Source organism: Eucyclogobius newberryi, unplaced genomic scaffold, assembly GCF_026437365.1.
Source record: "Eucyclogobius newberryi isolate DKJ021-1_F unplaced genomic scaffold, fEucNew1.0.hap1 SCAF_15, whole genome shotgun sequence".
Taxonomy (NCBI): Eukaryota; Metazoa; Chordata; class Actinopteri; order Gobiiformes; family Gobiidae; genus Eucyclogobius; species Eucyclogobius newberryi.
This window is the reverse complement of record NW_027315779.1, coordinates 9,434,182-9,578,360: the sequence shown is the minus strand read 5'-3', so window position 1 is coordinate 9,578,360 and position 144,179 is coordinate 9,434,182. Positions and strand designations below refer to the sequence as shown.

At 43.8% G+C, this 144,179-nt stretch overlaps 2 protein-coding genes across 3 annotated transcripts in view; one reads left to right on the top strand and one right to left on the bottom strand.

Annotated features, from left to right (window-relative positions):
- nipal4 (NIPA like domain containing 4) overlaps window positions 1-14,266 on the top strand; it is a 36,780-nt gene extending 22,514 nt beyond the window's left edge. Inside the window, exons 4-10 of the mRNA XM_072445997.1 lie at window positions 3,977-4,033; window positions 4,104-4,194; window positions 7,458-7,618; window positions 10,721-10,888; window positions 11,613-11,692; window positions 11,915-12,127; window positions 13,893-14,266. Coding sequence (XP_072302098.1) covers window positions 3,977-4,033; window positions 4,104-4,194; window positions 7,458-7,618; window positions 10,721-10,888; window positions 11,613-11,692; window positions 11,915-12,127; window positions 13,893-14,093 — 971 coding nt within the window. The 3' untranslated portion in view covers window positions 14,094-14,266. The remainder of the gene's footprint in view (window positions 1-3,976; window positions 4,034-4,103; window positions 4,195-7,457; window positions 7,619-10,720; window positions 10,889-11,612; window positions 11,693-11,914; window positions 12,128-13,892) is intronic.
- Window positions 14,267-28,624: 14,358 nt separating this feature from the next.
- LOC140360657 (glutamate receptor 1-like) lies at window positions 28,625-112,375 on the bottom strand. Of its 2 annotated transcripts, none has more exons than XM_072445981.1 (18): window positions 112,081-112,375; window positions 107,608-107,742; window positions 74,559-74,798; window positions 59,968-60,152; window positions 58,054-58,107; window positions 57,316-57,474; window positions 56,011-56,178; window positions 55,124-55,228; window positions 53,034-53,147; window positions 51,430-51,636; window positions 50,645-50,860; window positions 49,743-49,872; window positions 46,676-46,781; window positions 44,483-44,681; window positions 44,012-44,259; window positions 38,441-38,555; window positions 32,188-32,322; window positions 28,625-28,940 (listed from the first exon to the last, which is right to left on the bottom strand). In XM_072445981.1, exons 1-18 carry the CDS (start codon window positions 112,190-112,192, stop codon window positions 28,737-28,739), a joined length of 2,832 nt encoding a protein of 943 aa, XP_072302082.1. In that variant the 5' UTR covers window positions 112,193-112,375; the 3' UTR covers window positions 28,625-28,736. The 2 variants fall into 2 exon arrangements, with proteins under 2 accessions (XP_072302082.1, XP_072302081.1); XM_072445980.1 differs by lacking the exon at window positions 38,441-38,555 and adding an exon at window positions 37,247-37,361.
- Window positions 112,376-144,179: the final 31,804 nt, after the last annotated feature.

The window sequence follows — 144,179 nt, the reverse complement described above, 5'->3', positions numbered from 1 at the left end:
TGCATTTTGAAGGACATGCTGTGAGCAGGGAGTTACATTAGTCTAATCTGCATGGATATGTTTTCCAGCATAGCTTTTAGGCAGGATTCTTCTGATTTTGGCTTCATTGCGCAAATGGAATAGGCTGTTTTACAGGCTTGATTTATATGCGCTTTAAATTAGATCTCCTGGTGAAATAAGACTCTTACAGTAGAACTGGAGGCTACACTGACATTGTCTAGTGTGACTATCTGCTCAGATAAAGCGTCTCATAGATGTTTAGGGCCAAGCACAATGACCTAGGTTTTTTTCAGGGTTAAGGCAAGTCAAATTCATTTGTAGAGCACATTTCATACACAAGGCAATTCAAAGTGCTTCACCCAGCAGGAAATATGCATTAAAATCACAAAGAAATTACAGAAACAGAAATAAAATTCACTAAGAAAATAAAACATAGAAAAATAAAAAAACACCTAGCCACAAAGGGTTTTCGGAGTCTAACTCCCTTTTTAAATCAGTCCAACTGATTGTATGTACTTTTACACGTCCAACGTGTTAAGAAGTAGATAATTAAGTGTCATCCAGGTTTTTATATCCTTCACACAAGCACTAAATATGTCTACTTGATTCCTCTGATCGGGATTCAATGATAAATACAGCTGTGTGTCATCTGCATAGAAGGATAAGATAATCCTTTAATGTCCACACAAGGGGAAATTTTGTTACAACGCAGTAGAACAGGAGGAAAGGACAGACTATAGGAAGTTTAAAAAAAACACTCTTAATAGAAGAACTCTCTTATGAACAAAACAAAAAACTCTTATAAACAAAACTCCTCTCCTATCTTAATAGGGAATGGAGGGGGGAAATAAAATAGATAAATAAAAATAAAAAGATAAAGAAAAAAATAAGATAATAATAGAATAAATTAAATAAAGTAAAAATAGCTAGCATAAGACTAGGTAAGAGTAAGTAAGTAAACAAAATAAAACAAAATAAAGCACTCTTATTTACATCAGTTGTATGCACATGAATATGGCCTTAATTGCTTGTGAGTATGACAGTAATTGCACATGAATATGACGGTATTGCACATGGTTAATTCAGTATTGCACATGAATATGACAGTATTGCACATGGTTAAGTCAGTATTGCACATGTTCAGGGCTAGCAGTGTTTGTTGTAGAGTCTGACAGCAGCAGGAAGGAAAGACCTGCAAAACCTTTCCTTCACACAGCGAGGGTGGATCAGTCTCTCGCTGAAGCTGCTCTCCAGAGCGGACAGAGTGTCCTGCAGAGGGTGAGGCTCATGGTCCAGCATAGATGTGAATTTAGCCAGGACCCTTCTGTCCCCCACCTCCTGCACCGAGTCCAGAGCGCAGCCCAGGACGGAGCTGAACTTCTTGATGACTTTGTCCAGCTTCTTCCTCTCCCTCTCTGTGATGCTGCTGCTCCAGCAGGCCACACCGTACAGGAGCTGATGCCACCACAGAGTCATAGAAGGTCTTCAGGAGTGGTCCTGTCACTCCAAAAGACCTGAGTCTCCTCAGGAGGTAGAGCCGACTCTGGCCTTCCTGAACAGTGCGTCTGTGTTATGAGTCCAGTCAGATGAACACCCAGGTACTTGTATGAGTCCACTCTCTCAATGTCCCGTCCCTGGTGAGGGGGCAGCAGAGTGGCGTCTACGGAAGTCCACCACCATCTCCTTGGTCTTCCCCGCGTTGATGAGAAGGTGGTTCCGCTGACACCAGTCCACAAAGTCCTGCGCCAGTCCTCTGTACTCCGCATCATCGTCGTCCGTGATGAGTCCTATGATGGCAGAGTGGTCAGAGAACTTCTGCAGGACACAGCTGTCTGTGTCGTGTCTGAGGTCTGCAGTGTAGAGGGTGAAGAGAAAGGGCGCGAGGACGGTGCCCTGGGGCGCCCCCACACTGCAGGTCCGAGTGTCAGACACACAGTCCCGGGCTCTCACAAACTGGGGTCGGTCTGTGAAGTAGTCCAGGATCCACTCTGCCAGGTCATACTCCACTCCAGCCGTCTCCAGCTTGTCCCTCAGGAGCAGCGGCTGGATGGTGTTGAAGGCGCTGGAGAGATCAAAGAACAGGATCCTCACAGAGCTGCCAGGCTTCTCCAGGTGAGAGAGAGAGCGGTGCAGCAGGGAGATGACGGCGTCCTCCACTCCAATTCCAGGCCGGTATGCGAACTGCAACGGGTCCATGGCTGAGCTCACGGTGGAGCGGAGGTGGTCCAGGACCAGCCGCTCCAGTGTCTTCATCAGGTGGGACGTGAGAGCCACCGGCCTGAAGCTGTTGAGGTCTTTGGCGCGTGGTGTCTTGGGCACAGGTACCAGACAGGAGGTCTTCCAGACCTGTGGTACCACCCTCATCTTCAGGCTCATGTTGAAGACATGCTCCATAACTCCACACAGTTCATCTGCGCAGGACTTAAGGAGCCTGGGGCTGATGCCGTCAGGTCCCGCTGCTTTCCTCACTTTAATCCTCTTCAGCTCTCTCCTCACCTGTGCTGCTGAGACAGTCAGTGGTTGGCAGGGGGACTGTGTGCTGGGGGGATGGGTGAGTCCAGGTGAAGTGGGGAGCTGATGGGCCGGAGCAGAGGTGTGAAGAGGAACGGGGGTGGGCCATTGTCCGGCTGTGGAAGAGGGAGCATGCAGCTGTGCAGGGGGAGGGGTGGGTGACTGATCAAACCTCAAGAATTGAGTATTTAAATCGTTCACCCACTGTATGTCTTCCTCTGTCTGGGCAGGGGGGGTCTGAAGCCTGAAATGGTTTTCAGGCTCCTCCACACTCCCTGAATGTTCTTCTGCTGCAGCTGCTCCTCCATCCTCCTCTTGTAGCCGGCTTCCGCCCTGCCTGATCTTCCTCCTCAGCTCTTTCTGCACAGTCCTCAGCTCCTCCTTGTTCCCTGGCCTGAAGGCTAGTTGTGGGATGTCTGCCATGCTTTCTGACAATGTTACCTAACGGCAGCAGAGAGTTTAGAGTAAACAGAATTGGACCGAGTACTGAACCCTGTTAAATAGAGTTTAATTATTCAAATAAATGGGAAACACTGAGACAATACAGTACAAAAGAGCTTTATTTAATCTGCTGATAACACTGGATGATGTGACTCTGTGCCATTATGTCCTGAGTCTCCTTCAGCGTTGGCCCTGGAAACCGTGTCGTTGGTGATGGTCGTCGTTACACTGGGGACTTTACAGAGCAACATCGCTAAATCCCAAAGCTAATTATGTATATCAGGGCTCAGATTAAGGATCTTCACTTGTATAGTGGCGCTGCTAAACAATCTGGTAATTTTTTCAACTTTCAATAGCAATTTGATAATTGCATAGCAAAACACAAACGTGACTAACAATCAATATTTTCCATTGATATAACGCGATTATTTATTTAAAATGTAATTGTAAACATTCTATTTAAAAAAAAAAAAAAAAAAACTCTTAACAAATTAACTTTTAAACACGTTTTAAACAAATTAAAACAAAAACAGAAAACAAATAAAATTAGTTGTTGAACAGATTAATCAACACAAAGTCAGATTGCCTTATTTACAACTTTCTTCCATATCCTCACCAATCAGATGACTATTTGCAGTAGTCTCATTTACATATTAATTGTCATTACACTCAAAAAATATGTATTAAGCTTCTGATGGAAAGATAAAGGTTGCTGTGGTGTCCCTCATGGTGTATTTTATGTGTTATTCAAATTGTACCGCTCTATTTGACATTCCTTTATATATTATATATATATATATATATATATATATATATATATATATATATATATATATATATATATATATATATATAATATACATTATATTATATATTATGTATATATATTTATATATATAATATAGTTATAAACCAAGCTAGCTGTCTAGCTAAAAAACAGCTAGACAAATGGAACTGAACGTGGAGGATTAATGGTTCAAGCGAGCGTACGCACTCATTTTGCCTGGTATCTTTGTGTCTCCAGGCGACGGGGGCCACGGGTACCTGAAGGACTGGCTCTGGTGGGGTGGCCTGTTGACAAGTAAGAACCCCCTGACCTCCTGTCTCGTTCCCCATCTGCCCCACTTCATCTGTGACTGTGTGTGTTTCAGTGGGATTGGGCGAGGCGTGCAACTTCGCCGCTTATGCCTTTGCTCCAGCGACACTCGTGACTCCTCTGGGCGCTCTCGCCGTCATCATCAGGTAAACACAGGAACTTCAAACACGGTTCAGTTTAAGTCCTTCAAAAGCTCTCATGACATTCTTCAATTAAATCATGATAAATCAATCAATCAACCTTTATTTATAGAGCCCTTTACAACACTCAAAGTGACCAAAGTGCTTCACAATAAAAAACAAGTCAAAACATAAAACTAAGTAAAACCAATGCCAGGGGGCAGTTTGTTCCAGGGTCTGGAACCAGCAACAGAGAAGGCTCGTTTGAGTCTGGCTCTGTGTACGTCCAACAGAAGCTGATTTGTCGACCTTAGAGCCCTTAGAGCCCTGCTTGAGTTTGGGACAGACAGAAGCTCTGCCAGACAAAAAGTACAATTTTAAAAATAGATTCTAAAACAAACAGGAAGCCAATGGAGAGCAAAAGATCCGGGGTGATGTGCTGACGTCTGGTGTTGGTTAGAAAAGGCGCCGCAGCTTTCTGTACGAGCTGAAGGCTGCTGAGGGCGGACTGGGAGACACCGACATAAAATGCATTGCAATTATCTATTCTTGAGCAGATGAAAGCACGAATAGTCCTTTTTTTTTTTTTTTTTATAGTGTGTTTCCGGTAACATTGGGGAAAAAAATCCAGGTCAGTAGGTCGGCTTTTTTATTTTTTAAATATATTTTTAAATCCTCGCTCAGGTTTTGCAGACAGTTTTCTTTTCTCAGAAGTGAGCGCTTCGCATTGGTGTGGCCGCATTGGTATGCAGATATTGAATAAAATTGTTATCTACATCTATACTGGTCCAACCACAGGAAAAGAGCCATTAGCAGACAACTTTTTAGTAATTACCGTTCCATTGTGGTCCGCCGGCGCTGTTGCCCTGCGCGCGTATTTTTCTTTTTGTCACTTGATGATGTGAGCACTTTTCGACAGTCACGCCAAATAACTTCACAGCTGAAACACCGGGCGTGCATATCGCCCATGGATCATTATATTATCATTGCATGGCTGCCGTCTGCATGCTGCCCAAAAAGAGCATCTGCAAACATAGATCATCTATGCGCCCGTAGGTAAAACGAAACCTATCAAAAGTGCGGCGATTTTCATATCTTACAATCCCCACAGATGATTTTTTCACGCAGCTTTTGGATTTGCTCTCATAATTTGATATTCTCGAAACGTACGGCCAGTAAATATGCGATTAAAAAATCCAGCTCGGTCGGGTTACCGGAAACACTCTTTCTTCTTGGCCTTAAAAAAGGCTTGACTTTAGAGCAAGTGTCGATCAATCTTTTAGCTAACCATACTGTCAAATTGTTGTCTAAAACAACCCCAAGATTCTCGGTTTTATCGTGGATGACAAGTTATCGGAATTAAACAGCAAAGAATCACCAAATAATATGTACTGTCTTCTTATCATTCGACATTTTGCCCTAACCACATAGCCTCAGCTCTTGAAGGGCTTTAATGTCGTTATTAGGGCGTTTCAAATCCGAACTGCAGAAGCCAAAATTCAAAAGATAAAGAGCTTTTACTCAGGCTAAAAGCTCATGGAGCTTCTAGTTCAGGCGGTGCTCAGGTTGAGTCACTCTTGTGGAGCGCAGGTATTTGCACAGAGCGTAAACATAGGCTGAAGCGCTGAGTAAACTCTGGAGCAGGATGTTTGAGCCGTGTGTGTTTGCACCGTCTGTTTTCTTTTCTTTTTTTTTTTTTTTTAACCTATTTTACTTTTCATATGAACATGGAACAACAAAAACTAAACAACAGAAGAGGGAATGAAATGGAAACACAAGCAAAACAGAGAGAGAAAAAAAACTCGCACAAAGAGCGAACTGGACCCGGGAGAACACAATTTAAAGGAGCAAAAGTTGAAAATAAGGGAGTGGCATCAGAGAAAATGAAATATATATATACACATGCCATATATACACACACAAAATATCATTACCGGTACTGAATATCAGGTTCAAGATAATTGTCCCATTTTGGCCATTCTTTTTTAAATTAATCTATTTTTGAGGTGAGTCCTGAGGTTATTTGTTCCATTTTGCATACGTCTGTTAAAATTGTTGTCCAATCCTTTGTCGTTGGGGCGGTTTGAGTCATCCTTTTTTGTGTGAGAGCCTTCTTCCCAGCCGCCAGGAGTATATTCCAGAGATAGTCTTCCCTTGTGTCCATTGTGGGAAGTTTGAGGCCCAAGTGCATTATTCAGAAATTAAAAGTGATGGTGGTGTTAAAGACAATCTGCATTGCTTTGTTCATATCAGTCCAGTATTGTTGTATGATGTGACTGTCCCAAAACACATGATAGTGGTTTGTCTCCTGGCATCCAGTTTTTCCAGCGTTCAGCCCCTTCCTGTGAATAATGTACACTCTGACCTAGTGTTATGAAAATTCTTCCAACAGAACTCCCTCCAAACATGGGACCCCCGTGGTCCTCCATTGTGATGTACATATCTCTTTCCAGTCCTCGTCCGTCAAATCTATTTTACCTTCTTCTTCCCATTTTATTTGAATATACTTAGTAGATTGTCTGTCTAAGTCATTAATGCATTTATATACTTTTGATATTATTCCCTCTGAAAGTTCTGATTTATATGCCTTGATAAAGGTTTGAGTCGAAGGGCTATAATTGTCATTATTTTTGCTTTATTTCTTGACTAGGCTACCCCAAATAAATTGTATGTTTGGTGTAACCTGACCCAACATTTTTCAAGTGGGTCGGTCGGTAGGTAAATTCTTATTTTTTTTTTTACTTTGAAGGCAAAAAAAAAAAGATCAAAATCGTCGCCATTTTTTGACTCTGAGTGACCGCCAGGGGTCAGGCTTCAACAGTCAATGACAGACTAAATCTCCCGATTTTAAGGTTTACGATTTTAAGAAATAATTATTTTTACGTCCCTGTCAACATGACGGGTACCAATCATTTGGTACCTGTCAGCCTCTCGTATCAATATGATACCAGAGGCGTGCGGGCGCCGCTCTAGATCGCCGTGTAGGCGCCTCCGTGTTAAAAGCAGTGCTTTATTTTGTAAAAGCGTCAAAAAAAGGTCGTGATACACATATTGGCTTTCCATAGCCTTTGACATAAGTTACAGGTTTTTTACTATGTCATTTAAATCTATAGATTGTTATATTCCACTCATCAAACTGCTGGTTCGGGATGTAAATTTTGATATTATTTTTATATTATTCAATCCTTTGGCTTTGACTTAAAAATGAAATAAGGTTAAATTGTTCAAGGTCTTTCTGTATACCCCTCTTCTAGTCTATAGTGTACATTTTTGAGGGATTCTGTTTTCAGCGCCGTTCTGGCCTCCTACCTGTTTGGGGAGGTGCTGAACTTCATCGGAAAGTTTGGCTGCTTCCTGTGCATCCTCGGCAGCGTCCTTTTGGTCCTCCACGCACCACAGGAACAGGAAGTGACGTCGCTGCAGGAGATGAGCGAAATGCTTCTGGAGACTGGTAAGAACCGCTCCGCTGACGTTAGGATCTGTTGGGTTTTAGAAGTGTTTATTACCAGTTAAGCTTTTTTTCACAGAAAAATATGCTTTTTATTGTGCCCCTCTGCTTTATACTAAGCAGAGGGCCACAAACAACCCGACAATGTCGAGTGAACATTGTTTCGATGCCTCCACCTTTTGATAAGACTTGGAACATTAATATTAGGTTGGTATAACATCAAAATGCTTTCAATTTTCCAATAAAAAGTACTTTTTATGGTTTGGACCCACTTAGAAGGAAGGCCAACAAAAATTGGTCTGAGGGCCTCATTTGGCCCCTGGGCTGTAGTTTGGACGTGCCTGGGTTAAGCTCTATGTCCCCAGGGGCACGTTCGTGTGTATTTGTCATCCAAAACCCAATCTTAATTCATATATCAAAACCTTGAGTTACATCATGCAATGAATAAACTCATGTAATAGTCAAGATTTATGCAAAAGGTAAATATGAGCATGTAGTGAGAATGTTTTATTCATTTAAGTCCGGTGCAAGTCCAGATTTAAACTTTAGCCCTGCCTGAGTTAGACCTGGTGTAGTCCTGGATTGGTCCTGGTCTGATTGTGGTCCTGTCCTCCTCTCTGCAACATCCTGACAGTCACAAACGTACTGAGCATCATGTGTCGCGATGCGTTGCCGTGGTTCTTGACGCAGGTCCAGCGTCGGTTTGGCGCCTTTAAGGACGTGACGACAGGGTGCGTTTCTGTCTCCACGTGTCCAGCTCTCAAAAAAAAAAATAGGCCTAAGTTTTTTGCAAAACATGAAACTTTGGATGAAATGTTCCATATCTAGAACAGGTCCACGCGGCGACAGAGAGGGGCCAGAAGGTTTCAAGGCGGTCACTCCTGATCTTGGGAGACCGTTTAATCGCTTTTGGTAAATTTTCTGAAATCATCAAAAATGCTGATTTATTGCCCAAATTTGCAGTTAAAATACAAACGAAAGCATTGAACTGTGAGATGCAAATACTACAAATACTACACAACCCAATGTACCTGGATCAAAACAGGGTTCAAGGGATTTTTGTTCTTCTCTTATGCCTCATTATAGACCGTTTTCAATGTCCTGTGTCTCTGCTTTGTTTTAGGTTAGTCTTCATTTGAAGGGACAATGCACAGAGACTTACATTCATCTCTATGAAAAAAAACAAATGTTCCTCAAGACGTTTCCATCTGCGTTGATTTGTGGGAATAGCAATTACACCCAGTCAACACTAAGAAAAGTGCAGCGTTTGAGTGTCATAATGCTAATAATGAAGCTCTAGTGCCCTCTAGTGCTGTATCCATATAAGATAAGATATTCTTTCATTGTCCACACATGGGGAAATTTCATTGTTGCAATGCAGGTAGATACAGAGGAAAAGGACAGATAACTTATAGGAAGTTTAAATATTGAATTAGAAGAACTCTTGTAAACAAAACTATTATAAACAAAAACTCCTATAGACAGAACCTCTCATTTCTTAATAAGGAATGGAGGGGTAAAATAAAAACAGCTAGCGTAAGACAAAATAATACTAATAAGAATGGTAAAAATAAACACTCTATTTATATCAGTTATATGCACATGAATGTGACATTATTGCGCGTGAGTACGACAGTAATTGCACATGAATATGACAGTATTGCACATGGTTAAGTCAGTATTGCACATGTTCAGGGCTAGCAGTGTTTGTTGTAGAGTCTGACAGCAACAGGGAGGAAAGACCTGCGAAACCTTTCCTTCACACAGCGAGGGTGGATCAGTCTGTCACTGAAGCAGCTATCCGAGTCCAGAGCACAGCCCAGGACGGAGCTGGACTTCTTGATGACTTTGTCCAGCTTCTTCCTCTCCCTCTCTGTGATGCTGCTGCTCCAGCAGACCACACCGTACAGGAGGGCTGATGCCACCACAGAGTCGTAGAAGGTCTTCAGTAGTGGCCCTGTCACTCCAAAAGACCTGAGTCTCCTCAGGAGGCAGAGCCGACTCTGGCTCTTCCTGTACAGTGCGTCTGTGTTATGAGTCCAGTCCATTTTGTGGTTCAGATGAACACCCAGGTACTTGTATGAGTCCACTCTCTCATTGTCCCGTCCCTGGATGTTCACTGGTGAGGGGGCGGTGGAGTGGTGTCTGTGGAAATCCACCACCATCTCCTTGGTCTTCCCCGTGTTGATGAGGAGGTGGTTCCGCTGACGCCAGTCCACAAAGTCCTGCGCCAGTCCTCTGTACTCCGCGTCATCGTTTTCCGTGATGAGTCGTCAGAGAACTTCTGCAGGACACAGCTGTCCGTGTCGTGTCTGAAGTCTGCTGTATAACATACAATATAACAATATATATTGTATATTATTGTATAATAATATATATATTGTATAATATAACAATATAACAGAAACATTGCTCAAAAATTAAAATTGTGAATGTGTATTTGAAAAAAACCTACAATATTGACCAAGTTTGATACCTACAAAAGTAAACATTGAGGCCAAAGTAATATTGTTTTTTTAAATTTCAAACAAGTATTAATATTCTGTCGCGATACTACATTTTAACGTAGCAATTACCGTGAGAAAAATGTCACACTTAAGTTTTGTTCCTCTTTTCTGGCTTAGCAACAGGGAAATCCTTCACTTTCATGTACATTATCTCATGGATCACCGTTCCTTTAGTCTGTGAGCAGCTTTATGAAATTAAACTATTACATTTAGGTTGGGAACTGTTTTGGATTGACACTTTTAACCCGGTTACAACGTTTTTTCCTCATCGTTAGTTTCCTCAGAGTTCTGAGTTTTGACTGATTTCGACATGTTTGAAGCTCCAGTCTTTCTACCTACCCCTACACCCTGTACTTGGAGCCTTTGTTTTTACACGTAATGGAAACTGAGTGACACGCGTAGAGTTCTAAAATGCCATAAAACATAAAAACACTGCCGTTTCGTGCAGGAACTCTGTGGACCCGTTTCAGTTGGAGGGTCGTCGTAGTCATTTTCGCTCGCTGGACTACATCATGTAATAATAATCTAGTCCGGTGAGACAGGCATGTGACAGACCTGTGGCGTCCTCTGAGTGCTTTCTGCTGTGTCCCCTCTGTAGGTTTCCTGGTGTACGCGTTCCTCGTGTTCATGGTCACGGTGGTGCTCGTTCTGATCGTCGCCCCTCGTTTCGGGCAGACTAACATCCTGGTGTACCTCTCCATCTGCTCGCTGCTCGGGGCCTTCACCGTGTCGTCCGCCAAAGGCCTCGCCATCGCCCTGCAGACCGGTGAGGAGCGCGCCCTCGACACACGACACCAGGCGCCGCAGCGGAGCTGGACTTACGAGCCACAAATGTTGAATCTCGTCAGTCGATTCATCATTGCAGCTCTAATTGTGACTCGCCTGCTGTTAACGATAATAGGAGTTGTATTTTGATAATGGTCAAATGGTTTCTTTGGACTGTACAGACTCTAAAACACACACAAAAAGACGGCATTATTAAAACAAAATGTCAAAAAGGGAAAAAAAAACGATTTCCTAAATAACTTTCTACGTAAATATTATAAATATATCGTAATATATCATCAATATTATCGTAAATATCATCTAGAAGCCTTTAATAACCATATTTCAACCTCAATTTGGTTGATAATGCGTTTTGAAAGTCCAAGTGTGTGTCCGTAACTGTTTGGCTGTCGACTACTCAAATAATTGTTAGTTATTGCCATACTCTGTACTGTAAAAATGTGGTGGCATTATTCAAGCACGATTAAAAGGACTGTTTGTTTATTTGTGCCGACAGAGAAGATGTCAAACTGTGTGCCAGTTTCTGTTTTAACATGAACCAGGTCGACACCTCTGACACGCGGCGTCATGTGAACAGAACCTGCCACAGTTTTTCATATAATCTCTGTACTTATGATTTTCCAATTTAACTTTGATCCGGTTGAGTATGCAGAAGCGCCACACGTTGTACTGAACATGTATTGAGATTTAAGGTGTTTTGACAGGTATTTACGACTACATGGTGTTTGCAAACCCGCTGACCTGGCTCCTGCTCCTCACTCTGGTCCTCTCCATACTGGCTCAGGTGAGGTTTCTTCACAAACCTTCAAATATGGTTCAAACTTGGACTAAACCCTAAACGAGACTCACCAGGACTGAACCAGGACTAAATGTGTAAAACATTTAGACAACCAAATCTTCTATAAGTTTCATATCTGTAATGTTAGAAATAAATGTCAGTATCTTGAAAATGTAAAAAAAAATGTTTCTTTATTCGTAATTATTTTTTATTGTATTTGTTTTTCAGGTGAACTACTTGAACAAGTCCCTGGACGTATTCAACACTCAGATAGTTTACCCCATTTACTATGTGCTGTTCACTTCCGTGGTCCTGTGCACCTCAGCGATTCTGTTTCAGGAGTGGAGCTCCATGTCACCTATCAACATAGTGTCCACCATCGGCTCCTTCATGGTCATCGTGGTCGGCGTCATCCTGCTCAACCTCTTCAGGGAAAACGAGGTACGTAATGCTGAAGAAACCAGTAGCGTGCTGAAAAAAATAAAAACAATGCAAAAGTGAGTTTCAAACCCCAGTCTCCCACGTGAAGGGCGAACGCCTGTTTTACTGAGCTTATCTCCCATAACAATAAATTATGCTGAATGGCGTTAATAAACAATTTCTGTTTGTATGATGAATGTACGAGTCTCTCCATGGCCTAGCACCAAAGTACATCTCGGACACTTTACTGCCATATGAACCATCTCTGACTCTGAGGACCTCAGGGACCGGCTTCCTGCTGGTGCCAAAGTCAGGACTAAACGTGGGCCGGCCTCCTGCTGGTGCCAGAGTCAGTACAACAATTAATAGTCAACTATAAAAAAAGTCGTTAACTGTTGATAATTGTGACATACGAAAAGGTTGTTTGTAGCTGCCCTAATCTACACAACATCTGAAATTCGAGGTGCTGCTTGTTTCAGTAAGTCGTGTGTAGTTGGTCTCCTGTGACTCCTCTGCCTCAGCACGTCACCACCTCCTCTCACATTCATGCTCCGGCCCGGGACACACGCGACGACCGAGTGAATCTGTCCACGAATGCTTCTGCCTCCGCTCGTACTGAAGGAACCAATCACTCTCATTCACGTTCACAGTGTGCAGTGTTTTGTGTGATTTTACTGTTTCATGTGAATCCCTCTTAAATATGATTGACAGATGGTATGCTATAGCTTTCCGTTGCACAGTCACAGCTGTTTTCAGAGCAGAAGTAGGTTTCTCACACACTCAGGGCTTTAATGTGTCTCTCTCTGTCTCGTTACATTCTCTGGTTACATTATCTTGTTACGTTTTGTCTTCACGTTCTCTCATTATGTTCTCTCGTTACATTATCTTGTTACATTCTCTCGTTACATTATCTTGTATCTGGTTACATTATTTTGTTATGTTCTGTTCACATTCTCTCGTTACATTCTGTGGTATTGGACTTGGTTCTTGGACGTCAGAGTGTTTACATGTTCAGAGGTCTTTTGAACAAACCGAGAGGCCGAGTCAGACACTTTTATGGTACTCATGACAAAAATGTGAATGCCATGAAAAATGCTCCAATTATCTCATCCATTTGGAGGCAGTAACAATCGGGGTCGCGGGTGACTGGAGCTTATAGAAAGCCGGAGAACAAGCCGGAGAACAAGGAGAGAACGCACGGCAACACGGGGAGGACATAGACTCCACCCAGAGAGAGATTATGTGATGTTGGTCTAGTCCGGGAATCGAACCCATGATCTCCTTCTTGGGAGGCAAGAGCGCAAACCGCCTTAGCCACCGTGCACCCCCTCCAAGACTCCATTTATGTTATGTTTTTCAGTGCTCTAGTTTTAAACTTTATTCCCAGAATGCACCACCTCCCCATATTCAGTCATTATCAATAATTTTCAACCCATTTCAAAACTATTTATACAATTTAAAATCTATTAAAATCCAGGTCATAATAGTAAAAGTGTGAGTGCTCTTCATTCGACTGATTGACTGTCAACAATTTGTAATATCTATAATACTTAGAACAATTGACAGTTCCATAAGTGTTGTTTAAAACATGTATTCATCATTGCTAAGTGAAACAAACAAACAACGGACGAATGAAGTAGAAAGTAATTTGGTCAGCCCCCCACAGTCTGATGGAGTGGTCTTCAGAGTGCCCGACTCGACCATGACCTGCTTGATCTTCTGTTTCCGGTGAACCAGGACGGTCAGTTTGTTAGTTTCGTTCTGACCGTTGCCTCTTTTCGTGCAGTTGACGCTGAAAAAGCTGAGCGACCGGCTGTCTCGCCCCGGTGAGGAGGCGCCGACCAACGTGGCGGCCCGTAGCCCGGTCGCTGCGGCAACCAGGAGTTTCGGGAGGAAGGAGGACAAGTGCGGCCTGATTGAAAACATGGTGATCGAGAGCCTGCCGCCGATGAGGGACGAAGGGCCGCGCGTCTTCATCATCAGCTGAGGAACGAAGGGCCCCGCGTCTTCATCTTCAGCTGTGAGACAAAGGGCCCCGCGTCTTCATCAGCTGTGAGACGAAGGGCCCCGCGTCTTCATCAGCTGTGAGACAAAGGGCCCCGCGTCTTCATCAGCTGAGGAACGAAAGGCCGCGCGTCTTCATCATCAGCTGAGGGACGAAGGGCCCGCGTCTTTATCATCAGCTGTGGGAAGAAGGGCCCCGCCTCTTCATCATCCGGGCCGCGCCTCTTCATCATCAGCTTGTTTCATGGATAGAATTGGTCAAGATTTTAGATTTTACAACATTTTAATATTTAAAATATAACATTCAGAGCATTTATTTTGTCTTTACTTGACCCTAATGCCATGTTTTTATTGTTGGTCATTTATTTCAACCTTCTTAAGTGTTAATTAAATTTTGTGACTCGTTTCGAATGAAGGAAATTTTGTATCATTTTAAAGTCATTTATAAACTGTAAATTACATCCCTGTTTGTTCAACTGTAATTGTAGTTTTCTATATGAAGTTTATTTTAATTAACACAGGAAAGTGAGACAAAGTGAGACCTGATGTTTCTATGTTCTATTAAAAATGTATTACTTTATTTTTAACCAAATTAAGTTGTAAATCAGTGACTGGAGCTTCTAGGGGGAGAATATTTATGAATAATTTGTAGAAACTGAAAGTTGATTCTTTAAAAAAAAAAAAATTCTTTGTTATAAAAAGGTGATGAATCGTTCAATTGTGCTTGGACTGAACAGACTATAAATCACAAACGTTTATGTCAAAGATTGAGGCATTATTGGACCAAAATGTTAACTGAATAACTCACTTTATTCAAAAATATTCTCGAAGCGTCAGTCACAGATTTACACCTTCATTTGTTTGTTCATTTCATGTGTTTAAAAAGTGTCATTGTTCAATAGAAATACTCTCTTGACATTCAAATTCTAAAATAAGATTTTAAGTCCAGAAAACTTATCAAAACATGATTGTTTTAAGGGCCGAATAGATATATTCAGATGAATCGTTGCAGCTTTCATTAATTCAGCCTCTTTTATTTAGCATTTCTGATATTTAATTTGCAGCAAAGGAGGATTCCGTTAAACTTAATAAAACATCCATATTTCCCTTTCCGTTTTGGCTGATGACTGCGGTTTATGAAGCAAACTGAACATTTTAAACGGACAAATTCGATGACTGCGTTTCACTTTTCGTTAAAAAAAATATATTTTATATATTGTATAATCTTGTGTGTTAAATGTATTTAATTCTTGTGACACATTGTACAGCGAAATTAAAGTTGTTCAGATCTTTTTGTAGCATTTTTAATACTTACACGATAAACTCAGTAGTTGAAATAGTGCTCGCTTTGATCTCTTTAGTCGCAAAACCATGAAATGGCAATAAAATTATAAATAAATGAGAATAAATCAAACCTTTGTGTTCACATACATTTTTACAAACAGTAATAATCCAAAGATAAAGGTTTTTAATTGAAGTCTCTGTTTTAAAGAAGTATTTTCTCGCTGAAAAGCTAAGAGGATATAATTGTTTGATTATTAAAATCAATTTGTGTAACCCTTTATGACCTGCCACACAAGTCTAAGCATAGTTTTACATTTATTCCACTTAAGACTCCATAAAACGAACACACATAAGAACATGTTTAACACTCCCATTCCCTCCATAGACTCCAAATGGTCCAAAACTCCGCTGCCCGCCTCCTCACCCACACCCGGTCCCGTGATCACATCACTCCCGTTCTCCGCTCTCTCCACTGGCTCCCCATCAAGCAGCGCATAAACTTTAAAATACTCCTTCTCACCTTCAAAGCTCTTCACCACCTTGCCCCCCCCCCTACCTGTCAGACCTCCTCATCCCCCACCGCCCCTCCCGAGCTCTCCGATCCTCCTCCTCTCTCACCCTGGCTGCACCAACATCCCGACTCAAAACTTTTGGCGACAGAGCATTCTCCCGAACAGCACCCCGACTCTGGAACTCCCTCCCCCAACCTGTCCGCCACTCGCCCTCACTCACAACATTTAAATCCCGCCTGAAAATATACCTCATCACCCAAGCCTATGACCTACCCTACCCCTAGCCTCCTCTACCCCATTGCCTACACTTCTACCCCCGTTACATCCCCATTATTTTTCTGTCTTGTTTATTTTTATCTGTACATTATTGTGTATTGTACGTGCTGTAAATACCCCCCTTTTTGTATATGTCAAAGCGTCTTTGGGTCCCTGAAAAGCGCTATATAAATAAAAGATGTATTATTATTAGGCCCGAGCGCCACAAGCTGGCGAGAGGCCTATTAATCTCCAAAGGCCGTGCGAAGCACGGCTGCGAAAGTGCGCACGTAGTGCGCACGAAATCGAGCGCGAAGCGCTCGCCCACTTCCAAACACTCACTAACGCACTCCTCCACTCACGCACGCCCCGTGCATACTAATTAGTAGTAGGAAAATGGAACATTACCGTTGTAAACGGGCGAAGCCCGTGCAAAAGTGCGCACTAAACGAGCACTTTACATTGGGATGACAACCGCGAAGGGTCGTCATCCCCTTATAACGACCTTCGCGGTCGTCATCCCCTTATAAAGCACTCATTTGCGCTAAGTAGCTCACGAATACGTTCCCCACATCTTGCATGTTCCGTGCATATAAGAGTGTAATGCAAAAATTTAACATTATTACTGTATAGAGGGCCAAAAATACAAAGTGGGCGGAGCCCACTCAAAATTTACGAAAGTACCCCTCAGTGACCAGGGACCCACACCATGAGGTAGGAAAGCGCGATGTATAGTTTATGATATTTGAAAAATGGGAAACATTGTTTTCGCATCGGAATATTATTCTTTCTTTCTTCTTCTTCTTCTTCTTCTTCTTCTTCTTCTTCTTCTTCTTCTTCTTCTTCTTCTTCTTCTTCTTCTTCTTCTTCTTCTTCTTCTTCTTCTTCTCGGGACCAACCCCCCTATTTTTCACCCAGTGAACATTGACGAAAAGTCACAAAAATTTGCACACCTCTAAAAATCGTGCCTCTCTACATTCTGGCTATTTCCCTTTTCTAAAATAAAAATAATTGGCGCGTCAGCGCCCCCAAATGTACCAAAAATGCATTGAGAGATAGGAAATGACCCCAAATAAATCTGATCGTAGAATCATGAAATTTGGCGCAGAGGTAGATGGTGACAAGAGAAGTAAAAAATATTATTACGGCAACGCCGTCCGCCCAACCAAATGTCGGCCATATTGCTTCAAAAATGGCTAAACATGACTCGGGAGTTTTTCCAAACGTCATACTTTTACGAACTCCTCCCAGGGCGTTGGCCTGGGAGGAGCTAAAAAGCTGAAATTTGGTGAAAATGCTACTGAGGAGTGGGACATCAAAAGTTATCCAAATTACATTGATACCTGTCACGGTCTCTGTGCGGCGAAGCCGCAAACTGTAGCAAGAATTTCAGAAATCTCCCATATTTAACATTTCTGCCGTTTGCGCAGATAAAGTCCAAATTGCGTCAAATTAGAATCAGTTGTTAAACTCTTTGCCCTAAACCTACTTGAAGTGAAATAAATTAATTTGGCGCCACAGCGCCCCCTACAGATTTAAAATGGAGGTTAAATGTTTAGTTTTGCGAAATTATATGAAATTTGACACACAACTCAATTTTAGCATCCCCATCAAAAAAGTCAATGAGACCCATGTCATAATTGTTACGGCTTTGCCGTAGCGATGACCAAAACCTACCACGTTATTCCAATGGGGAAATCGCCAGAACATGTTTACACTTTATACTTTCACAAACTTCTCCCAGGGCGTTCGCCCTATTAACCTGAAATTTGGTGAGACTCATCTTCAGGTGTGGACCGTCAAAAGGTATCCACATTTTTATTCAAAAAGTCACGGTCTCTGTGCGGCAAAGCCGCACATTTTGCCAAGAATTCAAAATAAAATTGCTTTTTGATGGTAAAACAAAGGGGAGAAGATGTGACAGCGTCACAGATTCAGCAGTAGGCGTAATAAAAGGACAATTGGGGCGCGTTAGCGCCCCCTCCTCTTGCGGCTTGGCGGCGGCGGCGTGGCGGCGGCGGCGTGGCGAGGCCCGATCATTGCCGCTTGCGGCTTTAATTATTATTATTATTATAAAATACACAATACCGGTAAATCACATACAATTGAAACACTACTTGCTTTTTTTTCAAATTCCAGTTCATTCTCTCAAAACTCTAAAAGACAATGTTTCACCTGTGCTACTTTTAAGACACAGATGTTTTATGAATATGAATAGTGTCTTCATTTGCATAAACTGAATAAACTTAAAATCTAAATGTATCTCACTGGATTAAAGGGACACACATATTTAAACGTATTCGTTTCAGTGGATTTGACGCATTTTCACATTTGTTTGTGTGAAAATTCCTGAATGTGGCTTTAATCTTTCATCTGCATTTATTTTCTGAACCTAAACACAGAAGCTCTGTAAACTCTTTAATAGTGCGCATTCTATAATTTGATGATGTCTCAGATGGAGGAGAGATTCACTATTTTTTTTTAGGGATAAGGACATTTCCCAAATCTAACTCCACAAACATTTGGTTTTGGCTCCACAAACTTGTCACAATAATCTTCTCCCTTATAGTTCTTTCACTGACGATAATCGCGTCTTTGGAGTTGAATAATGGCTCCACTTTCTGAAATAATGTGACTTTAGTTCATCTGTGTTGTTTCACGCGGACAGAACCAGCGACATGAACCGTAAACCTGACCTCTAACCCCTGACCTCTGACACAGAGTTCACCTGAGGATTCTCACCTGAACGTGGCTCAGATTAAACTGTAGAGATTCTAGAATTCTAGAATGAACACAAAACCCTTGGATAAAACGCTATATGAGGTCTCCTCCCGTCCACGGGATGTCACTGTTACATCGCACAAGTCTGTGCACAAGATGTCACTGTTACATCACACGTGTCTGTCCACAAGATGTCACTGTTACATCGCACATGTCTGTCCACAAGATGTCACTGTTACATCGCACGTGTCTGTCCACAAGATGTCACTGTTACATCGCACGTGTCTGTCCACAAGATGTCACTGTTACATCGCACGTGTCTGTCCACAAGATGTCACTGTTACATCGCACGTGTCTGTCCACAAGATGTCACTGTTACATCGCACATGTCTGTCCACAAGATGTCACTGTTACATCGCACGTGTCTGTCCACAAGATGTCACTGTTACATCGCACGTGTCTGTCCACAAGATGTCACTGTTACATCGCACATGTCTGTCCACAAGATGTCACTGTTACATCGCACATGTCTGTCCACAAGATGTCACTGTTACATCGCACATGTCTGTCCACAAGATGTCACTGTTACATCGCACATGTCTGTCCACAAGATGTCACTGTTACATCGCACATGTCTGTCCACAAGATGTCACTGTTACATCGCACATGTCTGTCCACAAGATGTCACTGTTACATCGCACATGTCTGTCCACAAGATGTCACTGTTACATCGCACATGTCTGTCCACAAGATGTCACTGTTACATCGCACATGTCTGTCCACAAGATGTCACTGTTACATCGCACATGTCTGTCCACAAGATGTCACTGTTACATCACACATCATTTGTCCGGGACTCGCTCATCTCCTGTCCTTTCGGTCAGCACTAGATCATACACTCATTCGGTCCCGCTGATACAGCCATGGGTCTATTATATTATCGGATGCAGCTCAAGAAATAATTTTCTCTCTAAAAAGCTTTTTTTCATTGCATTACAGTCTGTTCCACTTCACCCACTTCACACGTAGTATATTTTGTTTTGTGCTGGAATGTTGAGCGCTTTTTGTTTTTGACCAAACCACAATAAATACAATTTTAAAAAATAGGATTAACCCCTATCCCCTAACCCTAACTTTAACCCCTACCCCTAACCCTGAACCCCTAACCCTATTTTTTTTGTAGTAGTTAGGAGACGAGGGGGGAAAAAAACAACAAACTAGACTGTACAATTTTAAGTTGAAAAATATAAACACGAAAAAAGTTAAGGATCGGAGCGGGAGTCGAACCCTAAATCTCCAGAATGATTTGATTTGATTCATCACAAACGTCCCACACTCATGTAAAGCTAATATAGATATAATTTGAATTTTGCTAAAAAAATAAAATAAAATAAAGTATCCCAGAAGAGCACATTTTTTAGGTTTATAATGTCACTTTCTGTTTGTAATTAATGACATCACAGGAAATTACCCACTGGGCCAAAACTCATCTAATGTCACTATTTTGTTTTATTTGACAAATGAAAATGAGAGCGACTATTTTTAGAGTAAAAAAGTTGGTCCTTTGTGTAAATTCTGCATAAACTTTGACTGGAATGAGTGTTCCTGGTGTGATGTCACTTCCTGTCATTTTCTACAGCTTTTTAAGCGTTTTCTCCTGAAATTCCTGCTCAATTCGTGTAAAACTATAATGTATATGTACAACAGGTATAAATACACCAAATAAAGTCAAAATTAGAACATTTTAAAAACACTTCAAACTGGCTGCTCGTCACATTCGTCCGTCACGTTTAAGGCGGCGGCGCGCTCACCTGTGCTCGTCTCAAACTCTCCCTCTTTCCATCCTCTTCTCTCTTTTTCTCTTTTTAATCTCTTTCCGTCTCTCAGTTCTTTCCCCCTCTTCTCTTTCCCTCCCACTTTCCCTTCCATTTCTTTCTTTCTCTTCACACCCTTCTTCTTTGTTCCTTCTGCTTTCTTACTTAACCCTCTAGTCTAGATCATTCCAGAACTGTTCAGGAAACGTCACATTTTTCCTCTGTTTTTGATATTTCTTTTATAAGACTAAAGATAGGGTTGATTTTAGGAAAAGCACACAGTATCTATTTATTGATTTATTTATTTATTTATTTATGTATGTATTTATTCGGAGCCCAAAGTGGTCACTAGTCTTCCTGGGGTTCATTCGGCATAACATTTACATTTCCATAACGCTATACACAACCACATTGACCTTTGTATGTGTGTTTGTGTTGGTGTGTGTGTGTGAGTGTGTGTGTGTGTGTTTGATGCCTCTTCATCACCCAAGAGTACGATTAAACACATCTAAATTAACCTTGCTCCATCCTGTTTTCCTCTCACTTGTCTTTTACAAAACACTAATGTTTAGCTCCATCTTGATGAAAAGGGCATTTAAATTCTTCCCTTTCTCTCTCCTTCCCCTCTTGCTTTCCTCTCCTTCTCTGTGGCACTCTAATAAACCACAAATGTTCAGCTGCATTTCCATAAAAACACACTTATAGCATTTAGAAGTCCCACCGCAGCCGAGCACATCTCCACAGACTCATTATCTCGGCTCACAGTCTGAAAGCTCCAGAACTGCCACAGCGGAGGAGAAGTGTGGCTCCTGCAGTCGTCATGGAGCAGCATCAGCAGAGTCTGAAACACACAGAACGACTCCCAGAGAGGAGAGGAAGAAGAGAAACATGTGAACAGCATTGAACAGAAAGAGGTGAAATTAAATATTTCCTATTGTTTGATAGAATAAGTAGTCAGTAGCAGAGGATAGTGCTCAAGCTGTCATACTTCCCCCAGCATAGTTACTCCTAGGGCAGCGTAGCTGAAACTGTAGGTTTATATTTCTGTTCCTAATTGGCCTGACCATAAGTCATTTCAAAGAGGAACGTTTTAAGCCTGGTCTTAAATGAATAGACTGTGTCGGCCTCTTTAACATGGACAGGAGCTGATTCCATAACACAGGAGCTTGGGAGCTAAACGCTCTACCTCCTACTGCGCTTTTAGAGACTCTTGGAACCACCAGAAGGCCAGCATTTTGTGTTACTACAAACTATGCAACAAGTCTTGACCTGAGATATTTGTCATTACCCTCAGCCTATGTGCAGTTTTCATTCTATAAAAGTACAATGTCACTCATCTATAATTGCATGTTTTGACTGCACTCTGTGTTCAGCATGCTTGCTAATGATACAGAATGTTTAAAACATTCCTGTTTGTTTCTCCTCTAAACTTTAGACCAACATGTCAATCTCAAACACAACGTTTTAAACTTTTGGCTAAGATGGATCCTGTTTCTGTTTTAGATGCTTTCAGGTTTGTACTTTGAGATTTAACTTATTTTCCATTAGTGACAAAGTCCATTCTGCCGCATTTGTCCAACCACAGCAAACATCTGCAGATTAAACCCCTCCCCCGGTGTCTATAATTATTCGTATTCACCAAAGGATTATAATTATGAATCTAAATCTGTCACCGCGGCAACATGTCACTGACAAAACACATAATTATGTTGTTCACGCTTTGATTGGCTCCTATTGATCGAGCCGACAGTCGATCGGCTTAATCCTGGACTCTTTAATCCTCATCTTTGGACAATTCTGACAGAGACTCCTTGCCTCCTGTAACAGAAGACTAAACCAGGTCTAAACCAGGACCAAACAAGGTCTAAACCAAGTCAAAACCAGGTCTATACCAGGTCTGAAACCAGGTCAAAACCAGGTCTAAACCAGGACTAAAACAGGACCAAAGCTGGGACTAAACCAGGTCTAAACCAGGACCAAACCAGGTCTAAACCAGGTCTTAACCAGGTCCAAACCAGGACTAAACCAGGACCTACCCAGGTCTAAACCAGGTCCAAACCAGGTCTAAACCAGGTCTAAACCAGGACTAAAACAGGACCAAAGCTAGGACTAAACCAGGTCTAAACCAGGACTAAATGTCAGGGAATTAAACACACACTAATGCTATTCCTTAACACACAGAGAACACAATTCAACGTAGAATATGAAACGACACAGAAACATCAGACGTTTGTGTGGCATGCATGGGAGAAACCGCTGGGCCGGGTCACCCAGGCTGATGTAAGCAGACCGGCGACCCTCCTGGTCTCACGTTTTTTCTCATGCAGGTTGGTTTTATTAGATATTATGGAATAGGTGGGTCACATTTCTCATTGGTCAGCTTCACATCAAGGCACTTGTCTTTTACGACAGTCTGGTATTTTCTTTAGAGATAAAGCATGCAAGGGGGGTGCAACTCCCCCCCTTGGGTGTTACATCCCTCCCTAGAGTAAACATTCCTCTTGGCCCATCTTTACGACACCTTCACAAATGCAGTTTGTCACATGCCGTTTTTCTCTTAGACTAATGATGCAGATAATATATCACTATTAGGCAGATAAAATACATCACAGAAATATAATCATATATTTACATTTTATCACACTAAACCAGGACTAAACCAGGACCAAACCAGGTCTAAACCAGGTCTAAACCAGGATTAAAACAGGACCAAAGCTGGGACTAAACCAGGACCAAACCAGGTCCAAACCATGTCTAAACCAGGACTAAACCAGGACTAAACCAGGTCTAAATCAGGTCTAAACCAGGACTAAACCAGGACCAAACCAAGTCTAAACCAGGACTAAAACAGGACCAAAGTTGGGACTAAACCAGCTCCAAACCAGGTCTAAACCAGGTCCAAATCAGGACTAAACCAGATCTAAACCAGGCCTAAACCAGATCTAAACCAGGACTAAACCAGGACTAAACCAGGACCAAACCTGGACTAAACCAGGTCTAAATCAGGTCTAAACCAGGTCTAAACCAGGTCCAAATCAGGACTAAACCAGATCTAAACCAGGCCTAAACCAGATCTAAACCAGGACTAAACCAGGACTAAACCAGGACCAAACCAGGACTAAACCAGGACCAAACCAAGTCTAAACCAGGACTAAAACAGGACCAAAGTTGGGACTAAACCAGCTCCAAACCAGGTCTAAACCAGGTCCAAATCAGGACTAAACCAGATCTAAACCAGGCCTAAACCAGATCTAAACCAGGACTAAACCAGGACTAAACCAGGACCAAACCTGGACTAAACCAGGTCTAAACCAGGTCTAAAACAGGACTAAAACTGGACCAAAGCTGGGACTAAACCAGGTCCAAACCAGGTCTAAACCAGATCTAAACCAGGACTAAATTTTAAGGGATGTTTTGGGGACGTTTTGGGCTGTATTTAATGAGCTCCATGGACCCGCTAATGATGAGCTCCGGATCATGGGACGAGTGCCTCTTCCTGCGGTAATGAAGTGCGGCCGCTGCCCCTGTGGACCTCCTCCGCTCGATACGCTGCTGCGGCCCAGAGAACCCGGGAAGCTAAACGTAATAAAGGCGTCAAATGGCATGTCTGGACTGAAATCGATAAATGTACCAGTGCCACAGAGGCGACCGGTCGATCTGCAGTGAGTCTTCAGCTTGTTTCAAAAGTACTTACACTGAGAACTTACATTTACTTGAGTAAGTTTCTCGAGAAAGTGTACTTCTTTTACTCATACTTGTACTGCAGTAACAGTTTCTCTTCTCACTGTGAGAAACTCGACAAAAGCTTTACATTGACAATATGAAATAATATTAACATGTGTTTCTTGCTCCTTCAGATATGATTTAGTCACATTTTTGTGTGTCCTTTGAAAATACCAGATACCATGTTTTATTTAAAGTTTTGTCAAGTCCTGAATCTGATTCTCAGTCTAATGATTTTGATCACTAAATGACCCAACACTGACCGAGAGTCCAACAGCAGAGGGAAAGAAACTGTTCTTGTGACGGTAGATTCTGGTCCGGAGGGAACGTAGCCTCCTGCCTGAGGGGAGTGGCTCAAATGGTCCCAGGTTTTATCCAGGGTTTATCCAGGCATAGTCCAGGTTTAGTCCAGGTTTAGTCACAGTTTTAATCCAGGTTTAGTCCTAGGTTTAGTCCAGGCTTAGCCCAGGTTTAGTCCAGGTTTAATCCAGGCTTAGCCCAGGTTTAGTCCAGGTATAATCCAGGCATAGTCCAGGTTTAGTCCAGGTTTAGTCGCAGTTTTAGTCCAGGTTTAGTCCCAGGTTTAGTCCCAGGTTTAGTCCAGTTTTGGTCCATAAAAAACATGAGGAGAGAGAGCATGTACAAGATATGCTTTTATTAAATTGACTTAAATATAATTGGGATAAATTAACAGTAAACATAAAGCATATTTGTGTCTTCATCATTCATATAATACAACGTGACACTGTGAAAGTAGAAAATATCTTGTGTCGTGTTTGACGTAAAGCTCTCCGTGAAACGAGGAAAACGGCTTCACTTCCAAAGACGCTGCTTTACCCAACTTTTTTCCTAACAAACGTGTGTGGACCTGGTGAAAAACACTTTGGTGTGCGGTACTGATCAAAATGCTTCGCCCCATTTGTTTTAATAGAACACAAACCGTTGTTTCTGACATTTGCCGACCTATCTTTTTCCTTAATTCTCGAAGTTGGATTGAAAGTAAATTAAAATGACATTGTCAAAGTGTTTTGGTGCCTTTTTGTGAGGTTGATTTCTGCGTCAAATCCACTAAACTAAACTCTGCTCGGGTGTTACACGTCCGCAGGCTAATGCTGATGCTAAAGCTAATATCAAAGCTAAAGCTATGGCTGAAGCTAATGTTAATGCTAACGTTCCCATAGAAAATGCATTGGAGGCTGCACAATATTAGAACATATTACATTTTGCATTGTTTAAATTCTGCAATATTTAAAACGATATATTTAATATATAATCTTTTTTTTTCTTCTTTTTTTCCCTAAAGTGTTCAAAAAACTCTGAGACTATATCAAGGTTGGACTTAATAAGTAAAAAAAAATATATATTTAAAAAAACAGTACATTTCTGTATGGAGGATTCCATAGTTTGCTCAAGCCCAGAAAACATGATGTGTTTTATCTTGTTTATTCATGTTTATTTTAAGTGAAATATGAGCTCAGCTTGAACAGTGAATACACCTGAGCAAACAGACCGTCGCAGACCAACATCAAGCTCAGCTTTAATTTAAGACTGAATGTGTTTTGTGACTGTGGCCAGTCCCAGATTTATCAAAAACCTATTTAACCAACTATTTAGCTGCAATAATGAACTAAAACTGCCGCAGACAGAGCATTTTCAACACAGTGAGTAAAATACACTTTAGATAACCCTTTTAGCAAATAAATGTACTTACCTCAAACTAAACCAGTCACACAGCTTTGAAAACATATTCAAGCATAAGTTAAATTCTAAAGTTGTTTTTCACCAGCCCAAAAGTTGGTAGTTCAGTCCCAGCTCTCATTACTCTGAAGTCCTTTCTTTAACGTCGCACAAACAAACTGCGGAAATGCGTCTCATTTAAACCGTTAAACTTAACATAACTTTGACTCTGACATCATCGCAAGTGTCGCCACAACTCTGTGACGAACGAGAAAATAGCTTTACCCCTCTGCATATTGTCAAAAGACCTTAAAATGTGACCCCAAAACACACGACATCTACAACCCCTGAACCCTGAAGACGTCTGCACGGTACGACAAGCGTGGACAACAGACTTTTTATGGTGCATCGCATAAATAACTGTAATAACTGATCTCTGTATGAATCATGTGTAATGCCAAACCTCTACTGCTACAGGACACGTTGGGTAATAATTAAAGCAGGTTAAATATCCACATGGTGACAAATCCTGAAAGATTAAAGGTGCACTGCGGGACTTTTCTGTTTTGTCCAACCGTAAAAGTGTTATCATTACGTCTGTGGAATTGTACGGGGTTTTAGCTCGTGACGCTCTGGCAGTGACGGGTCAGATCTGCGGAGACGCGCAGGTTTCCCAGTAACTTTGGAGCAATAGAACCGGCCGCAATTGAATCAATGCAAGACGGAGCGCAGGCATCTCCATGGAGACGAGCTAGAGAAGCTCCGCAGCGCACCTTTAAAGTTCATTTGCAAAAAAAAAAAAAAAAAACTTTAATAATAACTGACTTTTTGCATAGCAGTTTTCAAAGGCCCTTTTAACGATGAAAAGTATTTATTCTCGATCAAATACTAAATTATATATAATAAAATACAGAACGTACTTTTGTTTTTTTTTTCAAATGAACCGCTCATATTCAAACACATGTCAGTTATTTAAGCCCATGAAAGTCCTGAAGTGATATGGCAGATGTTACAGCAGATGCCCTTCCTCTTACATCCACCATCGCTAAGGGAACGGCAGCGCTCAGACGCGAACCTTCCGCCCTTTGTGCCACATGTCCAGCGGCAGGGCATCTGAGTTAAACCTCTGAAAAGTCATGACCCGTGAAAAACAAATGATAAGTAATATTAAGAATAAATATGTCGCCCGTGACTCTGTGATGTGTTTGAGTGTTTTCGAAAATTCGGACGTTTCTACTTGAGTTTCTTGAGTCGCTTCGCTCCAAAAGCCAGCTGGACCAATCAGTACAGCCCTTTCCTGAAAGGGGGCGGGAAGTACTTCGTTCTGCACTCTGATTGGTTGAAAGTGTCCACAAAAGGTTGCTATTGCCTGATAAAACTGCTGGCTCTGGGTGTAACGTTTCTTTGCATTTTTCCCGTAGATTTTTTCAAAACTTTCGAGCATCTTTAGCTTTAAGTGACAGTATTGGCTTTATTATTTTTATTTGTTATAGGCTAATGGATAATTCATGATGCTGTCAGACTCTACAACAAACACTGCTAGCCCTGAACATGTGCAATACTGATGTAACCATGTGCAATACCTGTAAATAAGTGTTCTATTTTGTTTTTATTCGGTTTACTTACCTGCTAATTGTATTACCTAGTCTTGTGCAAGCTATTTTTACTTTATTTTTATTTTATTCTATTATCATTATTTTATTATCTTATTTTTATTTTTATCTTTTTATTTTTATCAATTTTATTTTATTTCCCCCCCTCCATTCCCTATTAAGATAGGTGAGGAGTTTTTGTTAATAAGAGTTTTTTGTTTTGTTCATAAGAGTTCTATTAGGAGTGTGTTTTGAAACTTCCTATAATCTGTCCTTTCCTCCTGTTTCTACTGCGTTGTAACAACAAAATTTCCCCTTGTGTGGATATTAAAGGATTATCTTATCTTATCTTGAGTAAAACTTGTTGGAAACGTTGTAAACCGTAAATGTATAAATTATACTTTCAATGTTTTCTTGATTATACACTTGTGTTTTTAACAGGAGTCTTTTTCACAACTCCACAGTCAGTTTGTGTTTAAACTGTTTCATTTACAGTTCTTATGTTTTGGCAAATATTATTACAGGTCTTGGTCAGGATTACTGTCAATGGAGGAAATAAACACACAGTGCACAGAAACAAACCCCCAAAAGTCAAGTCAAGTCCCAACTCCCAGGCTTTGAGTTTCAAGTCTTTATATAAAATTACAAAAAATCTAAATATATGTTTTTATTCTCCTGCTGTTCTTGAATTGTGCTTGGCTACACTGGAGTTTCCCCAGTGTGGGACGAATAAAAGTGATCTTATTTTATCATATTCCTGCCACTTCTATGATTGATGCAAACAGTCCTTTTTAAAAAAGTGTTGGGTAAAAACACATCCTTGAGGAGAGGCATGGCGTCATCTTCAGTCGCAGCACTCACGTTGTGCAGATGACAACGTTTAAGACTCGAAGAACTGGGCTCAAACGCTACATTTGGCCTTAGTGTTCATGATTTAAGTTTTCCAAAACTCTACGGGAAAAAATTGCAAAAACATTTTCCTTCCAGAACCAGCAGGGGATGGGCTCTGTCAGCGTGTTTGTCCCGTGCAGCGGCGGCTCGGCGGTGGTCACATGCCCGTGGAGGAGAGCCCGCCCCCTTTGCTCATGCAGGGCACCGCTCTGCCGTTCTCTCCCAGACCCGGAGCTCCCGAGGCGGACACACTGCGCATCATGACTCCTCCCCCGCCTGAAAAACTGCTCATCATGACTCCCCCCCCGCCCGGCGCCATCCCACTGAGGCTGGAGCTCATCATTGCCGCGTCGATCAACTCCTGGAACAGAAGAACAGACACATGACCCAGGGTTTAGTCACTTGCGTTAAAATATGCAACATATTCTGCTGTGGTCCGAGCAAACTGAAAGTGCCCCCTACAGGTCGGACCACTCATTGAACTAAAATGCAGTTTAGTTACATATATTTTGAATCTTGCAAAAAAAAAAAACTAAAACATTTATCAAAGAATGGCACATTTTTTAGGTTTATAATTTCACTTCCTGTTTGTAATTGATGACATCACACTAGGAAATTACCCAGCAAACACTGGACCAAAAATCTAGCTGCTCCTCTGACTCTAGCTGCTCCTCTGCATCTAGCTGCTCCTCTGACTCTAGCTGCTCCTCTGCATCTAGCTGCTCCTCTGACTCTAGTGGCTCCTCTGACTCTAGTTGCTCCTCTGCATCTAGCTGCTCCTCTGACTAGCTGCTCCTCTGACTCTAGCTGCTCCTCTGACTCTAGTTGCTCCTCTGCATCTAGCTGCTCCTCTGACTAGCTGCTCCTCTGACTCTAGCTGCTCCTCTGACTCTAGTTGCTCCTCTGCATCTAGCTGCTCCTCTGACTCTAGCTGCTCCTCTGACTCTAGCTGCTCCTCTGACTCTAGCTGCTCCTCTGACTCTAGCTGCTCCTCTGACTCTAGTTGCTCCTCTGACTCTAGCTGCTCCTCTGACTCTAGTTGCTCCTCTGCATCTAGCTGCTCCTCTGACTCTAGCTCCTCCTCTGACTCTAGTTGCTCCTCTGACTCTAGCTGCTCCTCTGACTCTAGCTGCTCCTCTGACTCTAGTTGCTCCTCTGACTCTAGCTGCTCCTCTGACTCTAGCTGCTCACTCTAGTTGCTCCTCTGACTCTAGCTGCTCCTCTGTATCTAGCTGCTCCTCTGACTCTAGCTGCTCACTCTAGTTGCTCCTCTGACTCTAGTTGCTCCTCTGACTCTAGCTGCTCCTCTTACTCTAGCTGCTCCTCTGACTCTAGTTGCTCCTCTGACTCTAGCTGCTCCTCTGACTCTAATGGCTCCTCTGCATCTAGCTGCTCCTCTGACTCTAGCTGCTCCTCTGACTCTAGCTGCTCCTCTGTATCTAGCTGCTCCTCTGACTCTAGCTGCTCACTCTAGTTGCTCCTCTGACTCTAGCTGCTCCTCTGACTCTAGCTGCTCACTCTAGTTGCTCCTCTGACTCTAGTTGCTCCTCTGACTCTAGCTGCTCCTCTTACTCTAGCTGCTCCTCTGACTCTAGTTGCTCCTCTGACTCTAGCTGCTCCTCTGACTCTAGTGGCTCCTCTGCATCTAGCTGCTCCTCTGACTCTAGCTGCTCCTCTGACTCTAGCTGCTCCTCTGTATCTAGCTGCTCCTCTGACTCTAGCTGCTCACTCTAGTTGCTCCTCTGACTCTAGCTGCTCCTCTGACTCTAGCTGCTCCTCTGACTCTAGCTGCTCACTCTAGTTGCTCCTCTGACTCTAGCTGCTCCTCTGACTCTAGCTGCTCACTCTAGTTGCTCCTCTGACTCTAGCTGCTCCTCTGACTCTAGCTGCTCACTCTAGCTGCTCCTCTGACTCTAGCTGCTCCTCTGTATCTAGTTGCTCCTCTGCATTTAGCTGCAGAGGAGCAACTAGACACCTTCATTAGGGGTGCATTTATGCCGACAGCACCTGCTGATGTTTCATATGAACCAGTTTTGTTTCTTATGCAACAAACTTTGCATGTGGTTGGTTTGTGAAATGAAAGGGTTTTAAAGTCTGAAAATGGTTGGATGCAGCTTTAGCTTGGTTTGAAGCACGCACTGTCGGATCATTGTGATGAAAGCAGAGAGATGTGGTCATCTTGTTTGTCCCTCTGCGACGCCTTCACTGACTCTCTTGAAGCTCTGCTGTCTTTAATGAGGCTGTGGTCTGTTCAAAGGCCACTGGAGGGTGAGCAATCTGATTTATGTTTCACTTTGTTCAATTACACAACATAACTAGTCCTGAGACACACATCTGTGAATGGCCGGAGGAAAACAATCCACTTTAAACACCTCAAAATAAAGCAGTTTTTCTGACATGTTTAAGGATTTTAAATCGAGATTCAGTTCAAAGTTCAAATCTTTAACATGTCCAGATTGAAATCTAAACTATTCCAAGGACTTCATGTGTTTCAACACCTGTCTGAAGAGTCTAAATCACAGAGTTAACCTTGAATTTAACCGTACATTCAGTGGATCTGACCGCTCTATCTACGTGTATGTCTAGAGCGGGATTCGAACCACGGACCACTGAGATAAGATAAGATAATCCTTTAATGTCCACACATGGGGAAATTTTGTTGTTACAATGCAGAAGATACAGGAGGAAAAGGACAGATTATATAAAGTTATAGAAGAATAATATAATAAACAAAACAAAAAAACTCTTATTAACAAAACTCCTCTCATATCTTAATAGGGAATTGAGGGAGAAGAAAATAAAATAAAATAGATAAATAAAATAAAAAGATAAAGATGAAAATAAAAATAAGATAATAATAAAATAAAATAAAGTAAAGTAAAAATTGCTAGACTCCGCCATGTTCGATATGGGATCATCTACAGACAAACGCCAAGTGACGTGATGTGTCACTCTGAGAGTTCTACTGCTTCTTTATCTATATGCTCAATTTTTAAATATTGATAAACATAGTTTGAATTTTGCTAAAAAATGTAAAAACTGTTTTTAGGTCTATCATTTCAATTGCTGTTTGTAATTGATGACATCATTCTAGGAAATTACCCAGCAAACTCTGGGCCAAACTCATCAATCGTCACAATTTTTTTTATACGACAAAAAAAAAAAAAAAAAAAAATATATATATATATATATATATATATATATGAAAGTGACTTTATTTTGTTGAATTAATGCTTAGATAGTAATATATATATATATATATATATATATATATATATATATATATATATATATATATATATATATATATATATATATATGTGTAAATTCTGCATAAACTTTGACTGGAATGAGTGTCCCTGGTGTGATGTCACTTCCTGTCATTTTCAACAGATTTTTCAACGTTGTCTCCTCAAATACCGGCTCGATTGGTGTAAAACTATCATTTAAATGTGCGACAGGTATAAATACAGAAAATAAAGTAAAAATTAGAAATGCATAAAAAACCTGTTGTGCGCCCTATATGTAACAAACTTGCCCCTTCCACCACTGAACAAGTGTGAATGACGGACAGGTTTGTAGAGGTTAAAGGTCGGTGGGGGGCTCACCTTCATGCGGCGGGACTCGATCCTGGACTTGTAGCAGAACTCGAGCAGAGCGACGAGCATGGCCAGCCCCAAACCTCCAATGAGGATATAAAAGACCCCGGCCACGTTACTAAGGCTCAGAGCGCTGGTTTTGTCCTGAAACGTAGACATGAGTGAGACAACTGTACAGCCCCAAACGCTCCTCTAAAACACTCATCTCTAAAATGTTCCTCTAAAAACGCTCCTCTAAAACGCTCCTCTAAAAGGCTCCTTTCAAAACGCTCCTCTGAAACGCTCCTTCAAAAAACGCTCCTCTAAAACACTCCTCTAAAAACGCTTCTCTAAAAAACTCCTCTAAAAACTCTTCTCTAAAACACTTCTCTAAAACGCTCCACTAAAACACTCCTCTAAAAACACTCCTCTAAAACGGTCCTATAAAACGCTCCTCTAAAACGCTCCTCTAAAAACAGTCCTCTAAAACGCTTCTCTAAAACACTCCTCTAAAAACGCTTCTCTAAAACACTCCTCTAAAAACGCTTCTCTAAAACACTCCTCTAAAAACGCTTCTCTAAAACACTCCTCTAAAAACGCTTCTCTAAAACACTCCTCTAAAAACTCTTCTCTAAAACGCTCCACTAAAACACTTATTTAAAAACGCTCTAATAAAACACTCCTCTAAAAACGCTCCTCTAAAACGGTCCTATAAAACGCTCCTCTAAAACGCTTCTCTAAAACACTCCTCTAAAAACGCTCCTCTAAAACGGTCCTATAAAACTCTCCTCTAAAACGCTTCTCTAAAACACTCCTCTAAAAACGCTTCTCTAAAACACTCCTCTAAAAACGCTTCTCTAAAACACTCCTCTAAAAACTCTTCTCTAAAACACTCCTCTAAAAACTCTTCTCTAAAACGCTCCACTAAAACACTTATCTAAAAACGCTCTAATAAAACACTCCTCTAAAAACGCTTCTCTAAAACACTCCTCTAAAAACGCTTCTCTAAAACACTCCTCTAAAAACGCTTCTCTAAAACACTCCTCTAAAAACGCTTCTCTAAAACACTCCTCTAAAAACTCTTCTCTAAAACGCTCCACTAAAACACTTATCTAAAAACGCTCTAATAAAACACTCCTCTAAAAACGCTTCTCTAAAACACTCCTCTAAAAACTCTTCTCTAAAACACTTCTCTAAAACTCTTCTCTAAAACACTTCTCTAAAACGCTCTAATAAAACACTCCTCTAAAAACACTCCTCTAAAACGGTCCTATAAAACGCTCCTCTAAAACGCTCCTCTAAAACGCTCCTCTAAAAACAGTCCTCTAAAACGCTTCTCTAAAACACTCCTCTAAAAACGCTTCTCTAAAACACTCCTCTAAAAACTCTTCTCTAAAACGCTCCACTAAAACACTTATTTAAAAACGCTCTGATAAAACACTCCTCTAAAAACGCTCCTCTAAAACGCTTCTCTAAAACACTCCTCTAAAAACGCTCCTCTAAAACGCTTCTCTAAAACACTCCTCTAAAAACGCTCCTCTAAAACGGTCCTATAAAACGCTCCTCTAAAACGGTCCTATAAAACTCTCCTCTAAAACGCTTCTCTAAAACACTCCTCTAAAAACGCTTCTCTAAAACACTCCTCTAAAAACGCTTCTCTAAAACACTCCTCTAAAAACTCTTCTCTAAAACACTTCTCTAAAACGCTCCACTAAAACACTTATCTAAAAACGCTCTAATAAAACACTCCTCTAAAAACACTCCTCTAAAACGGTCCTATAAAACGCTCCTCTAAAACGCTCCTCTAAAAACAGTCCTCTAAAACGCTCCTCTAAAAATGCTCCTCTAAAACGCAGTAGAATTTCCATCACAACCTGGAGCTTGTTACCATGGAGATGCTCTCTCTAGACAGGTTTACAACCTGCACGTTCTTGTCGTGTTATTTTTAATGGCGGTTGGCAGCTGAAAAGGTGCATTTACCGCCACCTACTGGATTGCTGGTCTCCATGGAGATTTTACTGCTTTGCCTGGAATGTCCCAAACTATGGCATTCAACTAATCTTGCATTTATTTAAAATTCAAGTGTTTTTATTTATACGTTGCCTTCTTACAGTGAGCGGACTCGCCTCTCCACATATCTAGCCAGTAACTTGCTTAGTTTAATGCAATGTGGGACGTCTCCACGGAAACAAGCATGGGGCCACTCTTACACCGTGCAGCAGCTTTAGAGACACATTTCACATTTGTTCCTCTTGAAAGATTTTCCAACCTTCCAAAGTCCCAAAACAAAAAAGAAACAAAACAGTGGCAAATGTCTAATTTAAATAACATTTGTGAACTCTAGTCTTTTCATTATTTCGCCTGTGTTTGTGAAAGATTTGTCTTGTGTAGTGGTTTCACAGTTGTTTTGTGTATATTTGGTAATGTCTCAGTGTTTTGCGTGTATTTGGTGATGTCACAGGGGTTTTGTGTGTATTTGGTGATGTCACAGGGGTTTTGTGTGTATTTGGTGATGTCACAGTGGTTTTGTGTGTATTTGGTGATGTCACAGTGGTTTTGTGTGTATTTGGTGATGTCACAGTGGTTTTGTGTGTATTTGGTGATGTCTCAGCGTTTTGTGTATATGGTGTTGTCACAGGGGTTTTGTGTATATTTGGTGATGTCACAGTGGTTTTGTGTGTATTTGGTGATGTCTCAGCGTTTTGTGTATATGGTGTTGTCACAGGGGTTTTGTGTGTATTTGGTGATGTCACAGTGGTTTTGTGTGTATTTGGTGGTGTCTCAGCGTTTTGTGTATATGGTGTTGTCACAGGGGTTTTGTGTGTATTTGGTGATGTCACAGTGGTTTTGTGTATATTTGGTGATGTCAATATAGTCAACGTAAATGTTCAGTTTGAGCTGCAGTGTGTTAGTCCAGAGAAGAAACTATTTAAACTGAGAAAGTTACTGTTACTATCGTGAGTGTCTGTGCCAGTCCTGAGCCCTAGACATGAACCCTAAACTTGACCTCTGACCCTGAGAGTTCACCTTAGGGTTCTGAGAGTTCACTCGAGGGTTCTGAGAGTTTACATGAGGGTTCTGAGAGTTCACTTGAGGGTTCTGAGAGTTTACATGAGGGTTCTGAGAGTTTACATGAGGGTTCTGAGAGTTCACTTGAGGGTTCTGAGAGTTCACTCGAGGGTTCTGAGAGTTCACATGAGGGTTCTGAGAGTTCACTCGAGGGTTCTGAGAGTTTACATGAGGGTTCTGAGAGTTCACATGAGGGTTCTGAGAGTTCACTCGAGGGTTCTGAGAGTTTACATGAGGGTTCTGAGAGTTCACATGAGGGTTCTGAGAGTTTACATGAGGGTTCTGAGAGTTTACATGAGGGTTCTGAGAGTTCAAATGAGGGTTCTGAGAGTTTACATGAGGGTTCTGAGAGTTTACATGAGGGTTCTGAGAGTTCACATGAGGGTTCTGAGAGTTCAAATGAGGGTTCTGAGAGTTCACATGAGGGTTCTGAGAGTTTACATGAGGGTTCTGAGAGTTCACATGAGGGTTCTGAGAGTTCACATGAGGGTTCTGAGAGTTCACATGAGGGTTCTGAGAGTTCACATGAGGGTTCTGAGAGTTTACATGAGGGTTCTGAGAGTTCAAATGAGGGTTCTGAGAGTTTACATGAGGGTTCTGAGAGTTCAAATGAGGGTTCTGAGAGTTCACATGAGGGTTCTGAGAGTTCAAATGAGGGTTCTGAGAGTTTACATGAGGGTTCTGAGAGTTCACATGAGGGTTCTGAGAGTTCACCCGAGGGTTCTGAGAGTTCACATGAGGGTTCTGAGAGTTCAAATGAGGGTTCTGAGAGTTTACATGAGGGTTCTGAGAGTTCACATGAGGGTTCTGAGAGTTCACATGAGGGTTCTGAGAGTTCACATGAGGGTTCTGAGAGTTCACATGAGGGTTCTGAGAGTTCACCCGAGGGTTCTGAGAGTTCACATGAGGTTCTGAGAGTTTACATGAGGGTTCTGAGAGTTCACATGAGGTTCTGAGAGTTTACATGAGGGTTCTGAGAGTTCACCCGAGGGTTCTGAGAGTTCACATGAGGTTCTGAGAGTTTACATGAGGGTTCTGAGAGTTCACATGAGGGTTCTGAGAGTTCACTCGAGGGTTCTGAGAGTTCACATGAGGGTTCTGAGAGTTCACTCGAGGGTTCTGAGAGTTTACATGAGGGTTCTGAGAGTTCACATGAGGGTTCTGAGAGTTCACTCGAGGGTTCTGAGAGTTTACATGAGGGTTCTGAGAGTTCACTCGAGGGTTCTGAGAGTTCACCTGAGAGTTCTGACCTCCAGCTCTATTCAAACTGAGAATCAAGAAGGCTGTCGCATATAGTTTTACTGGCAGTGTCGTGTTTAATCTTCAAGCCCTTTGCTTCTGAGGAATATTATAGCCAATGGCGTTTCCATGGCAACAAGCGGGACGAGTCCGGTTCGTGGAGATAAAGGCCCCCGCTCATCGAATGCTTTTATCTGAGAATGTGAACGGTTATTCATCTTTGTTATTTTTGTTTCTGTTCTTAAACCGTGCGACAAATAATAGCTGCTGTCTCTCTCTCATTTGCTCTTTACATCCCCAACTCTTTCACTACTCGCTCTTTTTGCCTCTTTCTTCCTTCCTTCCTTTCTCTCTCTTCCCTTTCTTTTCTCTACTTTCAGCAGAACAATCGTCTGGCACAAATCAAATCACATTTTGCTGACGTGGAGACCGTTTTATCCTTCATTTTCATCTGCATAAATCTGGGACACTTTATCAAAGAATTTCAGAGAGAGAGAGAGGTGCAGGTGTGTGGCAGGTGTAGGTGTGTGGCAGGGGCATGTGTGTGGCAGGTTCATGTGTGTGACAGGTACATGTGTGTGGCAGGTGTGTGGTAGGTGCATGTGTGTGGCAGGTGTGTGGCAGGTGCATGTGTGTGGCTGGTGTGTGGTAGGTGCAGGTGTGTGGTAGGTGCGTGGCAAGTGGAGGTGCGTGGCAGGTGCAGGTGTGATGCAGGTGCAGGTGTGTGGCAGGTGCAGGTGTGTGGCAGGTGCAGGGCCGCTCCTTGCCCCACAGAACTGACCTTTCTGCCGGAGTCCTTGTGGCCGCACTCGCCCTTGTCATACCACCACTTGTTTTTCAGTTTGTCTAACACGGCCTGCTCGTTGAGCTTGAGCACGGCCAGGTTTATCGGGATTCTTCAGAGGGGGCGGGGCAAAGGGAATAACATAAATAACATTATGCATCTGGATGTTATCTTATGTTATTGAAGCAGCTACGGCAGCAAACCTGACAGAGCATTGAGAGCTGAGCTAGCACCTTTACATTCACACAAACATGAAGTGATATGATTTAATACTCCATCTGTGCAGTGCTGACTCCCTATGGCCAAGATGTGTATTACTATATCACTTTGGGCAACCGGCAGCGGCAGGACGGCGGCAGGTTCAGGTAAAGGCTGCACCTGACACTTCAGAATCCCTGCTTAAACCTGGAGTTATGTTGTCTCCATAGTAACACTTCAAACTCAATTTCCGTACAATGTTACCAAATAAAACATAGTCGAATGTTTGTAAGTTTCCACCATAGTGCTATCTCTGCGCTAAAAATATAAATAAATAATAAATAATATTTATTTATAAAATATAAATAAATAATATAAATAACTAAACTCTTTGCTATAAATAAGACGAGGAGTGTCACGGAGCAGCATAAGAGGCTCTTACAGAAACATGGGGCTTTTGAGCATGTTCTAGCAGTTATCATAAACTTGCTCAGGGCTTTAATTGTGGTGATTCTTGCATGTTTGAGGTCAGGCCATGGCGCCTCGATTACAGGAGAATAACGATGACTCAAAACTGCATGAATCCCTTTAGATACAACTGGATAACTGAGAAGGGAAAGCAATTATAACAGGATTGAAAGGTCTTGAGTAAATCTAGCTTAATATGTACAATTAACAATTACAGTTGCTGGTGATTTTTATTTGATTGCAATTATCCCAACATTTGGCAATCAAGGTAAAAGACCCTTTTGAACACTGGGTTCAACATCTGCTCCAGACTCCACAGCACCGGACCAGCGTCCAAACCTGACCTTGTGCTTTTACAGTTCCTGTGCCACACGTTTGCAGACCTTTTAACTATTTTTTTCTGTTTTCTGTCGCCTGTTGCCACGTTTTTCCACCTGTTGCCACGCTTTTCCGCCTGATGCCGCGTCCTGCCGGTTGCCCGTGGCACGAGTCGTGTTTACCGCAGTGGTCAGTCGCGGTGCTGACCTTGGTGTCCCCTCCCCCGATGCCGCACTCGCCTTTGTCATACCACCATCTGTTTTTCAATTTGTCCAACAGCCCCTGCTCGTTCAGTTTTAACACTGCCAAGTTAACTGGGTTTCTATGGAGACGATAAGCAAGCTAATTAATCACAAACGTCATAGTGTTCACAAAACAAACAAGTTCACGGCGGGTCTGATCTTGCACGGATAAATGAGGCGCCGATGGATGGCGCTGTTTTTCAACCCAGTCCAGTCCAAACGTTCACCATCGTTTAAACTCAAGATTCATAATAAAACGGAGCGTTCAGAAAACAAAAGTCCACAAGGTTTAATCCTCCATCAGATGATATGATGTTCATTTGAAGCCCGGTGTCCACTGTACACTCTGTACCGTATATTTAGAGTCTTAAGTTTCACAACAAGATGCGAGGAGTCATAAGACGGCTTTTTTACTGAGTTTAGGAAATTAACTGTTCAACTTACATTTGCTACGAGCTAAAGCGAGAACAAGTTTGAAGTCTACGCTCGGGTGAACGATGATGAACGTGATTTCAGGAGCAGGTTGAAAAGCAGAGTAAATTTCGCCAACTAAAATAAACTCTAAATGGCCTTTCCATCCGTTGGAGCACACAGGAGTCATTTTAAATCAATTTGAACATATTCCTAAATCGAAACTCTCCTCTGTGCTCCAGCGATGACCAAAATGCAGCTGAAAGCAATGGGTCGAATACCAAAAACTGACAACATGAATCTGGGACAAGACAAGAGAGAAATTATCAGAAAATGGCAAAGTGATGGAAAGAGTTTGGTCCAAATAATGGTAAATCTGGTAAATCTCTACAAGAACAACGTGCCGTCGCCATTTACGCACATTTTTCAACTTTAAAGCTACAAGAACTTTTTGTCAATTTCCAAACTAAAATAATTTCAAAAGAGCAGCAAACAGAATCAAGAAAAGATTAACACTAAGATTTTGTAATGTTTGCTCACAATTACTTGATAATAATAATAAATATAGCCGCAAGCGGCGATGCCACGCCACGCCACAATTTACCTTTTATTACATCTACTGCTGAATCCGTGACCCTGTCGCGTCTATTCCCCTTTGCTTTGCATTTGAAGGGAAAAGTTTGCGGCTCCGCCGCACAAAGTCCATGACTCTTAGAAAAAAAATGTTGATACATTTGTTATGGTCCACCCCTGAAGATGAGTCTCACCAAATTTTAGGCTAATAGGGCTAACACCCTTGGAGGAGTTCGTAAAAGTATAAAGTGGCAGCATGTTAAAATTTCAGAGATCTGGCGATTTCCCCATTGGAATAACATGGGAGGTTTCTGTCATCGCTACGGCTACGGCGTAACAAATATGACATGGTTCTCTCGAGTTATGCTTAGCACATTTTTATCCAATTTGGCAGACATTTGGTCAGACGGACAGCGTTGTCGGAATATTTTTTTTTTAAACTTATCTTGTCACCATCTACCCCTGCGCCAAATTTCATGATTCTACGAACAGATTTGTTTTGGCCATTTCCTATCTCTCAATACATTTTTTGTACAGTTGGGGGCGCTGACATGCCAATTTTTTTTTTATTTTAGAAAAAAGAGATAGCCAGAATGTAGAGAGGCACGATTTTTAGACGTGTGCAAATTTTTGTTACTTTTTGAAGAAGAAGAAGAAGAAGAAGAAGAAGAAGAAGAAGAAGAAGAAGAAGAAGAAGAAGAAGAAGAAGAAGAAGAAGAAGAAGAAGAAGAAGAAGAAGAAGAAGAAGAAGAAGATGCGAAAACAATGTTTCCCATTTTTCAAATATCATAAACCATCTACCTCATGGTGTGGGTCCCTGGTACTTTCGTTAATGTTTGGCCCTTTATACAGTACAGTGAACCCTCGCTATAACACGGTTCACTTTTCACGGTCTCGCTGCTTCATGGATTTGCACACGTACGTAAAACCGCTTGCCAAATTGAAGTTTGTGAGGCCGGTGAGAGCGTGAGCTTCAATGTTTTATGGAGTATTTCATTGTATAATAACTGTAAAAAAATAAAGGTTTCTACTTCACGGATTTCGCCTATCGCGGGTTCGTTTTGGAACGTAACCCCCGCGATAAACGAGGGTTCACTGTAATAATGTTCAATTAAAGCCGCGGTAGCGGCGATGATGGCTCTCGCCTCCCGCGCGACCGCCTTCCTGTGCGTCCATGTTTTCTGCTGTGTTTTGCGGCATACCAAACGACGCTCAGTAATTCACCGTTGATGATTGCGTAGTCTGCGATTCAAATATTAGTTTGTTCTGACAAATTGCAAGATTGTCCTGAACGCAGACCTGAGCAGGGAGAAAGAGAGAGAGAGAGCGAGAGAGCCTCGGTAACCCAGGACTTTTCATTGATGTTCAGGGGGTCAAAAATATCTGAGTTGTGGCAGAAAGAATAAAGTCAAAAGAATAAAGTCTAAAGAATAAAGCCTAAAGAATAAATTCTAAAGAATAAAGTCTAAAGAATAATAATTCTAATGATAATGGTAATGCTAAGAGAGGAAATGTCTCATCAAAATAATAAGAGGAAGTGAAGGCATTAATTGCGCCCCTGCTGGCCAATTGTGAAAATAGACAATATCTGTAATGCACTTTTTTCATGGCGTCTCGAGGAGAATATAACCCATGAGTTGCAAACAAATCAGACAATGTTGAGTTTTTCACACAATGGGTAGGGGGCACTATAGAGTAAATTTGTTACATGGGTATTAATTATTTCCAATCACACCATAAAAACACATTAGTGAGTGAAATATGAGCTCTGTAGATCAATTCCATTAGGCGTGACTTGTCCTTGAAAAAACAGGAAATTAAGCCTTTTTTGAGGCGGAGAGCGTAAGGAATATACATTTTCTTTTGGGACAATAAAGGATTATCTTATCTCTTTTGAGTGATCGTTTGAGTGATCTCTTACGGCAGCGAATCATCTACTTCACTTTTCAAATGGAGCTCCCTCAAGACAAAACTCTTTCCATCAGAAGAAGCGGCGTTCAGACACAAACTGGCCCAGAGGCAAAAGCACAAGAGGAATGACTACATGGCCCTGGATCAAATCAAGAGGAAACCAGTATTTGATCGGTATTAGATCAACGGCATGGTTCAGATTTGGGTTTGTTTTGGTGACGGTTAAGATCTCCAGGAATCATCTTGTGTCTCTGCGCTTTTAACCAACGGCACACAAAGCACACTGATGAGAAAAGCGGAGACAGGTTTTTCAAATGAAGCTGTCAGGGAAAACTGGGCCAGTGTGCCAGATGCCCTTCCCCGACGGCGACATTTCATCGGAAATCTGGTGAAAAGAGTCTGGCGTTTACAGAAATCAGAGCAAAACATGAGGCCAGAGACACAAAAGAGACAAAAGAGGAGAGAAAGAGGGAGTGAAGGGGAGGCAGGGACAGACAGGGGCAATGAGAGAGACAGGGACAGACAGCGACAGACAGGGACACAGAAAGAGAGACGGGCAGACAGAGAGAGAGACAGGGACAGACAGGGACAGAGAGAGAGAGACAGGGACAGACAGGGACAAAGAGAGAGAGACAGGACACACAGATTAACAGACACTGACGAGACAAAACAGAAAAATACATCCACGAGCCTAAAGCCAAACATCAGTATTTTTACCGCTCTAATCTATGTCCAGCGTCTGCAGTCCAGCGCCCCCTGCAGGCTCAGCTTTCTTCTTGGTTACTCGTTACACTATTCACCAGCAAATTAAATAAAGTTCAACTGGATGGTCAGGACTTTTGTTTCGTGTTGATGGAGGAAACTCCTCTCAGACCACATATTTAGGATACTTTGGACCCGTATCATGTCTCCCTGACGCCCGCGTGACTGACAGGCAAATTAAGCAATCAGAGAAACACATGGTTCATTTGTGTTTGAACAAACATGGTGGGGAAAATAACAAGTGTGTGAGAAACTGCAGAATCAACAAGCAAGACACAAATCCAGGGCCCAGGCCTCTGGGCCGAAGGTGCACAACACGCCACTACTATAACAATGTGGGTCACACAAAACTAACAAATTATTTATATGATAAATTAATAACTGATAGATTAGATCTTTGTGAGAAATAACATGCAAAATGCTTTACCCACATTTATTTAAAAAATTGCCCACCCAGAACTGAACCAGAATTAAACTAGGACTAGGTCCAAACTAGTGCTAACCCAGGATTAAACCAGTCAACAATATTTTCTTTTTATATTTGCAAGATGGGTCTGTAATGTGGCAGTAAATGAAGTAACCTAAACCAAGTTAGTCCTCAGTGACTCGAGAACATTCGAGAGGAGAAGCAGCTGGTGGACCGTCTCAAGTTAGTAGAGCTTTCTGACGCCCCTAAATGGTCCGATTCCAGACCCCCTAAACAGGCCCCACCGCTCCTCGCAGTTCTGAACACTAAAGTCAGAATGCGCCCATACGGGTGACGTTCAGAGGAACCATGAAGAAAAGGCCACGCCCGGAGGAGGAATTCAGACGTTCTGGAGTTTGGACTGAGCTTTCAAAATAACCAATGAGGAATAATAGCAGTTAAACAATGTGTGATATTAAGTATATATTTGTTTAGAAAGGATAGAACTCTGTGTAAAAATATATTGCAGTATGAGTATTATTATTATTATACTTTGAGCTGAATCTTGGACATGTACTCTACACAGGGCGACACGAAACACAGAGAAACACACAGAGAAACACGCTTTCACTGCAAAAACATGGAAGACCAAATGAGGCAAAAGGACTTGTGTTTGAACTGAACTTTACTCCTTTGTCTCTATCGTATTAATCCTGGATTATTGGAGCAGTTGCATGATATTTCAGAACTTCTAGTGCACAACTGTGAGAACAGACAACATGAAAACAGAAAGCCCTGTTAGAGGTCGCCACTGCGAGCGTATGCGGGAGCGTATGCGGGTGACTTTGGGCCTTAGTTCACAGGGAACAGCTCGTAATCAAGAACTAATCATTTAAATGTTGAGTGAGTTGGAAGTAAATAATACATCTAGAGACAAAGTTTCAAAGGGATCATCCGATCACAGTTTCGATTTCCCTCCAGATGGTATTTTGAGCCGAGATAGATTTCATTCATTTTACGTTGCATCGTTTTGCAAAAATCAAATCAACAGTTTGTGAACTCAAACATTTAAAACCTACCAAAACGTTTTCTGAGTTTCTGAGTCAGGCAGAGAAGAGTGGGGTTAAAATGAGCCATAACGAGGAGGCCAAACAAAGAAGAGACTATTTTAAGTCAGACCTTCAAATTGAAAATGACTTCTGGATGGATATCAAAAGTGTCTTGATTTTTTTTTTTTGTGCGAAACTTGTTCTACCAGGAACCACTCTTGGATGGAGGGACTACACTGAAGAGTACAGGGCATCCAAATTAAAGGAATAAATAAAACTAAAAGTAAATAATCCAAACAATACATTTAAAAAAAGTCAGATTCATCATGAAACCACTCAGATAAAGGTCTGCAGTCCTTTTGCCTCGTGTCCCATCCTGTGTTTGCATTGCCCACAGCCGTTACCTCCTCTCTTCCTCTCTTACCTGAGCGGCGAGCCTTTGGGCGTGGCCACACCGTAGCCCTTGGAGTCCAGGTTCCCTCCAACCTTCATGGTGTCGCAGGGCTTCCTCTGCTCGATGTACTCATTCATGGACGACTCCAGCAGATACGCGTACTTCCCTTTGGACTTCCTCACACGGATCACGCCTTCGTTGGTGTTTTTCACGAACACCGACGGCTCGGTGCTGCGCATGTACGACCACATCTTCTCAAACACTGCAATCTTCGACCTCTGCACCAGGGGGTGACAAAGAGGGAGAAAGGAAAATATTTAGGAAAATCTGCGATGTGCAACAAATAATGGGAGGAAAGGACCTTAATTGATTCAATACAAAACGAAAAATGATTTATAAAGTTAAACGGAGCGACAACAACAAAAAAACATTTGGACGAGATAAAAGTCATATAAACCTATCTCTATTCACTGTTGTGTCAAAACTGAATTGGGCGCTGACCCTGAAGAACTCTTTAGTGGAGCCTCCGTCCAGCGTCCCGTAGGCGATCTCCGTCTGCTTGGCCAGGTCCTCGGCGCCTTCGATGGGCGACACCATCCTCTCCACGGTGAGAAACGCCGCCAGGTTCGCCGTGTACGAGGAGATGATGATGAGCGTGAAGAACCACCACACGCCGCCTACGATGCGCCCGGACAGAGACCTGCGGGCAGCGAGAGCGGGCTTTTCAGCTAAACCAGAAATAAACCAGGACTAAACCAGGTCCAAACCAGAACTAAACCGGGACTAAACCACGTTTAAACCAGGACTAAACAAAGTCTAAACCAGGTCTAAACAAGGACTAAACCAGGTCCAAACTAGGTCTAAACCAGGACTAAACCAGGTCTGAACCAGGACTAAACCGGGACTAAACCACGTCTAAACCAGGACTAAACCAAATCTAAACCAAATCTAAACCAGGTCTAAACCAGGACTAAACCAGGTCCAAACCAGGAATAAACCAGGTCTAAACCAGGACTAAACCAGGACTAAACCAGGACTAAACCAGGACTAAACCAGAACTAAACCGGGACTAAACCACGTTTAAAACAGGAGTAAAAAAAGTCTAAACCAGGTCTAAACGAGGACTAAACCAGGTCCAAACTAGGTCTAAACCAGGACTAAACCAGGTAGAAACCAGGACTCAACCAGGACTAAACCAGGTCTAAACCAGGACTAAACCAGAACTAAACCGGGACTAAACCGCGTCTAAACCAGGACTAAACCAAATCTAAACCAGGTCTAAACCAGGACTAAACCAGGTCCAAACTAGGTCTAAACCAGGACTAAACCAGGTTGAAACCAGGACTAAACCAAATCTAAACCAGGACTAAACCAAATCTAAACCAGGTCGAAACCAGGACTAAACCAAGTCTAAACCAAGTCTAAACCAGGACTAAACTAGGACCAAACCAGTCACTGCAGGAGGACATTTAATAAAGTGGATAGAGTTCTTTTTTAAACAAAGCTTTTACAGAATTGTGTTTTGCCGTCGGCCGTTTGTGAAAAATGGCGTCGTTACGACTTCACGCTCTGAGTTTGTCTCCGGGGAACGATTAAAAAACATTCTAATGAGTTCAAATTACACCAGCGCCAGCCTTTTATGCCTCTAATTTAATACACTCAGGATATTACCACAAATGGATCTGGATCAAATATTCCTGGATTCTCATTGCTGTGTTCAAAAATAATGTATATTTCAAGATTTTCAAGATGATGGATGAACAATGAGATGTTCAACTTCTGTTTGTGTGTTTTACCAACCTAACCCTGCATTAAACTTCTCCACAACTTTCTCACTGACCTGTCTAGGATAAAGAATGATGCTGTTTGCTCCTCAACATTCTTTTTACAAACGTCTGTGGCCTTGACAGAGCAGTTGCATTTATATTGACACTGGATTACACACAGGTGGAGTCTGTTGAACATTAGGTCGACATTCATCTTTAATGATTAGGAAACTTCTGACAGCAGCTCCTCAGGGAAAACAGGTGAATACTTTTGCACGCTGCACTTTTCAGTTTTTTCATTTTAACAATGACTGTAAATTCATGTATACTTTTCACTCACTTTCACAATTGTGTGTCACTGGGTGTTGCTCTCTCACAAAAAAAATGCCAACACAATTCAAGATCGTGGATCTTAAAAACTCCAGGAGGTGCCGTGGGTATTTGTTTGGCCGAACCAATACCCATGGCACTTCCTGGGGTCGTGACACAAGCTGCTGAGTGGCAACTTTAGTACTTTGTAATTAATGATCCCTGAACGGACTGAGACACAGTGAAAACTCTGGGCTCAGATCGTGTGTCTGGAGCAGGAGACCATCAGGTGGTCTTCAAGCACTCAGCTTCGCTGAGATGCGTTTATGAACGAGGGAGGAGGGCGGAGCCAAGTGTTGTATAAAAAACATCTAACCAATCAGATGAAAATCAGTCTTGCCTTCAGATTAATAAAACAGGGGGGTGTGGCCCTACGCAGCTTACATAGATTGGTAAGGTCCAGATCAGTGCACAGAACATGTTTTAGGATGAAGAAAACACTGTGCACACGGCTCTTCAACATTTCTGGTACAAACTTGTGTAAAAACATAATCTGTACAGTATTTATCACAGAGATGATCCCACTTTTAAAGCCTCAGTGTGGTGCGTTTCCACTGACCTGGGGGAGATGTCACAGCCCTGCTGCATGAACGCTCCCAGAGAGAACCACAGCGAGTTAAAGATCCCAAAGTCGTTTGAGTACTCCGGCTCCTCCTTTTGAGAGTCTGAGGAACAAACAGGTTCAACTGAAATGGAGCAAGTCAAAGGTCAATAATGGAGCTCGTCACTGATGGAAATGATCGGGGAAAACATTTGCAGATTTTACTTTATTATTCATTCAAGAATCTATTTTTATAAGAGCTATTGTTTGTTTGAAAGAGTCGACAGAAGCAGCTCACGTCTTCGACCCCAAATGAGTTCAGACGTTCTATCACGTTGGGATCAGCGGCGGCTGGCGGTGGGTGGGTGTCCGTGTGCAGATAGCAAAAGTATGCTACAGCGTTTGTGGATGGGCGGACTTGGTGTGGTCATCAATGATTAGTTGATACGCTGTACTTCCCTTCAGCACTTTTTCTGTCCCCAAGATGCTGGTCAAGGTCTTGAACCTTGACCATTATTGAGCTGAACCTGATTAATGATGTGCTGAATGGTAGAGTTGCAGGAGGAGGGGCTTCTTAACTCAAAGCTAGAGGCTCACAGGCTGAGTCATGATAGGTCCAAAATATGACCCAACCACTGTATTTGAGTCCGGCCTGCAACAGCGATCCAAGGCTCATATTCAGTAGATGGACATTAACACACGCAGAACATGCAAAAGAGCCCGGCTCGCTGGTCTGGGCCGTCACGCACAGGGACATCAGCCCCTCATTTCCATGTGCGCTCTTTGTGACACTGACAGACTGAGCTCCTGCTTTCCCTTTTCAGCAATATGATCCAAATAATGTCCACGTTAAAATGAGAAAATGTTGTTTCGTTTTGACAGTTCTATGTTTCTGTACCAAGACTGACGTCACATTTTCTCTGAACTTCAGGCTCTGTGCACCCTCCCAGTGGCCAACGCATGAGACAATAATGCAATAAGACTGAGTTAAATCATAAACTATGTAAATCATCTTTTACACAAAATATGAAAGCCTAAAATAACGATTGTATGTCATTTTTGTCAGGGTCAAATAAGGGGTGTGGCACACTGGAAAAGCCTGGCAGCTCTGTGAGGATCCTGTTCTTCGATCTCTCCAGCGCCTTCAACACCATCCAGCCGCTGCTCCTGAGGGACAAGCTGGAGACTGCTGGTGTGGAGTATGACCTGGCAGAGTGGATCCTGGACTACCTCACGGACCGACCCCAGTTTGTGAGAGCACGGGATTGTGTGTCTGACACTCGGACCTGCAGTGTGGGGGCGCCCCAGGGCACTGTCCTCGCGCCCTTTCTCTTCACCCTTTACACTGCAGACTTCAGACATGACACGGACAGCTGTGTCCTGCAGAAGTTCTCTGACCACTCTGCCATCATAGGACTCATCACGGACGACGATGACGCGGAGTACAGAGGACTGGCGCAGGACTTTGTGGACTGGTGTCAGCGGAACCACATCCTCATCAACGCGGGGAAGACCAAGGAGACGGTGGTGGACTTCCGCAGACGTCACCCCACTGCCCCCTCACCAGTGAACATCCAGGGACGGGACATTGAGAGAGTGGACACATACAAGAACCTGGGTGTTCATCTGAACCACAAACTGGACTGGACTCATAACACAGACGCTCTACCTCCTGAGGAGACTCAGGTCTTTTGGAGTGACAGGGCCACTCCTGAAGACCTTCTACGACTCTGTGGTGGCATCAGCTCCTGTAGGTGTGGCCTGCAGGAGCAGCAGCATCACAGAGAGGGAGAGGAAGAGGCTGGACAAAGTCATAAAGAAGTCCAGCTCCGTCCTGGGCTGCGCTCTGGACTCGGTGCAGGAGGTGGGGGACAGAATGGTCCTGGCTAAATTCACATCTATGCTGGACCATGAGTCTCACCCCCTGCAGGACACTCTGTCCGCTCTGGAGAGCAGCTTCAGTGAGAGACTGATCCACCCTCACTGTGTGAAGGAAAGGTTTCGCAGGTCTTTCCTTCCTGCTGCTGTCAGACTTTCATAACAAACACTGTTAGTCCTGAACACTCGCAATACTGACCTAACCTAATACTGATGTGCAATTCCGTCATATGTGCAATTGCTGTTGGAATTCATGTGCAATCTATGTGCCGTCGTGACACATATTCATGTGCAATTACTGTCGTGATCACATGCAATGGTATTTATGTATTTATTTATTTATTTGTCTATGGGAGTTTTTGTTTATAGGAGATCTTCTACTGAACGTGTTTTTCAGACTTCCTATAAGTGATCTGTTCTTTTCTTCTGTATCTGCCCATGTATCTTCCTGCGTTGCACCAATGGAATTTCCCCATGTGGGACAATAAAGGATTATCTTATCTTATCTTGCGCCCCCTTGTGACCAGCCACCACTAGTCCGTCTGTACAAAATACCAGCCAACAGTCAGACCTTTGTACTTTCACTCTTCACAATGTGACTGAATGATATTACTTTTACTTTTGAAAAGACATTTTTTGGATGAGAACTATGTGGAAACAATTGTCTGCACATCAATGGAGCCCTCATTTTTGAAAAGAACTACTCCCCCATTGTCTGATCTAATGTTATTGTTTAACATACATTTAGTATTTATTTAGTATTGTTCTCCTCTTTCTTTAAAGGAGATATAATATGTATTGAAGTATAACATAAGCACTTTTACATTTATTTCATTGTAAACAACAATATTGATCTAAAATGATTTGTAATAGAAACAGGTCCATTGACTTCAAAACTGTAGACTTGATAAGCCTCACCTCTTTATCGTGATAAGGCCCACCTCTTCACAGTGATAAATCCCGCCTCTTTAAAGTGATAAGACGGACACAGCATGTTTATAGTGACATTTCACGTTAAAAAGTGTATTGTGTTTCTTAAAAGTGACTAAGTGACCATTTAGAACTCGACATGTGTTAGTCTGAGTCTTAATTTTTCAAATAATCACAGTAAGTACAGGATGTGGGCGGGGCTAGGGTGCAGCTCAGATGCAGAAACACGTGTCTCCTTTAAAGCATCCCTGAACCTGTTGCAGTACTGAGCTGGTACCTGGACTCTGGTCTGGATCCGAGGAGCTGTGCTGGTCTTTGGGCAGAGTCCTCCTGGTCCCACAGTCTTGCCCCTCCTCCTCTTCCTCCGACTCCTCCCCCTTCCACTCGTACGGACTGAAGCGGCTCACCTAAAGAACATCACAAAAAAATGTATTCTCATTTCCCTATTGTCTTTGAACACATGCACGCTTTGACTGCCTCTCGTTCTCAGACCGGTTCGCCTGACAGCTCTCCGCTGGGTTAGGTTGCAGAATGCATTTCCATGCTCTGGGCCTGGTTCTGCTACCCGATTACCCCATAAACCAATTCACAAAAAGACATTTAGTAATTCCAAGTTTGTGTGTGTGAGGGGCGTGGTTAAAGCTAGCGTAAACAGGAACAGTTTGGCCTCATTTCTTTGACTTCTCTGCAAAGCCTTTACGCCGCGTTTGAACCTCTCTTTATGTCATGCTTTGGCTTTGGATCATGTTAGACGCATTATGACCAGGATATATCATATTTTGGGTCTTGACAAAGCGAGTGCCGTGCAGCAATAAACAGGAAACAGCTGTTGCTAACGCACTTTGCTAGCTTTGTGTTGCTAAGGCTCAACATATAATTTAGCATCGGTGGAAATATGGTGCTTTATCACAAGATCAAGTCCGAGAGAGCCAGACCGCGTTGGGAGCTAGAACCTCTCAGGTCCACGTTGGATCAAAGAAACAAGTCAGGATGCTTCACTTAAGCCATTGACTTCAAAACTGTAGACCTGATAAGCCCCACCTCTTTATCGTGATAAGGCCCACCTCTTCACAGTGATAAATCCCGCCAATTCAAGACTGATCCAAAGAGAAGTCATGGAAACATGTCTGTCCTGTCAGCTCTGTGTTGCGTTTGTAGCTGTGAGATGACGTCGCTGACCAGGAAGAGCACGACGCTGACTCCGATGTAGGCGAACACGATGCACATCCAAATCTCGTAGGCCAGCGGGTCCAGGAAGGAGAAAACGCCCGGCTTGGACTTGGTGGGTTTCTTTATCATTATGGAAATGCCCAGAGACATGAAGGGTTTGCTGAAGTCGATGACCTGCTCTCGCACCAGCGTGATGGTCAGAGGAGCCACAGCCACGTCCGCCTGCTGCAGGGAAATGGACACACACGGAGTGGAGTTAAACACATGTTCGTGTCATGGAAGAAGCATTGAAGAGTTAAGGATACAGGGACAGTAATCTCTATTGTCCCTCATCCTTCAATGTCTCTGGGTTAAACCTATGAAGAGCAGTCGACCAGGTTATAAAGATCAGCCCTTCAAGTAACACCTACACACAGCAGACTTTACAATTTTGTACTTGGTTTTGACGGCTAAAACAGAAGCATTTATAGATATATAGTTTCAAGTCTGATTTATTCAAGTTTTAAGGCCAGAAAAAATTGGGAAAATTAGACTTTTTATCCCAAGATCTAATTTTCTCAAATAGTAAATAAAATCTAAAATTCCCTTTTTACATACATATTTTTTAATCTAGAATGTCAACTAAATGAATCAAGAAACATTTTTTACTTGAACACATTACACATATGACAACCTTTAAATACATTTATTTTTGAACAGTAAGAAGAAGTTTCAATTTGATATCTCTAAATTAAAGAGGTTTTCCTACTCCCCTGCAGCGTCACGCTCTAAAGGAACAACAAAGACCTGCTCACCCCATACACCAGCTCGCCCACCATCCCGTTCCACATCTTGGTCGCGGCGTCGCGGGCTCCGTACTTGCCGTCGCCCACCAGCTCCAGGCGATACTGGAAGCCCACGTGTTTGGCGATCTCGGCTGCCAGCTCGGCGCAGTAGCCCTCGAACCGCTCGTTTCCCACAAACTGCTCGTGGTTCTTCTTCAGCATCATGTACGGAGGCTCCTGCATCACACCGACCATTACTCGACGACGCCACGTTTCAGTTTTCAGAGCCCGGACCTTTTCTCGTGCTTGACTAATACATTGCACGGAGTAAACCTTTTTTTTTAACATGAAATGATCCGAACTGCTGTGTTTCTTCTCCTTCACGTATGATTTAGTTAATCTCATTTCTCATCATGTCGAAAAGACAAGATTCTGTGAAGTATTTAAATCTGCCGTACCTGATTTTCAAACCACAAAAGGAGGAAGTATTTCAATTAAAAATTATAACTCTGATGCTACAGTCACTCTTAAGTTCGAAACACATATCAGGTCATTTGCTCATTTTCCCTGATCTGCTTCGTTCTTGACTTGAGGAGGAGAGTTATTTAGGTAAAACAAAATAAGGAGGTTTTGAAATGACATTTGGACTACATTTTTGATTCAAAAAACTCTAAAGTTGTGACATTTAAGAACTGCACCTGAGCATCAATGCATTTTAACTAATGATAATAATTTAAAATGACGTGGGAGTCCTTGCTTCAGTGTGTCTGATTACAATCCGACTCATATTCATAGAGTTTTGAGCATGATAAGGAACGGAATTTAGCACAGAGATGCTGCTTTTGACAACTTTATGTATGAAGTATTACTAAAAATTCAACAAAATAAAGGAAAATGTGAGTGTCCACACATATGCGCACAGAGAGGGCTTGAGAGGGGCAGCACTATTGTTCATAGTGGTTTTACATTGTTACAGGTCCGATTAGCTTCAGTAAATATAACACAATACACAAATACAACAAATAGTTTTCTCGTCCATGTTTTACAAAATAATGAAGGCACAGGGAAACATGTGAGTTTAAATATCATACAATTCTCCTCAAGCCTGTGGTCTGCACATTTTGTTTCACGTTTATAATTTGTTTAAGACTCTAAAATCATACAGTGCATTGAAAATACTCCATTACTCCCAAGACATTTCTTGGAAAAGTACTTTGTTCTTCTTCTTGAGAAATATCAACATCAACGTTACTTGTACAATCTCTAACTACAGTTAATTGTAAAATGGCAGTGGTGGAAGAAGAACAAAAAATACTCTGTTAAAGTAGCAGATAAATCTGTTTAAAAATGTACTTAAAATAAAAAAAGTACAAGTCCTTCACACAGATTTTGAGAACTGCTAAAGCTTATGTGGTGATTTTATGTATTAATCTTTCTTCACGCAAACCGAGCACTTGAACTCAAAACCTTTAGACGAGCTAAATTTAACTCCTCAAACCAAATGGAAAATACTTTTACTTTTTAGTTCCGGTTCAAAGACGTAGTGCGGTAACAAGTACAGACACCTAAAGATATGACCTAAGTGCAGACTGTGGTGGTGCGGGGATTGTCCCTGCCTTCAGCGTGGATCTTACCAGGATGGTGGTCACGACGTAGGTGCGGTTTAGCAGGCCGTAGAAGTAATCGTCCACCACAGACCTGTAGTTGGCCGTGTTCACGTAGCCTTTTTTGGCGTTCCAGTATCCGACCTGAAACACAATGTGCAGGTTTTAGTGAGTAACGGAATTATCCTGATGACGATGTTCAGAATCAGTAAAAAGTATTAAAAATTAGACATGGGACGGTATTGACATTTGAAAAAATGAAATTCAGGTTTATAATCTTTCTATTTTGAATTTGAACAATGATCTAGAGCAGAACATTATGGAGGAGTAGCACACTCTGTAATGATAATGATGATTATCAAAATGTTCAATCATCATATTCTCTATCAGTTTTATCGCGATAAACAATATCAGAGGAGACCGGGGTGTGTTTTCCCACCAGGGGGCGCTGTGACTGGACATTGTTATCAAACATTAAGCTATGTTTATATTCTCTTCATATTTTTCTAATCAAATAAAAAACATTTAAATGAGAAGAAAATGTGTCTTTTTATAGCTCTATGTAATTATGGTGTTTATGTTGTTGTTGTAAAAGTCAATAGAGTGCGGTGACTTTGATGGAAGGGCAGCAGACTTGGGGTGTTCAATATTTTGTGTGAGGGAGTATCGGTAGTTTTAACCCTGGCCTCCCACAGGAAGAGCAAACCCTTATCCTACTGAGCTAAACTCCCATATCTAGTAAATATTAAATACTCTCACTTCATCAACCAAATCATTACACAAACTAGAGCTCTAGGTTATCAAAACAGTGCCTGTGGTTCAAACTAACGTCTTATCATTATAAACGTGAACAGAACCTAAGCTACAAACACAGACTTGTCTCTAAAGGATTGTTTTTAAATCCGTTGTTGGTTCTATTTTCCTCTGCACATGCTCAGTTAGAGCTTCACTTCTCCTCAGCACATGCTCAGTCACAGGTTTCTTCAGGTGGTTTGAGTTAGTCTTCAGAGCACATGTGCAGAGCTCTAAAACAAGCTGCTGTCTGTTCTGGTTCTAAAAGCTCATGTTAGAGGGCAGAGCAGGAACGGGCCTCTGAACACGCCCACAGACTGAGCAGCTGCAGGAGAAGAAGAACCAACCTTCCTGCAGTACTGCTCAGCGGCCTGTAGAGTCCACTAAAATCACTGCTGGCCTTGATTGCCTTGACCATACGCCATTGGTCTGTGGGTTGTTAGAATCCGAAATACCTAATGTCATGTGGTATAGCTCAAACAAAATTATGTCAAAAAGTCATCTGGAGCTGGTGTCATGTGTGTCATGAACATAAATGTCATGATGTTGACCTTAGATATTCATCACAAGTTTATAGCTAAACACTGGGAGAATTCCTTAATGTGTAATGAGTAAAAATCTAACAAACAATTACTTACAAAAACTCATTGTCGGAAGTGTTTTAAAACTTATTTCATTGTTTTATCTTTTGACTGCTATTAACTGGGACAATTGACTCAGACATGTAACCACTAATAACGTTTTACCACAGTAAGATACAAATGGTCGTGGGGTGTCAAAAGTAGATATTGTTGATAATTCTGGAGCTTTCCGCAGCTCGTACTCATAATGCAAAGGAAAATATATCCAACAATAAGATCAAACAACATCCCACATGTCAGCTTCACGCTCTAGTCTAACTCGTCTGTAACATGTGTCGCGATTTCATGGGCAGCAAGACATTTATTAAACATTCTTTATGAGTCTTGAACCATTGTTTCCTCGTGTCAAGATGTTTTCAATTGATTAATTTATTGTATTGAAAATGTTGCTTTAATCTGAAAGAAATATAAATAAAAAAGTGAATGGACTTTCGGAGGGTCCACAGCCCGCTTGTCTCTGAAGAAGTGAACGCTCTGCCTGGAATGTTCCATAGTGTAGCATTAAACGGGTTTAAAGCTAAAACATTTAGCACATGAACTCTTTTTTCTTCTTTTCTCTCTCCACTTAAGTTTAATGCTATACTTCGGAACATTCCAGGTAAAGGTGGAAACGATTTCAAAGGTAATCAGCTCAAGTTAGATATTTGGATTGAATGAAGCTGCTGGGTGTTCAGGCTCGCTCCTTACCTTCCTGTGCCCCACGAGGCTCAGCTCCATCACGGTCAGAGTGTAGTTGGTCCGATGGCCGCGGTCGTTGAACTGGATGTGCCCCGACAAACCCTCCATCTGCACCTGAGGACCACCAGTGAGGACCACCACAGTGAGGACCACCACAGTGAGGACCACCACAGTGAGGACCACCACAGTGAGGAAAGTCTGTCCTCTGTGAGACCAAACCCTCCACGAGGCCTCTTACTCTGTACTTTAGATCAGATGTTAAACTTAAACTATTTCGTGATTTGTGATTTGAATGCATTATTTTTCCTGATGTGTGAACCACTTTGAATTGCCTTGTGTATGAAATTTGCTCTACAAATAAACATGCCTTAACTTAAAGAAGTCACCCCAAAGCGTGACTCACCTGGCAAACCGTAGTCACAAAGTTCAACTTTTAAAATATACTTGTTGAAACAGAATTGAATAATACTTTACTAAATTGACTTCTTTACTTTATTTTACTAAAAATGGGTTGTGAAAATAAATGGATACTCAGATACTATAAAATAATACAACTAGTCATGAAACATACATTTGACTGACGAGAGAAAATCACATAACATGAGATTTAGGAAATGTGTGTTATATGGTTGTTAGCATGTATTCTAATGTTGACACTAATCACTAAATGTTAATTATCTACACTAAACACATGTTAATGGTGTGTAACTCTGCCCAGGGGTTCATCTCGTGTGCTCCATGGTTTGTGATAACGCTAATTCTCCCATACGGTAGATAGCATCAGAGCTTATGTTTGGTGATGGTATCAGTCTTTAGTTAGGTCTTCAGGCCAAACGTGAATACAGCTTATCTATAATGTTGTTTGGTTCACACAGACTCTCAGCGGTGGCACAGACCTGCTGTAGCGCCCTCTGGATGTCGATGCCCTGGCCCCATGGCGCAGGAGGGTTAGCCAGACACTCGCCAGCGTTTCCGCGGCGAGAGATGTCGATCCTCTGCTTACGAAGATACTGGAACGCAGCAGCCATGACACCTACACCGTCATACGTCAGAGCTCCAGTGTACTGCAGCAGAGGGAGGGCATCCGAGTCAGTGAGGAAGGGCAGACAGAGGGAGGGGACCCAGAACCCTTCAGAACCTGAACCTCTCTGTGTTAACTTCATCCTCCCGAAGCTCTCTGTGTTACCTTCATCCTCCTGAACTTATCTGTGTTACCTTCAGCCTTCTCCTGGACCTCTCTGTTAACTTCATCCTCTTGAACCTCTCTGCTTTACCTTCATCCTCCTCCTGGACCCCTCTGTTACCTTCATCCTCTTGAACCTCTCTGTGTTACCTTCATCCTCTTGAACCTCTCTGTGTTACCTTCATCCTCGTCCTGGACCCCTCTGTTACCTTCATCCTCTTGAACCTCTCTGCGTTACCTTCATCCTCCTTCTGGACCCCTCTGTTAACTTCATCCTCTTGAACCTCTCTGTGTTACCTTCAGCCTCCTCCTGGACCTCTCTGTGTTACCTTCAGCCTCCTCCTGGACCTCTCTGTGTTACCTTCAGCCTCCTCCTGGACCTCTCTGTGTTACCTTCAGCCTCCTCCTGGACCTCTCTGTGTTACATTCACCCTCCTCCTTGACCTCTCTGTGTTACCTTCAGCCTCCTGGACCTCTCTGTGTTACATTCACCCTCCTCCTTGACCTCTCTGCGTTACCTTCAGCCTCCTCCTGGACCTCTTTGTGTTACCTTCAGCCTCCTCCTGGACCTCTCTGTGTTACCTTCAGCCTCCTCCTGGACCTCTCTGTGTTACCTTCAGCCTCCTGGACCTCTCTGTGTTACATTCACCCTCCTCCTTGACCTCTCTGCGTTACCTTCAGCCTCCTCCTGGACCTCTCTGTGTTATCTTCAGCCTCCTTGACCTCTCTGTGTTACCTTCAGCCTCCTCCTTGACCTCTCTGTGTTATCTTCAGCCTCCTTGACCTCTCTGTGTTACCTTCACCCTCCTCCTTGACCTCTCTGCGTTACCTTCAGCCTCCTCCTGGACCTCTTTGTGTTACCTTCAGCCTCCTCCTGGACCTCTCTGTGTTATCTTCAGCCTCCTTGACCTCTCTGTGTTACCTTCAGCCTCCTCCTTGACCTCTCTGTGTTACCTTCAGCCTCCTCCTTGACCTCTCTGTGTTACCTTCAGCCTCCTCCTTGACCTCTCTGTGTTACCTTCAGCCTCCTCCTGGGGCCTCTGGAGTCCTTGGAGTCGAACACCATCCACTCTTGGTTGACCCGCTCCACGTTGGGGTCGGTGTGGTTCACCAGCTGGAAGCCCGTCACGTTCGGCGCCAGCTTCTGAAACTCACTCATGTTCAGGTCCATGAAACCCTGAGAAAAAGACAAACAAGTCATTGTTTGAGGACATTGGCTCCTTTTTATATTTGTCTTGAGTCTTGTTAATTTAAATTACTTAACTTTAAAGTCACACTTTAGTCATTTTTGGGTAACACTTTAATTTGCCCAAAGAACATAGTTTATTAAGCCTGATTCATCTTAATAAACATATTAATTAAGTCTTTGTTCTTGCTTTAGACAGGAATAAGTGTTTCGATTATAAAGTATTACCCACATTTCTTGTATCTTTAATAATACTAAAAATAAAACCTGTCCAGATTATTTGTTTAATTGGTAATCTGGTAACACTGTTCATCCAAGATAGTTTTCACTCCTGTGATTAGTGATTACAATTTGAATGGTTTAATTTGTTTTATTTACCGGGCCTAGAACCATTTTTAATTGTATTTCTTTCACGATTTTATTCATTATAAATGAACAGAGTACAAAAACTGCACTTAGACCACGTAGAAGTAAAACAACAAGGTCTACACAAATATAATAATACATGATATTGAAAATGACATGTTTGGAGCCGGTTGTGCGGAAATGATGAAAACGTGGTGGACTTGCCTGATTGGCCAGGATGTAATGGTAGTTCTTAAGGTTCCTCTTCTGCAGCGACACCTGAACCAAACACAAAACATGCTCATTTTCAAGACTTGGTAAAAATACTTCATAAAATACTATTACTCAAGTGGAGGAACAAAGAAGTGTTGTTCCAAGAGTTTACTAAAGCAGAAACTGTCTGGATGTAATGATTTATAATGTGAAGTGAATGTAATGAAGGAAAAAATAATCTGGTATTTTAAAAAGGCCGTGGCTGCAGAGCCGCGGCGCGGTTAAATAGCCCAGCAGTTTTGGGAGCCACGGCACAAAATAACATGGCAGTTTTGCGGCTCTGTAGACACTCCCTTTTAAAAGACAAACTATATCATATCTGAAGAAGTGGTGCAAGAAACATAGACGTTCAAATAATTTAATATTGTCAACATAAAGTGTCTTTAAAGTGTTGGGGAAGTAACTAGTTACATATTACTAGCTACTTTTTATAAATGAAGTAGAGAAAGAAAGTAACTTTGTTACATTGTTTAGGATTACTTTTTGGTAAAATTGTATGAATAAATCAAATATGTGCTTTCACATTGTATTAACAACAAAACGTGTTTAAATAGTCTTTAATCAGCATAACGCCTCTGAGGTGTTTCCTGACACTATTATGTCTTTTTAACACTTTAAACCTGCTCCGTGTTGTTAGTGTCAAGTAAATAACTTGTATTTTGTTAGTAACTGTAATCTAAAGTGTATTTTAAGTAATGTAACTTGATAACTCGTAATTACATTATCAAGTTACTTTAAATAAGTATATTTAAGTTACACCCAACACTGCTTTTACTCTTATGATGTATACTGTACAATATATTGCACTATGAATAAGTATGATATGGACGATACATAAAACATGCATAGAAAAAGTATATGTAAAACCCTCTCACTCTATTGTAGACTGTCAGAAGGTTGTGCTGTGGTTTTATAGTTAACACGCCACACGCAGGAGAAGAAGGGTCTGAGAGCGCCACCTTTGTTCATGCTCTGTAAACGAACTCGGATCAAACGGCGTGGACAAAGTGCTTGCTTCCTTCCTCGTCTCGTTTCCTCATTCAGATGCAGCTTTCTCTTTTCTTCCACCAGCTGTTTCTCTCTCCTTCTCTTTGTCCGTGTTTTGGTAAATCCCTTCCTTTTCCTTTGCTTTCTTCTCCTCCGCTCTCTTCCCGTCTTACATGTTGACGATTAGTAATTAATTCCCAAAGCTGTGAAGCTTTGATCCAATAATCTGCATCTGGAAGCGTGGAGGCGCAAGAGCTTAAGAGCCACGATTCCACGGGTTCCAAAAGAATCTCTGTCCTAAGCATCTGATCTGGACCTGTTTCTAGGACCTAAAGCAGACCCTGAACTATAGACGGATGATACGATACTGTTCTCCATTTGTTTAAAGCCGTGGCAGGCAATCAAATCTAAAAATAAATGTGTCACAACTATATTGCAAGTGTTCAGAAACTAATCAAAAATAAGCCCTACGTTTGGGAAGAGTTACAGGGCAGTTGGAAGTATTTGAGAACTGTTTGGAAGAGCCTGAAGCAGTTTGAAGCGGTTTGGAACAGTTTAGAACAGTTTGAAGCAGTTCAGAGCAGTCTGGAGCAGTCTGGAACAGTTTGAAGCAGTCTGGAGCAGTCTGGAATAGTCTGGGGCAGTCTGGGATAGTCTGGGGTAGTCTGGAATAGTCTGGAGCATTTTGGAGCAGTCTGGAACTGTAGAGAGCAGTTTTAAGCAGTCTGGAAAAGTTGAGAACAGTCTGGAGCAGTCTGGAACAGTTGAGAGCAGTTAAGAGCAGTTGAGAGCAGTTTGGAGCAGTCTGGAACAATTAGGAACTGGCTGGAATAGTCTGGAGCAGGATTATTGACCCCTGCACAGACAAAAGAGTCTCACCAGGTTCAGGATGTAGTTCATCTTCTCCAGCTCACAGTCGATGATGATCTGAAACTCCTTCTTGAAGTCCAGATCTGCCAGAAGTTTGATGAAGGCGGTTTCAGTGATCGTCTCCAGGTTCACCAAGGTCACCTCCCAGCTCAGCTCTGCCGCGGTGTCCAGGATGATCTGCAGTACCGCCAGGCCTGGAGGTACAGAGCAGTGTGTGAGGAACAACAACTGTTTCAAGTTCACATACGTTATTTGTGTTCATATTCTTCAAACTCTTTCTTACGATCCTTTGCTCTTCAAATTGATTTTATTTTAACATTCAATTAACAGAGACACAATAAAAAATGTTCCATTGTAGGGCTGCAACGATTACTCGTGTAAATCGAATAGCTTCGATTATTATTTTATTGCCTCGATGATTCGTTTAATTTACATATGTAATTAAAAACACGTGAATCTGTGGTGCTTTTGTTTCCCACGGAGCTCGTTCCTGCAGCATTTAAAGCACAACAGCGAGAGCGGCGTGTTTTAAACTCACCAGTGCGAACGGGAAGAGTTTTGTTGTGTGAATTTTACCATGCTCGAGCTGCCACTCTATCCACCTCAACTAGCTCCGTGCGCCGCCCGCCCCAGCCTCCGCGTCCTCGCCCCGCCACCGCGGACCCCCGCTCCACACTCGCGGTCCCCCGTGCTCCCAACGCCTCTTCCCAGTCACACGCGTACATTTCAAACATGCCACATTCTCCACTACGGCGCCTTGAAACAGCCGGTACATCCATGGAAACAGCAGGAGGACCGCGACTATGTTAGAATAATCTAATGTGACACAGAAAGTCCGCGATGACACGGAGCCAAAGTGACCTGCACACTGAGCCAACGCCATATTTTGACAAAATGCACAATGTAGAGCCACCGCTCAAAACACCAGGGATCACTGGTCCCACCCAAAATGTTTTACAAACAAATGTTGTGTTTTAAGTTATGTGACAGGAACGCAAATGAAACAGTCTGGTGACAAGTTTATTCGTCCTTTATATGTATTCTTTATATACAAACAGAACACGTTGGACTGCTGAAGTGAACAGTTGCTGTTTTGGGGACAACTCATGTGAAATTAAGAATATATATATATATATTTAGCAGAAACTCAATTTGTTATTTGTTTATTACAATGAACTATAAGGTTTATTTTAAAATGATGTAATATGCTTTCTGATAGTTTACGGAATGTACAAAAACATTAATCGATTAATCGAAGAAAGAAATTATAGATTACTCGATTACTAAAATAATTGATAGCTGCAGCCCTATTCCATTGTCCATGGTTTTCCTCTCAAATCAGTTCAGTTGTGATTTGTTTGTAGGTGGTATTGATGACGGTGTAGATTTGTTGGGTGAAGAGCTTAGTCTTTTCCTTCCAGATTTTGACTGTATTATGTGTAAAAATTTGTGCAAGTCCATGTAATATTTTTGATATTTGTTTAGATCTGGGACAGTCTTGTTCCTTTGCTTCTGTGTCTCATGTTTTAGAACTTAAATAATGTTTATACTGAAAACCACACATGACGTTCTCCTAGTCAGGATTTTTGTTAGCACTCCATCTACTGGCAGCAGAGGGAATTATCATGGTAAATAAACAAAAGCTAGCGAATGTAAGCACACGGTTTTAATGAAGGTGATGTGAGCCAGAAAGACTCAGGACGAGTGATGATTTATGAAAGCAGCTCAGGAAACCTCTAAATGTATACCTCTGACAAAGTCACAAATGTGTGAAATTGTAATGTGAGTGTTTTTGTGAGGCGCAGAGAAGGAGCAGAGAAGATGAGGTCGTAAACAGGATTCATCAAACAAACAAAGTGAATGAGGCTAATCAACTTCAGTTTGTGACGAGAAACAGAGTTAAAAGAGAGAAAAAGTCTATTTCTCCCATAGCATGTGCTTTTAAAAAAATCATATTACCTGTGTCCAAGACACCACGCGCCAAAGACTTCAACAGCTTCAGGCCAGTGGCTCTCACGTCCCACCTGAGGAAGACACTGGAGCGGCTGGTCCTGGACCACCTCCACTCCACCGTGAGCTCAGCCATGGACCCGCTACAGTTTGCATATCGGCCTGGAATCGGAGTGGAGGACGCCGTCATCTCCCTGCTGCACCGCTCTCTCTCTCACCTGGAAAAGCCTGGCAGCTCTTTGAGGATCCTGTTCTTCGATCTCTTCAGCGCCTTCAACACCATCCAGCCGCTGCTCCTGAGGGACAAGCTGGAGACGGCTGGTGTGGAGTATGGCCTGGCAGAGTGGATCCTGGACTACCTCACAGAGCGACCCCAGTTTGTGAGAGCACGGGACTGTGTGTCTGACACTCGGACCTGCAGTGTGGGGGCGCCCCAGGGCCCTTTCTCTTCACCCTTTACACTGCAGACTTCAGACACGACACGGACAGCTGTGTCCTGCAGAAGTTCTCTGATGACTCTGCCATCATCGGACTCATCACGGACGACGATGATGCGGAGGACTGGCGCAGGACTTTGTGGACTGGTGTCAGCGGAACCACCTCCTCATCAACGCGGGGAAGACCAAGGAGATGGTGGTGGATTTCCGCAATCGCCACCCCACTGCCCCCTCACCAGTGAACATCCAGGGACGGGACATTGAGCGAGTGGACTCATACAAGTACCTGGGTGTTCATCTGAACCACAAACTGGACTGGACTCATAACACAGACGCACTGTACAGGAAGAGCCAGAGTCAGCTCTACCTCCTGAGGAGACTCAGGTCTTTTGGAGTGACAGGGCCACTCCTGAAGACCTTCTATGACTCTGTGGTGGCATCAGCTCCTGTAGGTGTGGCCTGCTGGAGCAGCACATCACAGAGAGGGAGAGGAAGAAGCTGGACAAAGTCATCAAGTAGTCCAGCTCCGTCCTGGGCTGCGCTCTGGACTCGGTGCAGGAGGTGGGAGACAGAAGGGTCCTGGCTAGATTCACATCTATGCTTGACCATGAGTCTCACCCTCTGCAGGACACTCTGTCCGCTCTGGAGAGCAGCTTCAGTGAGAGACTGATCCACCCTCGCTGTGTGAAGGAAAGGTTTTGTAGGTCTTTCCTTCCTGCTGCTGTCAGACTCTACAACAAACACTGTTAGTCCTGAACACTCGCAATACTGACCTAACCATGTGCAATTCTGTCATATGCGCAATTACTGTTGTGATTCTTGTGCAATTATTGTGAAATTCATGTGCAATCTATGTGCCGTCGTGACACATATTCATGTCCAATTACTGTCGTGATCACATGCAATGGTATTTTTGTATTTATTTATTTGTCTATGGGAGTTTTTGTTTATAGGAGATCTTCTACTGAAAGTGTTTTTCAAACTTCCTATAAGTGATCTGTTCTTTTCGTCTGTGTCTACCTCTGTATCTTCCTGTGTTGCACCAATAAAATTTCCCCATGTGGGACAATAAAGGATTATCTTATCTTATCTTATCTTATAACACTTCTAACTTCCCTGAGACCTGTAATTTCAGCATCTGGGAGTGAAATATTATTTTAAATATCAAACGTGATCTCATTTGCCATATTTTATTCATAAAACCTGGAGCATAAAGGTAAACGGATGCTCAGGCGGACTTGTTCCATGGCGGGTCACAAAGGGCTAAAACAGTCTCTTGTTTGTTTGTTGTGAAGTGTATCTTGGCTCCGTCAGAGGCTCTGGACCTGCCTCCTACTCTGACAGCTCTTCTGTTCCCCGTGTCATGAACTCAACAGCGTCAGCATCAGAGCCTGTTTTATGACTTTAAAGCTCCTATTTTCTGCTTATCTGCTCATTTATCACTTTCACTCATGTCAGACCTGAACTTCAAAGCTCAGGTTGTTAGCCTCATTAATTCAGCATCATCAGCAGTGGCAGCTTCCATGTGAACATCAGACACAAATCACAAATAGAGCTTTATAAATGATGCCCTGATTCTAAAGAAACTTTACACATTGTCAAAGACAATGTTCCACCAGCGCTACTTATCATGTCAGCGTGTAGGACAGGACATATGCAGTGGAAGAATAGTATTTAGTTAAATCATATTGGATACTTGTAAATTAAACTACAGCTGACACCAGAGCACGAAACTGTAAAGTTAAACCTACAGCACAAAGACAGGGTAAAACTAGTCAATAAATGCTTAATTGAGGGAAGACATCGGGCAACTGGTAAACTGGTGCGTTTCATTTGCCTTTCTTTAACCCAAACTAGGGCTGGGTATTGCCAAGACCCTTGCGATACGATACGTAACCCGATACTTACATAGTCCGATACAATTCCTTCATTACGATATATATGCTCATACATTTTTTTAAAAAAGGGTCTTAAAAATTTACCAAATGGGTCATGTTTTTACTCTGGATAGAAAATGTGTGAAATGTCATGTTTATCCACAAAGCACTTATTTATAAATCCATTATGCTCTAATTCATACATCCAACCAACTGATCCAAATATAAATATAAGGAACACATTCTAGTAAAGTATTGCATGTTTCTTGACAAACAATCGGCATGGTCTGAACAAGCTGCAGCAGCATCTTCTGCACAGATCAGCTTCTGATCAGGTCCACAGCTCCTTCTCACCTCGGCCGAGAGGAGCGCAGCACAAACAGTATTTCAAAAGTACTATTCCACCTCGATTAAAGCCTACAGGCCACATACATCTTTGCTATACTGACATAAGAAGCTCAATGGTGCTCATAACTAAAGAATCCCTGGGTAAAATCTGTGCTTACAACATGGAAGGAGCTGATCAAAACATACAAACTAAACAAAGATGTTCAAATCTTAAACTGGTCGGTTTATGACCAAGGTTTTGTACCAAATTAACTGACCTGAGAGTACAGAAGGTCTAAAGGTTTTTCACCAGATCGTAAAAGATAATCACATCAAAAGCTTTGAAATGTTGAAAGAATCCTTTGACTTGGAGGAACAGGACTTTTATAGGTTCTTACAAATAAGGAGTTATTATAATCAAGAAATTAAACAACGTAATGACCATTCTAACCCTCTGACTGAGATGTTTATCAAGGCTTATAAATCTGAACTTTCAAGAGGAATTATATTTAAATTATATCAATGCATTAATGTACAGTCATTTAACCATATATATCAAAAATAAAGTGGGAAAATAATGGGAAAATGTGTGTACATCCCAGTGAAAGACCACAAAGTCACATGCTTGGAGAGAATTCTGTTGGAAAAGTGTTTCTTCATAACACCATGTCAAAGTGCCTATTACTCACAGGGAAATGCAGACTGTTGGAGACACTGTGGCACCAAACCACTATCACATGTTCTGGGACTGTCCTGTTGTTCAAAAATATTGCACTGAGTACGTACAATAAAACGCTGTGGACAATCTTGGGCCTCAGGACTCCTGCCATGGACACAATAAACAGTTCCTCCTGCAGTGGCAAAAAAGGGCCCTCACAAAACAATGGATGACACAAATTACACCGACGATCAGGGACTGGACAGACATTACACTGGAAATTCGCGAAAGGGAAAAAAAAATTGACTTGTTTGGAAAAGGGACAAAACCTCTCCTTGAACCGACACCTTAACGTGGTGGAGGGGTTTGAGTGCCCGAATGATCCCGGGAGCTATGTTGTCGGGGGCTTCATGCCCCTGGTAGGGTCTCCCAAGGCAAACAGGTCCTAGGTGACGGGTCGGACAAAGATCGGTTCAGAAGCCTCTTATGATGACTACAAGAACAAGGCAGTTTACGTCGCCCGGATCGGCGTCACCGGGGCCCCATCCTGGAGCCAGGCCTGGGATGGGTGCTCCATGGCGAGCGCCTGGTGGCCGGGTCTTACCCCACGGGGCCCGGCCGGGCACAGCCCGAAAGAGTGACGTGGGGCCGCCCTCCCGTGGGCCCACCACCTGCAGGAGGATCCATAAGGGGCCGGTGCAGAGAGATCTGGGCGGCAGTCGACGGCAGGGGCCTCGGCGACCAGATCTCCAGAGACAGAGACTAACTCTGGGGACATGGAATGTCACCTCGCTGGGGGGGAAAGAGCCTGAGCTTGTGTGGGAGGTTGAGCGATACCAACTAGATATAGTCGGCCTCACCTCCACGCACAGTTTGGGCTCTGGAACCCATCTCCTCGAGAGGGGCTGGACGCTCCACTTCTCTAGTGTTGCCCGCGGGGAGAGGCGGCAGGCTGGTGTGGGCTTGCTTATAGCCCCTCAGCTCAGCCGCCACGTGTTGGAATTTACCCCAGTGAACAAGAGGGTCGCGTCCCTCCGCCTTCGGGTGGGGGACAGGTCTCTCACTGTTGTGGCGGCCTACGGGCCGAACAGCAGTGCAGAGTACCCGGCCTTCTTGCAGTCTTTGGGAGGGGTACTGGACAGTGCACCGACCGGGGACTCCGTTGTTCTACTGGGGGACTTCAACGCCCACGTGGGCAATGACAGTGACACCTGGAGAGGGGTGATCGGGAAGAACGGCTTCCCCGATCTGAACCCGAGCGGTGTTCAGTTATTGGACTTCTGTGCTAGCCACGGATTGTCCATAACGAACACCATGTTCAAGCACAAGGGTGTCCATCAGTGCACATGGCACCAGGACACCCTAGGCCGGAGGTCAATGATCGACTTTGTTGTCGTGTCATCTGACCTCTGGCCGCGTGTCTTGGACACTCGGGTGAAGAGAGGGGCAGAGTTGTCAACCGATCACCACCTGGTGGTGAGTTGGATCAGCTGGCGGAGGAGGAAGCCGGACAGACTTGGCAGACCCAAGCGCATTGTGAGGGTCTGTTGGGAACGTCTAGTGGAGCCCTCTGTCAGTAGGGTATTCAACTCGCACCTCCGGGAGAGCTTCTCCCATGTCCCGGGGGAGGTTGGGGACATTGAGTCCGAGTGGACCATGTTCTCCGCCTCCATTGTTGATGCGGCTGCTCGGAGTTGTGGTCGCAAGGTCTCCGGTGCCTGTCGTGGCGGCAACCCCCGAACCCGGTGGTGGACACCGGAAGTAAGGGATGCCGTTAGACTGAAGAAGGAGGCCTATCAGGCCACTCTGGCTTGTAGGTCTCCGGAGGTCATCGACGGATATCGGCAGGCCAAGCGAGCCGCGGCTCGTGCTGTCGCAGAGGCAAAAACCCGGGCCTGGGAGGAGTTCGGGGAGGCCATGGAGGAGGACTATCGGTCGGCACCAAAGAAATTTGGGCAAACCGTCCGGCACCTCAGGAGGGGGAAGCAGTGTCTTACCAACACCGTTTACGGTGCGGGTGGAGGCCTGCTGACCTCGAATGGGGATGTCGTCGGACGGTGGAAGGAATACTTTGAGGATCTCCTTAATCCCTCAGTCACGTCTTCCGAAGAGGTAGTAGAGACCGGGGACTCGGAGGCTGGCTCATCCATCACCCAAGCTGAAGTCACTGAGGTTGTTCGCAAACTCCTCGGTGGCAGGGCTCCGGGGGTGGATGAGATCCGCCCTGAGTATCTAAAGTATCTGGATGTTGTAGGACTGTCTTGGTTGACACGACTCTGCAACATCGCGTGGCGTTCGGGGACCGTGCCTCTGGACAGGCAGACCGGGGTGGTGGTCCCTCTGTTCGAGAAGGGGGGCCGGAGTGTGTGTTCCAACTACAGAGGGATCACACTCCTCAGCCTTCCGGGTAAAGTCTATTCCAAGGTACTGGAGAGGAGAATCCGATAGTCGAACCTCGGATTCAGGAGGAGCAGAGTGGTTTTCGTCCCGGTCGTGGAACACTGGACCAGCTCTATACCCTCCATCGGGTGCTCGAAGGCTCATGGGAGTTTGCCCAACCAGTCCACATGTGCTTTGTGGATCTGGAGAAGGCTTTGGACCGTGTCCCTCGGGGTGTCCTTTGGAGGGTGCTCCGGGAGTACGGGGTCCGGGGCCCTTTGCTCAGGGCTGTCGGGTCCCTGTATGACCGGAGCAGGAGCTGTGTTCGCATTGCCGGCAGTAAGTCAGACCTGTTCCCAGTGCATGTTGGACTCCGCCAGGGCTGCCCTTTGTCACCGGTTCTGTTCATAATTTTTATGGACATAATTTCTAGGCGCAGTCAGGGGTCGGAGGGTGTCCGGTTTGGGGACCACAGGATTCCATCTCTGCTGTTTGCAGACGATGTTGTCCTGATGGCTCCATCAAACCCGGACCTGCAACATGCACTGGGACGGTTTGCAGCCGAGTGTGAAGCGGCTGGGATGAGAATCAGCACCTCCAAATCCGAGGCCATGGTTCTCGACCGGAAAAAGGTGGCTTGCCCTCTCCAGGTGGGTGGGGTGTCCTTGCCCCAAGTGGAGGAGTTCAAGTATCTCGGGGTCTTGTTCACGAGTGAAGGAAGGATGGAGCGTGAGATCGACAGGCGGATCGGTGCAGCGGCTGCCGTGATGCAGTCGCTGCATCAGACCGTTGTGGTAAAGAGGGAGCTGAGCCGAAAGGCAAAGCTCTCTATTTACCTGTCGGTCTACGTTCCTACCCTCACCTCTGGTCATGAGCTTTGGGTAGTGACCGAAAGAACAAGATCGCGGATACAAGCGGTCAAAATGAGTTTCCTCCGCCGTGTGGCTGGGCGCTCCCTTAGAGATAAGGTGAGGTGCTCGGCCACACGGGGGGAGCTCGGAGTAGAGCCGCTGCTCCTCCACGTCGAGAGGAGCCAGCTGAGGTGGCTCGGGCATCTGTTCCGGATGCCTCCTGGGCGCCTCCCTCGGGAGGTGTTTCAGGCATGTCCCACCGGGAAGAGGCCCCGTGGAAGACCCAGGACACGCTGGAGAGACTATGTCTCTCGGCTGGCCTGGGAACGCCTCGGGATCCCCCCGGAGGAGTTAGAGGAAGTGTCTGGGAGGAGGAAGTATGGGAGTCCCTGCTCAGACTGCTGCCCCCGCGACCCGGCCCCGGATAAAGCGGCAGAAGATGGATGGATGGAAAAGGGACAAACTTGACAGACTGTGGACAAAATGGGGCGTTTGGTTTGTTTGTGCCTTGATTTAAAAAAAAAAATTAAATGGATGTTGACGGTTGTTCTGTTTTATTGCCTGTGTTTTTTCCCCTCAATGTTCATCCTTTATTCTTGTTAAATGTATATGTGTGTGTGTGTGTGTGTGTGTGTATTTGGTGCGTGTGCGTGTGTGAGTGGGGGATACGGGTGAGGTCGGGTGAGCAGCCGTGCATTCACTAACATTATCCTTTTGTCCCGTTCCGCTCCGCCTCCCATCATGCATCTCTCCTTGGCCTGGTTCAGCCGATTAGCTTCGTCTGTCGGTCGCTAACGAGAGGTCAGGACGTAACAGCACTTTCATCACGCTTATGTTTGAGCGCGCACATTTATGTATTCATTAAAAGGTTAGGATTGTGTACCTCGACACATTTCAGTTAAATATGGATTTTGCGAGTTAACATTTACATTTAGTTTTGCCTCAACAGAAAGAAAATTTACAAGGCTGGAAAAAAAATCTGAGAACTATAGAACACTTTAATATTTCTTGTTTAATACAGATGTGCATTGATTGATCACAGATTTCTAGTCAGCTGTATTTGTAATAATGACTTTAATAAGTTATTTTAGTTGTAGTTATTAAGTAGGAGGATGAGCCATTTTACCACTCTTACTTTAAAATATGACTCATACAAGTTGATCTCCTTTATAAAAGTTATTTTAAAGTTATTTGTCATCTTTGACTGAGGACTCCAAAGGGAAAAGAGCGTTTTTAATGCACCAGAGGTAGATGTTTTTGGTGCTGTCAGTTTGGGAGCAGGATCGGCTGAGTGAGCGGAGGTCCCTGTGGAGTCTGCGCCGTGAACAAGGACAGAGCAACGACCGGCAAAACACCGGACAGGCAAACCACAGGACCGGCAAACCACAGGACCGGCAAACCAACAAAGACACAAAGTTCAAAAACATGTGTGCACTGGATTAAGAGCTCTTAACTTCTGGGTGGTTCCTGTTCACACACACTGCTCTTCATTTGGCACAGACGCCACACCATAAACCACGTTATAACCACAACGCTCCCTGGTTCTACGCAGTGGCTTTTCTTTTGCTGTGGTAAGTGTTCGTTATAACGTACTAATGTTTAGAGTCGCTCAGATTAGGCCTGCATTTCAGCATGGAACAACAGAGCTACAGAATCAAAATTAACTCAGAAGACACAGAAACACTGTGCAGGACCGCAGGACCTCCAGGCCTCAGGGCTTCAAGGCCTTAGTCAAAGGCTTGAAAAACCAGGACTCTAATTTTTGTCCCTTGTTCGCTTTTAAAACAGACTTTATCCATCCAACCAACCTTTAATATTAAAGGAATAATAGAGGATTTTTGGCACGCAATCTGAGTCCCATTTCCTTGTCGCGTGGATAGCAGAGTAGTTCTCCCACATGTCAATCATTCCCTGCACGCTACTGCACGCCTGCAGCCTCGTTCCCAGGATAGCAGCAGGTTTCCCTGGCTGCGCATGCGTGGTTGATATGCCGGTGTGTGTTTAGCGAGTTCCTTCAGTGTACAGTACCAAATGACGACAGAGAAAGACTGTGTTCGAGCTCAACAAAGACGGAAATTTGCGGAGACCAGAGATGAGATGCGATCCGATGTAGCAGCAGGGCTGTTGGGGCTTCTGCACTGGGTTTGATGGGAGGCGGCCTCTTAGAAAGAACAGGAGGGTGGGGGGTGAGTGTGTACATGTGCTTTAAAAAACAAAAAGGGACTAACAGTTGCCTGAGTTCTCAACTTAATAGAGGAAAAATCCTCTATTTTTCCTTTAAGCAAAAAAGAGAAGACACAGAGGAAAGTCTCTGGTGTAAACTGAAGCTTTGTATGTGTGTGTTTGTATTACTCCAGGTGTGCTTTGGGATTACTGTGAGTGTGCTCGTCTCTCCACAGATCTGACCTGTAACTTGGGCAACAGTGGAGTCACATGCTGGAGATAGATTTCATACTCATACTTACACAGTGCACCTTTAGATGGAAGAAACAGCCTTGATTCCTGCACTAATCCTTATTGTTCTTTTGTTGTTTGTGGCAAAGGGAGAAGAAGCTGAGTATCAGAGTGAGAAGGTCTGCTGCAGTGAGTCAGACTGCTGCGGCGCTGAAGCAATCACAACTACCTAACGCTCATTACCCGATTTGGAACACCAGTTCCATTTGGTACATCTCCAATTGAACTTGTTTTACTCTTTAAAACAAGTTTAGTGTGTTCTGTTGTTGTGACCTCAAACAGCGTGATTATTTCACAGTTTCTTCTTAGAAGCAGAAACAACCCCTGCAGTAATTCTAAGCCCGACAGCTTTAAGTCATTCCGCTCCTGTCATCGGCACAAACTGCTCCCAACAAGAGCAGTGCGGACTATAGCGGAGGAGGAGCGACGCAAAGACATGTCCAGAGTGTAGACGGGGAAGGACGGTGAAAAAGAGGAGAGGACAGGGCATCTCTGGATTTTGTAGTGGCAATGGAAAACAGGGCACCAGAGGACAGGCACTAAAGAAAGAGAAGGAGAGGAAAGGACAAAGAAATAGAGAGACAGAGACCCTTGCATGAATAAAAGATGTTCGTCCGGAGCAGACAATGGAACATGATTAAAAAGTAAAGTGTGAGCGGCGTCGACAAAGACTTAATGAAGAAACAGACAGGACTTGTTTTTACGAGACAGGGCCAGGACCAGAGCCAGGACCAGGGCCAGGAGCAGGACCAGAGCCAGGACCAAGACCAGGGCTAGAGCCAGGACCAGGACAAGGGCCAGGAGTAGGACCGGGACCAGGACCACGGCCAGGGCCAGGAGTAGGCCAGGACCAGAACCAGGGCCAGGAGTAGGAACGGGACCAGGTCCAGGAATAGGACCGGGACCAGGGCCAGGGCCAGGAGTAGGACAGGGACCAGGGTCAGGGCCAGGACCAGGACCAGGACATTGACCAGGAGTAGGACCGGGACTGGGACTAGGGCCAGGAGAAGGACAGGGACCAGGGCCAGAAGTAGGACCAGGGCCAGGGCCAGGGCCAGGACCAGGAGTAGGACCGGGACTGGGACCAGGACCAGGAGTAGGACCGAGAGTAGGACCAGGGCCAGAAGTAGGACTGGGACCAGGGCCAGGACCCAGACCTGCACCAGGGCCAGGAGTAGGACCGGGACAAGGGCCAGGAGTAGGACCGGGACAAGGGCCAGGGCTGGGAGTAGGACCGGGACCAGGACCAGGACCAGAACCAGGAGTAGACCGGGACCATTAGTAGGACCGGGACTGGGACCAGGGCCAGAAGTAGGACCAGAACCAGGGCCAGGAGTAGGACCGGGACCAGGGCCAGGACCAGGGCCAGGGCCAGGAGTAGGACCGGAACCAGGGCCATGACCAGGACTGGGACCAGGGCCAGGAGTAGGACCGGGATCAGGGCAAGGACCAGGACCAGGGCTCGGACCAGGACCAGGACCAGGGCCAGGAGTGGGACCAGGACCGGGACCGAGACCGAGACCAGCTCCGACACCTCAGACCAAATAAACGACTTTTCGCTGGAGTCATGTCAGATTTTTTTTCACACTTATAGCTTGTTGCTGCAGGCCCTTCTTCAGTCACAAATTCCTGTCAGGTTTCTGTTTCTGCAGCAATGGACAGAAACTACAGACAGTCCATTCAGTGAGTGAATAATAACGCTATTTTAAAATGGTTCGTCGTTGTTTCAGAAGGCGCCTCAAAACAGTAAACTGGATTGAGCTCAGAAAGCCTTAGACACATGTGAGCATCCTCCAGGGGGCGCTGTCAAATGTGAGTGACATCAAAGCTGCTTTAAACACATTTTACATAGGATTTTACTGCATTTATATTTGACACGCATTATGACAGACACTTACTTTTATCTGCAGAAATATTACACACTTTAACACTAATTATACTTTTTCTTTAACAAAAGTAAAATTTTAAGGCTAGAAAAGTATTGATATGTGTATTTTTCCTTATTTTATAATTACTGGACATTCCAACCTTGACACATTAGTGTTTACCATTTAAAATATATTGTACTCGACTTCATTTTGCCTGAACATTCTGATTTGGACACTTTAGATATTCTCCCATTTCTGGGAATGTCTGAATAACGGCGTTCCTCCTCTTCCTCATCCTCCTCTCTCCTCTTCCTCTCTCCTACTCCTCCCCCATATTACGTTCTGCTGCTCGAGTCAATTATTTGCGTTAAAACTCGGCAAACGTCTCCGAGCGCCACTTGTTTTCTGTCGTTTCCAGCAGCCGCCGGCGCAAAAGCATCGGGGGCACTAACATGTGCTTAACCCAGCCGTCTCCATGGAAACAGGACGGAGAGGTGATTATGGGATAGAGGGAGACGTCTCGGAGAGGGCGACCGAGAGGCGAGTTATGTGGAAAGTACAGCGGGGAGAGAGAGAGATGTGGGAGGAGGAGAGAGAGATGTTCACACAGCATGAGGAGGAAGAGGGAGAAGTGAGTTATGTGGGAAATACTGTTCGGAATGGGGGAGGATGGAGAGATGCGGGAAGAGGAGAAAGAGGGGGAGGAGGTGAAGGAAAGACGGAGAGGAAAGAGACACTTTCACACTGCATGAATGAAGATAAAGAGGGAGAAACTAGAGGAGAAGAAATAAGTTATGTGGGAAATACTGTTCGGAAAGAGAGATGGGGTGAAAAGGAAAGAGAAAGGGGAGGTAGAGAGGAAAGAGCAAGGTAGAAAGAAAGCAGAAGGAGGGAAAGGGAAGAGTGAACAAAAGACAGAGAGGTGAAGGAGAGAGAGAAAGAGAGGAACTGAAGGAGTAAAAAAGGTCTTATGTCATTGCTTCATGGGTCGAGATGAGGTTAAGGTTAAAGTACACGTTATTGCAGTAGCGTGTAGTGACTTTTATGGACGGGCCGCAGGTGGGGGGAGTTCATCAATATTTAGTGGATAACTTTTGCACACAAAAGTGAAAACTAATTTTCACATGGAAAGTTCAGTCTCAAACCCCGGTCTCTTGCGCCTGTCCTATTGAGCCAAAGTATCTTACCCATTTAACCTGCTGGACAGAGTAAATACACCATCAGTTCATGACAAAAATGAGAGCTCTGTGTTATTAAAATATAAACATCTTATCATTATAAACCTGAACAGAACCTGAGCTACAAACACAGAATTATTATTAAAGATAGAGTTTAGTTTGTTTATTGACACTTGGCGCTGCTGTTGCTTCTCTTCTCCTCTGCACATGCTCAGTTAGAGCTTCACTTCTCCGCTCTGGTTCTAAAAGCTCATGTTAGAGGGCGGAGCATGAACGGGCCTCTGAACATGACCACAGAGTGAGCAGCTGCAGGAGAAGAAGAACCAAGCTTCCTGCAGTACTGCTCAGCGGCCTGTAGAGGCCAATAAAAGACACTGTGACTTCAGCCAAGCTTCAGCAGCAGAAGTGCGGGGGAAAGGAATTTATTTGTATATTTTTCGGAACAATTTACATATAGTTGTGACACACAATAATTTTAGATTTTATTGGTCAATCACTGATTGCCTTGATTGTCCTGACCGCACATGAGTGCTTTATTGTTGTGTGCCGTCACTCTGGTGTTAGCGTGTACCGTCACTCTGGTGTTAGCCTGTGCCATCACTCTGGTGTTAGCATTCTTACCGGTGCCGGGGCTGTACATGTAGACAAAGCGGTTCCAGTCGAAGTGGTGGACCAGGGCCATGAGCGGCTCCTGGAGCGGCGGCCTCAGCTGCAGGAGGAACTGGTTGTTGGTTTGGACGGGGAAGGATGGCGTGACGAAGCACACGTGAAGAGAGCCACAGAACGACATGAGCATGTTGATGGTGCGGCGATCGTACATGCCCAGGATCGCATAGACGCCTTTGGAGAACTGTGAGCAGACTGAGAGAGAAGAGAGAAGTGTTAGCCTGGATGGGATGTAGGTTAACCGGGAGCAGTTTGGATTGAAACAAAAGGTAAAATCTCAGACAAAACCAAAGTACATGCTTCACATTTTTAAAACTAAACATGTACAAAGTGCCCATGCAAAAAGTGGATTGTACACAATGTAGGTCAGGAGGCCACTTCTCCAGCGACAGAACACACTGTTTCTTCTTCTTTGCGTTGAATTGGAGCACTACCAACCAGTGTAAAAAAGGTGTATGCTGCCACCTACTGTATTGGAGTATCCAGTGTTGGGGAAGTTCACTTTCTACATGATCTAGTTCAGTTCATAGTTCATACATTTTAAAATGAACTAGTTCAGTTCATAGTTCATACTTAAAAATTTTGAACTAAGTTCACAGCTCCAAAAATGAACTAGTTCAGTTCTTTTTTTCAATATTATGCCATAATTGTTCTAAATTATTCCACAGCCCATATACAACCACAGGCAGCAATTATTGTATTAGTTTATTGCTGAAAATATGTGTCAGATTTCATCTTCATATCCAATTTTGAATCCTTACACAACCAGGATTTACATTCACATTGAAGGGACCAGACTTCCCCCATGTGTTGCTGTCCAGCACCACACTAGCAGCAGTAGCAGCTTTCAGTCCCACAGTATTTTCTCAAAAACATGAGGGACAACTTGCTGGACAAAGTTTGCACAGAAATGTTAGATTGTTCCCATCCTCACCGACCTTATCATGAAACTCACGTAACTGGTCGTAGGGCGACTCCTGCTGCTCTGTCGCGGTCGCGTCCGTGCTGCTTTTTGTTTTGATGCGCATGCGCAGTCCGGTGCGACACGCGAAATCTCTGTCTGCGCATCTATCGCCTCTACAACTGGAGCTCTCACACTTGCCAGACACAGGCTCTTTTGGGGCACACTTAACCAATCTGACTTCTTATTGAACGAAAATAAAAAGAACAAATTTTGCCGTTCACAGACACCAGAATGAACGCGTTCACAGTTTCGTTCGTCAGCAGTAATACCGTTCGTTCAGTTCACGTTCACCAAAATTATGAACGCGTTCATGAACTTTCGTTCAATGAACGCGTTCAGGCACAACACTGGGAGTATCTAACTCCATGCCTTTGGAACAACGTTACAATCTTGTCCTGATTCATATAGATAGCAAATAACACCCCCCAAACATGTTTCTGGTTCATCCCCTCAAGACTCCTCCCCCTTATGTGACTGACCCTTTCAATCTCTTGCAATTCAAAGTGCTTCTCACACACACACACACTGCAGATCTATTAAATTGGTGGCCCGCGGACCCATCCATCCATCCATTCATCCATCTTCTGCCGCGTTATCCGGGGCCGGGTCGCGGGGGCAGCAGTCTGAGCAGGGACTCCCAGACTTCCTTCTCCCCAGACACTTCCTCTAACTCCTCCGGGGGGATCCCGAGGCGTTCCCAGGCCAGCCGAGAGACATAGTCTCTCCAGCGTGTCCTGGGTCTTCACCGGGGCCTCTTCCCGGTGGGACATGCCTGAAACACCTCCCGAGGGAGGCGCCCAGGAGGCATCCGGAACAGATGCCCGAGCCACCTCAACTGGCTCCTCTCGACGTGGAGGAGCAGCGGCTCTACTCCGAGCTCCCCCCGTGTGGCCGAGCTCCTCACCTTATCTCTAAGGGAGCGCCCAGCCACACGGCGGAGGAAACTCATTTCGACCGCTTGTATCCGCGATCTTGTTCTTTCGGTCACTACCCAAAGCTCATGACAATAGGTGAGGGTAGGAACGTAGACCGACCGGTAAACAGAGAGCTTTGCCTTTCGGCTCAGCTCCCTCTTCACCACAACAGTCCGATGCAGCGACTGCATCACGGCAGCCGCTGCACCGATCCGCCTGTCAATCTCACGCTCCATCCTTCCCTCACTCGTGAACAAGACCCCGAGATACTTGAACTCCTCCACTTGGGGCAAGGACACCCCACCCACCTGGAGAGGGCAAGCCACCTTTTTCCGGTCGAGAACCATGGCCTCGGATTTGGAGGTGCTGATTCTCATCCCAGCCGCTTCACACTCGGCTGCAAACTGTCCCAGTGCATGTTGCAGGTCCGGGTTTGATGGAGCCATCAGGACAACATCGTCTGCAAACAGCAGAGATGAGATCCTGTGGTCCCCAAACCGGACACCCTCCGACCCCTGACTGCGCCTAGAAATTCTGTCCATAAAAATTATGAACAGAACCGGTGACAAAGGGCAGCCCTGGCGGAGTCCAACATGCACTGGGAACAGGTCTGACTTACTGCCGGCAATGCGAACACAGCTCCTGCTCCGGTCATACAGGGACCGGACAGCCCTGAGCAAAGGGCCCCGGACCCCGTACTCCCGGAGCACCCCCAAAGGACACCCCGAGGGTGTGGACTGGTTGGGCAAACTCCCATGAACCCTCGAGCACCCGATGGAGGATATAGAGCTGGTCCAGTGTTCCACGACCGGGACGAAAACCACTCTGCTCCTCCTGAATCCGAGGTTCGACTATCGGTCGGATTCTCCTCTCCAGTACCTTGGAATAGACCTTACCCGGGAGGCTGAGGAGTGTGATCCCTCTGTAGTTGGAACACACCCTCCGGTCCCCCTTCTTGAACAGAGGGACCACCACCCCGGTCTGCCAGTCCAGAGGCACGGTCCCCGACCGCCACACGATGTTGCAGAGACGTGTCAACCAAGACAGTCCTACAACATCCAGATACTTTAGGTACTCAGGGCGGATCTCATCCACCCCCGGAGCCCTGCCACCGAGGAGTTTGCGAACAACCTCAGTGACTTCAGCTTGGGTGATGGATGAGCCAGCCTCCGAGTCCCCGGTCTCTACTTCCTCTTCGGAAGACGTGACTGAGGGATTAAGGAGATCCTCAAAGTATTCCTTCCACCGTCCGACGACATCCCCATTCGAGGTCAGCAGGCCTCCACCCGCACCGTAAACGGTGTTGGTAAGACACTGCTTCCCCCTCCTGAGGTGCCGGACGGTTTGCCCAAATTTCTTTGGTGCCGACCGATAGTCCTCCTCCATGGCCTCCCCGAACTCCTCCCAGGCCCGGGTTTTTGCCTCTGCGACAGCACGAGCCGCGGCTCGCTTGGCCTGCCGATATCCGTCGATGACCTCCGGAGACCTACAAGCCAGAGTGGCCTGATAGGCCTCCTTCTTCAGTCTAACGGCATCCCTTACTTCCGGTGTCCACCACCGGGTTCGGGGGTTGCCGCCACGACAGGCACCGGAGACCTTGCGACCACAACTCCGAGCAGCCGCATCAACAATGGAGGCGGAGAACATGGTCCACTCGGACTCAATGTCCCCAACCTCCCCCGGGACATGGGAGAAGCTCTCCCGGAGGTGCGAGTTGAATACCCTACTGACAGAGGGCTCCACTAGACGTTCCCAACAGACCCTCACAATGCACTTGGGTCTGCCAAGTCTGTCCGGCTTCCTCCTCCGCCAGCGGATCCAACTCACCACCAGGTGGTGATCGGTTGACAACTCTGCCCCTCTCTTCACCCGAGTGTCCAAGACACGCGGCCGGAGGTCAGATGACACGACAACAAAGTCGATCATTGACCTCCGGCCTAGGGTGTCCTGGTGCCATGTGCACTGATGAACACCCTTGTGCTTGAACATGGTGTTCGTTATGGACAATCCGTGGCTAGCAGAGAAGTCCAATAACTGAACACCGCTCGGGTTCAGATCGGGGAAGCCGTTCTTCCCGATCACCCCTCTCCAGGTGTCACTGTCATTGCCCACGTGGGCGTTGAAGTCCCCCAGTAGAACAACGGAGTCCCCGGTCGGTGCACTGTCCAGTACCCCTCCCAAGGACTCCAAGAAGGCCGGGTACTCTGCACTGCTGTTCGGCCCGTAGGCCGCCACAACAGTGAGAGACCTGTCCCCCACCCGAAGGCGGAGGGACGCGACCCTCTTGTTCACCGGGGTAAACTCCAACACGTGGCGGCTGAGCTGAGGGGCTATCAGCAAGCCCACACCAGCCCGCCGCCTCTCCCCGCGGGCAACACCAGAGAAGTGGAGCGTCCAGCCCCTCTCGAGGAGATGGGTTCCAGAGCCCAAACTGTGCGTGGAGGTGAGGCCGACTATATCTAGTCGGTATCGCTCAACCTACCGCACAAGCTCAGGCTCTTTCCCCCCCAGCGAGGTGACATTCCATGTCCCCAGAGTTAGTCTCTGTGTCTGGAGATCTGGTCGCCGAGGCCCCTGCCGTTGACTGCCGCCCAGATCTCTCTGCACCGGCCCCTTATGGATCCTCCTGCGGGTGGTGGGCCCACGGGAGGGCGGCCCCCAAGTCGCTCTTTCGGGCTGTGCCCGGCCGGGCCCCGTGGGGTAAGACCCGGCCACCAGGCGCTCGCCATGGAGCACCCATCCCAAGCCTGGCTCCAGGATGGGGCCCCGGTGACGCCGATCCGGGTGACGTAAACTGCCTTGTTCATGTTGTCATAATAGGGGGCTTCTGAACCGATCTTTGTCTGACAAAATGGGCCATGGGCCGACCATATTGAGTTTGCCCTTAGTGCTCTATGTTATCTCAGTTATTCAGTAAAACTGCGTTTTCAACATTAACTGAATCAGACGTTAATGACATTTATATTTAAGACCTTCCCCTCTGGTCTAGTCCCGGTTCAGACTCAGGACCAGGTCTAGGTCTAGTTACAGTCTGTTTTTTGATTGACATTGGGTTTGTCTTATTTTATTTCTGCTTTTTATGTGACAGAACAATACTGTTTTATTATAAGGATTTTTTGTCCCATATGCGATCATCAACGAGCGTCAATTGGTATGACGGGAAGACGGGAAGGTGGCCGCGCGGGAAGGCTGAATATTTTCCAACTGATATTGAACATTTTCAACAACACATGTAGTAAGATAAGATAAGATAATCCTTTATTGTCCCACATGGGGAAATTTCATTGGTGCAACGCAGGTAGATACAGAGGTAGATACAGAAGAACAGATCACTTATAGGAAGTCTGATAAACACTTTCAGTAGAAGATCTCCTATAAATAAATAAAAAACTCCCACAGACAAATAAATAAATAAATAAATACCATTGCATGTGATCACGACAGTAATTGCACATGAATATGTGTCACGACAGCACATAGATTGCACATGAATTTCACAGTAATTGCACATGAATATGTGTCACGACAGCACATAGATTGCACATGAATTCCAACAGCAATTGCACATATGACAGAATTGCACATCAGTATTAGGTTAGGTCAGTATTGCGACGGGATAACTTGACGATCTCCGGGTAAGACGACTGTTCTCCGCAGTTCATGAGTTCCTCCTTTGTGTAAACGTGGTACGACGCCGGCCGGGGGGCGGGGCCGGAGCCGGGGGGCGGGGCCGGAGCCGGGGGACTCAGAGCCAAGACACATCGCCACGACACGACGAAAACACTCAATCCAGCCGAATAAAGTCAAAACAAGTTAATTTAAAGCGATTCCAGTGCGTGTCCCGATCGTTCGTGAAGTTCCTCTTTCATATAAACGTGTACATAAACGTGTACCGACGACACGGCCGGAGGGCGCGGGGGGGGGGGGGGGGGGGGGGCTGGTGGGCTCGCTCGGAGCTAGCTCACGTCACAACAACACAACGAACGCAACGAAAAACGCTCAAATCCAGCCGAAAAAAGTCAAAAACAGTTGAATTAAAAAAACTATTCCAGCGCGTGTCCCTATCGTACAGTAAAATAGAAAAAATATACTAACTATATTTACAAAATATAGGAGATAAAGCACAATAAGTGTGAGAAAGAAGAGAGAGCGTTTACACCGGGCTGCCAGCTGTACCAGTGCCTTATGACGCGTACTCTGACACATAATATGTGTTATACACATGTAGTACTTTCACACAAATCCAGTACCTTTTCCACAAATTTTGCACATTACACTTCTTTACACAACTAAACTACGTATTGTTGTTGTTGTTGTTTTATGGTGGCTGGTATACAAGTGTTGTTGTTTTATGGCGGTTAGCATCCGAGTGTTGCATTACCGCCAGACTTTATTCCTTAGACTGTTGTTGCTGTTGTTATTGTTTTATGGCAGTCGACAGCCGAGTGTCGCATTACCGCCAGACTTTATTCCCCAGACTTTGTCGTAGTCCTAAAAGTTGTTCTTCCAGTGCTTTGTTGTTGTTTTATGGCGGTTGGCATCCAATTGTTGCATTACCGCCAGACTTTGTTGTTGTTGTTGTTGTTTTATGGCGGTTGGCATCCGAGTGTTGCATTACCGCCAGACTTTATTCCTCAGACGTTTCGTAGTCCTCAGACTCTGTCGTAGTCCGTTGTTGTTGTTGTTGTTGTTGTTGTTTTATGGCGGTTGGCATCCAAGTGTTGCATTACCGCCAGACTTTATTCCTCAGACTTTGTCGTAGTCCTCAGACTCTGTCGTAGTCCGTAAAAGTACTCCTTCGATTGCTTTGGTGTTACAAAGCCCATGAGGTCATGATATGTCTTTGTGACCGGCTTTATTCCAGGGAGACTCTTCTTCATCTTCCTCTCCTTCTTTGACGTTCGGTGCTTCCACCGTACAGCTTTATTCTTCAGGCTTCATTCTATAGGCTTTAATATGTCCACTGATGTCGCCGCTTGGTAGCCGTGCGTCTACGAGACTGGGCGAGGACAGGAGACCACCCCCATCTCGTCACTCTGATCACTCTGACTCCCCACAAGCAGACCCCCATCACTCCGACTCCCATTTAGCGCCTTTAGCCTGTTTTCTATATCTGCCCAATCAAGCTCCTTTGTTCCAAGGAATCTCCCTGCAGCTTTAGCAATGATCCTGATCCTTTCAGTTCTGCTTTGAGTCTGAGCAGCACAGTTTACAACATCCACCATAAAGAGTACAAAATCCTCTCTATCCACAACCAGGGTATTCTCATTAATTCTGGAACCTGCACACTTGGGACCTCCACTCTTGAAACCTTCACACTTCTTGGGAGCCACGCTGGCCTCTCTCATTTCGCCCTGGCTGGGAGCAGCGCTGGCTCCTCTCTCTGTATTTACTCTAAACTCGTTAATTGAAACTTTCTTGACTGCATCTGCATAGGATATACCTTGAGAGACCTTTATTTTCTGCACCTCAGCAGCTCTTTTGCTAAACCTGCATCCCCCGTAGGCAGAGCTATGTTCTTCCCCACAGTTACAGCACTTCAGTTTTGCACCCACGTCACACTTCCCATACTCATGATCTCCTGCACATTTACCACACCTTTGCCTCCCTCTACAGACCGCTGCAATATGCCCAAAGCGCTGGCACTTAAAGCAACGCAGGGGCGGCGGAACATATGGCCTGACGCTATAGCACATGTACCCAATGAACACCTTACTAGGCAGGCACCTCCCTTCAAGTGTTACCATTACCGACAAGCTGTCACATCTTACCCCAAACCGGGTCACCTTCAAACGCCTAGCGTCCACCACCGTAACTCCCGTCAAATTCTCCTTAACTTCATCCACAAACGTCGCCGTAGGGACACCTACGATAACTCCTCTGACCGTGTTTCTTTCAGCATTAGACACAAGAATGTCCTTTCCACCCAGACGTTTAGTTCCAATCGCCTTCAGTTGCTGAGCCGCGTCCTTGCACACGACCAGCAGCGAGCCATCTCTAAGGACACTCGCACTCTTGATCACTCCCACAGCTACAGTTAGGCTCTTTGACAATGCCACTGAATTCCACTCCTTAAAGGATGCACTATCCTGTGCAAGCTTTATGATCACCTTACAGTCTCTGCTCTCACCCCGGACATCAATAGCTTCAGCCTCATCCTGCTGCTCATTCCCAGAACCCTCGGACGAGCTAAGGGACTTTTTACGTTTCCGGGCACGTGCAGGCAGAAAAGGCTGCTCCTCCACGCCGTCCAGAACGTCTTCCATCCCCGATCCACTCTCCTCCGCCATCTCCCGTCTCTCCAGACCGGGTGTTGAGCAAGGTTGTTGTTGTTGTTTTATGTCGTAGTCCGTAAAAGTACTCCTCCCATTGCTTTGGCGTTACAAAGCCCATGAGGTCATGATGTTGTTGTTGTTGTTGTTGTTTTATGGCGGTTGGCATCCGAGTGTTGCATTACCGCCAGACTTTATCATGATGTGTTTTTGTGACTAGAATAGTTGTTGTGTCAGAGACCAGTGCTTTGCCGCCAGACTTTATTATTCTGTTCATGTCATAAAGCATTGTTTCAAATCCCATGAGTTCAAAGCACGTTAGAACAGCCTCTTCCTCCTCATCCTCGGCACATTCTTCAACACACCCCAACTCTATAACTAACTAAACTACATTACACAACTTCAGCTTAAACAAACTAGTACTGGAGCTAAAGTCTAAAGAATATTCTTCATTCTTTAGACTTTATTGCAATATTCTTTATTCTGGTTTCTTTATTCCTATTCTTCATGTTCATATTCTGGCATTTTTGACCCCCTGAGCATCGATGAAAGTCACACATGGGACATGTGTGACATGGGAGTTAACTCGAATAAAATGGAGCTTGCCGCGTGGATCCACGCGGCCCGGCACCGCGCCCCCAGAGGAAGAACAATAGACTTGAGCATTCCATGGAATGAACATTCCATTCTATGGCTCAAGCCTAACAAGAATAAAGTCTTTACTACACACATGTAGTACTTTTATGCAAGAAAGCAGACACTCGCAATGGCTTCAGCCACATCAGTTATTGATGTTGTTTCACAACATATGACTATAAGCTGAGACACCGCACTCATAAAACTTGGACCTAGTTGTTTGAGCCAGTGTGCATTGCTCAGTGGCACACCATCCCCTCGTCTCTACTTTGTCCTCACTTTGGCCCCTGACGCCGCAGGTTAATGCTAACATGCTAACGACACGTCCCCTGCACTCCCTCTGGGCCGTGCTATCGCTAACAATAGACACATGCCTGGAGCTAGCGCGGCCACGCTAATGAGGATCTGTCTGTTAGCATTAGCTGGTGTGCGCCGCAGGGATCAAGGGTCGAGGGGGCTAAACCAGTGATGTTCAAATGAATTCAGTCAGATGTGTATTAAATGGACATTTTAGGTGGTCCGGTCTTTTGTATTATCTTTTGATTTTATAATTGTTTTAATCTAAAATATAAAAATATTACAGTTTGTGTGTTTAGTATGTTTTAAAACTTAGGTTGATTGAAAACCAATACAGATTATTGCTCTTATTTTTGATCTTCTAAAATGATCAGGTTGCATTATGGGTACATTTACCAGTTCAAACTAATGTATCCTTAGGCATTACTCATCGATGACAACAAACTCCACGGAATTGTCATTTGGAGATTTAATGAATATAATCATGAGGTCAAAGGTCAGGTTTTTGAGCCACAGAAAAAAAGAGGGGAAATTAAAGTGAAGTTTAAGCCTCAGTGAGAAAGGATCAAACCATTGCCTTATAAATAAATACATACACTTTTAATTGTATAATAAGGAGTTGAGCCTGTTTGGATTTATCTTTCAGAGCAAGTCGAGGTCACGTCCAACACAAACCTACCCAGAAGGCATTGCGTTCACCAGATCTCAACAGGTTTGTCTGATCCCCAACGTGCCACTTGGTAAATTAACCACATGCTAATCAAACAGAGGTCACATGCCTCTGAAGGACATGAATGCCCTGCCACGCCCAGATCAGACCAAGGCCATGTTCTCCTGTTTTCCTAATTCTGACTCAGTTTGATGGGAGGGCACCCGTGGTTGCAGTTTGTGAAGATATTTGGAAAATAAGATTTTAAATCCGTCTGTGATGTCATCAGTGTGCGACACAGAGACAGTTTACACTGACATGCTTTTCTGACAGTTTAAACCAACGTTGGACTAAATCAGTGGTCCCCAAACTACGGCCCGCGGGCCACATCCGGCCCGTTGGGCTTTTCAATCCGGCCCGCTAAGCTTGTCCAAGTTATATTAAAAAATTTTAAATATTAAAAGATAAAAAAAAATTCCCGTAGGCTTTATTAGACAGTAGATGGAATGAGAAAGAAAGGAAGGGGAACGATGAGAGAGAAAGGAGGACATGCAGCAAATGTCGGAGTCGGGATTCAAGCTCACGATACTGTGACTGGCCGTTCATTTTATCTTTCGCCTGTAATGCCCACATTTCCCCAAGAGATGGCACTGTTCCCTCTAAGCTGCGCCTACGCAGCTGGGCTCTGCTCGCACATAGCGCACTGCTCGCACTGCTCGCACATAGCGCACTGCTCGCACATAGTGCACTGCTCGCACATAGTGCACTGCTCGCACATAGTGCACTGCTCGCACATAGCGCACTGCTCGCACAGAGTGCGCGCACAAGAAAATCTATGGCACGCAGAAAATAAAATTCACCACAAACGGCCACCGGGGCCAATCAAGCAGGAAGCGCAAGTGTTTGACACTGAAGAAGACTCTTGTGGACAGTAGAAGACTCTTGTGGACATTAGAAGACAGTAGATAGTTAATCATTATTTAATGCATTTGGAAAACATTTGTACATTGAGCCTTGCATTTGTTGCTTTGTTACAAGTTACAGTACTGTAATTTATATCAATTCATTAGTTCACACAAACACACCATATTTTCCTGGCCCGGCCAAATTTTAGAACCCAATGTGGCCCTCGAGTCAAAAAGTTTGGGGACCACTGGACTAAATAAATGGGTTAGGGTTAGAGTGTTTTATGGTATTATTGCGCGTCAGATCAGAACTGTTGTGTAATTTATGTGGATTTTGGCTCTTGTTTACAATATGGTTGCTAGGTAACAGCTGTGGAATTACCTCTTCCTATGTCATATTTGTGCTCATGTTCAACCAGGAAGTACAATTATAAACTTTACAAAAATGGTCAAACTGGGACAAACGGGCAAAATGTTTAGTCAAATCTGAAATATAATTGTGTTCAGTGAGTCTGACCTGTCGTGTGACAGGTTGAACTCGAATATCTTAAGATGACTTAAGATTTGTCAATGTTTTAGGTTTACAGTTTTAATTCCTGCCTGTAAATCATAACATCACCTGGTAATGGTGTAAGTGTTGCCTAGCAGCCTGTACATTGGGCCAGAACACAGACATCATTATTTGACGACTAAAATACAAAACACCTTTAATTTGTTGAATTAATGTTTCAGATTTTTTTTTTTTAATTGCCCCAAACTTTTGGATGAGTCTCACAGTGTGATGTCATCATGTTATATAACTGCCATTTTCAACACACTTTTCTGTTTAAACTGATATATGTGTAAAACTATCACTTAGAAAATCATAAAAACCTGCTACACTTTAACCTACAACATTTAGCACATATTTGTTTTATTTTCCATTAATAAATACAAACTAAACAGAACAGAAAAAAGAAACTCCATGTTTGTACATGAAAAACTTGTAAAAATGTTTGGACTGAAGAGTGAAGAGGAGAAATGTTCAGAAATAAACATCCCTTTTTTGCAGTGTGTGTCCGTCAGAATCCTGTGTGAGCGACTGATCTTTATTTAAACTCACAGATCACAGGAGCCGGGGGGACGCAGCTGAGACACACAGAACACACACACAGAACACACACACACAGAACTCACACACACACACACACACACACGCACGCATGCACACACACACAACACACACACACACACAGAGAGAGCGAGAGAGAGAACACACACAGAACATACACAGAATACACACAGAACACACACAGAACACAGAACACACACACACACAGAACACAGAACACACACACACACACACACAGAACACACACACAGAACACAGAACACACACACACAGAACACACACACACACACACACAGAACACACACACAGAACACAGAACACACACGCACACACACACACACAGAACACACACACAGAACACAGAACACACACACACACACAGAACACAGAACACACACACACAGAAGACACACAGAACACACAAATACGTACAGAACTTTATTATTGTTTAAGATAAACGTGCCACACAGACCCTTCAGAGCCGACGCTGTAGTAACAGTGTTGTGTTTGATGTTGTTGTTGTTGTCTTTGCTGAAGAGAGCAGACAGGACATGATCAGGTCACTGTCACTCTGTCACTCTGAGTCTGCATCACACTCACTCTAATCTGCTCTGCCCCGAGGGGTTAACGTCTGCGCCACACAGGGCCTGCAGGCGGCACCAAACAAGACTGCAGCGCCACACTCGGCCTTCAGGGGGATCTGAGCAAGACTGCAGAGCTCACTCAGAGACTGCAGCGCCACACCCGGCCTCTAAGGGGCTCTGAGCGAGACTTTAGTGCTACACAGGGCTCCGACCGAGACTGCAGCGCCACACCCGGTCTGCAGGAGGCTCCGACCGAGACTGCAGCGCCACACCTGGCCTGCAGGAGGCTCCGACCGAGACTGCAGCGCCACACCTGGCCTGCAGGAGGCTCCGACCGAGACTGCAGCGCCACACCCGGTCTGCAGGAGGCGCCGACCGAGACTGCAGCGCCACACAGGGCCTGCAGGGGGCTCCAACCGAGTCTGCAGCACCACACAGGGCCTGCAGGGGGCTCCAACTTAGTCTGCAGCACCACACAGGGCCTGCAGGGGGCTCCAACTTAGTCTGCAGTGCCACACAGGGCCTGCAGGGGGCTGCTCCACACACTATTTTCCTAATTTTCTGCAGTTTTTGTCATTTTTTCCCCTCTACCTCAAATGTTCTTAAAATCTTTCTCCACATTTTAAAAATCGTATATATATTTTTTAACTTTTTTTCGTCATTTTTCACAGATTTTCAAACAATGTCCAACTAGGTTTGTTGGAGTGTTAGGAGTGTTGGGAGTGTTGTAGTTGTTGTTCCGCCACCTACTGTAGTTGTACGTCTTCAAAGTATTTGTTTTACGCTTAGTGTTTGTAGTGTTCAGAGTGTTCAGAGTGTTCAGAGTGTTCATAGTGTTCGGAGTGTTCGGAGTGTTCGGAGTGTTCAGAGTGCTCGTAGTGCTCGTAGTGTTCAGAGTGTTTGTAGTGTTCAGAGTGTTTGTAGTGTTCAGAGTGTTCAGAGTGTTTGTAGTGTTCAGAATGTTTGTAGTGTTCGTAGTGCTCGTAGTGTTCAGAGTGTTCAGAGTGCTCGTAGTGCTCGTAGTGTTCAGAGTGTTTGTAGTGTTCAGAGTGTTTGTAGTGTTCAGAGTGTTTGTAGTGTTCAGAGTGTTCAGAGTGTTTGTAGTGTTCAGAGTGTTTGTAGTGTTCAGTGTTTGTGTTCAGAGTGTTCGGAGTGTTCGTAGTGTTCGTAGTGTTCGTAGTGTTCGTAGTGCTCGTAGTGTTCAGAGTGTTTGTAGTGTTCAGAGTGTTTGTAGTGTTCAGAGTGTTCATAGTGTTCAGAGTGTTTGTAGTGTTCAGAGTGTTTGTAGTGTTCAGAGTGTCCTGAACAAAACGAACAGCAAGGATCAGATCTGACTCAAAGGCCCGAGAAACAAACTAAAAGCTTCATATGGTGAAAAGGTATAAAAAATAATTAACTCTCAGGCTACCCCAAATAAATTGTCTGTTTGCTGTAACCCGAGTCAACATTTTTCATCTGGGTCGGTCGGTAGGCAAATTCTTATATTTTTTACTTTGAAGGCAAAAAAAAAGATCAAAATTTTGTCATTTTTTGAGTCGGAGTGACCACCATGGGTCAGGCTTCAACAGTCAATGACGGAAAACGTCTCTATCAACCCAATCGAGAGACTAAAGCTCACAATTTTAAGATATTTCAATCGACCTTTTGTACGCCACTATCCTTTATTTTGGTAGCTAAGACGAGTGGGGGGAACATGCGGGAGAGACGGGCGCCACCATGTTTGTTGTGATGACGCTGCTGGGCGTGTTTCAATCCCAGAATGCATGTGCGTAAGTCAAATTTCACACCCTGACAGAGAAACACATGTCCTATGGAGAGTTCAGTGGCGCCGACAGAGGCAATTCAAATCATTAAAGTCAATATGATGATTTCTAAGTACTTATTATTTGATACAGAAGCCTGTGCAGGACTGAACGTCAAAGTGCTAATGTGCTATGCGGTGCGTCCTCAGTCCTTTGAGATGAAAGACAGATTTATCAGTGTGACAAAAATACACAACACGGCGGTTTGGGAACGACCTTTGGCGAAATAATTGAAAAATAAAAGATTTAGAAGTTTTTTCAACAAAATGCTGATTTTCTTTTTTTCTTCACTCGGCTAGTTTCATACCGGATTGGTCAGTTTATGGAAAACAGACATATTATTATGCCTAGCCTCAGGCTAAAATATTTACATGTTTAATACCTTTTTAGATGTAACTATAAATATGTTACTTTATCAGAACATAAACATTATGTTCTTTTTCAAATATTTGAATATATTTGACCAGAGAAAGCTAAAGTTAAGACATTCTATTTATGTTATTTTACTCCACATAAGCAGTTATTGCCTATTTTCCAATTCAAAAGACATTTTGTTGGATGAGAACCAGAAGGAACCAACAGTCAGGAACAGCCAGTTTGAACCAATCAGAGACGTGTGGTGAGAACCATGTGGAAACAGCTGCATGGCAGGTCTATGTGTCTTTAGTGGTCAGTGGGACGTGTGTTTGATCCTAGACTTAAGCTGAGGCTGGATTTGTGATTAAATAATATTTAATCACAAATTATTATTTAGCATCAACAAAAAGTTGACTTCCCATTGGTCTTTATATTTGAGGCGTGGCACTGCAAATTAGGCATGAAATAGCGTGTCGTCTACATTGGCCTTTTTATTCAGCATCACATGACGGATGTGTCCAGCACATGATAACGACACGCATCATTTGCACGTCCTTATGCACTAACGCTCCAGCTCATTGGGTTTGTCTAAATCTGACCACGTTTTTGCTCTCCTAAGAGATTTGACTCGATGTTTGATTTGTGCCCATTTCATGACTTCTGTGCCCGTTTTCACTCTCACCTGTGATTTATTTACATCATCACATCTTAGAAGAACAGGCCTGATTATTACAGGAAACAAACGCCCAAATGGACCAAACACCTGATGATGCTGTTACAGTCCAAATTTAGAGTAATAATGTAATTTACATTGCACTGCCCAGTCGTCATGGTTACCTTAACCTGCCCATATTCATCTGCTTTAGACACTTATGGTTTCACGTGAGCTATAAAAAGATTAAACTCCCTCACAGATGCTTTCCTAAATGATGCCCTGGGGGTCCTGGGGTGATTTCTGGGAGTCCCGGATGATACGAGGCTTGAATCAAACGTGTTGGTAAATTATTATTAGTTATTATATTGAGTATTATTTTTTGGTCGACCAAAGACATTAGACATGAGACAACTTCATCACTTTGAGGTCGCAAATGCCAACAGTTGGGCTCTTGAAAAAGATTGAGAACCACTGACTTTGAGGTGATGGTTTTTGGCACCCTTGAGCCGTCCCCCACAAGAACACCAACAGCAGTCTGAGCGAGGCGGAAAGGTGTCGAGTTATATTTAGTTATTCAATGTTATATTAGTCTGTTGGACGTGGTTCCAGGGCGTCCAGTGTTTTTGCGTCCGACACGAATCCCGTATTTTGGCCATTTAAGAGTGGAACGTGGGTCCAAGGACTTTGACAAGGCTGGATTATGCATCTCTGTCAAATCCACGCAGACTTCCCTGACACACACGGTGGCCAAGTGCAAAGCTTGTGGCTCATGCCGTGTACATGCTGCAAGCTTTCTGATTGGCTGCAGTGTGCGTCAGAGAGGTCTGTGTGGATTTGATAGAGAAGCATAAACCACCCTTGACACAGAAGTTGAACAAAGGTGAACATTTGATGACGGACGCAGCAATTAATCAGAGATTACGCTCCAGTGACGTACCTACACATTTCATTATCTGTAAGAAGGGCCAAAACAAACCCTACACCGATAAAAATCATCCAGACGCAGCTATTGGAGCAAAAAATTATATTCAGTAAACTCTGCTCACCTCTGAAGAATCTGGACCCAGACAGGCCCCTGGGTCGATCACCGCAAATACACCAAAGCCACTTTCTGAACCTGGTCTACCATCACAAGGGAACAGCCACACCAGAAAACACAACAACTCCTCCATTGAGTACTCAGATTACTTTTTTAGAGTGACGAGGAACCTTATGTGTTAGTTTTGGTTTGTTTTCATCTCCTCAGCACAATACCAGAGCTTGGCGTGTTGTGAGCTCTTGTCCTTGCGCACAATAATAATAATAAATATAGCCGCAAGCGGCAATGATCGGCCCTCGCCACGCCGCCGCCACACCGCCGCCACGCCGCAAGAGGAGGGGGCGCTAACGCGCCCCAATTGTCCTTTTATTACGCCTACTGCTGAATCTGTGACGCTGTCACATCTTCTCCCCTTTGTTTTACCATCAAAAAGTTATTTTATTTTGAATTCTTGGCAAAATGTGCGGCTTTGCCGCACAGACACCGTGACTCTTTGAATGAAAATGTGGATAACTTTTGATGGTCCTGAAGATGAGTCTCACCAAATTTCAGGTTAATAGGGCTAACGCCCTGGGAGGAGTTTGTGAAAGTCTAAAGTGTAAACATGTTCTGGCGATTTCCCCATTGGAATAACATGAAAGGTTTCGGTCATCGTTACGGCAACGCCATAACAATTATGACATGAGTCTCATTGACTTTTTTGATGGGGATGCCAAAATTGAGTTGTGTGTCAAATTTCATATAATTTCGCAAAACTAAACATTTAACCTCCATATAAAATCTGTAGGGGGCGCTGTGGCGCCAAATGAATTTATTTCACTTCAAGTAGGTTTAGGGCAAAGAGTTTAACAACTGATTCTAATTTGACGCAATTCGGACTTTATCTGCGCAAACGGCAGAAATTTTAAATATGGGAGATTTCTGAAATTCTAGCTACAGTTTGCCGCTTCGCCGCACAGAGACCGTGAGAGGTATCAATGTAATTTGGATAACTTTTGATGTCCCACTCCTCAGTAGCATTTTCACCAAATTTCAGCTTTTTAGGGCCAACGCCCTGGGAGGAGTTCGTAAAAGTACGACGTTTGGAAAAACTCCGAAGTCATGTTTAGCCATTTTTGAAGCAATATGGCCGACATTTGGTTGGGCGGACGGCGTTGCCGTAATAATATTTTTTACTTCTCTTGTCACCATCTACCTCGGCGCCAAATTTCATGATTCTACGATCAGATTTTTTTTGGGTCATTTCCCATCTCTCAATGCATTTATGGTACATTTGGGGGCGCTGACGCGCCAATTTTTTTTGTTTTAGAAAAGGGAAATAGCCAGAATGTAGAGAGGCACGATTTTTAGAGGTGTGAACATTTTTGTGACTTTTCGTCAATGTTCACTGGGTGAAAAATAGGGGGGTTGGTCCCGAGAAGAAGAAAGAAGAAAGAAGAAAGAATTAAAGCCGCAAGCGGCATCCAACGGCCCTCGCGGGCCGCCGGCCTTACGACTCTGCCCTTATTGTGTGTTGAATTAAAAAAGAACTTGACAGACAGCGACACATTGGACTTGGCCAATCCAGTACAAATAAACGCTCTCTCTTCTTTCTCACACTTATTGTGCTTTATCTCCTATATTTTGTAAATATAATTAGTAATTTTTTTCTATTTTACTGTACGATAGGGACACGCGATGGAATAGTTTTTTAATTCAACTGTTTTTGACTTTTTTCGGCGTTTTTCGTTGCGTCCGTTGTGTTGTTGTGACGTGAGCTAGCTCCGAGCGAGCCCACCAGCCCCCCCCCCGCGCCCTCCGGCCGCGCTAAAGTACGGCGTGTCGTCGGTACACGTTTATATACACGTTTATATGAAAGAGGAACTTCACGAACGATCGGGACACGCACTGGAATCGCTTTAAATTAACTTGTTTTGACTTTATTCGGCTGGATTGAGTGTTTTCGTTGTGTCGTCGCGATGTGTCTTGGCTCTGAGTCCCCCGGCTCCGGCCCCGCCCCCCGCCCGGTGCCGTACCGCGTTTACACAAAGGAGGAACTCATGAAACTGCGGAGAACAGTCGTCTTACCCGCAGATCGTCACGTTATCCCGGCGGACATCCTAAGGAAAACGCAACGAGGCAGACGGGCTGGACGTAAACTCCGAGAGAAGAGAGGAGAAAACAGGAAGTCGGTTCCCGCTGTAGTCATGGGTAACGTAAGGTCCCTTCAAAATAAAATGACGGAAATAGCGAGCCTCATGCGGTCCCAGAGGATTTATAGGGACAGCAGCGTCTTGATTTTCACAGAGACCTGGTTAACAGCAGAAATGCCAGACTCTATTGTAGGTTTGGACAATTTTCATCTGCTGCGGGCGGACAGAACTAGAGAATCCGGGAAGAAAAGAGGAGGCGGTTTGGCGGTGTATGTGAACACGAGCTGGTCCAAACCCGAACACTGCACAGTGAGGGAGCAGCTATGTAACAAGGATATTGAACTATTGGCTATTGGCATGAGGCCATATTATCTGCCCCGGGAGTTCTCACATGTGATTTTGATCGCAGTCTATGTGACCCCGTCTGCCAATGCTGAAAATGCTTGTGAAGCACTGCTCTCCTGCACTTGTAGGCTGCAAACACAGCATCCACAGGCTCTCTTCCTCATCTCTGGTGACTTTAACCACGCTTCTCCCTCTTCTGTCCTACCAACATACACCCAGTATGTTACCTGCCCCACCAGAGAGAATAGAACATTGGACTTGTTTTTTGCCAACACCAAGGAGGCTTATTCCTCTTCCCCCCTCCCTCCCCTGGGCAGCTCGCACCACAACCTTGTACATCTGAGGCCTGTGTATGAACCCATCGTGCGCAGGCAGCCTGTGGTGTCCCGTGAGGTGAGGATGTGGTCTGCTGAGAGCGAGGAGGCTCTGAGGGACTGCTTCAGCACCACTATCTGGACTGAGCTCTATGGCCCACATGGGGAGGACATCAACACCATCACAGAGTGCATCACGGACTACATCAACTTCTGTTTTGAGAACATTGTTCCCTCCCGGACGGTGCGGTGTTTTCCAAACAACAAACCATGGATTAACCGTGAACTGAAGGCTCTGCTGAAGGAGAAGAAGAGAGCCTTCAGGTCAGGGAACAAGGAGGAGCTGAGGACTGTGCAGAAGGAGCTGAGGAGGAAGATCAGGCAGGCTGAGGCCGGCTACAAGAGGAGGATGGAGGAGCAGCTGCAGCAAAAGAACATTCAGGGAGTGTGGAGGAGCCTGAAAACCATCTCAGGCTTCAAAATCCCCCCTGCCCAGACAGAGGGGGATCTACAGTGGGTGAATGATTTAAATGCTCACTTCTTGAGGTTTGATCGGTCACCCGCCCCTCCCCCTGCACAGCTGCATGCTCCCTCTTCCACAGCTGGACAATGCCCTGCATCTGTTCCTCTTCGCTTATCTGCCCCGGACCATCAGCTCCCCACTTCGCCTGGACTCACCCATCCACCCAGCACACGGTCCCCCTGCCAACCACTGACTGTCACAGCAGCACAGGTGAGGAGTGAGCTGAAGAGGATTAAAGTGAGGAAGGCAGCAGGACCTGATGGCATCAGCCCCAGGCTCCTTAAGTCCTGCGCAGATGAACTGTGTGGAGTTATGGTACCACAGGTCTGGAAGACCTCCTGTCTGGTACCTGTGCCTAAGACACCGCGCCCCAAAGACCTCAACAGCTTCAGGCCAGTGGCTCTCACGTCCCACCTGATGAAGACACTGGAGCGGCTAGTCCTGGACCACCTCCGCTCCACCGTGAGCTCAGCCATGGACCCGCTGCAGTTTGCATATCGGTCTGGCATCGGAGTGGAGGACGCCGTCATCTCCCTGCTGCACCGCTCTCTCTCTCACCTGGAAAAGCCTGGCAGCTCTGTGAGGATCCTGTTCTTCGATCTCTCCAGCGCCTTCAACACCATACAGCCGCTGCTCCTGAGGGACAAGCTGGAGACGGCTGGTGTGGAGTATGACCTGGCAGAGTGGATCCTGGACTACCTCACAGACCGACCCCAGTTTTTGAGAGCCCGGAACTGTGTGTCTGACACTCGGACCTGCAGTGTGGGGGCGCCCCAGGGCACTGTCCTCGCGCCCTTTCTCTTCACCCTTTACACTGCAGACTTCAGACATGACACGGACAGCTGTGTCCTGCAGAAGTTCTCTGACGACTCTGCCATCATCGGACTCATCACGGACGACGATGATGCGGAGTACAGAGGACTGGCGCAGGACTTTGTGGACTGGTGTCAGCGGAACCACCTCCTCATCAACGCGGGGAAGACCAAGGAGATGGTGGTGGATTTCCGCAGACACCACCCCACTGCCCCCTCACCAGTGAACATCCAGGGACGGGACATTGAGAGAGTGGACTCATACAAGTACCTGGGTGTTCATCTGAACCACAAACTGGACTGGACTCATAACACAGACGCACTGTACAGGAAGAGCCAGAGTCGGCTCTACCTCCTGAGGAGACTCAGGTCTTTTGGAGTGACAGGGCCACTCCTGAAGACCTTCTACGACTCTGTGGTGGCATCAGCCCTCCTGTACGGTGTGGCCTGCTGGAGCAGCAGCATCACAGAGAGGGAGAGGCTGGACAGAGTCATCAAGAAGTCCAGCTCCGTCCTGGGCTGTGCTCTGGACTCGGTGCAGGAGGTGGGGGACAGGAGGGTCCTGGCTAGATTCACATCTATGCTGGACTATGAGTGTCACCCCCTGCAGGACACTCTCTCCGCTCTGGAGAGCAGCTTCAGTGAGAGACTGATCCACCCTCGATGTGCGAAGGAAAGGTTCCGTAGGTCTTTCCTTCCTGCTGCTGTCAGACTTTATAACAAAAACTGTTAGTACTGAACACTCGCAATACTGACCTAACCTAATACTGATGTGCAATTCTGTCATATGTGCAATTGCTGTTGGAATTCATGTGCAATTCATGTGAAATTCATGTGCAATCTATGTGCTGTCGTGACACATATTCATGTGCAATTACTGTCGTGATCACATGCAATGGTATTTATGTATTTATTTATTTATTTGTCTATGGGAGTTTTTATTTATTTATAGGAGATCTTCTACTGAAAGTGTTTGTCAGACTTGCTATAAGTGATCTGTTCTTCTGTATCTACCTCTGTATCTACCTGTGTTGCACCAATGAAATTTCCCCATGTGGGACAATAAAGGAATATCTTATCTTATCTTAAATCAACACAAGTGTCAGTCAAATTTGCTGCGCCGCCGCACAGAGACCGTAGCACTTAGAATATAAATATGGATAACTTTTGATGCCGCGCTTGTGTAGATGATATTTCCCAAAGTAAAGCTTGATTGAGCTATTGCCCACGGAGGAGTTTGTTAAAGTGTGAAGCATAAATTTGAACGTTTCAAAGATTTGGCGTTTTCCCATTTGTGACAGTATATTTGCAGCTCCACGGCACAGAGACCGTAGCACTTAAAATCAAAATATGGATAACTTTTGATGCCCCACTTGTGTAGATGATTTTCCCCAAATATGAGCTTGATCGGGTATTCGCCCTAGGAGGAGTTCGTTAAAGTGTGAAGCGTAAAAATGTGGTCATTTTAGAGATTTCGCTGTTTTCCCATTTCTGACATATATTTGCGGGTCCGCCACACAGAGACTGTAGCACTTAGAATCAAAATATGGATAAGTTTTGATGCCCCGCTTGTGTAGATGATATTCCCCAAATATGAACTTGATCGGACAATTGCCCTAGGAGGAGTTCATTAAAGTGTGAAGCGTAAAAATGTGGTGATTTGAGCGATTCTGCGATTTTCCCATAAGGATAACATGGGATGTTTCTGTCATCGCTACGGTTACGCCGTACAAAATATGACTTTGGCTCTCATACTTTTATGATCAGGATGGCAAATTTGAATTTTGTTCAAAATATCATGTCATTTGGAAAAACTATATTGTTTGTAGGCCACTCTGAAGGCCAAATAGTCAGAATTCTGGGAAACGTTTGCGGCTCCGTCGCACAGAGACCGTAAAAGCTATCCTTAAAATTTGGATAACTTTAGATGCCCCACTTGTCTAGAGGACGTACACCGATTTTGAGGTTGGTGGGCAAAACGCACTAGGAGGAGTTCGTTAAAGTGTAAAACATAAAAATGTGGATATTCGAGAGATTTAGCGGTTTTCCCATAGGGATAACATGGGAGGTTTCTGTCATCGCTACGACTACGCCGTAAAAATTTAGGCATTTGTCTGATTGGCTTTTTTGATTGGAACGGCAAAATAGAATTTTGGGTAAAGTTTAGAACATTTTGGTAAAACTAATTTTGGACCTTCAATGTTAATTTAAAGGTCACTCTGTAGGGGGCGCTATCGCGCCCATTTCAATTTTGTCATCATAAACTGGTCCAAACTAGAAAGTTTAACAACTGATTCAAATTTGGTCCTAATCGGACTTGTTTTGATCAAATGGGAGCATTTTTTAGATCTGCAATATCCCAAAATAAGTTGTCCAACTTTGCGGCTGCGCCGCACACGGACCGTAAAAGGTATCCCAAAAAATGTTGATAACTTTAGATGCCCCACTTGTCCAGAGGACGTACGCCAATTTTGAAGTCGGTGGGCAAAACGCCCTAGGAGGAGTTCGTCAAAGTTTGACGTGAACAAAATAGCTGACTCAGCGTGTTTTCATGTTCAAAGGAAGATGGCGGCCATAGGGTATGTCTGGGGGCGTGGCCACAGTGATATATATTTTTTGTCCTCACGAGAGGAATGCGTGTCCCGAATTTCGTAGCTTTACGTCAAAGTTGACCTCGGGGCGTCTCCCATAGGCGCAATGTATTTTGACTTTTGTCGGTGGCGCTGTCGCGCCATTTTTTAACGAAAAAAAAAATGGCCCAGAAAAAATTAAATTTTTCGCCGATTCTGAATTTTGGGCAAAGTTTGGTGAGTTTTTGAGCATGTTCAGGGGGTCAAATTAGAGTTCAAAGCGATGAAGAACAAGAAAAATAATAATAATATTTTTAGCAAAAACAATATAGCCGTTTCCACTATAACAACAAATTATACATCGTTTGAAAGCTCTAAGCCTTCCCGATGCCGCCATGGGGTGGAATCATCATTACGAGCGCTTACGCGCTCGTCACTCCCTATTCCGTCGGGATGCCCCGCCCACTCCCCATAGACTTCCATTGATTTGAGCAGATACAAGCATGGCCCATGCCTGCGGCATGGATTCTCGCATACGGGACAATGCCAGGAGGGTTTTTGAAGGAATGCAGCGCTTCGCGCTGCTGTTGTCAACAATGAGTGAATGGGCTACGCCCATTCACTCATTGTTGACTATTTCTGTCATAGCAGGAGTAAGTATGCATGATCCATGCCTTCGGCATGGGCTAGTTCACTGTACTTGCCAGGGGCGACGGGGTACCAAACATGCGGGCTGCGCCCGCATGTTTGGTCAGACAGTTGCAACGCTGCCTTCGGCAGCGTTGCGGGAGCAATAGGCCCTCCGCCCTGCTGGGGCTTGGGCCTAATAATATTCCGATGCGAAAACAATGTTTCCCATTTTTCAAATATCATAAACTATACATTTTTGGAAAGCGCTCGCGCTTTCCTACCTCATGGTGTGGGTCCCTGGTCACTGACGGGTACTTTCGTAAATTTTGAGTGGGCTCCGCCCACTTTGTGTTTTTGGCCCTCTATACAGTAATAATGTTCAATTTTTGCATTACATGCTTATATGCACGGAACATGCAAGAGATGGGTAACGTATTCGTGAGCTACTTAGCGCAAATGAGTGCTTTACAATGTAAAGTGCTCGTTTAGTGCGCACTTTTGCACGGGCTTCGCCCGTTTACAACGGTAATGTTCCATTTTCCTACTACTAATTAGTATGCACGGGGCGTGCATGAGTGAAGGAGTGCGTTAGTGAGTGTTTGGAAGTGGGCGAGCGCTTCGCGCTCGATTTCGTGCGCACTACGTGCGCACTTTCGCAGCCGTGCTTCGCACGGCCTTACGAGATTAATAGGCCTCTCGCCAGCTTGTGGCGCTCGGGCCTAAATATAGCCGCAAGCGGCAATGATCGGCCCTCGCCACGCCGCCGCCACGCCGCAGCTACTGCTGAATCTGTGACGCTGTCACATCTTTTCCCCTTTGTTTTACCATCAAAAAGCAATTTTATTTTGAATGCTTGGCAAAATGTGCGGCTTTGCCGCACAGACACCGTGACTCTTAGAATAAAAATGTGGATAACTTTTGATGGTCCACCCCTGAAGATGAGTCTCACCAAATTTCAGGTTAATATGTCTAACGCCCTAAGAGGAGTTCGTGAAAGTCTAAAGTGTAAACATGTTCTGGCGATTTCCCCATTGGAATAACATGGAAGGTTTCGGTCATCGTTACGGCAAAGCCATAACAATTATGACATGGGTCTCGTTGACTTTTTTGATGGGGATGCCAAAATTGAGTTGTGTGTCAAATTTCATATAATTTCGCAAAACTAAATATTTAACCTCCATATAAAATATGTAGGGGGCGCTGTGGCTCCAAATTAATTTATTTCACTTCAAGTAGGTTTAGGGCAAAGAGTTTAACAACTGATTCTAATTTGACGCAATTCGGACTTTATCTGCGCAAACGGCAGAAATGTTAAATTTGGAAGATTTCTGAAATTCTTGCTACAGTTTGCGGCTTTGCCGCACAGAGACCGTGAGAGGTATCAATGTAATTTGGATAACTTTTGATGTCCCACTCCTCAGTAGCATTTTCACCAAATTTCAGCTTTTTAGGGCCAACGCCCTGGGAGGAGTTCGTAAAAGTACGACGTTTGGAAAAACTCAGAAGTCATGTTTAGCCATTTTTGAAGCAATATGGCCGACATTTGGTTGGGTGGACAGCGTTGCCGTAATAATATCTTTTACTTCTCTTGTCACCATCTACCTCTGCGCCAAATTTCATGATTCTACGATCAGATTTTTTTGGGGTCATTTCCCTTCTCGCAATGCATTTTTGGTACATTTGGGGGCGCTGACGCGCCAATTTTTTTAATTTTAGAAAAAGGAAATAGCCAGAATGTAGAGAGGCACGATTTTTAGAGGTGTGCTAATTTTTGTGACTTTTCGTCAATGTTCATTGGGTGAAAAATAGGGGGGTTGGTCCCGAGAAGAAGAAGAAGAAAGAAAGAAAGAAAGAAAGAAAGAAAGAAAGAAAGAATAATATTCCGATGCGAAAACAATGTTTCCCATTTTTCAAATATCATGAACTATACATGAGGCGAGCGCTTTCCGACCTCATGGTGTGGGTCCCTGGTCACTGACGGGTACTTTCGTTAATTTTGAGTGGGCTCAGCCCACTTTGTGTTTTTGGCCCTCTATACAGTAATAATGTTCAATTTTTGCATTACATGCTTATATGCACGGAACATGCAAGAGATGGGGAACGTATTCGTGAGCTACTTAGCGCAAATGAGTGCTTTATATGGGGATGACGACCGCAAATTTAAAGTGCTCGTTTAGTGCGTACTTTTGCACAGGCTTCGCCCGTTTACAACGGTAAAGTTCCATTTTCCTACTACTAATTAGTATGCATGGGGCGTACGTGAGTAAAGGAGTGCGTTAGTGAGTGTTCGGAAGTGGGCGAGCGCTTCGCGCTCGATTTCGTGCGCACTACGTGCGCACTTTCGCAGCCGCGCTTCGCGCTTAATTACGAGATTAATAGGCCTCTCGCCAGCTTGTGGCGCTCGGGCCTAATAACACATTTTATTTATAATGCACTTTACATTCCAATGGAATCTCAAAGTGCTAAGAGAAATAATACACTTTCAGAAAAATTGATTCTCCTTTGTGAGACCACTCTTTTGTATCTGAGGAGTAAATGTCGAGTAACAGTTTGATTTAAATAAACTACAAGTGTGTTCTGTTGTTGTTCATTGGTGCTCTTGTTAATCCACTCATTTTAGTGACATTCTATTGTGGTGATCTTTCAACATAAAAGAGAAATAAAGTTCAGTCAAGCACATTTACTTGGCTTGTTTATTTGATATTTTAAGGATTATGTTGTGCATAACAAAGCAGCACAGTAACGTAACATGTTAAACCCTTCAAGTCACTGTGTGCGTGAGTCATTATAGAACCAAACAAGCTATTTTTTCTTCACAAATTCAAAAGCAAAATGTTGGGTTTCTGCTGCTTTAAAGCTGCTCATTTATGTAGTAATTCCCTAGGGAGAGAGCAGTAAAAGCAGCGGTGTGTGACACTCATCTGGCTCATATTGTCAAGTTATTTTAAACTCTTTCTCCTTCACTCACAGTCTGAAACTGTTTTTTTTTTTACGTTTGGGGTGTTTAACCGGGCGTGTAAGTATAAGTGATCGCTCAATGGCACAAAGTCACTGTGCAGGAAAAGAGCGTTGCCCACAAAACTCGGGATTTTTCTGCCCAATAAACAATGAGTCGACTAAACGAGCATATGGAGCAAAGAGGGGAGAGAGGGGAGAGAGAGGGAGAGAGGGAGAGAGGGAGGGAGGGAGAGAGAGGGAGAGAGGGAGAGAGGGAGAGAGGGGAGAGAGGAAGGGAGGGAGAGAGAGGGAGAGAGGGAGAGAGAGGGAGGGAGAGAGAGGGAGAGAGGGGGAGAGAGGGAGAGAGGGGAGAGAGGGAGGGAGAGGGAGGGAGAGAGAGGGAGAGAGAGGGAGAGAGGGAGGGAGAGAGAGGGAGGGAGAGAGAGGGGAAAGGGGAGAGAGAGAGAGAGGGAGGGAGAGAGAGGGAGAAAGGGGAGAGAGGGAGAGAGAAGGAGAGAAGGGAGAGAGGGAGAGAGGGGAGAGAGGGAGAGAGGGGAGAGAGAAAAGGAGAGAGGGAGAGTGGTGAGGAGGAAGTAAAATATTGTGGTTGTAAAGACGACATATTTAACCCTTTTTCTGGTTCACTTTTACATTTTGCTCATTTTGAAACACAATTTTGATCCAAAACAATTTGAATGATTTAAATTGTCTTTCTTATTTTCTTGCTGCAGTTGCATTTCTCTTCTGTCACTTAGTTTGATGAATCCTGTTTACGAGCTATTAACCGTTTTTAACTCCATACATCGTCATTTCCCCATGGCAATTCCCTCTGCTGCCAGTAGATGGAGTGCTAACACAAATCCTGATGAGGGAACACTTGACTGAGAGAAAGCCTCCACACTCCACAGTGAAGGAACAAGAGAACAATGTGGTTTAACATCTGCAAAGTATTCCACTTGACACTTCTTACTGTTATTTCACAATATTTTAGAGCGGGATCTGTACTTTTAAACTGAAAAGTTTAAAACACTTTTGATTTGGTTTGGATTCACCTTTAGCACATTCGCGGTTGACGTCCTGCCAAAAGGTTTCAAGTTCAAGCTTTGGTCAAATACATACATACAATTCACTCGAAAAAAATAAGGACTTCCGTCGGCCAAAGTTCACCACATTTAACGCTTTAACAGTTCATTTATTTGTGAAACTACCTTGACTTTTCACTCTTAAAAGTTTTCATTTGTAACAAGCTCACGCAGATTTCTTACGCTGTACTTTTACTTGAGTACTTTACCTGCGTGTTTGTACCTTTACGCAAGCGACAACATCAAGTACTTCTTCCACCACCGTGCAGATTATTCATTCATAAACACGTCTTGCCCCCCTGTCACAGGGTTGTGGGTTCGACTCCCAAGCACCCCACACTGGACACAAACCCATTCCCGCCAAAGAGAGACATAAAGCAAACGCCATCTTTGGCTCGACAAATAAATGCTCTCGGGCAGCCGGGACCGGAATAGAAACCGTCGAGAGGGAAGCGCTTAAGCGTTTGACAGGAAAGTAATAAACAAAGAAAGATGTGCAGGAGAGAACAGGATCTGAAGATTATGAGACGTTCTGTGAGACGTTCTGTGAGACGCTCTTTGAGACGCCGAGGCACCAGGAGAGCGGAAGCCAACGAGAGAAACCTTAACGGTACAAATAAACTACAATGTCACAGTATTTTGCCCGGGGAAAGCGGTGCCATCGTTCAACTGCAAAGACGAGACAGAAGATTAACATGACGAGCGTGCATTGCCAAAACCGAACCGATAATGACGAGGACGCATGTTTGTGGAGCAGACGTTTGGAGATTTGTGGCAAAAACGGTGAACGGTTGATAGAACTGTTGACAAGAGGCTCAAGTGGAACATATGAAGTCAGAAAGGAGAGAAGGAGAAAAGAAAGGATGGGACTGATCGACAGACAGAGGAAGTAAGAGTGACGAGAGGAGAAAGACAGGAGCGAGAGAAGGAAGGAACAGACGGAGCAGAAGGAGTGCGTCAACAATGAGACTAAAGCAGAAAGAGAGAGCCACGTTTCCACTGGTTCAGTGTGTCGCAGTCTTAAGTCTCTGGCCCGTGTCTTGGATCCAAAGTGGCCCCTAAGAGGTTCTAGCTCCCAAAGCGGTCTGGCTCCAGGAGCACTTGAGCTCAGGAGGAGGAGCTCCACAGCACAGCCAGATGATTGGACCAGAGAGAACGCAGACTCAGGACACAAAAAGGATCATCTATCAACAAACGCTAAACAAATACTTGACTAAAAGTGACAAAAAAGCACCTAAATGCAGCTGAAATGTGACTAAAATGACAAAAGTACACTTTCTCTTTCTCAATCCAAATGCTGATGTTATCTTGTGCTAAAGCGCTGTGTTTCCACTGATGCTAACTTATATGTTGAGCCATAGCAACACAAAGCTAGCAAAGCACGTTAGCAACAGCTGTTTCCTGTTTATCGTTTGCCTGACCAGCTATTCCCAACACGTTTTGACGGACTACTTTACAAAACCTGAGGGTCTGAGGCTTGACCGCTGGATATCAACTTCTAGGGCGGAGTCTAGAGAGCAGAGACAGAACCAATCACATAAACCCAGAAGTGATGCAAAAAACGCGACACGCTTAACCGGATATTACATAGCCCATGTCAACAAGGCGTGTTCCGCGTTATCCGTCCCTGAACGCAGAAAATGTCTCCTGAATCGCAATGACGTCCTTCGCATAACCGCATCTAACGCACGTTCATCACGGCGAGTAGAGCGGACTTTCCTGATTGTTCAAACCAAAGCGAGAGCAGAAGTAAACACTCGGTCACGAGCTGGGTCTGCCATCTTGAATGTTTTGGAACGAGGGTGGAAAGCGTTAAAACCTCCGACTGGGATTGAATAGGTAAATGGATGACCGACGACTTCATTGGCTTTGACTCGGATTCCAGACCCTTACGCATTTGAACAGAATGTGGGCGGGGCTGGCGGGTCAGGCAAGTTTATCGTCACACGGCACTCGCTTTGTCAAGAACCAAAATATTATATTTCCAGGTCATAATGCGTCTAACATGATCCAAAGACAAAGCATGACATAAAGAGAGATTTAAATGTCGAGGTTTTGCAGAGAAGTCAAAGAAATGAGGCAAAACTGTTCCTGTTCACGCTATCTTTAGCCACGCCCCTCACTGCATTTAGAGACGAGAGGATACTAACAAATGAGAGAAATGAGGAGTCAGACTGACCATCCCTGCCTTGGCAAAACAAGGCGACTGGTCCTGAACGAACTCGTACTCACTGGACTTGCTGACGCGGTTCACGGGAGTGCATCCGTGTCAGGTCAGACCGTTGTGATGTCTCTGTCGTGCTTCTGAGCCGAGGAGGAAGAGCGACAGAGAGCGCCCTGTTTTTGAGCTGCTTTCAGCAGCAGCAACAGCAACCGCGTCACTCTGAGGTCGTCCACACGGGGCAGCGCACTAAACCTTTTATGCACTTACTCTCTCCGCCTGCAGACACGCTTCTGAAGATTACTTTTAACCAGGCTGCTCTAGCTCCTGCTTAGAAACAAAGCTGAAGCTGTGCTTGTTTCTGTCACATATGTCAGTAATCGCTCAGAATACATAGGTTGAAGATTATATTATCCACTTCAACTTCACACTTCAGAGCTCAGATTAAGGATTTTCACTTGTATAGTGGCGCTGCTAAACAATCCGTATTTTTTTTCAAATTTGTTTAGCAATTTGAAAATTGCATAGCAAAACACAAGTGACTAACAATCAATATTTTCCATTGAGGTAACAAAAAAACCCTCTATTAACTTATTTTTTTTTCAAAACAAAACAGAAAACTTGCAAATAAAATTATTTGTTGAACAAATTAATTAACACCAGTCAGATGGCCTTATTTACAACTTTCTTCCATATCATCATCAATCGGCCCTCAGAGGCGACTGTTGTTGTGACTTTGGGACTTACAAAAATAAATTGATTTGATCAATCAGATGACTATTTGCAGGAGTCTCATTTACATATTAATTGTCTTTACACTCACAAGTTACATTTCGCCACCAGAGTCGTCATGACGATGAGCTGTTTGTATCAGAATAACTTCTCTTACACACACAACACGTTTTGGTTTTGTCCTGGACATGAGTGAGTTTGACCCCTTTGAATTTGACATCCTCTGGGTTCTCGGGGTGAAAACGGGAGAGCGCGCGGAGGCGACGAGGGATTTTGACGAGCGCTGAGTCTCACTGATCTCACGACAATAACTACATGTTACACAATAACTATTTACTGTATGGATACATATTTTAAATACACATTTACAACTGAATTAATTGAGTAAACACACTTTATTTCCACTTTTGTTAATGATAATACAATGACTTAGAGACAGATACCCTTTGTGAGAAAATACATTTGACATAAAATTACATTTCACACTTTATAAAATAACAGATTGAAAAGAGCAAATCAAAAATCTCAGCAACTTATAGTGCAGAGTAGACATTACTACATGAAGAGGAAATAAAAACACAATTGTTGGTGTTTCATAAAACAGCTAAGTGACATTAGTTACTCTGAACTACATGTGTAACATTTAACATTTTTATATTTAATCATCACAGCCATTATTGCTGTATGGAAAGTTGTCATTTATGGATTTCTTTCATAGGTTTTCTAATAACAAAAGCATATTTTTATCAATAGAAGTTAAGCGATACTTAATGCTTAGCATTAGCCTTATGCAAGTAATATAAGCATTAGCCTTATGCAAGCAATAAACAAAAAAAAAAACACTCCTCTTTAGTGTTTATGTTGTCATGGTAACGGAGCACGGAGTTTGACAGATCACATGTCTCGGCTCGGATTTATATAAAAACAGCCGATTCACTTCAACACGAATAAAGCCAGCAAACAGTTGAGCTCATTCTGAGTCGTACCTTTTGTATACAGACGTCTAGATGCAGTTTTAAGACGTAAACACGGAAAACGGTGTGACGAAAGAAAAGTGACGCAGGCTGCCCCTCATCGCCTCCGTGCACGCTCCCGGTGGCTCCTCCCGCTCAGCAGTTTTCATACATCTGTGACAGCAGCGGGACCCCGTCAAGTGTGTCATGCCATTGTTGACGATCGATTGACGAGTGATCAGTGCTTTTTTAGGCGCTTTGTTTATACAATTGAACACAATTTTTAGTATTGCAAAAGGTGCGATACAAAAACACTTTTTTCGCATTTGAGATAAATTGCGTCGCATTTTGCGATGCGATACCGCTTATTCTGAACCCTGTCACTTTAGACTGTGACAGGATGTGGATTTAACACAACACGCAGACTTTCATTAGGCTCCACCCTGAGCACTTCTGTTTACAGGTCAGATGATGCTTCTGATGTTTGAACGCGAAGAACTGTGATAAAACATGTGGTTTGTCCCATTCGCTTGTGCAGGGTGCATGTACACGCTCTGGTGGTTCGTTTGTGCTGTGTGCGCTCACTGACGCCCCATATTTAAACCAAGTACTTTGTCTTTTTATTTTTATTTTCCAAACTAAGCAGGCCTGGAGTCTGGGTCTGCTCTCGTGTGTTTGAGATGTTCAGGAGCAGCAGTAACAGTGTCTGAGCGAGGCGTTAGTGAAGTGGATCTGCTAATGCCTCGCTCAGACTGCACCTGACGAAGCTCCAGCTGCCGTGTTGGAGCGATGTTCTTGTGGAGGATGGAAGACCACAAGCTCACGCGATAACTAACGATTTCTACAGGACACTGCATGCAGAGGGTTGCACCGCTCTGCACAGCGTGAGAGCGGCACAAAAGGAACTCCTCTCTGGGAAAAGTAAATGTTTAAATATGCAGTGGTCCTGTAGAATTATGAAGACACTTGAGGTGAAGCACATGAAGCGCCTTGTGAGTTACAGCAGTGAGCGACAGAAGCTGTTTGGGTGTCAGCGCTGAGTCATGAAATCTGCTCAAACACATGTCACGGCTACACTCCCACAGCCAACATCAACTCTACAACTGCTTATCTTTCTCTCTTTACTAATAATCCATGACACGCACAGATAAGTATTTAACATTGTGTTGAACCACAAAACTGATGTGATGTGAATGCGACCAAATACAACTGCTGAGTAAATTATGAGGGAAAAGCACGTCTCCTTCACTGTTTAGTGCATTTAAAACAGTATTTTTTAATAGTTTGGTTTCACTGCTCTGAGGGTCATAAGGGAGTTCAACATTTAGAAGTAAACACAGACAGAAAACATGCAAAACATGCAGATTTCCGTCTAAACACACACCGGCATATCAACCACGCATGCGCAGCTAGGGAAACGTGCTGCTATCCTGGGAACGAGGCTGCAGGTGTGCAGTAGCACACAGGGAATAATTGACATGTGGGAGAATTACTCGGCTGTCCACGCCCCGAGGAAATGAGACTCAGATTGCGCGCCAAAAATCCTCTAATATTGCTTTAAGGGGCAAAGTGTGCGGGAGGGCATCTGACACACAGGTGTGCGGCAGGGCATCTGTGTTTGTACTCACAGGCGTAGGTCATGGAGAAGCTGCTGCTCGTGTCCACCAGGTCGACCTGAGGCAGCAGTTTGGGGACGTCCTGCTGCTGCGACAGAGCGAAGCGGAACACCTCATATTCATGAGAACCAGCCGGAAACAAGCCTCCTGAAAACAGACAGGAGGGGCTTAACGCATGACACCACAGTGACTGAACACCACCATTTTATCACAATTAAAAAATCACAAAAAAAATGCACAGGCTCTGATCGGTCACTAAATCTCAATAATATAAACTCATCAATATAAATTCACCAATATAAACTCACTAATATAAACTCACAATATAAACTCACTAATATAAACTCACCAATATAAACTCACTAATATAAACTCACAATATAAACTCACTAATATAAACTCACCAATATAAACTCACTAATATAAACTCACAATATAAACTCACTAATATAAACTCACCAATATAAACTCACTAATATAAACTCACAATATAAACTCACTAATATAAACTCACCAATATAAACTCACTAATATAAACTCACAATATAAACTCACTAATATAAACTCACCAATATAAACTCACTAATATAAACTCACAATATAAACTCACTGTTATAAACTCACTCTCACACGTGCCTTATGTCATAATCTTCAGATATAAGAGTTATTTTATACTCTTAAACAAAACAAAGTGAGTGGACTTTGAAACACAGTGTAGAAGGAGGGCGTCACCTCATGAAATCAGCAAGTTGAACAGAGCGTTTTGAGATGCAGGATTTCACAAACATGCAACGAACTAAACAAAAGCACAACTCGGTGTGTTTTTCTTGGGGACACGCAGCGTTTCTGGTATTTGGCAGAGCTGTGGTGGAACAGGAAGTCACACAAAACGCACGAGTTCAGCAGGATTTGTCAGAGATGGCGCCGCCCTGAGCTCAAAGCAGTGTTTGTGCTGTGCGCGGGTAAAACCTCCCAAAAACAGAACACGCCTCTCTCTGCAGGAGGCGCCACATTTCAAAAAGGCAAAATAAATCACGAAACAACAAGGAACGAGAAGCCACGTAGGCCTGTGCGAGGGATCGAACCACGAGAGCATCCATGACTTTTTCCCAATCCAAAATATTTAATTTTAATAGTTCATCTCTGTGGCAATGGTCTTGATTTTTTCTCACTCAGAAACCCATGGATAGACAGTCAACTCGCCAGTTTTGAGGACACAAACAAACGTCTTCTCGATTCTGGTTGGGGCCAAAGACCTTGGGGGCTTGGGTAAAAGGTTTGGACAGTTTCAAGTAGGGCTGCAACAAGTTTATTAATCTTACCTAATCAATTTATTTAAATTATTCACAACTAAATTAGTAATCAAATAGTTGTTAACTGGTTACAAAACATGCCATGAGCTGAGAAAATAACTTTTATGATATGTTAAAAAGATTCTTTTCTCCATAAACGTGCTGCACCAGATCCTCAGTCGCTAGAGCATGAGACTGTGGACATTAGGGTTGTGAGTTCGAGCCCTGACCGGTAACTTGTTTTTCATATTTGTTTTGTCACTGATTGTTTTAAATCAGAACACAAAGATGTACAATTTCTTGAAAATGTAAATGTAACTAAATACTTCCACCTCTGCTGTTCTGTTCAACGTTTTTTGGAGGGAGGAGCTCTCCCCCCCTCCCTTTCTTTTTGGGCTTATTTTTTAAATTATCAATAGTATAAACAGTGGTGGGCCGTCAGGATCAGCAAGGCCTTCTCTGCTAGCCTAAATATAATCAGAATATAATTTACAAATATATAAACTTTCTCACAAATAATAAAATTATTCCTCAGAGTAAGAGTTATACTCTTCATTTCATGGCTTTCCTCTTGGTTGCACTGCTTCCAGCCCCAGGTTGAGATTTGGAGGGCTGGTATGTTAGATCTTTTATCCTGTCATATTCAGCCATCATGGCCTTCAGATTCAACAGTGAAGGTGCTTATAGCTTAAAGTGAATGGAAATGAAAATTATGTGTCAACCAATCTGCTTTAGAGTTCGCTCTTGTACGTCTGCTGCTGTTACACAGGAGCCATCTAGGAGGTCATCACGTGCACGTCTTTTGATTGGATCACCAATATTGAGAGGCAGGTCCTATGAAAGGGGCTATGCAGAACCTCAGAACGAGGAAACTGAATTTGATAAACAAATTAATCTGCGTACCACTAAGCTGTTTTTTCAACCCACAATGGCGGAAGGAGGAAAAGATATTGATTTGGTTGAGGATATAATTATATTGCCTTTCTCAAGACAAACTTTTCAAGAAAAGTTAGACATTGTAAGGAGAGGTCGTCCAACGCCGACGCTGCAAAGCCTTTCAGGACCAGTCGCCTCGTTTTGCCAAGGCAGGTTCGTTCTCCAATTTCAAAGTTTCGCGCGGACATCGACGTGGACATTGGCGCGGACATCGGTGCAGAGAACGAGCGGAGAACGGCGTGGAGAACGCGCGGACATCGCCGTGGAGAACGAGTAGACATCGGCGCGAACAACGCGTTGACAACTCGCAGAGAACGCCCGGACATCGGAGCAGAGAAGAGCGCGGAGAACGGCGCGAACAAGGTGACACAACGTCTGGTTAAACTGCGTTTCTGTCTAAAGGTATAGTGTCTAGAGCTATGGCATCATAATGATGGTAATATGAGGTGGATTCATTCGGGTGGGACTGTGTATGACCGCATTGAAGGCCCAAACCCCAGACCCACGGCCCGCCACTGAGTATAAGAATAAATAAATAAATAAATAAATAGTGAAACTGAGGTGTATAATTGATATAATATATAATTTATCATTTACTCCTCACATTGCACAAGAATAATATTCTTGTGCACACAGTATGAGAGAGAACACTACCGAGACTACAGAAAAAAAAATCCATTTCACAGAAGAAGTAGAAACAAATACTAAATTAAACAATTGGCAATATATTAAAAAAAAAAACACCAATCTAATTTCAACAGTTTTACTCTTTGATTCGTCTTGGGTTCTTTAAGGAGTACGTTTGGTTATTTGGTCCAAAGTTGAGCCCATGATGTGGAGGTGGTTTGGTTTTGTTCTGGTCCTGGTCCAAGTTTAGTCCTGGTTCAGTCCTAGTTTTGATAATGTGCAAGTTGTCTGCAGCCAACAATTAGTAGTCCATTTATTTCTGTTTCATGACACTTTTTCAATACATTTTAACCTAATAAAGGTTAAGGTTGAGATATGGCGACTGAAGGCTTCTACAGAGAAATTTGCGAATTCAGTGTTTAATTGATAAAAATCTGAAATAGTTTTTATTTTATTTAATATATTTTGTCTTAACAATGTTACAGACTTGATATAAAGGTTTTGTCTATAGGAGTTTTTGTTTATAAGAGATCTTCTATTGAGAGTGTTTTCAAACTTCCTATAAGTGATCTGTTCTTTTCTTCTGTATCTACCTCTGTATCTACCTGCGTTGCAACAATGAAAATTCTCCATGTGTGGACAATAAAGGATTATCTTATCTTATCTTAAAAGGTATATGAGGTTTAGTCTGTATACCGGGTAATGATTACGATCAAAATCCTTTTATTTTTTTTTTTTTTTTACGATATAGGCGACTAGTCAACATTAGTCGATTAATCAGTACAGCGCACATAAACATACACTCGTTTGATTTGATATTCAGAATCTTGACAAGCCTCGTCACACGAAGCTGTCGCCCACGGACAGGGACACTGACACGCCAGCCACGGTCCTGCAGCAGATGTTTTAACAGCTTCTCTTTTTTTTTTGCAAGGATTGAGCAGAAATTCAAATTTTAATTCAAATGTACAATGATATATACAATAACATTGCAAGAGGCTTATTAATACAATTGCAGTTACAATATAATATATTTTATACATATATTATATGTATAAAATAAACAAGTTTACAGAGTTTTGGTCTTCACAGCTTTGAGGTTAGTGCAATAATTAAGGGAATCAACATAAGAGGACAAAAGGGATTCAAATACTATAAATTTCTGTTTCTGGTTTGAGAATTTTGAGCAATGAATATGGTATTTTGACAACATTAAGATCAGGTTTAACACCTATATTTTTTAACAGTAATATTTTCCTCAAAAACACCAAAGAGGACATGCATTGTATCAAGTTGTAGGTTCATATCAAGTTTTCTATTGACAAACAAAGAAATGTCGTTCCAAAATATTTGAGTGTAAGAGCAGTCCCAAAATAAATGGGTGACAGATTTTGGACACTATGACAGAATGAACAAAGAGGGTCTACATTCAAGTGAAATTTAGAAGTAGTACTGTTCACAGGGTAATAGCTATGCACATTGTTTAGGCATACCTCCCCTAAACAGGGACAAACTGAGCCTTGAGTGTCACACAACTCCACTGTCCACGCTGAAGACACGCGCGAGTTCAACTACAAACACACACGCACACGCACACCCACACACACACGCACACACGCACTGCACTCACCGATGTTGATGCTCCCGGGGAAACTTGTGGCTTCCAGGAGCCGCGGCCCGGTGACCATCATCAGCAGCAGCGCGGCGGCGGCGGCGGAGCGGCTGTAGCTCCGCGGCCGCATGTTCCTCCACCTCCAGCGGCAGCACCGAGCCTTCCGCGGAGTGACAGTCCCATCCACACACGCGCTACACAGCCCCGGGTCCACGCCTCCACGCTGCCCGCGGTCAGTTCCTGCGCCTCGTTCACGGGAGCCGCGTCTGACGAGTTCAGTCCGATCCCGAGCTACTGTACCTCTCTCTCCTCTCTCACTTCCCCACTGCATTTGCTCTCACTGTTTCCCTCTCTCTCCTCACTCTTCTCTCCGCCTCTTTCCCTTTCTCTACCTCGCTCTGCCCCTTTTTTCAATCTTCTTTCTCTCCTTCTTTCTCTCTCCTTGTCCCTTACATCTCTTCTCATTTCTCCCTCCACATCCTCTCCTTCTTACTTCATTCTTTCTCTCTCTCCTCCTTGCTACCCTTTTCTACTATGCTTTCCCCACTTTTACTTATCTCGCCCTCTCTACTCTCTCTCTCTTCCATCTCTCTACTCTCTCCTCTTTCCTCATTCCCTCTTTCACTCCTTTCTCTTTCTTCCAACCCCCCCATTCCTTCTCTCTCTTTCTCCCTCTCTCTTTCTCTCTCGCACACATTGTCCATTTGTGTCAGAACAAAGATGCCGGTTTAAGAGTTGAAAGCACAAAGTACAAAACCGTAAATTTGAAGGAAACGTTATAGTTTAAACAGTATTCTTACACACATATTACACAAGTTTGATTAATCTTGTTTGGAAAGTCTTCTCTTGAATGTGTGATGTTGATCGAGCTCCGAGGTCTTCTTTAACTCCATAAATCATTGCAGACTCAAATCACCTTCACCACAACTTAAAGGTAACTTTGTTCAACTCACCTATGCAATTCCCTGCCAGTAGATGGAGCCTAAAGTCACTTCTTGGCGAGGGAAAGGCCAGGCTCTTTTGTTCTAAAACATGAGATGCCAAAGTAAATGTACAATATAATGTGTGTCCTTTGAAAAGGCAGTTCAGCCGAATAATGGAGCTTTATTTGTTGCCATGGTCTCCGTTCTAATGAGATAACGATGTGACGTGTGTGTGGGCGGAGCATTCTCCAGAGACGAGCTTCAACAATGAGCCTCATCTTTCACTGACACTCGTCTGTTGGAAAAAGAGAGACTGATAATGGGCACTCGAGGAGTCACTTTAACCTTCATGTATACAGAGTTCTCATTTACAAGAGACACATAAACATATTTACACAATTACAAATAAAACAAAGAAACACAGGATAGATGGATACAATATAAAAAAAAAAACATTCAATAAAATTAAATATAACAAATTTATAGAAACACAAGAGCCCTGGCCCTGAGGACAGTCTTGAAGAAATGCTTTAAGTTTATGAAAATGCATCAATTTGTTTTATTTGAAATAAACCAGGAGCAAAGTTCCTGAAAGCCTTTTCCCCTGACTCTGTATTGATTCTGTGAGACTCTAAAATAAAAAAAAATGTCCTGAGCTCTTAATCTGTGAATACTTGATCTAATGTTCAGTAAATGTGTTAAATAATCAGCTAAAATCCCAACATGAGCTTTAGAAAGAAACACAAGGCAGAGCTGAACCTTAGAGCTGAATCTTAGAGCTGAATCTTAGAGCTGAACCTTAGAGCTGAATTTAAGAGATTAACTTTAGAGCTGAATTTAAGAGATTAACCTTAGAAGAGCTAAACCTTGGAGCTGAACCTTAGAGCTGAGTCCACATACAGTATATAATATCATCATAATCCAGAACTGAGAGAAATATGTCCTGGATTAACTGTTTTCTACACATTTTATTTATAAAGAAGAATGACTTTAAGATTATTTGTCAGATCTTTTGTTTATTGAAAAAGAGTTTATCATCGATCCAGAAGTATTTGTAATAGGGAATTTGTTTATTCACAGGGCGTAATAACAAAGCCTTTTGGAGAACAGAATACGTTTTGTTTTATTTGAATTCATTAAAAATCTTAAGTGAACACAGTTTTGTTGAATATGTTGAATCTAGGCGCTAGATTGAACATACAGAATCACATCCACTGCATACAAGTGGATGCTACTGTGTTTTTGACCAATCGAATTTATGTGAATGAAAATAAAAGTGGTCCAAGAATGCACCCTTGAGGTACCCCTTTATTGAGATTAGAAAAAATAATAACTAGACATTGCGAGTGTCTACATTCTTGCGTAGAAGTACAAAATGTGTGTAACACATGCAGTAGCTGAAAATGTTCAATATTTGTTGAAAAATATTCAGCGTTCCTGCGCGACCACCTTCCCGCCCATCCATGTTTTCTGCTGGGTTTTGCGGCACACCAATGACGCTCAGTAATTCACAGTGGATGATTGCGTAGTTTGCGACTCAAATAGTTGTTTGTCCTGACAAATTGCAAGATCGTGCTGAACGCAGACCTGAGCAGGGAAAAAGGGAGAGATAGCCTCGGTGACCCGGCTGCACCCCCTCCTCCCTGTAGAGACGCTAATGCTTTGCAATTATATTTGCAATTGTATTTGCAATTTCCTTTTGGAAATACTGAAAAATATTCCAGTATGTAAAACGGTCAAAAGCAATAGCCCCCTAAGACGGTGAAAGCGATCGTAAGGAGGTATAGCTTGTTGAAATCGGTGAAAGTGTCAAGGAGTGGAAACGCGTAAAAAATCCTACAATCCTAAAATACAAGAACATATAGTGTCTGCTTTATGACATAAGCAGACACTCAATAACATTGAATTTTCAAGTAGTCTCTAATAATTTGTCAAAGCTGCACTATAACATGTCTATTGGAGGGTCTGTCACCTGCTTGTTTCTATGGAGATGCTATTGCCTGGAATATTCTACTGGACGACATCAAACTTACCCATGGACCAGCGGTCTCATTTATAAATGTATAGATAAATAAATGCAGTGTTCGATGCTCATGCTATCAACCACTCAGCTAAGCAGCTGGTCCGGTATGATTCCAGTCATGTACCTTCACTATTCACAGGGCCGGCCCAGCCTATAAGCGAACTAAGCAGCCACGTAGGGCCCCGAGGCGTTAAGAGGGCCCCCAATCTGGCAACCCGTCTTATGAGAAGCGCAAGCGCAGCGTGCGCCACTAGTGTAGTAGTGCTGCTGGCGCGGCAGCGCACACAGCGGTAACATATAACGCACAAACCGCATTTATTTGTAATGACAATCTGGCAACCAAGACACCAAACCTGCGCTGATTGGTCAACTTCATTGTGCGCGAGCAGAACGAGAGGGAAACATAAACACAACAGAACGTGGTCCCTGCGTGGTCCTCATGTCCAGAGGAATATATCCCCCGATGCCGAAAAACGAAATAAGAAACTTCTTGACAATGAAAAGAAACTGCAAACTCAACAACACTTTCCAGGTATTGAACTTCTCTTACAAAGAGACGGTTAATGCTGCTGTTTGAAACAACACAATTCTGTCACGTTAGTTCGCTCAGGCTGGAGGCGACGAGAGCTCTGCCCCGCACACAATATGTGTGAATGAAAGATAATAAGCTTAATATTTACACCAGCCCGATAGTGTTAGCTGCAGGTGAGGCCGGTGAGGCGGCGTCTATGCCCCAGGTCACTAAGAGGCGGAGATCCGGTCCGGACGAGCGCTGTCTCGTCCAGAACCTCTGACGTGAGACTTTGGAGTGAACAGTGTGCGGCCCCTGTCCCGGGCCCCTGTCCCGGGCCCCTGTGCAGCCTCAGTTAGAGATGAGCTGGTTTGAGTTTGCCTCCCTCTCTCTCACATCACCATGTGTGAGATCAATCGTGACTCGTGATGTCTGTTTTACTTTGACTTCTTAACGTGGAATGAGAGGAACGTAAAGGGTTATGCATGTAAGGTCCATCAGCCAATCACATCGCAGCATTGTTTCACACAGAGTCCAGTGTGTGATGTTCAGATCAGAGCAAACATTTGTATTCTAATTCACTTTTAATAGAGCAATAAAACATTTCAATTTATTTAAAAAGCATCATTAGACTATTTGTTATAAATTATAATAAATTGATAGTGAAAAATAACCAGACATATTGTGATTACGCCCCCCTTGTTCATTAATTTAAACTGCTAATGTGCTAATGTGGCTGTAGACCCTTAACGCCCACAAATACGCCCAAAAACATATCTGGGACGTGTGTTATTTGTACAGGGAGTAGAGGTGATGTCAGCGGAATACCAAGTTGCATTGTGGGATTTAAGTTATCAATATTTGAGCTTGGGAGGTGTTGAGAATAAACTAACTGGCAAACGGATGCCCTGGAGTTTTGGTGTGCTTTGTTTGCGTTGAAGAAAGTTCCCATATGTGAATTGTTTACTGACAATGGCAATAAAACTGATTCTGATGACGTGGTGAGGGGCCCCCAAAAATATTTTCGCTTAGGGCCCCCTGAAGGCTTGGGCCGGCCCTGACTATTCAGGCTATTACATGTTGCAGACGTCACATGCTGTTCTTAGATAGTCATGAAAAACAGCACATACAAGTGAAAATGTTGTGATCCACAGAGCCTTCCGGGAGTGATGCTTTAGTACAGCCTGATACAAAAGTTCTTTCCCATTCACTGTGATATTGTAATATTGTCGTTTGTAGACAGACACATTGTTCTTGTTTACATGTTCATCACATTTGCCAACAAATTTCTAAAGTTCACTCATTACTGGAGGATTCCTGGCGCTGTTGTGGCCAGTCTTGTTTTTGGAGCATGGAGAAATGTTGAATTCAAGGTTATTTGAAAGTATGCAAATTTTGGCATTAAACGCTCTAACAACAATAATAACATATGATATTGATATGTAGATAATATGAATGTTGATTTGAAGAAAATTTGAATATTGAGTAAATCGTTTATAGTAACAGTGCTCCTCTGTGTTTTTAAAGTCCACCTAATCAGCATTATCTGCACAGTTCTCGTCTTTAATCTGTCTCTTGCTCCTTTGATTTGGCGTTAATTAAATTTAAGTTAAATTAATGTTTGTACTGAAAACCACACATGACTTTCTCTCATCGGGATTGGTGTCAGCGCTCCATCGACTGACAGCAGAGGTTAATTACCATGAGTAAATAAAAGCTAGCTTGCCCCAAAAATTTAAAGAGATTGGCACAACTACAAACCTACAAAGACACGGAGGTCCTCCAAAACTTACATCTGAACAAGGAGAGGTCTGATCAGAGGTGCAGCCAATGGGAACTCTGGTGGAGCTGCAGAGATCCACAGCTCAGGTGGACAGGAAATAAAGACAAATCTGGAATAAAACCTGTTGGTGTCTGCAAAAGACTTGAGACTGGAGCGGAGATTCAACTTCAGCAGGACAACGAGCCTGACCATGAAGCCAGAGCTACAAAGCAATGTTTCAAACTAAACATAGACCTAAATCCAATCCAGAATCTGTGGAAGATCTGAAAACTGTTGTTCCCAAATGCTCTCCATCAAATGTGACTGAGCTTGAGCTGTTTTGAAAAACAGTGAGCAAAAATGTCAGTCTGAACGTGAGCAAAGCTGTGGAGACAAATCCCAGAGACTTTCAGCTGTAACTGCAGAGCTAAGCCCTTTTATAAAGTATTGACTCAGGCCTGGATACTTTTACACACTGCACTTTTTAGGTTTTCCTTTTTTTTTATATATATATATATATATATATATATATATATATATATATATATATATATATATATATATATATATATATATATATAATTTTACTCACTTCACAGTTGTCTTCATTGTGTGCTGCTCTTTTGAAAAAAAAAATCCCATTAACATTTATTTAAGTTTATTAAAGCTTAAAAGCTTCCGTATATTTCCATACTTAATATATTTGTGTTTAAGCGTCTGTTAAGCTTCACCAGACTCATTCTGACCATTTCAGCTCCCTCCGTGTTCATTACTAGATATGTTTTGCTTTCAGCTATTGATTTGCACCTTATTTAAAGTGCTCGATCAATATAACCTTTAAGGAACAATAGAAAATGTCACAGTAACAGCGTTTGCCACAGCTGCTAATGTGCTCAAATCCCTCTGGTAACATTAGGGAACAATAGGCCGAGTTTACGTGGCCATCAAAGAAAAACTGGCACAAACATCTTCATTGTCCAGGTCCAAAGTCCAAAGCCCCAACAAATAACAAGAAGGTTCAACATTTGTGAATCATACGTTTGGAGATTTTCAACACAACAAACCATGTAAAAAATGTGTCCTTTGATTGCAATGTGCGAGTTGTTGTGCTTTGTGGATCAGTCAAGTCTAAAGAGTGACAGAGACATTGTGGGCCGCGCTGAGGATAAATTATGAAAATACTTGCCTTCATACAGACCTAAATATAAAATTCATATTAGGCCCACCTTTTCTGAGCTAGTTAAAGATTCATGAGGAAACCAGAGTTCGAGGACAGTCCTGATCCTGAGAGAGAGGAGAGGCTGAGGAGGAGGAGGTTCTGCTGCTGTAGAGAGGAGGAGAGGCTGAGGAGGAGGAGGTTCTGCTGTTGTAAAGAGGAGGAGAGGCTGAGGAGGAGGAGGTTCTGCTGCTGTAGAGAGGAGGAGAGGCTGAAGAGCAGGTTCTGCTGCTGTAGAGATTAGGAGAGGCTGAGGAGGAGGAGGTTCTGAGAAGAGACTTCCCTCCAAAGTCCTATTGGATCTAAAGAGCTGGTGTGAGTTTCTTTGTTTACCTGTTTGACCTTTTATAGATGTGAGGAGACTGTTGTCAACAGAAGGTAGATTATACATACATTTTTGTCCACATATATAACCTCCTTAACCAACACTTCTGCTTAATGTCTGCCCCTCATCATCTTCAAACCAGTGGTTTGTGGCAGGTCAGGGGCGGGCTTACAGGGGCGTAGCATAGCTCAGTTCAAATGGAAGTTAAAAAGTCTTGATTTTTAAAACATTGTCCAGATGAACCCTTTGAAACTTTGATCACTTCTGGACAAGTGAGGGATTACTTTGGTCTCTTTCATTTACCAAGTCAAGCGTGACGCGTATCAATGTTTACATTATACATGTCATACATGAACGTCTCAAAGGAATCAGCTCTACATATTGTATAAATGCTTCCAGATGGTGCTGTTTTGGGCAGAGGTTCTGTTGTTGGTGATGGTATACATTTAATTTGTAAAAGTCAGGAATATTGTGATAAAGTTTAAATAAAGATGCTCATTTAAGTTGGAAATAAACCTGGAACTAGACATGAACAATATGTATATTTTTGACTGACATGCAAAATGTGAATATCGAATTAATCGTTTTAAGTAAAAATGCGACAAAAAAGAGCTGATAGCTCAAATTTAAAAAAGTAATAAGGTAACATTTCACATGTGTCTGATAATTAAACCTCAATACCTCTAAAGATGTGTTTTAACACATTTCTATTGGACATCAATGCATTATCGGGACACTCAGAATATTTGGATATTTTTGTCAATAATGCTCACTACACTGTGTGTAATGCAGCATTCGGAGTATCTGAGTCTGTGTTCTCTCTGGTCCTCCTGGAGCCCAAGAGCCTGACGCTTTGGGAGCTAGAACCTCTCAGGGGCCACTTTGGATCCAAGACACAGATCAGGGACTTAAGACCGGCTACGTTCACACTGCAGGTCAAATCAGATGTGAAGCAAGCCTCCAGGAGCAAGATGGAAGTCACAGGTCAAATTAATATACTATGTGTTGAATTTAAACAGGTGACACTTAAAAAAAAAATCTGTTTAAACAGATGAAACCTTCAAACACCAGCATACAAAAGTGACGTTTTAAATGGAATTGTTTTTTGAGACAAAAGATGACGTTTCATGTGTTTGAGTCACATGCCGTTGCCTGTCACTGTTAGAGTCATAAAAAACAGAGCCTAAAAGTAAAAAGTAAAAGGGTTGATAGTTCTGGGCTTTCATCCTTATCTACAGCGGTGAGTCGTTGTCACTTAAAAAACAAACTTTTGTGGACATCTGGCTCTTAGTCCATCTGAGGTTATGACATCATCACATTCTAGAACCTTCAACCTCATTATACTCAGGCTCGACTCCTGCTTCTGTCCTGGTTCTGCTCCACATCAGACACGTCAGGACTTTTCACACATCAAACTGATTTGAGTTACATTTTATTTGACCTGCAGTAGACACACTTTAGGACCCAACCTTCCGAACAGAACCAGAAGAAACACGTCTCAGCTTTAGGGGGTGTTTTAGGGTCTGCGCTGAGAGCGGGTCACACTGCTTCACCGCTGCGTCTGAAAAAGCTGCTCTGAAGCGGTTAATGCACCTGAAAAACCATGTCCTTCTTTCACCTTTTGAAAATTATCGTTTGTTATTTTAAGAATCACACAAATTCAAACCTTGCTCTCCGGGGGAAGAGTATTTCACTGTCCCTTTTTTAACGAAGCGCAAAACAAGCAGCGAGGAGGAGGAGATAGAGAGAGAAGAAAAATATGCTGTTGTTTAACTGCAGATGACCTGGTTTATGGTTCATATTTCTGTCATTAGTAGGCCAATTCACACGAAACAAAAACGGGCACAAACCTCTTCTCTATCCATCTCTAGGAAAAATATTTTTACACAAAATCAATGCTGTTGCATTATTCATATTTTACACAGATACAGTTGTTGTCTTACCTGTTGTCTGATATACGTAGAAGAAACAGATTTAGTCAAAATGCTCACATGTTTAAGCTAAACAACGCTCATCTGTTTCCACGCAATGATGTCAGGTGTGGACATCTTTGACCCGTGTTCACCAGTTCTTTTCCCGACTTGTGCCATTTTTTATCAGGAAAAACCTTCCCGTGGAGCGCGTGAACGCAGCATTCTACCTCCGCATTTGCACACAGTCAGTGGTAATCCTTTAATCATAGTGTTGTTAAATCATGTAGCCCCAGGGTTAAGTCTCAATGTGCAAAAACAGGTCCAGGACTCAAATTAAATCACTAAAAGATTCAGAAATAAACAAATGTAATTGAATGTTATGGGATCAAATTGGTTTTGATTCCAAATAGTTTTATTTTCTCAACTGTTTAGCCCTGCTTTAGACCGGGTTTAGTCCTGGTCCGGGTTCAGCCCTGGAGGATCACAGCTGTGGTGCAGGGTCACTGCTCATGTGGAGGAGACACATGTTTGTGTTTGTGAGACTAAACCAGGATCAAACATTCACATTTCCTTTGACGACATTTCTAAGTAAGTAATCATCTTTGTAAGATGATTGGATGTGGAGGAGGTGCGCCGAGCAGCAGGGAGGAGTCACCAGAGTACTGTGATGAAGGAACAGGCAAGCTCTTTGACGTGTTGAAGGTAAGCCGGCCACAGATACAAGCTTCATTTGTGCTCTTGGTGAATCTCTCCTCCATCTGAGACTATGACATCCATAGAACACAAACACAAACATAGATATAAACCATAGATCAGGGTTTGCTTGTGTTACGCCCGGATAGCAACCTCAGCGGCATTGACGAGGACAGAGCAGAGCTGAGACGGTTTAGATGATGCAGATCCACGTGCATTTATTTTACAGTGATTTACAAACAAGAAACTGGTTTAAAATACAGCAACATGTTCACACAGCAGCAAGACACGAGCAACTGCCGCCAGGCGCCTTTTATAGGCCACTGGGTTAACTGGACCCTCCTACTCCGAGGACCAGGTAAGTTTCAATCTTCCTATAACCGCACAGATAAAAGCTAACTGTAGAAAAACAGTGTCAATATACATACTTCAATTAAATACAAAAATATATTCTTTAATTAATTTACTGTGCACAATTTCAATCTCAACATACTAGTTGAGATTGAAGGTGCTTAAGGTGCTCCGTCTCCCTGGGGACTCTTTTGTCTGGCGCACCTAAAATGGCTGACACATCAGGTAAGGTATAATTTAATTTTGATTAACCAACAGTTACATTCTCTTTTCTGTTGCAGGTCAACTTACACCACAACCTTCTCAATAAATCCTTTTAAACATCTACTTGTTTCCTTGTACTCTTCCTAAGCCTTTGTAATGGTACATACAGCTACATTACATTTCTTCCCCCCCGAATGGTAACTCTTGTAAGGACTCTTTTGCACTCTGAGCCCTTGTAGTAACCATATTAAAAGTTTTAGATGACTTTGCTTTTTCTGGTAAATTCTCAGGTATTTTTAGGTTCTCAGGGACAGATTCTGATTCTTGCACCAAGTCCAGCAAGATTGGAACATTACCAAGAATCACATCAAAGGGTAGGTTTGGAGCTAAAGCTACTGGCATCAGAAAAGTCTGACCTCCAACTGTCAAGTAGACTTCTGCTGTAGGATACTGGTGTTCATCTCCATGAATGCAGCTAATGCTAGTTTTATCCTCACTCCATTTCTCCCTTGACACCAGACTGGACAAAACCACGGACTGAAACCCACCCGTATCTAACAGAGCTGTAGTACGGTAACCATTTATCAGTACTGGGGAGGTATGTGCTTTCTGGGTTATTACAAAACGGCCGGGCAAAACAGGTCTAGGCACTGCACAGTAAAGAGATGGCTTTGATTCATTGGCTAGAGGGCAAGAGTACTGGGTATGACCTAGCCCATTACACACGTAACACCTGACTTCTCTATCGGACCTATGTACATAGTTACCAGGGTGTGACCTTTGAATATTGCTGGATGTAAAGTGTCTAGGTCTTGACAAAGCCCTGTTCTGACCAAAAGCCCTTTCACCCCCATTGGACTTACTTTGGGCTTGAGCTCTGTGTCCATATTCTCGGTCTTTGCTTCTCTGCGCCTGGTTAGAGTTGTGGCCATAGGTGGAGTTGAATCCCTTCCTTGCTGCTTGGAAAACCTCTGCTAGCTCTGCTGCTTGTTCTGCAGTCTTTGGGTCCCGTTCGCGGATCCAAACTTGGAGCTCTGGGTGAACCATTTGCAGGAACTGCTCCAAAATTAATGTCTCTGTAATCTCCTGTTTTGTATTTTTTTCTGGTTTGACCCATTTTAAGAACAGGTCCTTCAGTCGCACATACAGTTCCTTTGGGGTTTCATCCGGGAGGATCTCTGTAGATCGGAATCTTTTACGATAAGTCTCTGATGTGATTTCATATTTTGACAATATTGCAGCTTTCACTTTTGCATAATTTTCAGCATCAGTAATGTCCATTTGTACATATGCACTGCGAGCCTTGCCTGTGAGAAGAGCCACTAGGCGGAGAGCCCACTCATCTCTTGGCCATCTGCAGACTTGAGCCATTCTCTCAAAAGTGGTGAGGAAATGTTCAATGTCATCGTCTGGAGACAGAGGCAACAGCTTTGGCTCTCTGTGGATCACCATCTCTCTGTAAAATCGGTTCTGCTCACAGTGACTGGGGCCTTCATCTTCATCAACGGTCTCATCTGTAGAGGGAGCCATTTCCCGCTCCTGGTCTCGTCTTTGGCTGACGCAGGTCACCAAAGACTGCATTTCTCTCATTTGGTGCTGTAGGTTTTTCCATTTTGTTTCTTGTTGTGCTGCTTCTCTTTCAAGACGCTGATCTCTGGCTGCCTGCGACTGTGCGAGTGTCCTTACCAGCGCAGTCAACTCTTCAAACTTGTCCACAGGGTTACAAGTTGCTTCAGTCCCCTGGTCAGCAGCTTCACTTGTCCCCACATCTGGATCATTGTGTTGATCAATCTGCACTCTCCTTCTTGTACTCATCTTCAGTTACTCTGCTGCCTGGGCCCCAGCTTCTGACACCAATTGTTACGCCCGGATAGCAACCTCAGCGGCATTGCCGAGGACAGAGCAGAGCTGAGACGGTTTAGATGATGCAGATCCACGTGCATTTATTTTACAGTGATTTACAAACAAGAAACTGGTTTAAAATACAGCAATATGTTCACACAGCAGCAAGACACGAGCAACTGCCGCCAGGCGCCTTTTATAGGCCACTGGGTTAACTGGACCCTCCTACTCCGAGGACCAGGTAAGTTTCAATCTTCCTAAAACCGCACAGATAAAAGCTAACTGTAGAAAAACAGTGTCAATATACATACTTCAATTAAATACAAAAATATATTCTTTATTTAATTTACTGTGCACAATTTCAATCTCAACATATATTCTAAAACAATCAATTCCCTAAAACACCCCTCCTATTTTCCCCCAATGTTCTGCCCCGGAACCTACTTAAGGTGCTCCGTCTCCCTGGGGACTCTTTTGTCTGGCGCACCTAAAATGGCTGACACATCAGGTAAGGTATAATTTAATTTTGATTAACCAACAGTTACATTCTCTTTTCTGTTGCAGGTCAACTTACACCACAACCTTCTCAATAAATCCTTTTAAACATCTACTTGTTTCCTTGTACTCTTCCTAAGCCTATGTAATGGTACATACAGCTACATTACAGCTTGTCTCCATGAAAATAGATAAGGTAAATGCAATAATAAGGACATCTCATACAAATGAAATATGAATCTCAAAATATGACATGTTCCTTCATAAATCTGTGGTCCTTTCCTCGTCTTGATCTCTGTCCTGGAGCGTTTGTTCAACATGCGTTTGGACACGTTCCCTCAGGACCTTTAGCTTAAGCGCTGTGAGTTAGCGTAGCTGCGACAGGCCTGTTAGCATGGATTCATTAAAGAAACATGTCTCCAGTCTGCACTTTCTGCACAGGATGAATAAATGATGGAGCTTTGTGCGCACACAGCGATTGCTGTACTGCTCGTGTGAGACAGGTGTGTGTGTGCACAACAATGATGTTGAATAGAATGAACAATGAACTTTCTTCATCATCACCTGCACTGCTGTCTTCTCATAGGAGTCACAGAATGAGCTGGGCCCTGGCAGATGGTGCCCTCAAAATGGACAAAACATTAACACCCAGTGCCGCCGCACTCACGCAGGGCATCGGGTGCTCAGAAGGGCACCAACTTGACTAGGCAGTTTGGAATGAATCAGAGAGTAGGCTTTCTGTGCCGCAGCTGCACTGTTCCTTTAACAATTAAATGGGGAGCATATAGTAGCCCAACTCTTTAGTTCTTTATCATTTCAAAACTAACTCTAGAACTCGAGTGTTGCCGCTCTCTCTCTCCAAAGCACAGGCAGATCCACTGTACAAGCCTCAGTTCAAACAGGCAGACAGTTGGAAGCGGTTTAACCTCCACTACTTACGGTATCATATGGCCCACAAGGAGCAATACAGTCTGTAGATGATGAAAAAGTAATCTCTCATTCGACTAGAAACAGTGATAAAGAGCAAATGAAACAAGATGTGCAATGCGTCCAACTGGTGCAGGGAACTGCAGAGCCGTCACCATGGCGTTGCAAAGCCAATGTAAATGCAACAGAAATCATAAACAGCAGGGATATTTAGGGACTGTGGGGGGTCCTCATAAAAAGTAATGAGTAATGAGTTCCTAATAATATTATATTTAAAATGCACCACAACAGGAAATTATATGAGCCCCAAACGAGCTCATTTTATGAGCCTTTATATTAAAAAAAAAAAGAAAAAAAAAAAAGGTGCTGCCATCTTTGTTGTCCGATGGCTTCGATTTAACATTATTGCAGAGTATTTCTTATTGTTGTGTGTTTTGTTCAACCAGAGAGTTTCGTACCATTATTAGTATTAGTCAAATCAAAACAACCAACTCGCTAAATGATCTGCAAGAGAAAGTAAAGTTGCTGGAGATAATTCATGCCAAGAAGGGGAATCCTCGGGTGTTACAGGAAATTCAAAATATAAGAGGAGAAAATAATGATCTGATCTTAGAAGAAATAGTTAAGAAAATTATCTGTAGCAAACAGAAGTATTACAAAAGTAGGTCAAAATTGTTCTAACCTATTAGCATGTAAACTAAAAGATTAAAAAAAATAAAAATAGTATCAGGGTAATGCAACCCAAACATAACCAAATTCAATCAGCATTTTATTTAAAAAAAAAAAAAAAGGTTTTCTAAACTCTCAGGCGTTAAAGAAGATTAAAATAATTCTTTTGCAATTTGTCTGTTATGTCAAAAGAGAAAAATAGAACATTAGGAGCTGAAATAACAGTGTTGGAAATACAAGGTCAAGAGACTAAAGAACAAGAAATCTCTGGAGAGCGATGGGTTCACCTCAGAGTGGTATAAAGCTTTAAAGGAAACACAACACTCTTTCGCTTTTGACAACTTTTAACTCAACCCCTCAGAGTTGGAAAGAGGCCATTATATCCCTGATACCAAAAGAAGGGAAAGACCGATTAGATTGTGCCTCATATAGACCTATTTCTATTCTGAATGTGGACTATTGTATATGCACCTCAAGTATGTCCAAAATAATGGATTAAATACTCCCAAACTTAATCCACAATGATCAGACAGGATTCATTACCAAACGACAAACACAAGACAACATAAGACGATCTTTACACAGAATGAGACAAATACAAAAACAACAAAACAAAGCTGTAATAATAAGTCTTAATCATAAAAATATTGGGTCTCTTTATGATGGTCCAAGTCAATGGTCATCTGACAGGTCCACTGACTCTGGAAAGGGGGTTCAGGCAGGGCTGTTCTACCGCTTTTCCCATTAGGGGTCGCGGGCGACTGGAGCCTATCCCAGTTTTTTTTTTTTTTTTTTCTTTTTTGCCCTCAGGCATCTGTTTGCACTTGTATCCTTAATACATATGACGTGAAATCAATTAAATGAATAGATTCAATAGCCTATATTTGACAGAAAAGTGACATTTTATTTGATTTTTTTTCACACCAATGATGGCGGGCCAGCCCTCCGCTACTTGCCTGGATTCGAATATGGCCCTCGGAGGAAAACAATTGCCCACCCCTGCCCTGGACAGTAGCCAACTCGTCGTCGCAGGCCAGTTTTGTAGAACTGACCAGAGATTCAAGGTCTGCTATTACAAAAGGTATAAAAGGTCTGCCATGGACACAATAAATGGATACATTTGGAGCAAACTCCTGGCAGCAGAAAAGAAGGCCATTACAAAAAAATTTATGACTCTAACTGCACCGACGATCAAGGACTGGACTGACATTGTAACTGGTATACGGGAAATGGAGGACACATTTGGACTTACCTTAAAATTTGGACCAGTTGGGATGTTTGGTTTGGAGTTGTGTGCCTTAGTTTTATTCATATGCCATGTAAGTTCCATTGTGACCTTTTAGATATACTGTAACAGGATAAGTGATGTTCTTATCTCGTCCTCGCTCCAGCTCAACCTCACTCTAACCCAGAACCCTTTTTAAAGAAACATGTCCGAGCTGCCTGTGGTTAGCCTGTCTCTAATGACTGCTAATTACACGTAGATCGCTAACGAACAACGCAGGTGAAAGGACAGACTGTTCTTACAAACGTCAAATGGCGACAGAAGTGTTCACACCTACAGTATATCTGAAAGATCTATGTGTATATAAAAGTATGTGCTCAACATAAAAGTATGTGTCAACAAACTGAACTAACCTGTTTTCTGTACTTTTATCAAGTTTGAGGGTTTTATATTTAAGCTAATGTATGTTAGCCTTTAGCAAATACACTTACAAAAACACTTACTGCAACAAGAACTCTTCCTCCTGTAATGACTTCTTTAAATTGCTTTGAAACTTTGCCAAAACCATAGAAAAGATGCTATTTCTTTCACAAAGTTTTAATTGGAACAGTAATTGCACTTTGGAAAAATCCACACAAAGTTTTGTTTTATTATATAATGTTAGCTTTTACAGCTGCTTTTAGAGAGAATAAGGAACAACAAACATGGAGAGAAACTGTCTAAAAAACAGGTCCAAACCAGGTCTAACCCAGGACTAAACCAGGTGTAAACCAGGTCTAAACTAGGACCAAACCAGGACTAAACCAGGACTTAACGTACTTATTTCCCAGGTTTGCTTGACACTAATTACGAGTGTAAAAAGAAACTTTGACCGTTGCTCCTAACGACCTGGTGCTTGGCTCAAAGGCACAGCGTCACAGACATGACCCAGAAACTGATTTAAACAGAAGAAAAGACTGCGTTACCCAGAGTGCCGTGGGGCTGGCTCATTACACTGAACTGTCAGTTCTCACAACAACAACAGCTTCAAAAGAGGTTTTTATCAGCGTTTGTGCTCCGACATATGAAACGCCGCAGAATAATGAACCTGATGTCTTCTGTTTTCTAATGGTTAAAGAAGATATATCATGCAAAGTGGGCTTTAACAAGCTTTTAAAGGTTTTCCCTCGTCATTAAGGAAAACATTGTGCATTCTTCTCTATAGTTGTAATCTATGCACATCGTGGTTCATCATTTTTATACATTTTAAATGATTTAAAATTCCCCAATAAAAGAAACAACTCAGCAGACTTCCAGTACAAAACAGCACTGCTGTTTCTGCTCCTCTAATGGTACATCACCGTAAACGAAGGAAGTGACCATGAAGTGACTATGGAGTGACCGTGAAGTGACCGTGAAGTAACCATTTAGTGACCATGGAGTGTCACTTGTCACTCACCCGTTTGGTCCCGAAAGGTGTGTGTGAGATTGTCGGGACAAATGACCCACAAATGTGATGCCAAAAGCCTTCGTAAGAAAACTCTATGAACGCTTCATGAATGAGGCCAATGTCCTAACTCTGAGACTCCCAATGTGAGCGCTCCATCTCCTGGCAACAGAGGGAATTACCATGGGGAGATACACAAAAGCTAGCTTGCCCCAACATGCTAATTTAAATACACAGTTGTAATGTAGGCAGTTTGAGTCAGAAAAGCTCAAAACGAGTCTGTGATGATTTAAGGAGTTAAAACAGACTGAGAAGACAAACTTGTAACAGGATTCATCAAACAAAGTGAATGAAGCTAAAACAATTGCTGCTGTTTGTGACGAGGAACAGTTAGAACAGTTAAAAAAGAGACAAAGAACACTTTGCAGACTGTGTCCTATGAGTGCCTCTAATTTCTGATAAATATGATGGTGTGATGTCATCTGAAAGCAGCAATAAATCAAAGAGAGCAATAAGAAGCAGAGCGGCCGTAAATCTGTTTATCTGTGATTTCCAGGTTCCATGCTCTTCTCACACACACAACGTTCACATGTAACGCTGCTCACTTCTCTTGTTTCATTACTTCTGCGACTCTCTCGTCAGACTGTTCCGCTCGCCTCCTGCGCTGACACGTCAACATTATGTGGACACTAACTGAATTTTGCACCGCCGTCGTTGTCTGTAACGCAGTTGCCGTTTGAAGATGCAAGAGTTCCTCTTATTGTGTTTATCCTCCAGGACCGAGTGCAAGTCAATCTGTGGAGTGAGAGGGAGCAAAATGGGCACCTGGAATGTTCCGCAATATGGCATTACAGGGGTGAAACTGTAATTCAATTACAGGTGTTTTTATTGCTAAAAAATACCTGGAACAACATAAATCCTTATGACATTTACCACTGGTTAGCTTTGTCTCCTTCAGTCCTAAAGTGTGTATGTCTTAAGTCTCTGGTCCATGTCTTGGCTCCAAAGTGTCTGGCTGGCTCTTGGGCTCCAGGAGGACTTTAGCTCAGGAGGAGGAGGTCCACAGCACAGCCAGATGATTGGACCAGAGAGAACACAGACTCTGGCCAAAACAAGAGGCAAAGAAACACAAAATTATAATTTGTCTCCAAACTCTGACTTGATCTCGTACAAAAGCGCAGTGTTTCCACTGAACTTATGTTGAGCCTTAGCAACACAAAGCTAGCAAAGCACGTTAGCAACAGCTTTTTCCTGTTTATCGCCTCACGGCACTCGCTTTGTCAAGAGCCAAAATATGATATTTCCAGTTCATAATGCGTCTAACATGATCCAAAGCCAAAGCATGACATAAAGAGAGGTTCAAACGCAGCGTAGAGGCTTTGTAGAGAAGTCAAAGAAATGAGGCAAAACTGTTCCTGTTCACGCTAGTTTTAGCTACGCCCCTCACACACACACACACAAACTTTAGATTTCCTCACAGTAAGAAGCTACAATTTTACTCGAGTAAGAGACTGTTACTGTACAATATATGACTTGAGTAAGAGTAAAACGTAGGGCTCAAAAAGAATGTTTATTTTATTATTATTATTATCTAATAACCAGTGTTAATACAGTTGATTAAATATGTTTGTCTTGTTTTCATCAATGTCATTTTTGCTGATTGAAACCAAAATTAAATGGACTCAAATTGCATTAGTAAAACCAAGCCTATAATCATGGGTTTAGTCGACTAAAACCAAACCAAAACCAAATATTTGCCAAAACTAACGTGACATTTCTTTCCTAAAATAGCGCTGCAATAAAATCTCCATGGAGACGAGCAATTTTAGTATTAAAGCTCTAATAAGTGTAATAGGTAATATGTGGCTGCCGTGATTCAGGTTGATGTCGAGGAACCGATCTGAACTAAAGCAAACTAACATGGCACACGGTCAGCACTTTATACACGCACACGCACATGCATGGACACGCACTTGCACATGCACTCACACACACACACTGTTAAAATGTCATCTCTGTTTTCGTTTGTCTCTTAACTGTGTAAATGTTTTCATGGTTTGTGTGTTGTCGTGTTTTTCACTAACCTTGAAAAAGAGGTCAGTAAAATAAAATGAAATAAGCAGCAGTTAGCCTATGATAAATGTAATGTAATGAAAACTGTACAAAGTAGACCGCAAACAATGAATTTAACTACTGCTATGTGAAATTCATTACAATAAATGCTGGACAAAATAACTCGTTTGGTAGAAATACTAAAACTTTAATAGCACATGTACACAAATCATACTCGGGAGTCAAAGTATTTAATAGCGCTCCGCGGCCAAGCTAATAATAGCCATGTGACGTCACCACGCCAACAGCGCGTACCCGGAAGTCAGTCAATGAAAACTGCGAGGCTATCAATTCCCAAAAACACTTCATAAAGCGACGGTCAAAACTGATTATTACGACCTAGAATTCACTCATTTGTTCCATAAAGACGTTTAGCAACAAACACTGCTGCTATGGAATGTGCAAAAGTGATTTTCGCTATGCCGATAAACCTGAAATAAAGAGCGTTTGGTTCATAACTTTCCTGAAGCCGACGACCGCGGCTCCAGCGCAGGCAGTGGTGAGTGACAACCTGGATCCCCGGGGTTTGCTTACTTTCACGGGCAGAACGCGTCCCCTCCGCGGCGCTCTCCGGAGAGTGGTCAAAGACTCTTGTGTCCATGTCTCTTCCGGGAAATTTAGGCCCGGAGAGCGCGGGGAAGGGGACGCGTTCTGCCCGTGAAAGTAAGCAAACCCCGGGGACGCAGGTTGTCACGCACCGCTGCCTGCGGCTGGAGCCGCGGACATAAGTTTACCTTGTTCCGCAAACGCTGTGGAATTAACATCAGTTTTATTTAGTAAACCCTTACAAATGCCATGTCGTAATAACAAAACAATCACCCGCAGGCTCTCTTCCTCATCTCCGGTGACTTTAACCACGCTCTCCCTCTTCTGTCCTGCCAACATACACCCAGTATGTTACCTGTCCCACCAGAGACAATAGAACATTGGATTTATTCCATGCCAACACCAAGGAGGCTTATTCCTCTTCCCCCCTCCCTCCCCTGGGCAGCTCTGACCACAATCTTGTACATCTGCGGCCTGTGTATGAACCTATTGTGCGCAGGCAGCCTGTGGTGCCCCGTGTGGTGAGGATGTGGTCTGCTGAGAGCGAGGAGGCTCTGAGGGACTGCTTCAGCACCACTGTCTGGACCAAGAGTTACAACCATGGGGAGGACATCAACACCATCACAGAGTGCATCACGGACTACATACATTTTTGTTTTGAGAACACCGTTCCCTCCCGGACGGTGCGGTGTTTTCCAAACAACAAGCCGTGGATTAACCGTGAACTGAAGGCTCTGCTGAAGGAGAAGAAGAGAGCCTTCAGGTCAGGGAACAAGGAGGAGCTGAGGACTGTGCAGAAGGAGCTGAGGAGGAAGATCAGGCAGGCGGAGGCCGGCTACAAGAGGAGGATGGAGGAGCAGCTGCAGCAAAAGAACATTCAGGGAGTGTGGAGGAGCCTGAAAACCATCACAGGCTTCAACCCCCCCCCCCCCCCCCCCCCCCCCCCTGCCCAGACAGAGGGGGACCAACAGTGGGTGATTGATTTAAATTTGCACTTTTTGAGATTTGATCAATCACCCGCCCCTCCCCCTGCACAGCTGCATGCCCTCTCTTCCACAGCCGGACAATGGCCCACACCCGTTCCCCTTCACACCTCTGCTCTGGCCCATCAGCTCCCCACTTCACCTGGACTCACCCATCCCCCCAGCACACAGTCCCCCTGCCGTCCACTGACTGTCTCAGCAGCACAGGTGAGGAGAGCGCTGAAGAGGATTAAAGTGAGGAAGGCAGCAGGACCTGACGGCATCAGCCCCAGGCTCCTTAAGTCCTGTGCAGATGAACTGTGTGGAGTTATGGAGCATGTCTTCAACATGAGCCTGAAGCTGAGGGTGGTACCACAGGTCTGGAAGACCTCCTGTCTGGTACCTGTGCCCAAGACACCGCGCACCAAAGACTTCAACAGCTTCAGGCCGGTGGCTCTCACGTCCCACCTGATGAAGACAGTGGAGCGGCTGGTCCTGGACCACCTCCGCTCCACCGTGTGCTCAGCCATGGACCCGTTGCAGTTCGCATATCGGCCTGGCATCGGAGTGGAGGACGCCGTCATCTCCCTGATGCACCGCTCTCTCTCTCACCTGGAAAAGCTTGGCAGCTCTGTGAGGATCCTGTTCTTCGATCTCTCCAGCACCTTCAACACCATCCAGCCGCTGCTCCTGAGGGACAAACTGGAGACTGCTGGTGTGGAGTATGACATGGCAGAGTGGATCCTGGACTACCTCCCAGACCGACCCCAGTTTGTGAGAGCCCGGGACTGTGTGTCTGACACTCGGACCTGCAGTGTGGGGGCCCCAGGGCACTGTCCTCACGCCCTTTCTCTTCACCCTTTACACTGCAGACTTCAGACACAACACGGACAGCTGTGTCCTGCAGAAGTTCTCTGACGACTCTGCCATCATCGGACTCATCACGGACGACGATGATGGGGAGTACAGGGGACTGGGGCAGGACTTTATGGACTGGTGTCAGCGGAACCACCTCCTCATCAACGCGGGGAAGACCAAGGAGATGGTGGTGGACTTCCGTAGACGCCACCCCACTGCCCCCTCACCAGTGAACATCCAGGGACGGGACATTGAGAGAGTGGACTCATACAAGTACATGGGTGTTCATCTGAACCACACACTGGACTGGACTCATAACACAGATGCACTGTGCAGGAAGAGCCAGAGTCGGCTCTACCTCCTGAGGAGACTCAGGTCTTTCAGAGTGACAGGGCCACTCCTGAAGACCTTCTATGACTCTGTGGTGGCATTAGCTCCTGTACGGTGTGGTCTGCAGGAGCAGCAGCATCACAGAGAGGGAGAGGAGAAAGCTGGACAAAGTCATCAATAAGTCCGGCTCCGTCCTGGGCTGTGCTCTGGACTCGGTGCAGGAGGTGGGGGACAGAAGGGTCCTGGCTAAATTCACATCTATGCTGGACCATGAGTCTCACCCCCTGCAGGACACTCTGTCCGCTCTGGAGAGCAGCTTCAGTGAGAGACTGATCCACCCTCGCTGTGTGAAGGAAAGGTTTCGTAGGTCTTTCCTTCCTGCTGCTGTCAGACTCTACAACAAACACTGCTAGCCCTGAACATGTGCAATACTGATGTAACCATGTGCAATACCATCATATTCATGTGCAATACTGAATCAACCATGTGCAATACCTGTAAATAAGAGTGCTCTATTTAGTTTTTTATACGGTTTACTTACCTACTAATAGTATTACCTAGTCTTGTGCTAGTTATTTTTACTTTATTTATTTTTTATTTTATTCTATTATCATTATTTTATTATTATTATCTGATTTTTATCTTTATTTTGTATTTTTTATTATCTATTTTATTTTACTTCCCCCATTCCCTATTAAGATAGGAGAGGAGTTTTGTTAATAAGAGTTTTTTGTTTGTTCATAAGAGTTCTATTAGGAGTGTGTTTTGAAACTTCTTATAATCTGTCCTTTCCTCCTGTTCTACTGCGTTGTAACAACAAAATTTCCCCTTGTGTGGATATTAAAGGATTATCTTATCTTATCTGTAATGTTCAAAAATCGGACTTGAACCGAGGAGAGAGCGAAGAGTCTAGATAAAGACACTGAAAGCCCGTATATACTTTTTTACAAGTTCAGCCTTCCGTCCGCTAATACGACGTCCTCTGCACCGTAAACATCGCTTCAACTAGTTCAGAAGTGTCCTCTACTTTATGCTGTTTCAGCTTCGCTCTTGGGACGTCATCTTTCGTCAATTTGATTGAGATTATCTGTCGTAGTCGCTGTTGTTCTGCCATTTTCCCATGTTATTTCCCTGACGGCCTGAGCGGGCTTGCATGTTCATCCAGGATTTTTGTTGTGCTCATTACTATTCTGACGTCACGCCCGCGTTGATCTATTCTATTTAGATTTCCAGTTCGGATACACACATGATTAGCTTTGAGAGCCGTCGGTCACATTTAGTCTGAGCTGCCAAAACACTGGTCCCTCATTCTTTGGCTTGGGTGGGGCCTTTATGGCGGCACTGGAAGTGGCGTGTGGCTGGAGATATCTATGACACGTTTACGTCATCATTCAGAAAGTTGGATTTAAAGACTCGTCAGGTTAGCTTGTCCTTTGTTATAAAAGAGGATCTGAGTCCAAACCCAAAGCAGAGGTTGAACATCTGAGGCCGACCTCCTTTCTTTCTCTCACGCTCTCTGCCCTCTTTCATCCTCTACTATTGCTCTTCAAAAACTATTATTTCTATTGTACATTGAGACTTTTTAAATGTGTCTGAACCAAATACAAATGGAAACATATTGACTGAAGGCTTCTATAGTTTTAATTAGGAAAATTAAAAGTAATTTATTCCTTTTTGAAATGTTGATGTATTAATGCTACTGTTTTTTTTTTTTAATTAAAGGTATTTTTATATATATATTTAAAGCCTGTACAGGCCTGATAACAAGAAGGATTAATCAAATCCGATTAGGATTATAATGATAATAATAATCTGCAATAATTGTTGGCACCTTTGGGTTTGTGGCTGAATTCTTCACAGAAAACCTCCAGAACACAAAAAAGTCTTTCATTGTGAATATATTATTAATGTTGGTTCAAATGCACTTTCAGCCGCTGAAAGTCCTGCATCAGATATTGTTCTGTGGCTCTGAACAAAGCCATAGTGATTTTTATGTTTTGTATATTTATGATTCATGAGTGTGTCCAGTTGTTTTAATGTGAGGCCGCGCTCCCGAGCACGCCTCACTTCTCCAGCAAGAAGAGGGTCCAGGCCTGGTTTAATCCTGGTTTATACCTGGTTTAGTCCTGGTTTAGTCCTGGTTCAGTCCTGGTTCAGTCCTTGTTTAGTGCTGGTTCAGTCCTGGTTTAGACCTGGTTTAGTCCTGGTTTAGTCTTGGTTTAGTCCTGGATCAGACCTGGTTCAGTCCTGGTTTATACCTGGTTTAGTCCTGGTTTAGTCTTGGTTTAGTCCTGGTTTAGTCCTGGTTTAGTCCTGGGATAGACCTGGTTTAGTCCTGGATCAGACCTGGTTTAGTCTTGGTTTAGTCCTGGTTCAGTCCTGGTTCAGTCCTGGTTCAGTCCTGGTTCAGTCCTGGTTCAGTCCTGGTTTAGCACTGGTTCAGTCCTGGTTCAGTCCTGGTTTAGCACTGGTTTAGCACTGGTTTAGTCCTGGTTCAGTCCTGGTTCAGTCCTGGTTTAGTCCTGGTTCAGACCTGGTTCAGTCCTGGTTCAGTCCTGGTTTAGTCCTGGTTTAGTCCTGGTTTAGTCGTCATTAATATGTGTCTTAAAGCTGCATTGTCTAACTTTTCTGGTGGAGGTCGTAAACCAGACTTGGGTGTAATGTTTGAGTACGCAGATTTTTGGAGTAACAAGGAACGTAACGCGTTAGTTTTGGTTTGGTCTAATCTCCTCACAACAATCCCAGAGCCACGTTTACTTTGGTCGTTTATTTTATATTTTAATGATTATGTTACTGTTTACTGGCAGACAATATAGGTTATACAATAATGGTAATCACGGGCGGTAACAAGGTAACTTAGCAAGTTACTTTTAAAAGTAACGCAACCCAACAATGGTCGGTAACTTTGTCTTTACTTTTCTTATTAAGCCTCTGTGCAAGTTTTGTTCATCAGCTACTTGCTCATGCACATGCAAATTGGGGCAGATATATATTGTGTGGGTGCGTAAAAGAAACACTGAAACAAAAAGACGAGGACTGTCTGAGAGAGTTTACCTGGTGACGGTATAGATAACGAGTCAGTTGCGTTTGAGATAAGATAGACCTGCACAGATCGGTGTCATTCGACTACAGTTTCCAGGTTAACCCTATTGGTCTGCACGCAGTGGCTGGGCGTTTTGTCTAAGCTCTTATCTCTCTAAGATCTTATACTCTTTCGTCATCTAAGTATGATTTGAGAGTAACTCAAACTTAAAACACACAAGATTCTGGAAGCTAGTTACATCTCCTTCATGATCAATGTCGACATGGATGTTTCTACTAAAGACTGTGACAGAATTTACTCAAGAGTCCTTTTGAAGTGAAAGCTTAACTGTTTCATTCTCTTTAGAACAGCAGCTAGTCCATATCATCTCATCTGCAGTGGTTTTCAACACATTGGAGGATCAAATCTATTGTCAGAGGATCCCTACAGACTCTGGAGGACATTATGAGGCTCAGCATGGAGGGACAGACTACTGGACTTTGACGTTAAGGAAACTGTACAAATGTGGCTTTCACAGGGTGAGAGACGGAGACGGATTCAAACGTTCACAAAGTATGTACAGTATTTTATTTCTCATTCTGCATTTTCATCCCACATAAGACACAACACTACATAGACATTTTTCAAATGATAATTAAATGATTTACAATTTGTGCCACTAAGATACATCAGTCTCCTGGGAGCCCTGCTTTGCCTGGAATACTGGTTTAATAAACCCATAATTGTTCAGTTCATACTGTTCTCCGACCTGCAGAACATCTTCTAAATTCTTTGCTTTGCACTTTCCACTGCTCCTGAACATTTATAACGCTTGAGTCTGTTAAATGAGCTCATAAATAACATGTCCCAGAGGAGCAGGAGGACAATGGAGGACAGAAGAGGAAAGTCCATCAGAGCCCTGCGTGTGCGATTCAGAGCCTCGTGTGTGCGATTCAGAGCTCCGTGTGTGCGATTCAGAGCCTCGTGTGTGCGATTCAGAGCCCCGTGTGTGCGATTCAGAGCACCGTGTGTGCGATTCAGAGCCTTGTGTGTGCGATTCAGAGCTCCGTGTGTGCGATTCAGAGCCTCGTGTGTGCGATTCAGAGCTCCGTGTGTGCGATTCAGAGCACCGTGTGTGCGATTCAGAGCCTCGTGTGTGCGATTCAGAGCCTCGTGTGTGCGATTCAGAGCTCCGTGTGTGCGATTCAGAGCACCGCGTGTGCGATTCAGAGCCTTGTGTGTGCGATTCAGAGCTCCGTGTGTGCGATTCAGAGCCCCATGTGTGTGTGCGATTCAGAGCCCTGTGTGTGTGCAACTCAGAGCCCTGTGCGTGCGATTCAGAGCCCTGTGTGTGTGTGCGATTCAGAGCCCCGTGTGTGTGATTCAGAGCCCCGTGTGTGTGATTCAGAGCCCCGTGTGTGTGATTCAGAGCCCTGTGTGTGTGATTCAGAGCCCTGTGTGAATGTGATTCAGAGCCCCGTGTGTGTGATTCAGAGCCCCGTGTGTGTGATTCAGAGCCCCGTGTGTGTGCGATTCAGAGCCCCGTGTGTGTGTGCGATTCAGAGCCCTGTGTGTGTGCAACTCAGAGCCCTGTGCGTGCGATTCAGAGCCCTGTGTGTGTGTGTGATTCAGAGCCCCGTGTGTGTGATTCAGAGCCCCGTGTGTGTGATTCAGAGCCCCGTGTGTGTGATTCAGAGCCCCGTGTGTGTGATTCAGAGCCCTGTGTGAGTGATTCAGAGCCCTGTGTGAATGTGATTCAGAGCCCCGTGTGTGTGATTCAGAGCCCCGTGTGTGTGATTCAGAGCCCCGTGTGTGTGCGATTCAGAGCCCCGTGTGTGTGATTCAGAGCCCCGTGTGTGTGATTCAGAGCCCCGTGTGTGTGATTCAGAGCCCCGTGTGTGTGATTCAGAGCCCTGTGTGTGTGATTCAGAGCCCTGTGTGAATGTGATTCAGAGCCCCGTGTGTGTGATTCAGAGCCCCGTGTGTGTGATTCAGAGCCCCGTGTGTGTGCGATTCAGAGCCCCGTGTGTGTGTGCGATTCAGAGCCCTGTGTGTGTGCAACTCAGAGCCCTGTGCGTGCGATTCAGAGCCCTGTGTGTGTGTGTGATTCAGAGCCCCGTGTGTGTGATTCAGAGCCCCGTGTGTGTGATTCAGAGCCCCGTGTGTGTGATTCAGAGCCCCGTGTGTGTGATTCAGAGCCCTGTGTGAGTGATTCAGAGCCCTGTGTGAATGTGATTCAGAGCCCCGTGTGTGTGATTCAGAGCCCCGTGTGTGTGATTCAGAGCCCCGTGTGTGTGCGATTCAGAGCCCCGTGTGTGTGCGATTCAGAGCCACGTGTGTGTGTGCGATTCAGAGCCACGTGTGTGTGCGATTCAGAGCCACGTGTGTGTGCGATTCAGAGCCCCGTGTGTGTGCGATTCAGAGCCACGTGTGTGTGCGATTCAGAGCCACGTGTGTTTGCGATTCAGAGCCCCATGTGTGTGTGATTCAGAGCCCCGTGTGTGTGCGATTCAGAGCCACGTGTGTGAAAAAAAATCCAACGCGTTGCAGAGTACATCTCATTTAAGATGTAAAACCTGATGTACTAAAGTTGACTTTCAAAATGTGGATACAAACTCTGAAGAATGAAGAAAGCAACAGCACAAAACAGCCACACAAATGAAGAAGTGAAAGCATTTCTTTAAATATTTTGAGTATTAAATGTTCATGTGTCAGACAATTTTGCATCGTCTATAATCAAACGTTTTGGGACTAAATTGTTTTGCAGAATATGATCATAATGCTGTGTTTCAGTTTTAAAACATTAAAACAAAAAATTACTTAAAGCTGTTTTTGTCTTTGACTCTGGCACCAACAGGAGGCCAGTGCACGTTTAGCTCCAACTCTGGCACCAGCAGGAGGCCGGTCCACATGGAACAGCTGCTTTAGGAAACATTTGAACATGAAACCACCTAGCGAAGCAGAGATGGAAGTCGTTTGATTTTGACAGCTCAAACATTCCATCTGTTTTTTGTTTGTTTTTATGACCAACAAATTAACATATCTGCAGATTAAACCGAACATGGAGGCAAGTCATTAAGATCCAGGATTTTGAAACACTTTTGCACCTCGCATTTCACATTTTATTAAACTGATTTTTTGTGATTTTAAAAACACTCGTTATTTTACAGAGTTGCAGCGGTGATTGAGCAGACTCTGCTCCTTGTCTCATTCAGAGAAGCTGCGTTCTATAATATGATTTTTTGTTTGTGGAATTATGAGCACAGCAAGGAATAGGAGTGATTGGCTAAAAAAGATGACTGCGAATGTCACTAATCAAAGCAGCAGTAAGGACCCGTAAAAATAATTTCCTCTTCTGTGCATCAATGGGGACGGATTTGTTATTTTTTTGTAACAAAATTAGATTAGAGCTTTGAGAAGGGCGAATAAAGAACTTTGAGCTGGGTAGAGGAAACATCAAGGTGTGTGTTCCACATTTCCCACAACAGGAGCGTTTCCTGTTTAACCCAGTACAAGGCGTTTCTAATCAACAAATAAGAAACAACTTAGTGAGAAGGTAACTCAATCTTAGAAATTAAAGTCAATTCCAGCCTAGTGTCCAATAAAGTATGGTATGGTAATGATGATAAAATATACGGCTTGCAGAGGTTATTCTTGTGAACGGTCATAACAAGAGGAGACGGACAATCTTTGCTCATCACCAATAAACCAAAAAGAAAACAGATAGAGGCTCAAACGACACGTGACACACACAGCTCGACAGTCTCGACTCACTCAGCCCATCATTAATAACTTCTACAACTTATAATAGTGTTTCATCTGGCTTGTCGTGTGACGCAGCTCAGGAATATCTCGGGGCTCATTGTTTTTCTCGTTTCTAAATCAGTGGTATCAGCTTCGGCCATGACAAACTATAAAACTAGCACAGCACAAGCTCCTGCTCTGTCTGAGAGATATACTGTACCACAGGACTGAAGCTTCTGTGTCGGCTTCTCCGGCATCAAATCCCCCAGGCTCTGAACTCCGACTGACCTGGAGATTTCACAGAAACGTGTGTTTTGACATGATTTGATGATGATGATCAGTATCGATCCATGTGTTTCAGAATGATTATTCAGATTCAGGCGATTTCTATTGAGCATTGAGACTTTTTACACATGTAACCAAATAAAGGTTGAAATATGGTGACTGAGGGTTTCTAGGTATAGAATATGTACGAATAAAGGGTGTTAAAGTTTGACTTAATAAGGCCACATTATTTGTGATAAAGGGTCTTTTCATATGTTTAAGGCGTTTACACTTGTGGACTAAACCAGGACTAAAACTGAAACAAAACCTGAAGTAGATTGGGACTAAACAAGGACAAGAACAGAACCAAACCAATCCCACGTCAGGACTAGTCTCCGTTCAGAACGGATCGCATCACATCTCTCGTCTCGACAGTCTTTCTCTGTCGTCATTTTTGTACTGTACACGAAGGATCTCGCTAAACACACACCGGCATCTCGCTAAACACACACCGGCATATCAACCACGCATGCGCAGCCAGGGAAACATGCTGCTATCCTGGGAACAAGGCTGTAGGTGTGCAGTAGGTGCGTCCTATGATTGACATGTGATTGAACTACTCGGCTGTCCACGTCATGAGGAAAGATTTGGCGGCAAAAAATCCTCCATAATTCCTTTAAGCTCTCCTTGTACAATTGATGTTTAACACCGTAAAGTAGGCAATATTACTCCAAATTTACAATAAACTTGCGCTAGTTCAGTTCCTTGCGGCGCTGGATGCGATGCACGACGTGCTGGACACGATCAGAATGTGAATCCTGTTTATGTGACTCTCAAGTTTTGGATAGTTTTTGGACGGGCATCAGACGTTTCAGAAGTTCTAAACACGCTCTGTTGATGCTGAAACATGAGAACTCTGGCCTTATTTGAGTGGCACTTTGAATAGTTAGGCATGTTGGATGCACATATGACACTGTCGCCTTGCCTGTACAGTCCAGATAACAATTACGATCTACAATTATTTTTTATAGTTGATCACTGATTAGTCACTGCAGCTCTACTTTAAAATGCAACATTATCATCTTCTGAAAGTCTGGGGAAAAGTTCTTGAGAAAAAAATACCGGTACAGGGTTCAGAATAAGCGGTATCGCATCGCAAAATGCGACGCAATTTCTCTTAAATGTGATGCATTCGTCTGAAAAAAGTGTTTTCGTATCGCAGCTTTTGCGATACAAAAAAATGGTGTTCAATTGTGTAAACAAAGCCCCTAAAAAGCACTGATCACTGTCAATCGATCGTCAACAACAGCATGACACACTTGACAGGTCCGGGGAGCGCGCGCGGAGGAAACGAGGGGTTTTACGAGCGCCGCGTCTCGCTAAGCTCACATAGTTATGAACAGGGGCGATTCTAGGGAGTGTGGGGGCCCTAGGCAGAAATTCTTAGGGGGCACTACCGGCCAGTGTTCACAAAAAATCTTCGAGGTCTATTCTGTCCTCACTGTGGTGTCACTACCAGGGCTAGACAGATAGCGAACATCCAAAAAAGAGAGTCCAACGACCATGTAGAGAAGACTTGTCTTTAATGTCTTTTAATACGCTTTTCCCCACAACTTGTCTCTTTGACAATTGGAATTTTGTAAAACTGTAACAAACACATAAAAACACATGTAAACCTTATAAATGTACCTTCACATCAATTGTACATGAACAGATACATATAAGAGCAATGAAAATAAAAGTTTGAACACATAGGCTATCTTAAAATGTGACAAGGCTACTTGCACAGTAGCTAGCAACAACCAACATTAAAAGGAAGTACAGATTAAGCTTAAGTTTGACATAAGTTTATATATGCAAACGTAGAACAACATTATAACACAGAATAACATTCAACTTACGGACAAAGATACCCCAAGGCAGAAAACGGGATGTTTTTGTCCGTAGCTGCACTGCCGGAGCCGGACATGCTTGACTGAATGCATGAGGCCGAAAAACGAAACTTATACCGACAACGTCCACTAGGGGCAATAGTCGACTATCGCGCACACGAAGAAGTTTAGAAATGATGTAATCCTGTGTCAGTAAGCACAACCAGAAATAACCCATATATTAAGCGCACGGGCGGCTTTGCGGGGGCCCCCTAGTGGCCTGGGGCCCCAGGCAATTGCCTGGTTTGCCTAATGGGATGCAGCGCCTCTAGTTATGAATTACACATAGTTATTGTGTAACATGTAGTTATTGTCGTGAGATCAGTGAGACGTGGCGCTCGTCAAAACTCCTCGTCACCTCCGCGCGTTCTCCTGTTTTCACCCCGAGGATGTCAAATTCAAAGTGTTAGTCACTTTTGTGTTCTGCTATGCAATTATCAAATTGCTATACAAATTTGAAAAAAAATTACAGATTGTTTAGCTGTACCGCTATACAAGTGAAGATCGTTAATCTGAGCCCTGCGCAGTACATTTTGCAGAACATTTGTTTTTTGTTAAAAATTACATGTAACTGTGGGAGATATACTGTTTTCGAGCGAAATCTTCAAAACTTGTCATTAATCTTATGGCTTAAAGTTCAACTAACAATTATGTCTTTGGAGTTGAATAATGGCATAGTGGAAACATTAAATTAAATGAAAAATGTTGTACTGGAGTATAAGTTGCATTTTAGGGGAAAATGTATTTGATAAAATCCAAGACCAAGAACAGACATCAGGAGGGCTGTGGTGGCATTAGCTCCTGTAGGTGTGGCCTGCTGGAGCAGCAGCATCACAGAGAGGGAGAGGAAGAAGCTGGACAAAGTCATCAAGAAGTCCAGCTCCGTCCTGGGCTGTGCTCTGGACTCGGTGCAGGAGGTGGGGGACAGAAGGGTCCTGGCTAGATTCACATCTATGCTGGACCATGAGTCTCACCCCCTGCAGGACACTCTGTCCGCTCTGGAGAGCAGCTTCAGTGAGAGACTGATCCACCCTCGCTGTGGGAAGAAAAGGTTTCGCAGGTCTTTCCTTCCCTCTGGTGTCAGACTACAACAAACACTGTTAGCCCTGAACATGTCATTCATCTTCATAATCATATGCAATACTGTCATATTCATGTGCAATACTTTGGTGCAATATTCTCTGTCCATATAACAGCTGTAAATAAGAGTGTTTTCAATTCAATTCAATTTATTTTTGTAACACCCAAAATGACAACAATCGCTGCCTCTGAAGGCGTCAGTGAAAAATGAATCAAGCAATGTCTGTGGTGGCGGGGGAGTCAGACAATGTCTGTGGTGGCGAGGGACGATGTCCCAGAGTCCTCTGTCCTTAGACTCTCCTTCTCGGCAAGGAAAAACTACAAAAAACTTCCTTGGGAAAAAGTAGAAACCTGGAGGAGTTCCAGAGTGAAGGAGAGATCTGACTCGCACAGACGGACAGACGGACGCGAGGGAGACTGGAGCTGGACCCACGTGTTACTATTGTTATTATTATTTTCTACTTTTTATTAAGAGTATAAGAGTTTTATAAGAGCTTTTCTATTAAGAGTGCTTTTTAAAGTTTTTTTTTTTTAAGTTATCTGTTCTTTATTATTTACTTCTGTATCTACATTGTGTTGCAACACTGGAATTTCCCCACTGTGGGACAAATAAAGGCTTATCTTATATTATAAAATAATAAGAGAACATGGTGAATAGGTGTACGTATGCTAACGTAACACCTTCAGCTACATGACGCACAGACAACAAATTGTCGCAAGTGTCTGGTATGTTAACGTCAGTTTTACTCCAAATCACTAAATC

What these genes read in the sequence shown, in the direction of transcription:
- LOC140360657 (XM_072445981.1), bottom strand. Translation starts at nt 112,192, where the DNA reads ATGCGGCCGCGGAGCTACAGCCGCTCCGCCGCCGCCGCCGCGCTGCTG. An exon ending in TCCAGAGGGCGCTACAGCAG is followed by an intron (nt 55,229 to 56,010) that starts GTCTGTGCCACC and finishes GGTGGTCCTCAG; the next exon opens with GTGCAGATGGAGGGTTTGTC. An exon ending in GGCTGTGACATCTCCCCCAG is followed by an intron (nt 44,682 to 46,675) that starts GTCAGTGGAAAC and finishes CGCTGCCCGCAG; the next exon opens with GTCTCTGTCCGGGCGCATCG.